Genomic DNA, 144,179 nt, shown 5'->3' on the forward strand with positions numbered 1-144,179 from the left:
CCAGGATCTGCCGGGTAGGGACCCATGACCTCTCCTCCAAACTGTATCTTTCCCAGTCGACCAAGTACTGGAATCCCCGACGCCTGAGCAGGCGACGCACAGTGTAGACAGGGTCCCCGTCCAGAAAGCGCGGAGCCGGGGGAGCAGGCGTTACGGGCGGCAACGGGCTCTGGCTGACGGGCTTGATCCGGGAAACATGGAACATGGGGTGCACCCTCATAGACCTTGGCAGGCGGAGATGGACCGCTGAGGGGTTGATAATCTTTTCGATGGGGAACAGGCCTAGAAATCGAGGAGCCGGTTTCCTTGACTCAACCCTCAGTGGCAGATCAGCAACTGAAAGCCAAACCCTATAGTCTTAGTCCGGAGCAGGATTCCTCCGTCGATTAGCCCCGACTGAATTAGACTTGCCTGCCCGGAGGAGTGCGGCCCAGGCACGAGCCCAGGTTCGTTGACAGCGGTGGGCGTTAGCAGTAGCGTAGGGGCAGGAGGCTTCCCCTTCCTGGCTAGGGAACATAGGAGGTTGGAAGCCATATACGCACTGGAAGGGGGGGCATTCCTGTGGAGGAGCTAACCAGGGAGTTGTGGGCATATTCCACCCATGCCAATTGCCGAGCCCAAGACAACGGTTCACGAGAGACCATACAGCGGAACGCTGTCTCCAGATCCTGGTTAACTCGCTCTGACTGGCCGTTGGACTGAGGGTGGAACCCTGATGAGAGGCTGACCGAGGCTCCCAGCAGACGGCAGAACTCCTTCCAAAAACCTGACGAGAACTGGGGACCCCGGCCTAAGACAATGTCCTGAGGGATGCCATGGAGGCGGAACACGTGTTGCTGAACTGCCAACGTGGTCTTTTGCGGAGGGGAGTTTGGGTAGTGCCACGAAATGGACCATCTTGCTGAACTGGTCCACAATGGTAAGTACGGTCGTCATCCCCTCAGATACTGGCAATCTTGTCACAAAGTCCATGGCGATATGGGACTACGGCCAGCGGGGAACCGGCAGAGGATGTAATAGACCGGCCGGGTGTTGGTGAGAGGCTTTGTTCTGGGCACATACTTGACAGGCTGAGACGTATCCTTGTACATCTTTGGCCATGGAAAGCCACCAGAAACGTCGGGCCAAGAAATAGTGGGTCCGAGCCAACTCCGCGTGGCAAGACAGGCAAGAATCGTGCCCCCATTGAAGGACCTCAGACCGTAAGGGTTCGGGGACGAATAGTCAGCCCTCGGGACAGGAGCTGGGACCGGCTTGATCTGGTAGTGCCTCTCTGACTCGGGCTTCAATATCCCAGGAAACAGCCGCTACCATGCGGGAACCCGGGAGAACCGTTGCAGGATCTGTGGTAGCTCGTCGGGCTTCTGGAATTGCCGGGAGAGGGTGTCGGGCTTCAGGTTGCGGGACCCGGTTCTGTAGGACAGGTTAATTTGAAATGGGTAAAGAACAGGGACCAACGTGACTGACGTGGGTTTAGTCGCTCAGCCGATCTAATGTATTCCAAATTTTTGTGATCTGTCCAAACTCAGAACGGCACGGTTACCCCCTCCAACCAATGCCGCCATTCCTCAAGCGCTAGCTTGACGGCCAACAACTCACAATCCCTCACGTCGTAGTTGTGTTCGGCCGGGAAAAGAAGGCGCACGGGTGCATCTTCTGATACTTGTCTGACCACTGGGACAGGACGGCACCAACTCCCACATCTGAGGCGTCCACCTCCTCTACGAGTTGGCGTGCGGGGTCAGGTACCTGGAGTATAGGAGCCGTAGAGAAATGGTTCTTTAGACAGTTTTAAGCCTCATTGGCTGCGGGGGACCACCGGAATGGCTCCTTAGGGCTGGTGAGGACCGTGAGGGGAGCTGCCACCGAGCTGTAGTTCCTGATGAACCTCCGGTAAAAGTTGGCGAATCCTAGGACTTGTTGAAGCTTCTTGCGTGACTCTGGGACAGGCCAAGAGGTAATGGCTGATACTTTGGCAGGGTCCATCTGAAGCCTCCCCTCCGACACAATGTAGCCCAGGAACGAAAAAGTCTCAGCATGGAACTCGCATTTCTCCGCCTTAAAAAAATAGAGAGTTCTCCAGGAGACGACAGAGAATGAGCTGGACAGGTTTTTGGTGCTTCTCGAGGGACTTCGAATAAATCAAAATATCATACAGGTACGCAAATACAAAGCGATTGAGCATATCTCGTAAAATGTCATTAATCAAGGTTTGGAAAACGGCGGGGGCGTTGGTTAACCCGAATGGCATTACCAGGTACTCGTAGTGGCTGGTGGGTGTGTTGAACGCCGTTTTCCACTCATCTCCCTCCTGGATTCGGACCAAATGGTAGGCATTTCGCAGGCCAAGCTTAGTGAAGATCGTGGCCCCCTGTAGAAGTTCAAAAGCAGAGGCAAGCAGTGGCAAAGGGTAACAATTCTTAACCGTGATGTCATTAAGCCCTCAATACTCTATACAGGGCCGGAGTGACCCGTCCTTCTTTCCGACAAAGTAGAACCCCGCCCCCGCTGGAGAAGAGGAGGGCCGAATAATACCAGCCGCCAAGGCATCAGAAATGTACACCTCCATTGCCTCTCTCTCGGGAACTGACAAGGAGTAAAGGCGGCCCCGAAGAGGAGCGGACCCTGGCAGAAAGTCAATCGCGCAGTCGTAAGGTCAATGAGGCGGTAGGTAAGAGGTCTTAGCTTTACTGAACACTTCCCGTAGGTGGTGGTAGCAAACTGGGACTTTGGACAAATCGGGTGGAGCCTTTGGGGAAGTGGAACGGTCAGGGTAAGGAGCAGACAGATTTGGTGACAGTCCATGCCCCATTCCAGAATCGGGCACCGGTGTTGTGGAATGCTCTTCCCCCTGAGATCCGATCTGCAACCTCAGTGGAAATGTTTAAATCTAAGCTTAAAACTCACTTTTACTCTATAGCATACGAATAACTTAAACTTCTTATATGTAATAACTTGTGAAGCCCTTTGAGACTATTTGTGATTAAGGGCTATACAAATAATAATGACTTGACTTGACTATCGACCCAGTACGCCAGTCAAAATGGGGGTTGTGTTGGACCAACCATGGATGGCCCAGAACGAGGGGTTGGCTCAGGGAGTGAAGTAAATGGAATCGGATATTCTCTCGGTGATTTCCAGACAACTTTAATGCTATGCGTCCCGTTATTTGAGATACGGTGCCCAACAGGTGACCATCTGAAGCTCGGGCTGATACCGGATTAGGAAGGGGTTTCACGGGTATCCCTAGTTTGTGTGCAAGGGACAGATCAAGGATATTACCTTCAGCGCCAGAGACGATCAGGGCAGGTAAAGTCTTAAGTGAACCGGGAAGAAGGAGATGGGCCTGGAGGACCGGTCTATCAGTCTTGGGGCAAGAAACTAAAGCCGAGCTCAATCGGACGTCCCCTATGTCCGACGAGCGTTGGCTTTTAACGGACAATTGACCACTCTATGACCTCCGCCGCCATAGTAAAAACATAGCTGTTCAGAACGCCTTCGCTGGCGTTCCTCGACTAAGAGGGATGTACGATCCACCTCCATCATCTCATAGGGGGTGGTGGATGCGGTTGTGGGGTTCGGTACATTACCCGCTTCTTGAGCTGGCCTGGTGACGAATCGGCTGGGACTTCCCCTTTCCCGGCGTCTCGCCTGAACCTTACGGTCGATCCGGGCGGTCAAGTCAATGGCTTCGTCAAGTGTTGCCGGAGGAGCGTGGGATACTAATTCATCCTTGAGGTAACCGGCCAAACTGTGGAGGTAGGCGTCGACCAGCGCCTCCTCATTCCAGTGACTATGGGCCGCTAGAGTACGGAAGTCGATTGCGTAGTCCGCAATGGAACGTCTCCCCTGGCGAATGTTCATGAGCGAACGGGCGGCGTTGGCCGACGAGGAACCACAGTCAGAAACCTTAGTCATTTCTTGGGCCAGGAGGCTAAATGAGGTGCATGCCATCGCCCCTCGTTCATATGCGGCCGTACCCCAGAGGCGGGCTTTTCCAGACAAATGATTTATTACAAAGGCCCCTTTCGCCGCTTCGGTCGTGAAGTTGCGGGGCTTGAGATCTAATATCAGCCGACAATTTACAAGGAAGGGGCGGATCTGCATCCCCACAGAACTTCTCCGGCGCACCCACTCGTGGTTCAGCGAAGCCGGCGCCGAGCTGATCGGGAAGGGGCGGAGTCGGATTTCGTGGCCGGGTATTCGGGGAAGTATTGCTATGCCCTGATGACGTTGTTCGCTGTGATAACATGTCGGGTAAACTTGCCCAGCGTTGCTGATATTGCTCAAACAAGTGCTGGTGTCGTTGTACTTGCTGAACCAGGGTGGATACATCATGGGCTATTTGCTGTACCGCACCTTCAGTGTGGAGTAGGCGCTGTAACGCGGATGGCTGATCGGCATTTCCACATTCTCCGGAGGGGAGAGAAATGTCCGCTGGATCCATGTTATGGTCCGAGTGTTCTGTCATGAACCACAACGGACTCTCGGATCCAATAGCGTTAGTTTCAAAAGGTTTTTATTTGAAAGAGTTGATGGAGCTGGCTTGGGACGTGGGCGCTTGTCGGTCGTCAGCCTCTTTGGGTGGAATGGCAGCTCCGTGACGGGTGGACAGAAGGTACAGTTTAGCGGGTAAGTCGATGGCCAAGGCGGGAGAGTAGGTCGCAAAACGTGGAACGGAAACAGGTCAAAAACGGAAGGCAGGCATGAATCAGGCAAGAGGAGTCGTTAAAATGCAAGCATTTTCACGGATTTAAAGCACCCTCAAGAACCTTGCTTAACACTCTCCCTGGATTATGTTCAAAACACATGAGGGGGCAGATAATGTTGGTCCTTGGGTGTCATAGTTTTGGCACACAGTTTTGGGGGTGTATCTGTGTAGTATACACTTAGAACCAAGTATTGCTAAATGCACTGTAACTAGTTCGGGGGGAGCCATTCTCAAGGGAGATGTGGCCCAAAGGCAGGGGCACCCCAAACGACTGTACCTGACTAAATGTCATTACTGCCTGCCTGGGGCTCAGGTATAGAAATGATGAGATGGTTTTCATGTGCCTGACTGGCTAATAGTGGGTGGTTAATTACCACATTTTTGGTCGAGTCTTCATTATCTGAGACTGCAATGCAGGCCTTAACTAATGTTCTGTTTTTGTTTTTTTACATGTGACAAGCAGATTTCTCTCAAATTTCAAGAGCCAGTGTCAGACAATATAATTTTGACAAATTTTTGTATGCCTACAGAAAACTTACTGCTGTAGCTATATGCACAGGGCCTAACAAAGAAAGATTTAACCCTCATATTTTAGTAAAAAATGTTTCTACCTATTACCATTGTTTAGTAAACAAAAGTTAGACAGTGTTAAGTTCCTAGAAAATACTTGCTTTTAAGAAGACTTCTGAGAAAAATGCTTTTCTTTTTGTGAAAGGATGCATTTCAAGCAGAACTTTCACTTTTTTATTTTTATTTATTGCATTTGTGATACCTTTAATATCCAAACAATTCTTTCCATAAACACAAGGTCACGACATTGTATTGCAAGAACGCTAAACTCAAGTATTAACGATGCATGAACTCTTGCAAGAATCTTTCAGTAGCCGATGTTTTCGGTAACATGATGATAGGATTTCTGTCACCATAGCAATCTCATTTCTGTAAACATGCATTAAGCATCATCCCTCTCTGCTCTAATGATTACAAAGGGACTTTGACACCTTTTTTGGAAAGAAAAAAATCTGTTTCTGTACTTATCCATGGATTTACTTCTCTCACACACTACTCACTACTACTTCTACTACTCCCTCGATGAATGAACAACATATATATATATATATATATATATATATATATATATATATATATATATATATACACACACACACCGGTATATACATATATATTACAAAAAAAATACAAGGTACGTTTGATGTATTTCTGAGCAATTTATTCTGAGCAAAGTGAGTACGAGTCACGTCAAAGACACAAAGACATTCAATTGAAGAAGTTAGTTAGTGCTAAGTAGCTAACATTATTGGTTTACCTGTCATGATTGCTGATTCGGGGCACCTGCGAATGCCCTATTGGCGCCAACAGCCCTGGTCACTGATTGGTTCCCTGACTCTTTTTAAAACCCCGGCTTCCAAGAGGAAGCTGTCAGACCGTCCTGCGAACCTACGCTTTTGCTAGGCAAGCTCTGTACCTTCCGACAATCTCCTGTTTTCTCCTGCCTGTTACATGTTGCCGACCTGTTTCTGGACTTGTTTCTGTCCTGCTCTTCCGTCCCGGCCATCGACCTGTTTTTCCCTGTTTCCTGCCTGAGACTTGTTGCCGACCTTTTTTCTGGACTCGTTACCGGCCTTGCTCCCCCGTCCCGGCTCCCGACCAGCTTTCCTGCCGGCCAAGACTATCCTCGCTCAAAGTGGCACTTCCGCGTTCCTGCCATCAGCTACACGTGTCCGACGATCATCGGATCGTGGAACCAAGCACTGCTCTCTTTCTCAATAAAACTGAGTAAAACGAACGCTATTGGGTCCTGTCTCTGTTTCTGGCTTGTGACATTACCATTTCCATTTCTTACTACGTAAATGAGCTGCTTTTATTGCAATTAAGCAGTGATTACAAACATTGAAATTATGAATATCACATGCATCAAAAACTGTTATCTGCTCTTCCATAAAGCGTATTACGCCAAAATGAACTGTCAAATTATCAATGTATGATATGGAAAACAAACATTTAGAAGATAAAGCATCATTTCACCAAAGTAAACATTTTCAACATGCTCAAAAGTGATTTATATACAAGGTGCAAATGCCTTGTGCTATGATGTTCTATTACATACCCCAAACGTTTAGATAAAAAGCAAGTTTTGGTGACATTTCACGCCGCAGGTGCATTAGTTGGCACAGTGAAGTAGTGGTAAGCATCCACTTTTATAAGCTTTTGGATCTGGAGCGGTGTAGGGAGATACCCCTTTTACGATATTAGTGGTACAAATTGTGTGGACAAGAGTAAGGCAGACTGCACGGTTTGTTCAAATGTGTGAATATGTCGGGAGGAAGACTGTAGGGGTCGGTAGTTAGCATTGCTAATGGTATCCTCATTTTCTCTAAATCTGGCATCTCAAGCTCAATTGAGTTGGGGGCCGCTGAAGATAGGCTGAGGTTGGGCCGAATAGGGTTTTCTACATACAGAGCGCTGATCAAAGCTTACTGGTGTTTTAAAAAGGGACAGTGTTTTATGATTGTCCTCTAAATGTCACTGTAATGTGTAGTACAACCAAAAATGATTCCGAAGAAGTCTACAAACTATCAAGATTGAAAGTGAGTAAAAAGCACCCTTTTTCTCTGAATTATTACCCAGACTTCCACAGACAAAAAGAAGGCATATATATACTGTATATATATATATATATATATATATATATATATATATATATATAGGGCAGCACGGCGGCGCAGTGGTTAGCACGTGTGCGGCACAGTTTTAAGGTCCTGTGTGGGTTCAAATCCAGCTACCGGACTTCCTGTGCGGAGTTTGTATGTTCTCCCAGTGCTTGCGTGGGATTCCTCTGGGCACTCCGGTTTCCTCCCACATTCCAAAGACATGCATTTCAGGTGGATTGGCCAGTCCAAATTGTCCCTAGGTGTGAATGAGAGCGAGTTGTCTGTCCCTGTGTGCCCTGCGAATGGCTGCAACCAGTTCAGGGTGTCCCCTGCCCACTGCCCGATGATTGCTGGGATAGGCTCCAGCACCCCCGCGACCCTACTGAGCATAAACGGTGCAGCTAATGATATGTATATATATATATATATGTATATATATATATATATATATATATATATATATATATATATGTATATATATATATATATATATATATATATATATATATATATATATATATATATATATATATATATATATATATATATATATATATATATATATATGTATATATATATATGTATATATTTTTTTTTCTAAACCAATAAAATATTAGGGAAGAACAAAAAGGTGGTAGTCAAATCTCAGAAACGGCTGGGATGATGATCAGCACCTCCAAGTCTGAGATCATGGTTCTCAGCAAAAAAGGGTGTCATGCTTCTTCCGGGTTGGGGATGAATTCTATGTAGTATCTTGGGGCCTTGTTCACGAGTGAGGGCAGGATGGAATGGAAGTCCGACAGATAGATCGGTGCATAGTCTGCTGTCATGCAGACCGTGTACCGTTCCGTCGCAGTGAAGAAGGAGCTGAACTGAAAGGCAAAGCTCTTAAATTACCGGGCGACAAAAAAAAAAACAAGATCCCGGATACAAGCGGCTGAAATGAGTTTCTTCCACGGGGCGGCTGGGCTCTTCCTTAGAGATATGGTGAGAATATCCGGAAGGGACTCAGTGTAGAGCCGTTGCACCGCATTGAGAGGAGCCAGTTTATGTAGCTCGGGCATCTGATAAGGATGCCTCGTAGATGCTTTCTTCCTGAGGTGTTCCAGGCATGTCCTACCAACAAGAGGCCCCAGAGACGACCCAGGCCACCTTGGAGAAACTACGTCTTTGGACCGGCCTAGGAACGCCCCAGGACCCACTGGATGAGCTGGATGAAGTGGCCAGGAAGAGGGAGGTCTGTTCTTCCCTGCTGAGAATGCTGCCCCTGCCAGCTACGGATAAGCAAAATAAAATTGATGGATGGATACAAAGGAAAGTAGGGCAAAAGAAAGCAAATAAGGAATATTGAGAAAAAAAAGAAAAAAAAAGGAACTTCCATATTAAGGCAGGGGCCTCAAACTATCATCTTGGGGGCCATAATTGCCCCCTGGGCTGCAAGTTTGAGACCCCTGCTCTATATAGAGCCCTTTGTGGTTTCCGACAAGGTGAGCCTCCTCATCTGACAGCTGCATAATATTTGTTTGATTAGTTGTTGCCAAATGTGTTGAATAGTATAACTGTTTTTGTTGTCTACCGTTTACTGGCCTCATCCACTGTTTACCGCAGTTTACTACTGTCATGGAGTCGTCACGTGGTTAGGTCACGTGGGTGTAAAGGGTTAATAGAGCACAAAAAGACAATATTATATAATACAAGACAAAAAAAAATCCAAGTGTTTGTTAGATAGCTTAAAAATAAACAAAAATACATTCAAATGTATGCTATACACCTGAAACTGTGTAAGATACTTTTTTTATAAAAATTGTCAAGGGGCGCCCTTTGCTGGACCTAAGTGGCACTTTAAGCAAGTCTCTTCACCGTCCCAACGAAATTCAATGACTCTTATTTGCACTGAATTAAAGTGCTGAGTGGCGTATAAATGGCTGGACATAACTGAACGATGGTAAAATCTGTTGCTAACGAGCTTAATAATTTGTAGTTACAGCCCTACACTATTATCATTATCATTGTCATTTGCATACATATTATTAACAGCATCAAGATTATGTTTATCATCGTCATCATCATTACTATTATTATCTGCACCATAATTCATAATCATTATTATCAATATTATTCACAATAATATAATTTGAATGTGTTTCAGTGATCTGGAAGATGTCTTCTCTTGCTCTTTATGGTTCATTTGTGATATTTTAGGGAGGACAGGGGATGGACCAATTTGTTTTCAAGTATTTCAAATCGGGAAAATGTGCTTGGTACACAAGCAGTTCCAGCTAGGAGCAGGATTCTGGAACAAATTATGCACGTGTAAAGAAGTACCACTTTATAGATGAGTTAAAAGCAGCCATTCAGTCAGGTTACTTTTAGAAAACATGCTTTAACTTGAACTGCTCCGACAAAGGCGGCAAATGTAATGTAAATGTTAATGTAAACCGGCTGTCATATTGTGAAATGGATTGAGAATATTCCATGCATTCATCTTCATAATTCATGCCAATCAACGCAGAAAGAAAAACAAGATACAACATGAATCTATTTTTGTGACTGAGCATCAACACTAAACACTGCAGTGACAAATTGTCGTAAGGAGGAATGAGAGGAATAATGATGGACAATAATGCCACATGTGTACTGTTGCCAGTGTGTGAGCATGTGTGCCGATGAATCTCTCATGGTGACAGCGAGGCCGGCAGCAGTGAATGTCCTTCTGGGTGGGACAAAGACACACAAACGCACCAGCACACAGATGGAAACGACCACACTAATGCATCACCCCTGTCTGCACACAATACGCCACAAATAATGATGAACCACCGCAGCATTAAACTATTTTACACAATGCTCAATTTATTACTTCTCTCTCCCTCTTACTCATTCCCTTTGTGTCAACGAGTGATCTAATAAAGGTACGATAGTTTGCCTTTATCGGCACATAGTTTTTATCCATTAGTAGCATATTAGGATGCAAAATGAGGAAAGGTGGGGGTGTGGAAAGAATGGGTGGAGGAGGAGGGAGCTTCAAATTGGTTTAAAAGCAACACAGGCCCTAGGCATGAAAAAACAATGAAGCGCCTTCTTTTTTGAGAACAGGAATGCCAAACTATGTTTCTTTAAGTAAGCTTTTAGTTTGAGGGTATAGACTACTACACAGCCCAACTGCAATACGTATAGGTATGTGTGTAAGGGAAAACAAAACATGAAAGATTGGTTTACCGATAAAACACAAACTCTTTTAAAGCCATACATTTCTCTCCAATGAAAAATCTAGATGCCAGCCATTTTGTTGTAATCTTGATTCATTTTTCATTGCCTAAAAAAAATTTAGTTCTCTAGCTATAAAGGCATAGAAAAATATCAAAAGAAAGCTTAAACCCAAATCTCTCATTCGAAAATACTTTTTGTATGTTTCTGGCTTCACCATTGTTTAGTAAACAACAGTTTACTATTACTAAGGTTTTTTCAAACATGCTTCCAAAGTTTTTTGGGGAAAGACGGCTTCTTGTGAAAGGATTCATTTCAATGAGAACTTGCCACTTCGGTACTTTTTTTGCATTTGTGATATCTCCAATGTCTAAACAGTGCTTCCCATAAACACAAGGGCACTTTGCTTGCAAAATAACGTTTTATTGCAAGAACACTGAATTTATGCACGTTGCATGAACTTTGCAAGAACTTTCCAACACCTAAGTTTTTGGTAACGTGATCGCTTGATTTTGGTCACTCAGGGGCCAAGACACTGTCAAACGCAGAATAGAGGAAGCAAACCAACACGAGGAAGTAAGGGCTCCTTAATGTTTGGACACAGATCTGATCAAGCCATTCCTTCTATTTAGTGGTGATTCATCAAACTGAAATTATGCTGTTCATAATGTATCAAGATACATACTGATCATTAGCGCCAAAGTCTTTAAAAAAAAACAACAACGTAGTTTTACGTTTTGGCACTCAAAGACAATGCTTCTGAAAACATATGCATTTGTTACTGCTCTGAATGTGTCAATTGTGAATTTTTAAGGTGCAATTATTTAACCCCACGTAGATGTTTGCTTATCAAGAGACAATTTTGAGGGATAAACCTACAGTTTTGTTCAAAGGAGCTGTATGGAATTTGGAACTTTCTAACTTGCTGTCACCATCTCCTGGCTTGTGTCATCATTTCAGCCTCAGTCAGCTTGTTCATAAGAATGTGCAAATGCGTGCATTACCTAGACGAATGCAAATAATTTATCCTTTTTTAAATTTTTGGGGGGTCTGGGTTGCAGCAGGCCTTTTTTTACTCACACCATTTTAATGCTACACTAAAAATTGAAACAATATCAAACCCACGATGGCCAAGCATTACGTCACTTTCCAGCGCTCTCATACCCCCATTCTTTCTACCTAAGGTGGTCTGTCCTAAACAACTTTGCTAAAAGTAAAAAAAGCAGACAGGCACAATGAAAAATATAAAGTAAGGGCTTATTAACTCAGTTGGAAATTAGAAACACATCAATAAAAAAATATGTAACTTTCAAAATGTTAAAGACACCTTAAAAGTCACACGCAACCTTAAATATGAAATCAAAACTCAGATTTAAAGTGATAGTGTGTAATATATAGCCTGTACCAGTGGTAAATAAAACTTAATTCATAAAAAAAAGAATAAATAAATAAAAACAATAATTTTAATGATAGGCAAAACACAAATTATCATATACACATCCATTTTTAAAATAGAGTGAACCCTTGCTGTATTGCGGTTTACTTTTGGCAGTTTTGATACTCCTAGACCATACAACCCATACCACACACAGTAAATGCGATCACAGGGGAAGGTAGCGGAGGGCTTTGTATGAGTCTGTGTCTGCATCTTGGGTGGACATGACTGTGTGTGTGCGGCCGTGATAGGTTGGTTTATGCTGTCAATTAAACAGTGAGTGGGCGCACAAGTCAATATATCCAAACATATATCCAAACATAACAAAACACACAAGCAAAACACAGCGACAGCTATTATTTTAGCTGTTATTTACATAAAAAAATCAAACTCTGGGGAAAGTCAGAAGACCATACCAAAATGGTGATCACCAACGGGTGCTCCGTGGATTCATATCAGGTCCAGACGGAGGTGGCGTAAGAAGAGAAAGCAATAGCTGGACCGCAGATCTGGCCCACGGGAGCTATGCTACACAACTCTCACAAACCACCCCTGCCAAGCCTGTATCTCACCAACGCCAGATCCATTATCTATGATATGGATGACCTGGAGCTACAATTAATGGGATTCCGCTACATTTGTAACTATTGTATTCAGACCTGGCTCATTCCATGACCCTAAATGCTAGTGTAAAGCTAACTGACCACTTTCTACATTGTTTTCTTACACTGAAGAGATAAGCAAGGGGCGCACATGAGGTAATCACAAGAAAATGGTTAAAATACACCAAAACAAAGCACAAACATATATTAACATATTAACTTTCTTCAAGAAAAGATATGCTGTAAAAAATATTATTCCTGGTTTTTGATATAATAGTGATACAATATCATCTCAGGGCCCGTAAAAAACCTTCTTGCAGGCCACATCTGGCTCATGGCCCTTGCTTTGACCTTTGTGTCTTATACATTTAAAAGGCTTTTGCAATCCCGGATAGACTTAATAAAAAAATATAACAATTGTGAAAAACAAAAAAATGTATTATCTTGCTTCGTTCAGTGTAGCATAGAAAAGTCATTATGAATTTCAATTAAGCCATCCTTGGGCAGCAAGGGATGCGTCAGAGGGAGGGGATTATTGTGCTGCAGACAGATGTTTAATAATAATGGTCGAAGTTACCCTGCCGAGTAACACACATTCTCTCTGCTGCATCCTGCTGAGGCACGTGCACACAAGCATAGGCAAACACCAGTTACTCATCACTCATAAGTTGGTTCACACAACAAAAACTCACGCACACACACAGTCAGGAGTGGACTGTGACAATCTTACTCACACATGAACTCATCCAGTGACACACACTGTTAGTTTATCAGGACAATGTGTGCGTTTGTCTTTATGACAGGTGACTAGTGCTGCTCACAGTGCATAGGCCCCTCATTTAGGAGCAATGGGTATGGAGAACAACTGGTTAGATAAGCTTTCTGACTGCAAAGAGGTGAGTGGAGGCGTGTTAAATGGCAGGCCCCGCATGGAAAGATGGGGCATTTGGCCAACAGAGCCAACTGGAGAGTGGATGGATGGGTAATATTGGCTAATGACTGCCTCAATTTGAAAGCAAAACATTGAAATAAAATGCCAGGTGCATAGCGGCATGAGAACGAAGGCATGTACAGCGGAACCACCAACATCTTAATCTTGCTGGTATAAATATACAAGGAGGAGCAAACCATTGTATAATGAAATTCAATTAAAGTTATTGTCACGGACCAGGAACGGAGACGGAACCCAGTAGCGTTCGTTTTACGCAGAACAGTGCTTGCATCCACGATCCGATGATCGTCGGTCACGGGTAGCGGATAGCAGGAACGCGAAAGTGGCACTTCCGTGTCGAGCGAGGGTGATCGTTGGCAGCGAGAAAAACAGGTCGATGGTCGGGGCGGAGGAGCAAAAACAGAAACAGGTCCAGAAATGAGGTCGGCAACAGATATCAGGCAGGAAACAGGGAAGGATAGTGTCGGAGAGTACAAAAGCTTGCCTAGCAAAAGCGTAAGTTCGCAGACGGTCTGACGGGTTCCTTTCGGAAGACGGGAGTTTAAAAAGAGTTCAACAGCCAATCAGGCTGTTGCCACCAACGGGGCAGCCGCAGGTGCTCTGAATCAGTAATCATGACAGTTATGCCATTTAGTAGGACTGCGCGATTAAATTCAATCTAATCAATATTGCAACGTGACGTAGTGCAAGTGTGTGATCTATGTTTTTTTATTTTTAGGGAGAGATGGAACGAAGAAGAAACCGAGCAACAGGGTTGGTGTGGCATGTCTTGGAGTAGGTAAAAAAAAAGTCTGAACGACCGGGGCAGAAGAGAAGGTGGAAGGGAATAACAGGTCCAAGTTTAGAGTCAGAAGCGCAGATAAACAGGTTCCGGGTGTAGGCTTTGCAGACAATCTGACAAAGGTAGACAGTAAGGCAGGGCTTTAAATTCATAGCTTGATTGGCAGGGAATCCAGAACATCTGGTGGTAAACGAGAACAGACAGGTGGAACAGATCAGGGTGCAGTGACAGAGCAGGGAGGGGATTAGTGCCCGTTACCGGTAGAGAGAGAGCTCACGTCAAACACGACCCGTGGCGCTTCATAGAACAATACAAAACAAGCTAAATCACTAGCTGTTAATCACAAGGGAAGAAATACAATGGCAAAGCGAAGCAACCAGAAACAACTGTTGGCATCATTTTTAAGCAGACTTGTCATGAAACATGGCAATAATGTCAAGCATGTGCAAGCACTTTACCAAAAATTGGAGCACTTTTCAAACCTTGAAAACACAACATTAACATTTAAGCATTTTCAAGGATTTCAAGCACCCGTTTGAAACCTGCTAAAAACAAAAACACCTTAAAGGGGAACATAGTCACTCCAACCAAATAAACCTAGCAGTCATGTATATAAAAAGAGCATCTTTCAATGAAGTGCTTTCATGCTATATTTTTCCGAGTCACCCTTTCACCCGGTGACACCTTATCAGCACACCAGCAGGACAAATGGGTTGCTGTCGTAATCACAGTCTTGTCAGAAAATGATACTTTGAATTCGGTGTCTGCGCAGTCTTGTCACAAACGAGTACCTTCAGTAATTTCCGGGGCGTCCGTCCTCCCACCATTCAACGATGGATAGCTTGAAGTGTAGCTAGTTCACCCCGGAGTCATAACTCTATGTGCGACATCTGCCTTCTGCTCTTCACAACTGCTGTGGCCCACAGAGAGTAAATTAGCCTGGGAGAAAAACATAGAGGAGAAAAAAACACTTCTTTTACTTTAAGCCAGTGTATCTTTGCACAACACATATGGAAGCAAACAATGTCATTGTTGATTCTTTATCTATAAATGATGGGGTTGCCTAAACATATTTTTAGACAAAATAGCCCGAGAGATAAATTGGTTCAAATTTGAACACTGTATTGGTCATATTTGACCTAATGTGATAGTGTGCAGCGCTTTGAACATCGTATCAATTTTATCGCCAATCTCGCACCCCAAAAAAATGTTTTTTTATTTTGTTAGTAAGGATGCTTATGTTTTATCTATTGTAATCTTGTAAAGCCCTTGTACTGCTCTTAAGTACCTTGAGGGTACAGATACCCTATTCCAATAAACGACTGTAATATACGGGTTTGCAAATGCACCATAATTTAGTTATTGAAAAAAAACTTTAGAAAAGTTAGGATTAATCTCTAATATGTAGCCTAGATGTATATCTGCTTGCACACACACACAAACATGTTGAAGGATCATTTCGACATGTGAATAAAGCTGAAGAGGTGGGGGGGAGTAACCAAGTGTGTGTGGGGGGGGGGGCGGGGGGGGGGGGGTGGCAAATAAACAGATAAGTGATGGTGAAGAAGGAAAGATGAAGATACTGACAGGAAAAGAGGAAAAATGGATGATAGGAGAGAATAGAGGGGTTATGGCATGGCAGATGAATCAATACATAGGATCTCCATCCTCTGAAGATTATGTTCACTTAAAAAAAGAGTTGTATAAATGGGTGACAGATGTTTGTTTATGTAGCTTGCCTGTTGACCAACTGGATCTGGTGATGAGGCTAACCAAAACATGACATTATAGTTTTGTTTTCAACTTTAGTGTTGATGAAAGGCTAAAACAATTCAAAATAATAACACAAATGTATGCAAAATAAAGGATGTGACAAATTTGAGGGACCCACTCACATTTCTGCAGGAATTTCAATGTAATGTTCAATGAAATATGACTGAAGAAATATCACTTTGACACAATAAAAATAAGTATGGCAACAAAGGCCATGGCTTACTGGAAAGATATCCTCTGGTCTGATGAGACATGGATTATTTTTTGGGCTCAGATGGTGTAAAGCATATGTGGCACCAACCAGGTGAGGAATACAAACATGTTTGTGGGGTGAATAAAGTCAAGCATCGTGTTGGGAATGTCATGGTTTGGGGCTACATGAGTGCAACTGGAATAGGGGTGTTGCATTCAATTAAGGGAAACACAAACTCAATAATGTACTGTGAAAAAATTATCCCCTTCCTCCAGAAAGTGGCCAGCTTACCAATTTATCTCATCTCATCTCATTAGCTACACCACTTATCCTCAGTAGGGTTGCGGGGGTGCTGGAGCCCATCCCAGCAATCATGCGTGGGCAGGGGACACGCCAAACTGGTTGCCACCCAATCGCAGGGCACACGGGGACAGACAACTCACTCGCTCAGTCACACCTAGGGACAATTTGGACCGGCCAATTCACCTGAAATGCATGTCTTTGGAATGTGGGAGGAAACTGGAGTGCCCGGAGGAAACCCACGCAAGCACGGGGAGAACATACAAACTCCGCACAGTAAGGGGAGCTGGATTTGAACCCACGCGAGAGGTTCCCATGACCTCAGAACTGTGCCGCACACGCGCTAACCACTGCGCCGCCGTGCTGCCCCTTACCAATTTATATTAAAAGAAAATAAGTCTGATGACATTATTTATACCAGTGTGCTAGGAAATACTAGTGGGCAGTGAGACGTTGTATCTGGTGTGCCAGAAAAAAAGCATGCCATCCTTTAGTTTCTTTGCTTTCTTCAAGTAATCAGCCGAGTAATTAAATATTCACCCATATCAGTAAGTGGCAGCAGAAGTACATTGTTTCATTCTGTATATTTGTATCTGATTAAGAGGTAGTACAGGGAGAATAATTTAATAACTTATTTGGTTCGAGAAAAATGTTAAAGGTTGCACTGCAAAAAAAAAAAAAATTGAAATAAAAGGCAGTAATAATCCTGCACGTAATTGTACCGATTTTAATTGTTTTTTATGTTTGATGTTTAAAGTTTTATGTCGGTCGAAATTCTTAACCACTGGGGTCGTAGGGGCATTTTCTGTGGACATTTTCTGTGGTTTTATTTTACATAGGAAATAATGAAAAACGATGAAACAAGGTAAAAAATCTATTCCACTGGCAGAAACGTTTTCATTATTTTAAGTATATCTGGGTAAAAAAAACATGATAAATAATATACTAAACCTTGAAAAACAGATTTAAAATAGTCACGAAAAATTCCAAATTAGAGCAAAATTATGTATTAAACTAAATAACCACAATTATCTCCTGGATAAGAAAAGCATAGTCAATTTTTGCTACATGATTATTTAATATTTCTTGAAATATATTCATAATATGAAACAGGTGGTGACGAGAATGTATTCTAAATACATTCGACCGACGTTGAACATCTGGATTTTTTGATGAAGATCGGCTTTTAAAAAAGTTAGATAGATTCTGCTTTTTTGCACGTGAGAATTGGTAAATTAAGTTTTAAAAGGGGTATGGGTTAAATAAATAGTCGAATTTAAACTTGACTTGTTTTATAACCCATCTTTTTAATTTATTTTATTTTCATTTATTCATGTGCTACGTCGCTTATTTTGGAGATCAAAAGCGAAATTTTTTGGGTTTGAACAATTTTATTGACACTATTAACAGAAAATAAACCATGTGAGGTTTGAACAATTTTTCTCGACAATTTTAACAGCAATTAAGCATATTCACAATTTCATTGTATCTGACAATATGACGTTTTAACATTTTTTCAGACATTTTTAAATGGGTCAATAAACTAATCACGGCAGATATTTATCATTAAAAAGGTCATGGGTGATGGAGTAAAAGAAACTATGTAAGGAAACGTTTTGGGTAGCCTAGTATTTAAGTGGGATGGCTGACGCTTGCCTCCGTTATCGTAATTTGCTTTAAAGCAATCAACACGCTCCCAACGTGTACTGAAAATGTTTTTCGTCATTGTATTCAAAAGCAAATTACTATAATTAGTATCGGTGGAGGATATATGGTCTCATATCGAAGGGTCAAAAAGCGAATAGTTAAGAGAAAAACGAGATTTTTTTTCTACCGGAAGTAATCCGTGTACTTTCTATGATTGTCAGATTCGTTTCCAAGGCAACCGAAAACGGACGCCGGAATAGACATGGCGGAGCTACAGCAGATTCAAACTGTGCTCGATGAGTTCCAAAAGTTACGCTTCTACAAAGCAAGGTACAGTTGCACCATAAACGCAGGTTGTAAGCTTGTGCTGAATCATTGGCAAAAAAAAAAAGGGAAAAAAAAAAGTTTTCCACGCGTAAGCCATTTTTCACACTACAGTATTTTACTTTTGAGGTTCCTCAGGCAGGAATGAAAACAAACTGTCGCTAAATGTATCAAAAACAAAGGTTATGTTTTTGGGGGAAATCCAAATAAAACATTGAAATACGAATAAAGCTCGGTAAACTTCAAATCGAAAAAGTTAAGAGTTTAATTCCCCCGAGTGATTATTAGCCCTGATAATAGCAGGGGACCGCGTATAAATAGCATACTATCATAATTAGCTAATAACATTGCAGCTATGTTTAGATAGAAATATTTGATGAGAAACCCCTTTGAATAATGTACAATTCATTAATTCTGCTTTTATAAGTTATTATACAGGACTGTCTCAGAAAATTAGAATATTGTGATAAAGTTCTTTATTTTCTGTAATGCAATTAAAAAAACAAAAATGTCATACATTCTGGATTCATTACACATCAACTGAACTATTTCAAGCCTTTTATTATTTTAATATTGCTGAATTTGGCTTACATCTTAAGAAAACTCAAAAATCCTATCTCAAAATATTAGAATATCATGAAAAAGTATACAAGTAGGCTATTCAACTAATCACCTGAATCATCTAATTAACTCGAAACACCTTGCGAGGGTTTCCTGAGCCTTAAAAACACTCACCTTGGTTCAGTAAACTAAATCACAAGTATGGGGAAGACTGCTGATCTGACTGCTGTCCAGAGGACCATCATTGATACCCTCCATCAGGAGGGTAAAACACAAAAAGAAATTTCTCAAAGAGCAGGCTGTTCACAGAGTGCAGTTTCAAAGCATATCCACAAAAAAGTCTGTTGGAAGGGAAAAATGTGGCCGGAAACGCTGCACAACCAAGAGAGATGACCGCAGCCTTAACAAAATTGTGAAGAAGAGCCGCTTCAAGAATTTGGGGGAGCTTCAAAGACAGTGGGCTGAAGCTGGAGTCCAGGTATCAAAAGCCACAGTTCACAGACGTGTCCGGGAAATGGGCTACAATAGCCGTATTCCCATGGTCAAGCCACTTCTGAACTCAAGACAACGGAAGAAGCGTCTGACTTGGGCTATGGAGAAGAAGCACTGGACAGTTGCAGAGTGGTCCAAAGTCCTCTTTTCAGACAAAAGCAAGTTTTGCATTTCATTTGGAAGTCAAGGCGCCAGAGTCTGGAGAAAGGCTGGAGAGGAGCAAAATCCAAGTTGCTTGAAATCCAGTGTGAAGTTCCCACAGTCAGCAATGGTTTGGGGAGCCATGTCAGCTGCTGGTGTTGGTCCACTGTGTTTCATCAAGTCCAGAGTAAATGCAACTGTGTACCAAGAGATTTTAGAGCACTACATGCTTCCATCTGCTGAAAAGCTCTATGGAGATGAGGATTTCATTTTCCAGCATGATCTGGCACCTGCCCACAGTACCAAAACCACCAGTAACTGGTGCACTGACCATGGCATCACTGTCCTTGATTGGCCTGCTAATTCCCCTGACCTGAACCCCATCGAGAATTTGTGGGGTATAGTTAAGAAGAAGATGAAAGACACCAGACCTACAAATGCAAATGAGCTGAAGGCCGCTATCGAAGCATCCTGGGCATCAATAACACCTCAGCAATGCAACAGGCTGATTGCCTCCATGCCACGCCGGATTGATGCAGTAATCCGTGCAAAAGGATTCCCAACCAAGTACTGAGTGCATCAATGGACATTTTCAAATGTTTGATTTAGTTTTGCTGTTATAAAATTATTTTTTTACTTGGTCTGAGGAAGTATTCTAATATTTTGAGATAGGATTTTTGAGTTTTTTTCAGCTGTAAGCCAAAATCAGCAATATTCAAATAATAAAAGGCTTGAAATAGTTCAGTTGATGTGTAATGAATCCAGAATGTATGACATTTTTTTTTTTAATTGCATTACAGAAAATAAAGAACTTTATCAAAATATTCTAATTTTCTGAGACAGTCCTGTATATAGATTTGGGTAAATACTGTACATATTAGAGTAATATAGAGTCGTTTATTCGAATTTAGATGAAAGCTCTTAGGATTTTTCATACACTGAATATAAAGGACATACTCTTTTTCTTTTATAAATTGTAATATTTTGACATCTGAAGGTATAGAAATAGATATATTATTAGTATACAAAGCAACTGAGCTCCAGCTACCAACAGATATTTAACAGTTGTTTCTCTCCAGAGAAGACACTCATTATGTCAGAGGAATTGATAACTTCAATGTCCACAACATTGAAAAGCCATTGTGCTATCCCAAAAGCTATTCAATTATCAAAAAAGTTAGATGATTATCCTAAAATTGCCCCATATTTGTCTTATAAAAAAACAACTTTACTTATTTTGGATATAGTAAAAATAATTACATTATGATTTATTTGTGCGTTACATGCGAAATATAGTAAAGATGATTACATTATGATTTATTTGTGCGTTACATGCTATACAGTGGGACCTCGCTACTTTGCGGTTCGACGTTCGCAGCTTCAGAGCTTCGCGGTCTGTAATGGTTAAAAATGTTTTTTTTTTTGAAGGGGCGTCGCTACTTCGCAGATTTTCACTTTTTGCGGGTTTTTTCGGCGGAACGTCAACGGACGCGGGATAAGGCGGCCGGCTGTCGGCGTGGGTCACTCTCGGGCTGCGTGACGGAGCGAGTTCGGCTGACGGGGCGTCACACGGCGCGACGCGAGAAAAGTAGGCGGGCGTGAGCGGGCTATCCCCGTGACTGGGGGTAGCCCGCTCGTCCGACGACCCCAGTAGCGCGGCGCAACGACAGGCAGCCGTCCGCGCGCGGCGGGCGAAAGGCGGCGGACTTGCGCGGGACCCCCGTAACTGGGGAATCCCCCTCGGCGCGCTGTTCTCGTTTCCCGGCGCGCGGTTTCGGTGCGGCTTCCGCTTCACCCCCCCCCCCAACCCCACAGGTCCCCCCAGCTACCGCTTTCCCCCGCGGCCGCCCGTCCGTCGGCCGGAGCCATCGAGGGCCGTGTAGCGCGCGCGTGGGCCTCCGCGCCAAAAGCGCCCGACCCGCTCGGCTTGTCGCGGTGTCGTGCGTATTGCGCCTGAAAGTACCCGCGCCGCGGGTTAGGGGCTTGCTCGCGGGAGCGACCGAACAGCACCCGCGGTGCGGCGCAAGTATAAACCCTGTCGTGAATTTGTCTCCGATCGTCCCGGGTGGACGTAAAATCGCCCAGCTGTGTACGACTCTTAGCGGTGGATCACTCGGCTCGTGCGTCGATGAAGAACGCAGATAGCTGCGAGAACTAATGTGATTTGCAGCTACGATTGGCTGGCAACCAGTTCAGGGTGTCCCCTGCCCACTGCCCGGAGATGGCTGGGATGGGCTCCAGCCCCTCTGCGACCCAAATAAGGATAAGCGGTGCAAATATGAGATTTTTTTTTTTTTTTTTTTTTGAAGGGGCATCGCTACTTTGCAGATTTTCACTTTTAGCGGGAGGTTTTGGTCCCCATTAAACCGGGTCTAAAAAATAATTTAAAAAAAATAAATAAATAAACTTTTTTTTTTTTTTTTTTTTTGAAGGTGCGCCGCTTCTTCGCGGATTTTCACTTATCGTGGGTGGTTTTGGTCCCATACACGACTTGACTATAGTTTAGCGTTTTTTTTTATTTTTTTGTTTTTTTTTTTGTTTTTTGTGTGCAAATATGTTGTTGTTGTTGTTCACTTTTTTTGATTAGGCGTTAATGCTGTTTTTTTAGTGATGTCCCTGAATAAACTTTCTGCATTAATCTAAACGCAAAAAAAAAAAAAAAAAAAAAGATATTGCCAGTTTCACCTTAATTTAAATCCATGTCTTTGCAATGTTGGCACTGTTACCACAATGAAAAGAAAAAAAAGGAAAATCAAGCTGTTATTTTATTGTTTTTCTCAGGTTAGTTGAATCAACTAGACAGCAGGAGTACAGGGCTGCTATCAGGATCCAGAGCTGGTTCCGGGGCTTGCGGGTCCGTTTTTACATCAGGTAATGCTTTATACCAAGTACCAAGACTTCATTTGTCATGTGACAGATTACAGCTTTTTATTTTATACAAGCCCAACCATTTTAGCGTCTCTATTTCCTCCAGGGCTTATAAAACATCGAGGCAGCCTCAGTTTTGTAAATGCAAAGGGGATACCCTGATCCTGGCTTCTTCCCATAATTGTAGGACTTCTTTGTAAATGGCCTTGAGGAATGAAGGCCGCTTGCTCCGTGATCTTTTATTCCACACGCGTACACTGCCTAGTTTGTACTGTGACCCAAGCACCATTTTGCAGGGTCAGCAGACACACCTCCAGACAGTAGGTTAATTTAGATTACTTCAGTTAATTGATCAATACATTAAATGGATAATTAGCAACAATTTTAGCTGCTTAAGTGCAACTCTGGGGTTGTGCTAGCCCACTATAAGCATTGATTTTCCAGGTGTATAAATGGCCTTTTGGAAATTGATGGCCTCATTGCAGGTGGGGATTTGCAATGGACTTGCATTTAGAGTATGTTTGAAGATGAATACATATTGTGAGCAGCTGCATAAAGGGGGAATAACCTCATCGGCCCTGATAGAAATGCCCGGAGGAGCAGCAATTTTCTGTGTGTCTGTGGGTATGTGTTACATTAACGTTTCCGTGACCTTTGAATTCAATTCCTTTACATCATAACACTTGTGAGCCGAAAGCAAAATCAACTGTTTTTCTTTCTTTTCAATAAAAGCGGTTCGAGTTAATAATTGATTTCCCCTTTTTTAGTCGACACTTAATTTAGAAGAATTTCATGCAGGATTGCCATTTTCCATTGCAGCTCTCGCTAGCAGTCTTGCATTTTAGGTTCCATTCGACACGCCAACAGAAAGACTCACAATTTACTTTAAGTTTTCCACAGCATGTCAGGCCTGCAAAATGCCCATCTAATCTTCTTCCTCATATGACTTCATGACAGACATCTGCATGAGAAGGCGGTCATTATACAGAAGATATGGCGAGGCTTCAGAGCAAGGGCATGTTGCAGACAAATGGTGATGGTAAGCGAGAACGAGGAAATGCTATAGATATATTGATTTAGTTATGATAGCATGCATTATATTTAAATTTCTATATGCCTAAGTCCCTGCGTGTGACCTTAAAAAATATAATTCACTCATTACAGATTGGGAAATTAGCACTTTGAAATATGATGTTTTATGCTATGGAATTTTATCTGCATTGCAATTCCTGGGTTGCATTTAGAGCGAATGTAAGGAGTATAGAGCAAGCTGTGTGTGTGCATATGTGTGCATTTGTGTGCTTTAGTAAAACAAGGCCGTCTTTTTGGCATATTGCCTCCAACTGCTTCTTAATCGAACAGATTGTTGATACCGGATCCAATACCCAGCGCTCTCACATATAATTTTCCCCTGGATTGAGTTTTGTAAACGTATCACAACAAGCTATTTATCATGCCGCTAAATTGACTGTTTGCTAAAGCATAACTGCCAGCCGCCATTTGGGAGTCGTTCAAAAAAATCCGGGGGAGATGGCGGCGAGGGGTGCCGAAATAAACGATGAAGGATGTGTCAGGACGCGCATATGGGCTGAAATGAGCGTTGTTTGGGAACAGACGAAGCCTCGTTTGAATTGCTCACGCTTTTCACATTTCTGAATTAGCCCACTGAGGATCTGTCCTGAGCTCTTCCATTAAAAGTTAAAGAAGTCCTGTCCAGAAAAATTTCTTCAAGCTAACATACCAAGCATTATAATGTACTGAATGCATTTTATGTACCTTTAAGTATTTTGACCTTTGAGTAATGACAAAAAATATTGAATCAATAAAATATGATTTAACTTGTTTTTTATTTTTCACGGCATGGTGGATGCAGTTGTTAGCGTGTATGTGTCAGGTTAGCATTGTCCCTGATTGGTTATGCCCAGGGATCAGAATTTTCCGCGGATCCGCGGATTTCCGCTGTTTTTGAACCCCAAAGGTCATTCCCGTAAATCGTCTAAATTCGATGAGAAAATATTTTGGGGGGGGGGGGGGGTATGATACGTGACTGTTTCATCACCCCAAGTTAGCATTTAGACCATTGGTCGATAGGTTCGCTGATAACCAATCAGCGGAGCTTTTGTTCAGAGCATAGGCTTTCTCAAACATGGCGCTCCTTCCGGTCTTTTCAAACGGTGAAATGAGTGTTTGAAAAAGTAAATATGAAAATACTAAGAAAAGAAGACGAGGCTTTTGTCTCCGAGATTGATAAAGGAATCAAGAATAAATTTTATTAGTCATGGCTGGAGAAGACTGTCACAGTAAACGTTAAAATCGGCGCAAAGATCGAGGAAGTTACAGAAACTTTGAGCCAGTTCATCGCAAAGGGAAAGCAAAGTGTCTATACTGTGTCGATCTGATCAATTATGGTACGCGAGGTTGTGTGGCACTGATCGATCATGCTAAAATGAACAAGCACAAAGCAAAAATAGCTTGCCGGCGATCAAATTATGCACTCGGATTCGCATTTAAAATCGGCAGTGAAACTAACAGTAACACCACCGGTTCAACATTATTGGCCGTTCCAAATCCTTCCACTTCAAATACTAGCAGCAGTCAACCACTGGTTCCCCTGTGTGACAGAAAATCCCAATCTGTGGTATTTATAAATCTATTTATTTATGAAATGATTTTATCTTTTGTGTTTATACAATATTTAGAACAGGATAAACAAAATTTAAAATTTGTTATAAACATGATTAAAATTAATTATTTTGTATCATCATGATCATGTTCAATATTACAAATGCTTTTAATGTCAATATATTATTATTTTTTTAATTTATATATATATATATATATATATATACTGGACTGTCTCAGAAAATTAGAATTTTGTGATAAAGTTCTTTATTTTCTGTAATGCAATTAAAAAAACAAAAATGTCATACATTCTGGATTCATTACACATCAACTGAACTATTTCAAGCCTTTGATTATTTTAATATTGCTGATTTTGGCTTACAGCTGAAAAAAACTCAAAAATCCTATCTCAAAATATTAGAATACTTCCTCAGACCAAGTAAAAAAATAATTTTATAACAGCAAAACTAAATCAAACATTTGAAAATGTCCATTGATGCACTCAGTACTTGGTTGGGAATCCTTTTGCACGGATTACTGCATCAATCCGGCGTGGCATGGAGGCAATCAGCCTGTGGCATTGCTGAGGTGTTATTGATGCCCAGGATGCTTCGATAGCGGCCTTCAGCTCATTTGCATTTGTAGGTCTGGTGTCTTTCATCTTCTTCTTAACTATACCCCACAAATTCTCGATGGGGTTCAGGTCAGGGGAATTAGCAGGCCAATCAAGGACAGTGATGCCATGGTCAGTGCACCAGTTACTGGTGGTTTTGGCACTGTGGGCAGGTGCCAGATCATGCTGGAAAATGAAATACTCATCTCCATAGAGCTTTTCAGCAGATGGAAGCATGTAGTGCTCTAAAATCTCTTGGTACACAGTTGCATTTACTCTGGACTTGATGAAACACAGTGGACCAACACCAGCAGCTGACATGGCTCCCCAAACCATTGCTGACTGTGGGAACTTCACACTGGATTTCAAGCAACTTGGATTTTGCTCCTCTCCAGCCTTTCTCCAGACTCTGGCGCCTTGACTCCCAAATGAAATTCAAAACTTGCTTTCGTCTGAAAAGAGGACTTTGGACCACTTTGCAACTGTCCAGTGCTTCTTCTCCATAGCCCAAGTCAGACGCTTCTTCCGTTGTCTTGAGTTCAGAAGTGGCTTGACCATGGGAATACGGCTATTGTAGCCCATTTCCCGGACACGTCTGTGAACTGTGGCTTTTGATACCTGGACTCCAGCTTCAGCCCACTGTCTTTGAAGCTCCCCCAAATTCTGGAAGCGGCTCTTCGTCACAATTTTGTTAAGGCTGCGGTCATCTCTCTTGGTTGTGCAGCGTTTCCGGCCACATTTTTCCCTTCCAACAGACTTTTTGTGGATATGCTTTGAAACTACACTCTGTGAACAGCCTGCTCTTTGAGAATTTTCCTTTTGTGTCTTACCCTCCTGATGGAGGGTATCAATGATGGTCCTCTGGACAGCAGTCTTCCCCATACTTGTGATTTAGTTTACTGACCCAAGCTGAGTGTTTTTAAGGCTCAGGAAACCCTCGCAAGGTGTTTCGAGTTAATTAGATGATTCAGGTGATTAGTTGAATAGCCTACTTGTATACTTTTTCATGATATTCTAATATTTTGAGATAGGATTTTTGAGTTTTCTTAAGCTGTAAGCCAAATTCAGCAATATTAAAATAATAAAAGGCTTGAAATAGTTCAGTTGATGTGTAATGAATCCAGAATGTATGACATTTTTGTTTTATTAATTGCATTACAGAAAATAAAGAACTTTATCACAATATTCTAATTTTCTGAGACAGTCCAGTATATATATATATATATATATATATATATATATATATTACATGGTTTCTGTTTTGTTGGATTTAATTCATTCTAGTGCAATTTTCACATAGCAAATAAGATAAATGCTGTTGACTTCAGGGGGGCTTCGCCCCCCTGAGCCCCCCACCGGGCTCCGCCCTGGACCTGGCCGGGGCCTGAGGCCCCTGGCTATTTCAGCTGAAAATGAAAATCTCCATTCTGATCCCTGTATGCCATGCCTTTCTTTATTGATCAAACCAACAGCAAACGGAAATGTACAGTATGTGTTGATCGTGAAAAAAAAAGAAAGAGAAGAGGACTGTTTTAAACGGGCATCCTTCATGAGGCTGACCTCTGGCTCAGAGACTGCTTCTTCCCTTGGGCTATTCACGAGCGCACAAAACTGAAAACATATCTTGTGACTTAAAAAAAAAATCTGTTTTTGCTGCTGCCAAATAAAACTGAAAATATGTACTATTGCACGAAACAGTGAAAGTATATACCTTTTGACTTATCTTTGACTTATCTTGTTTTTGTTGTTGCTGCTAAAAGTAATTGCACTTCTTGGCACTATTGTTACATTATATTCTTTCTCATTCACAAATATTGCACTATTACTAAATTTTATGTCAATCTTTAAGTGTCATGTTGTAAATATTTTTGTCTCCTTTTTATCTTTTAAATCTTTTTTATTTATATATATATATATATATATATATATATATATATATATATATATATATATATATATATATATATATATATATATATATATATATATATATATATATATATATATATATATATATATATATATATGTATAAAAACGTCGGGATAAAATCAGTTTTTGGGACATCTCTCCAGTTTGCTCCCGCAACTAGCCACACCAAGCATTTGCCGAAAGTGCACTGCATATTCTCTACTCTTTTGTGAGTCTCTCTTGGCAGCGCTTTCATTGATTATGAAATCTAGAGGAGAGAGTTTAGCCGTCATATATCTCCATTAGCTGGCTGCTTCAGCACCATAGATTTTTCTGGCCCTTGCGTGTGTTGTATTAAGAGAGCACCGTCCTCCCCTTGGTACAAAGTCCCACCTAATCGCTCTCTCTCTCTCGCTACGTCCATACCCGCCTTACACTTTCTTTTTTCCCTATTGTGCTCCGATCTATTCACGCTATGTGAAATATAGTATGAATAAAGAGTTCTTCATCTTTGATGCCTCCTGTGTACAGAACAGAGGGCCGCACAACAACAAGTAACGGCGTGTTTTACTTTTGTGTTCACAGGAAGCGTATTTTATCATGAAGATGAATTTCTACAACCAGATGGCAATCAGGGTAGATATTATTATTGTGTGTTTTGTGTGTGTTTGTGTGTTTTTTTAAGAAATGTTTTAACGTTCTTCCATTTCCAAAATGAACATTTAATAACACGGGATTTCAAATTCACTGTAACAAGAATATTTAGGCTTGGAAAAAAAAGTTTCACTGCTGGCATCTTAAAGGATGATGTATTTTGCAATGAGCCCTCTTAATTTTCAAAACCAGTTTTCTTACATGAACACTTTAGGGTTATTGCCTCCCCATTCAGATCTCTATTAACACGTTCTGCTCCAAGTCAACTCAAGGCACATTTACAGTATTTGTTTAGCCCTTAATCACAAAAAGTCTCAAACGAGCTGCAGAGACCACCATTAGCATTGGGGGTTGAGTTTTGATGTCCATTGCTGTCATTGGCCTTAAATGTGTCTGTTCATCTATAAAAAAAAGTAGCAAGTGTTTGACCCCAAATTTTTGTTCTTAACAATATTTTCATTGTAATCAGAATACTAAGGCCGGACCCTTTAAGTTAGGCGTTCACTGAACCACCTCTAAGTTGAAACCACTTAATTTTCGAAAAGGTTTCAGGAAAACAAAGGCCCTTATGTTGATCCAGGAATAATAATAGCCCTGGCCCAACCCTAAATGAAACATGAGCATATTCCGCTGTTCAAATGTTCCTATTTCAGAGGCGGAAAGCATTTGCTACTGTTTGACACAGCCAATATATCATCGCACCCCAGCTGTGACTGATGTTCTTGGCATTTTTACACAAAACATTTGCACGGAAACCTTATCGTTTTCACAATTCCATATGGCTTCTTCATTTGGCTTACAACTTCATTCTATGTCAACCCTTAAGAGCTTTTATAGGCCAACAAAAAGGAAGGAGGACCGCTTTTATTGAAGAGGTTGTGTTGCTGTCCAGCTGGACAAATGTTTGTTTGAAAGTCTTGGAAAAACTGAATGCTTTCAGTTTTATTGCAAAGTAAAACAAGCAGAACTGACCACCCAATTATTTCAATAAATGTCATATAAAGTAGGAAATATTTCCTGGATTGGATCCTGCCGGTGAAGGTCATTGAGATGATAGGTCAGGGGTTGCTGTCACCATGTGAAGTAGAGAACAAGCTACTTAAGGTGGAGAAAAAGCTCCTTTATAACCCTCATAAAATATTACAGCTTCCTTCTTTGGAGATCTGCAGTGATTTTAATGGGAAGGAAATAAATGTGAACGGAGAGGGGAATTGACTCCGTGGTTGGTGATGTAAGAAGGAGCTAAAGTTGAAACCTAAGGCGCCAAATAAGACTTTCCTTTGTAAAGTCAGTGTTTCACTTTTTGAGAATTTTGAGAATTGAGTTTGGATTTTGTCATACCGTCCCAACACTAAAGTCAAATTCAACATTATCAGAACAGTCCTGGCATCACTCTTGACCAAGGTACTGGCCCCTGGAGAGGAGTTACCAATAACCAATGCAAAGAAATGTGTCTCTAAAAATAGGATTATTAATGGTATGTATTAGTTAGGGATATTGAGTCTTGACACTGAATTTATGGATCACTATTTATGGCCTGCCATATATATATATATATATATATATATATATATATATATATATATATATATATATATATATATATATATATATATATATATATATATATATATATCCATCTATTCATTATCTGCACCCCTTATCACGGGGACAGACATTTCACTCGTACATTCACACCTAGAAACAATTTGGATCGGCCAATTCACCTGACATGTATGTTTTTGGAATGTGGGAGGAAACCGGAGTGCCCGGATGAAATCCACGCAAGCACGGGGAGAACATGCAAACGCCACACAGAAGGTTTTATCTCATGACCTCAGAACTGTGCCCCAAACAAATACGCAAGCGCGCACACGCTCACTAATATAGATTTATAAATAAAGTTTTGAGTTTGGATTAAGATACCTTAAGATAAGATAAAATGAAATTAGATTATGTTGCTGCTTAATGTTATTGCACTATATTTCTGACGCACTAACAATTTAGGCCAGTCTCCAAGCAATTCTTTGAATAATTTTCCCTGTTTATCCTGACATTATTTTTTATCTTATTTTTCTCCTTATATTGTGTTAATCCTGGAATACTATGTCTAATCTCGTATCTCGTAAGCAAAGCATTTTATGTTGTCACATATCAATAAAGACAATTCTAAATAAAATTGTTCAAACATTGACAATATATCATACAAACTTAGATGCAAAATTCTTTTTTCCAAATTTTGTGTTAAGACCCTTTTCAAATGTTACATCACAAATCTGTCCTCCAGGTATTTTCTTTTTTAATTGTCTGTTTGATTCTGAAAGAAGAAATTTAGTTTTAGTAACGTTCAAGTGTAGCAACAGGGCCATTGTCGACCGCCTGTATTTACGAAAATGTAATCGTTTGCTATTACAGAAATGCATACGTTGTTATTTAGCTGTTAATTGTATGTGAAAAGTAAATAATAAACAATTAATTGTCTTGGAGAATTATTTAAAGTTGCCCTTCCATCTTTTCTTTTTTCAGCTTTTGGCCCTCAAACAACATTTAGAAACCCCTTCTTTAATCATTGTGCTGCATTTTTGATTAGTTACATCTAAACTGTCAAACATATTTCAGTGACAAATGACATTGACTTGAGATTTTGACCACTTTTCCATTACCTACAAAATGTAGGTAATGTAATGTAATGTAATGTAGGTTCTATCATAACCGTCATTCAAAATTTAAAACAGGGGTATCCAACATGGTTCCCGCGGGCACCAGAATGCCCCTCTAAGGACAGCTGACGTGCCAGCAAACCTGTTTTGAAAATAGCTCACCAGTGTCGTGTCTTTGTTATTTGAGAAAAAAAATATATATTTTTTTTCAGTGGTTGACTAAGGCTATTTAACCACACTTCCAAAAAGGAATTTCATAATAACATAGTAATAACATGATAAATTATTTTAAAAATGTATATGGTTAGATTATTAAAATTTGTCACTAAATATGTAAATATATGTCACTATTGCATTTGCTTTCCAGCTATATTAGATTTAATTTTTAATTATCACATTATTTCTTTGACAATCACATTATTCATTTAGTTGTTATAAATGAACTATATGTTCATCCAAATATATGAAGGAAGTATTTACAAGTATTCATTTGGTCTTTCATTTAGGACTTTCCCAGCAATGTTTTAAGTGGCGTTCTGCCCTAATCTTATCATACAATCTTAAAAATCCAGTTGGGTCCAGTCTTAACAAAATGCCTCTTGTGAAAATGTGAGTTCCTTACTTTGCCATGTAAAGTTTAATGTTTCAGTTAATTTTCACTTTCGTCAATCCAGGCCCCTTTCCTATAAGACAATGGTGAGCTAGTTCCATGATGCTTGTTTTAGGGGTGACATTGTCCTGATCACAGGTCCAGAATATTCTGTTTGTTTATAAATGTTTTCCTTTTTAATAAAAATCCTCAACAGAACTGCTCTCTACAACTCTTGTTTTCTTCCTCCTAATACTCCAAAACTCCTGAGATTGAACGTGCGGCAGGACACAGATTGTTGATGCCAACAATATCAAACTGGGTGCCCTTTGTACTAAATAGTAACAATCTCATCTTTATAAAGGTTAGAGACTCCTGATCCAAAACAACAACAAAAATGTTTTGATTGGACAGAAAAGGAAGAATAATTCTTACACGAGATCAGGAATGGTTCAATTAAAAAAATATGTGAAAACGAGTGTGAGTCAATGTCCATAGTGTGAGTCAAGGTCCACTCACTTTCAAGGTTTAAAAACTGCAAAAACTTGGTATGTATGTGGCCTCACACTTGCATCCCCTGCAAGAGTGCTTACGAATGAGACTGAAATCCACCGCCAGTGACCCCTTCCAAGAACAAATCAGTGAAGGGTGACGGTTCTTGCCCAAACCTTTATTACCAAAGAAAAATTTGATAGAGTGTGAATGGAAGCGAAAACACGCAGAGGGAGAAACAATCATCCCCGAATCCCCTGTGTCACTTCCTTTGAATCATTTTTGCCATTGCTCTCCAGTTTATGCTGCTGTGCTAGCTAACAGAAGATAATGTATTAGAGCTGTAATAGAAAGCAATGTTTACATGCTGCACCTCGGATTTGTATCACATTCAACAGCATTGATTTCACTTGTCAACAGAGGTCAGAAATAACTCAAGAGGCGGCAATTACTTTATTTAAAATTATCTATTGACTCGTAGATCAATGCTAATTCTCATTTTGCTCTTTGTTGTTTTTCGCCCCGTCCACCAGCCGCCGTTTTTCCCATTGCACCTTCTGATAGTGTGATGGTTATTTTACTTGCTGTTGTTTTAATCTCCTAATTAGTCTGAAGGACGTCCGGCCTTCTTCCCAACAATGCTCCACTCTTACGCGTGAGGTACAGCTAATCTGCAGCCTCGAAGATTAATCCGCAGCAACGCAGTAAAACGTATGGTGCCGTGACAGCTGTCCATTCCACCTTGGCTTTGTCCCCTCCATCAAAATGCATAATGAGAAGATGCGTGATTTAAAGTATTGTTCAAGCCATTAATATTGTCATTAATTTACCTAATGTGTTTATCTTTCATCCCCTTCCTTTTTACAGATTCAGCGAAGGTGGCGGGGATTCTTTGTAAGAAAGTACATCCATAGCTTCTATTCTCGCAAAAACTATCTGGAAAAGCTATCCAGAACAAATGAATTTGTAAGGTAAGAACATTTCAACCGATTATCAATACTGGATCCCACTTTGTTCGGACAAATACGTGTTTGAGTGCTTAACTTTTGTTGTATTATGTATCTACCTTGGTCATATCTCTCAAGAGGGGTGACCGACAACAAGACAAACACATATAGTAACAAAGAAAATAAAAAAGGGAAAAAAATAGCAAAAAAAACACACAAACATTTTGGCGTACTAACCAGTCAATCATAGCTGTGCCACCTTTTTTCAAGAATTCAGCAGTACAACCATCCAACCCAGGTGTCTTCCCCCCTTTCATTTCTTTCACTGCATCTTGCACCTCCCATGTTTCCACAGGCTTCACATTTAAATCACCCAACACGGGCATTCTCTCCATACCATCGATCGCCTCGACTCTCACTTCTCTCCCATCCTCCACATTTAGCAACTCCTCTGCCCATCTTTTCCTGACTGCACCACCGTTAACCAGCAATCTACCATCCTTATCTTTCACTTTCTCTTCCTTTCCAGACTCGCTCTTTCTTACTCCTTTCACTTATTTCCAGAACACTTTTCTCCTTTCCTCAAAGTTCACTCCTATCTTTCGACACCATTTATCATTTGCTTTCCTTTTCGCTGCTTCCACTGCCGCTTTTACCAACCATTTCTTCACTTAAAACCTTTTATAAGCATCACCACTCTTAATTTGCATCCACTCCTCAAAGGCACGTCTCTTTTCTGTCTCAGCCGGTGATACCTCATCATTCTACCATTCACTTCCTTTCCTAATACCTCGACCAACTTTTCTTATTTCACACACTTATTTTGCACTCCTCAGCACTGCCTCTTTAAACCACTTCCATTCCATTCCCACACTCTCCACTTCTCTTCTACTAATCCATTCATACTCTTCCCCATCCTCTCTTTAAACTCTCGTTCCTTTTCTGCCTTATTCAACTGTGATATTTTCACCTCATCCCCAACACTCTTCGTATAACTAGCCCTTCATGATCCATCTATTCTCAGTTTTCCTTTCACATAAAAATGATCAGACATACCACTCGTTTAGCCTCCGTAAACATGCACATCCAACAACCTACTTAACATCCCTTTCCTAACTACTACATAATCCATCAGTGCTCTGTCAACCATCTCACCACCATCCACTCTGACAAAGATATACTTATTTTCATCCCACTTTTTAAACAATCTCTTTCCAATAGCCAACTCATTTTCCACACAACTCAATCAATTTCTTCCCTTTCTCATTTCTTCCTGGTACTCCATATCTACCAATCACATTTGCAACCGTTCCATCACCCACTCTAGCATTCAAGTATCCTAGTTTTACAATTTTCCACCCTTCTTTCGCACTTGCTACACATTTGGATAAATCCTTCCAGAACTCCTCTCTCTCCTCAGCACTTCTTTCTGAACCAGGTCCATATGCACTTATAAACATCCATACTTTAACCTCAATCACATCAATCTGGAAGATATCTCTTTCCACTTCACTATTTTTTTCCTTTGCTTTCTCACTCACAAGCACAGCCACTCCTTCTCTAGCATGTCCACCTGTAACTTTCTACCATACATTCCTCCAAGCTGTAATTCACCCTTTCCTTTCATCTTTGTTTCACTCAAGGCTAACACATCAACCTTCCTTTTAGTCATCATCCTTCCGATCTCTTTCTTCCACTCAGTCTCTTTACTTCCACATCCTCTCACATTTAGTGACCCTATAACGAGGGTTTGCGAGACCTTTCGGTCTCCCGCCACCCCTTTCTTTGCCTTGCTGTCTTTTTGGAGATCTGCAGTGATTTTAGAGGATAGAGAGGAGAGGATCCCCAACCCCCTCGCTCCCTCCGCTCGTTACAACACGCAGCGGACCACGGTGGGAGAATTCTCTTACCTCTCACGAGGAGAGGGCCCCTTGTATTATGTAGTGTGCCAAAATGGGCTCTGCAATGTAACTGTGATAATATATTATTACTCTGTAAAATCAACCACTCAAAAATATTTATTATATACATATTGACATATATTATATATATATATATATATATATATATATATATATATATATATATATATATATATATCATCTCATCTCATTAGCCGTACCGCTTATCCTCAGTAGGGTCGCGGGGGTGCTGGAGCCCAACCCAGCAATCATTGGGCAGTGGCTGGCAACCAGTTCAGGGTGTCCCCTGCCCACTGCCCGATGATTGCTGGGATGGGCTCCAGCCCCCCCGCAACCCTACTGAGGATAAGCGGTGCAGCTAATGAGATGAGATATATATATATATCCTACGGCTGGACGTCATAATTTTCAGTTTAACGCGTAAAAATATATTACAGTGACGATTAAATTTCCGCCCTGGGCACGCCCCCAGGTGCGCTGTTCTAACAAACGAAGAGTCACTTTCATTTCCTGAGGCTAAGGCGGCATAGCATGCTCGCAATGGAAAAGGGAAAAGAAACACGTTCAGGCGGACCGTTTTGCTTTAAAACATTGCCCAATGGGAATATTGACAAAGCAAAAGTGATATGTATGCTTTGCAGAGCTGAATTTAATTAACATCGGAACACTTTTTTCATGATGTATCTCGTGAAAGCTGTGCACCCCGGTGCGGTGGTAGTCAGACAGCGGACCTAGTCAAACAACAGGATGAGTTTGGTGCAAGAGACGGGTGTTCTAAAATGTTTACATAAGGAACTTGAATATTTTGTTTATGTCTTTGACATCACAAGCTTTATGCACTTTTCCTTTACTTGGTACGCATTTTTTTGTTGAAATGTTTACGACAGCTTTACAACAAATTTACAGTTCAAAGGTGTTGACATAAAGTACTACTTGAATATCTTTTTTTATTAAAGTTATCTTTGTCATTACGGTCTATATGCATGTTTACTGTATTTGGTATAGGCCTATAACATTGAACATAATGAATGTAATCTTATTTTTCTATGCATATTTTTACATATTACCTGCCATTTGTAAAATCTGGATTTAATGAATTAATCATTAATCATGAATAATTTATTTCAAGTCAAGTCAAGTCAAGTCATGTTTATTTGTAGAACCCCTAATCTCAAGGAGTCTCAAAGGGCTGCACAGACCACAGATTATTGCATAAATACATAAATACATCAATGTTATATTATATATATATATATATATATATATATATATATATATATATATATATATATATTACATCCAAACAATATTACATAAATTAGGTTGAGAAAAATAATGGAGTGTAATACCTGATAACGATAAAAGACAAAATAGCCAAGGCAACAAATTAAATACCTTAGCTAAACTGAAAGCTGAGTGAGTAACACATTGTTTGTTCAGGTCACTAGAAAAAGCCATTTGACATTTTATTTGCTTCACAGTATTAATACTTAAGTATGTATAATATCACATATTTAGATGACATCATCACATGATCTGCTCGTTACCTCGAACCGGTGTATAAACCAAGGCACTTGTGCTAAGAACTGTTCTTGCAGACGAGATATTACCTTAGAGGAAGTTGAAGGGAATGAAAGTTACAAAGAGAACACTTCAGAAGAGGGAAGGAGAAGTATCCTTTCAAGGCTCGAGGCTAAGCGAAAGGAGAAGTGAACGATGTGAAGAAATTAAAAATTAGCCTCTGATGTCAACCCCAGCTGCTGCATTAATAACACCCCTGTGCTTCAGGGCTCACTGCTAGTTACACCATCTTTTACTCTTGACGAAAAACACGCATATTTAATATATCATTTAACTTTGCTAAAACATTCTATCAGACAATATCTCGAGGCTTTTGCCAAAATTAAATGTAAATTTCTTGACGTATGTTTTGAATCACTGATCTTCTCTTTTCCCAAACTGCATTTGCACCTTATCATAAAGCAGCGGTGCTCAAATAGTGGGACAGGCCCCCTCGAAAGCCACATTTGACAATGGGAATTTTTTTTTACCGTCCTAATTAAATGCAATTGCACCTCCACTACATTAGGGGGCAGCTGTGCTCTCATTGGCAGAGTGTGTGCTTGGTGGTAAAGCATCTGCGCTTTACACATGCATAGGCGACAGAATGAGTATGAAATGTAGACACAAAGTGTTGTAAACCCTTCAAGTTATCCCATGGGAAAAATCGGGAATGAGAAGATAGGCAGAGAGAGACAGGGATAAAGCGGAAAATGAAAGTCTCATGATAGCTAAGACGCATATGTAGCATTCAGTTTCACTTCAACAATGTGTTAGACTGGGAAATACCGGTGCACTTAAATATGTTTAAAAATGTTGGAAGCGGACGGTATGGAGCCAAAAAAATCAATCAGTCAAAAATAAAATTACACAAAAATCACACTGATAAGACACTTGAGGGTTGTGTTTTGTTGGGGTTATGAGATGTTTTCTTTTTCTGAGGGGGGACGTGCTAGAAAATAATTTAGAAGCACTGTCATAAAGGGAGGAGCGTTTTGTCTGTCAAAGCACATTGGGAGACAAAAGCAAAAAAAACAGATGGATACACATCTAAAGACCATTTCTGATATGCGAGCACTCTACACTGCACCACAAATGCTTATTCGTTCACATAATTCTTGTTCACTTTATTATTTTCTAATATTTTTCTTACTGTTGCTTTTACTAAATGTAAAAGTTATTCTTGTAATAAAATATGAAAAATACAGTAATCCCTCGTTTAGCTCAGGAGAAAAAAACTGAAAAATACAAATTTACAAAAAGAATAATAATTCTTAAGAAAAGAAACATATCCCTCTTATTTCACGATACTCAAAACATTTTTTTTTAAGACAAAACCGGAACAAAATAACATTTAAAATAAGCAAAATGGTCTTATATGGCAGATATAATTTTGAATTAATTTTTCTCAAAGAATTCTTCATTATAGTATTTACCATAAATTCTGGACTAAAGAGCACTCCTAATTATAAGCCACACCCAGTACATTTTTAATTTAAAAACCATTGTGTACATCCATTAGCTGCACCTGACTATAAGCCGCATTTGCCCAATCAAGACGATAACAGGAAGAATTCTAATCATATACGGTACCTTTACCCCTTAACGTTCTGACCACCCGCTCTTACCTTAACTCCTCGGGCGCCCCTTAGAAAAAATGCATAAATTGACCGCATCATTGCACAAGCTGCAGGGTGGAGACCTTGGTAAAAAAGTCACGGCTTATAGTCCAAATTTTAGAGTAGTTCTATTTTTTCACATAGTTTTACCATCTGCCATAGCATATAATTTATTTTTTTTTTTTTGCAAAATACAAATTGTCTGATATGACAGACGTAAAATAATTTAGTAAATTTCATTGAGACACTTATATTAGACAACTAGATGTCGCTGTATTGTGTTGTGCAACCAAAACGAGTGCCACAAAGCACAGGGAGATGACAAACTATGGAGATTCAAAGTTTTATTTGTTTCTTAGGGGTACCAGTAGCAGCAAAATGGAGAAAAATCATGTCAGCTCCCGATAAGTGAGATTTGTGTGATGTAAAATAAATACTAATTTCTTGACCTACAAGTAAATAGACATTTATATGGTAGTTTGTGTATTTTTGCTCATCAATCAAATTATTATTATTTTATTTAATGGATTAATTTTTCTTACCCTCTGTGAGGCGCTGAATAATGCACAATGTCCCTTCAAGTCAACTCAAGTCAAGTCATTTTTATTTGTATAGTCTCAAAGGGCTTCACAAGTTATTACATATAAGAAGTTTAGGTTATTCATATGCTATAGAGTAGAAGTGAGTTTTAAGCTTAGACTTAAACAAGTCCACTGAGGCATCTGATCTCAGGGGGAAGAGCATTCCACAACACCGGTGCCCGGATGGAGATTTTTGTAAATGGTAAATGGTCTGCATTTATATAGCGCTTAAGTCAAGGAAGACCTCCCAAAGTGCTTTACAATGTGCTTCACACTTATAATATTTGTTATCAGGAATTTTAAATTAGAAAAAGTGATTTTGCTTTGACTATTTTTTTTAAAATGTTGTTTGGTTAAAAAAAAAGAAGAAAGAAAAATTACAAAAAAATTAAAGAAGTTTGTGTGAAGGCTTAATGCATTTTGATACCTTTTTCTGTTTTTACTATTCAACAAATGTAAATGAGATTTCATTGTATGCCAGTTCCTTATTTTGACTCACGGTTGTCAGTTGCGTTGACTATCATATTATTGTCGCCAATTATGTTGCTCTCCTTTGATTCCTATACCCTTGAGGTGTGATCTGTTTTCAGTAACCTTGGAGATTTATTAAAAAGAGGAGGTACAGAGTGGGGCTTTAGGAAGGGACGGAATTCTCTTATCTGAAAACCCTTTCCTGGTCTTCCTTGCCAGTTTAAAATCCATTTATGTCTTCTGACATTATATTAAATGTCTACTAAAGTTTAAACTTTACACATTTATTCCAGTAATTGCTGTTACCTATGTTTGAGTTATTTCTTAACCCCTCATGCTTTTAAAAAATAATACAGTGGGACCTCGCTACTTCGCGGTTCAACGTTCGCGGATTCAGAGCTTCACGGTCTGTAATGGTAAAAAAAAAACAATAAAGCGCGATCGTATACTACAAAATGCGTTTATTAACGCGGATGAAAAAGTCACCAACGTCACGTCTCCCGCTTGGGCCGCGATGGCTCTACATGGCGCTACACGGCCCTCGATGGCTCCGTCCGACGGACAGGGCCGTGGGGGAAAGGGGTAGGGGGGACCTGTGGGGTTAGGGGACGGTGAAGCGGAAGCCGCACCAAAACTACACCAAAACCGCGCGCTGGTGTTGTGCCCAAATCCGACTCCCGTACAAAATCCTCCCCCCCCCCCCCCGCGTGAGGACAGGCCGGCCTCCGCGCGGAGCGCCGGACCCACTCGGCTTGTTGCGGTGTCGTGCGTATCGCGCCCGAAAGTACCCGCGCCGCGGGTTAGGGGCTCGCTTGCGAATAATAAGGATAAGCGGTGCAGATAATGAGATGAGATGAGATTTTTGAAGGGGGCGTCGCTACTTCGCAGATTTTCACTTTTTGCGGGTCCTTTTGCTCCCCATTAAACGGGTCTAAAAATAATAATTTAATAATAATTAAAAAAAAAAAAAATATATATATATATATATATATATATATATATATATATATATATATATATATATATATATATATATATATAATTTATTTATTTATTTTCTTTTTGAAGTGGCGTCGCTACTTTGCAGATTTTCAGTTTTTGCGGGTGGTTTTGGTCCCCATTAACCGGGTCTAAAAAATAATAATTAAAAAAAAAAAAACTAAATAAATTTATATATATATATCTATATATATATCTATATATATATATATATATATATATATATATATATATATATATATATATATATATATACAATTTTTTTTTTTTTTTTTTTTTTTTTTTTGAAGGTGCGCCGCTCCTTCGCGGATTTTCACTTATAGCGGGTGGTTTTGGTCCCCATTAACCGCGATAACAGAGGTCTTACTGTAATGTTTTTTTTTTTTTTTTTACAGTTTTAAGTAACATGCAATTTTGTAAATCAAACAGAACTAAACACTAGGCTGCATCTGCAAAGCCACTCCCTCATCTGTTTTTTTCTCCAGTTAATCACATGTTTATTTTGCACCACCGAGGTCGCAATTAATGCAATCATTTGAAACATCCCGCTTGCGGTGGAGCCGTTAGCTACCTGATCAGTCATCCCGTTCTGGTCTTTAATCCACCAGCATGCTCCTTTCCTTTATGAGGCTGTACGTCCTTCAGATACTGTCAGTGAATTATTCAAAGTTGGACTAATTGTCTTATTCAAAGCCGGCCGGTCGGCTGTGTATTGTTTGGGATACTGATGTTCTCGCGCTGACTTAATTCATTTCAGACTTATATATATATATATATATATATATATATATATATATATATATATATATATATATATATGTATAAATGCCCTATATATTGTGATTGGTATTTTGAGGACATGTCAAAGCAACATGCGTCTCTACAACTATGACCCTAGTATTTTGGCAAAATGAATGCTGAGTGAATTGATTTACACAGAAGGTGCTGTAACAGAGAAAAAGAAAAAAGGAGTTATGTTGTTGACCAAATAATTTTAGGTCATTTTGTTTTTATGCAATATTATGAGGTTATTATTACATATATCCATCATATTAGTACTAGAAAATCTAAAATCAAGACAGTGAAACCTCTTGGGTCAGTCACATAGATTCGGGGATCTTGAATGAGTGCTAATTTTAAATAATTTCGAGCTGGTGTCCACAACATCAAAAAAAACCCTGGGACGAACATAAAATCACTCTTCACCTCCACCCCTATCCCCTTTCCTGTTTCCTAATGTATTGCGAGTCCTGGTACCAGCTCGGTAGCCTAGATGGTAGGGCGCCCGCTCCGGGACTGGGTGGTCGCCGGTTCAAGCCTCGGCCGAGTCCTACCTAAGACTTACAACATTGGTACTCATTGCCTCCCTGCTTGGCGCTCGGCATTAAGGGTTGAAATTGGGGGTTTGGTCACCTAATGACTAAAATGGCTGCGCCCTGTTTGGCTGCGGCTGCATTGCCTCGCTACAGTTTAACTGTACGGGTCAGGTGTATCGACATTTCATCCTGTGTGCATCGTTACAAAGAATGACAATAAATGTAAACTCCATTCTATTCTATTCTAAGTGCTTGTAAATGATTGAAACTGTTGCTATGTTTCTCAAAACATTTTCTTAAAAATGACACCTATACTACTTGCTGGTGGCTTTTCCGTTGCATTTCTTCTTCCCTTGTGATTAACTGTGCCTGGCATTATTTTGAATGGCTTTGTCGTATGGCTTTGTCCAATGACAGGCCATTTCCCCCTACGGGTCGCAAACAAGAGATCAGGCGCATCCTACACATAAACAGGTTAATATTAAATATGTATTCGTGCAAGGATTATGTATCAACTATGGACATTTATTATGGGCCATGTGAAAAAGGAAGCCTTTTTCAGTGGAAAATTGCACTGGAAAGTACTTCCTTCAACTAAAAAAGTAAGGTACCTATTTCATTTTTACCCAACACCTAAACTGAGAGAGAAAGGAGAAGTGAAATGTCTCAAAATAAATATAATTGTGATTTACTCAAGATCTAAAAAATACATTAATGCACATGCAAGATTGAACATTGGATATGTAAATCAAATATACAGTATATGTGTCGCCCTGCAAAATATATGATTCACACTGGATTTTTTTCTTTTGATGGTAATAGAGAAATTGGAAAAGTGCTTAAAAAGTGCTTGAATTTAACTATAATAAAGGTGTTTAAGGTGGACTAGGCAAGAAAATATTTATCTCAACTTTTCCTTGTCCGGTCTTTAAACACCACTTTTTAATCCCCCAGCCCGCATCTCTTTATTCTTCTTTTCCCAATTTTGCTTTGTCTGTATCGTCCCCTTACCTCCGGCGCCATCAGTTGAGCGCATCCCCATTCATCCTCCCTCTCTTTCTACATAGCCTAATGAAGTCAAGACCCCAGCGCAGTCCGCACTCTGCCTTAGTTTTCCTGCGCACCCCAACAATTTATCACTTTGTCAGCGAGACACTTAAAGTTCCCAGGCTTTAATAAGGGCACACGGTGGGACAATGGGGGCAATTAGGAAAGCAGAGCAAGGCTGTTTTGCATATTTACTAAATGTGCTGGAGTCATCGCCGCCGCCTCCAACACGGGCTGTTGGCTGAATGAATTATTCCTCTATCTGCTATAAACAGCTGGGTAATTATTACTGCTATCATCTGATAAATATTCTCCCTATGATCCCGCAACAACACAGGAACATTTGAAACTTATTTCAACTAGAAGAAATGTGCAGACAGTGTGGTCTGGGGTTATTTATTCTCCTCCTCTGTGGCGTCTCACATCCTGCAGCGACTTCTTCCGTCTCTCTTTTCTCCAGCCGTCTTGGTCGCTCCCTTTCCCGTGTCCCTCTCAAGGACATTGATGAAAGGCGAGCCGCTACGCCGGAGTGGGACCTACACTCCCAACAATCCCCGCGTCTATGCGTCACTCTTTCTTTTGCCACTTCGTTCTGATCCAGTTTGGGTGGGGACAAGTTCACTCCCTCAGTTTGATTGGATTTGTATATTGAGCCTGTGTGTGTGTGTGTGTGTGTGTGCGGTGTAGCATAATCTGGCTCCTGTGCTCTCCTTGACTCTTAAGAAAATTACTTTTGAGGGGAAAAAAACAATAGAGGGACATGAGGACGATGTGAGAATGATTTAACTTTTTAAAGGAAAAAAATGATGGATTGTACTATGATATTATTATTAAACTTTAAAGAAGGAAATGGCCCATTTTTGAGTATCTTAAACAGAAAGTGGGCGTTAAAAAGCTCAATATATTGAGCTTGTCGTTGTTTTCAATCGATTGTGTGATAGCTTTTCCTGTTCCTTGCCTTCTATTCAATCATTTAAATGTAACAATTAAAGCAGCCAATCAGGTCACATCCCCATTAAATATTTAAAACTCGGCCATTTAGTTGCACTGTTGCCGGCCTGGATGACCGCAAGTGTGGCCCGCCGTCCCGTAATTCCTCAATCTCTGATATCCCATCAGCCTCTTGACTCCCCTAAACTGAACCAAGAGGTAAATTATTAAGGTTGAGGTGGAAAATTTAGCTGTTCTATATTAGCCATTGAATAAGTGAACAGACCTGGGTCACATCAAGTCTAGTTTTTGATATTTGAAACCGCTTAAGTAAGCTCGTTTTGCTACTCCTTTCACGGTTTCAGTCCTGGGCTGTATTTTTTTTCCTGTTCTATGAATTATATCAGGAGTTATGATTTATGCAAACCTTCAAAGTCAAAAGTGTCTAAAATACAGGGCTCATAAAGGTGTTTGAAATCCTCAAAAATGCTTGAATTTCAATGTTGTCTTCGTAACGTTTGGAAAGTTCTTGAATTTTGGGTGAAGTACTTCTAAATGCTGGACATGTCTGCTTAAAAATGATGCAGACACTGCTCTTTTCCCCTCTTAAAAAAACTGCAGCTGGTATTAGTCTGTACTAGATTGTCCTATCGCGGCCAATACAGCAGGTGATTGCGACATCTAAACAGAGCACTATGAAAATTGTATTAGTGCAAAGATTAAGAATCAACTATAGACATTTATTATGGGCCATGTATTTTCCAGTAGTGAGCTGTAATGGGAATAACTTCCTGCAACTTAAAATATCTCAAAAACAAATATATTCGTGATTAACTCAGGGTCCTAATAAATGCATACATGAGATCAAAAATGGGAGATGTAAATCACAGACATATTTGTAGGTCTGCAGAAAACATGATTCACATTGGATTCTTTCTTGTAGAAGTACTAGAAAAAATAGAATCTTGGGTCTTAAAGTCTTTAAAAAGTGCTTATATTTGGTCATGAAAAAGGTTTACTCTGAAAATATGTCTCATGGAGCTATCTCATACCTTAAAATAAAACCAAACGAAGCCAAAAATGCTGCATTCAATATGTTAAACAAATGTGATGTCTAAAAATTGGAAATCAGGAAAATACTTATACTACTATACTTAATATTTGATTGCTAATGTTTTTAACGTTTTTTTGCAATAATATTATTACCCTCCTGGGCCAACAAAGCAATGTGATGTTCAGATTTAGTTGTAAAACTTTCTCTAAATTGAATTTAAGGTGCTTTTAGGATGGTAGCCATCTTGAAATTTTTTTGTGTTTGTCTTGCTGTCGGTCACTCTCTTGAGGGATATGACCAAGGTAGATGGATAGATAGATAGCATTTACCTGAAATTTAGACATTTTCAGTTGCGCTTCGTGTTGTTTAGAGGCTTTACGGTCGCGCCCCTCCTCCTCTGCTCCGTTCGTAAGCGTGCGCTGTGCGGCGCCGAGGAGAGGAGGAGATATCCGTGTTTTAACCCAGCCAACGTAACACAGGCGCGGGGTAAACGAATGAATCATGACGGCTCCTCCAGCGAAAAAATGTCGTTCTTTTTAGCCAGTGTGGGCAAATGACTGGGGCTTTGTGCAAAAAAATGACCGTGCTGTTAGTGCATTATGCCTCGAGAGCGTTGTACCTCCCACATCAAGGGTTAAACGTCAATACGTAACGAATCATGAACATAAATTCAAGGACGAGTCTGACAAGGCGGAGACATTAAAACGCACTGTGTCCAGGTACGGCGAACAAACACACCCTGAAAACCATTGTCACTGCTAAAAACGCCATTGCTCACTGCATAGCAAACCACGTAAAATCTTCTTCTTAATGCGAATATATTAAAGAAGCCTTCTTTTCGAGCTCTGAGGTTTTTTTTGGTGGCTTGCCTAACAAATAGACAATCAAAAACAAGAATAAAACACATCCCCATGTCAGCCAGAAGTGTTGAACGCCAAGAGGAGGGGTTGGCAGAAAGCGTGTGTGTGCGTGTGTGTTTCAATTTGATATTTTCTGCGTTAAGATTTCATTGGTGAATAGTATTGTAGCTGTCCATATCACCTGTTTTTTTTTTTTAATTATAGTTCATTGTTGATGAAGAATGATTGATTGTTGTGGTCAAAAGTTGAAGTTATGGATGTCTACAGGCTTTTCCATGCGTTGCTCACTTTTCATTTTTTAGTTTATTGATGAACAAGAATAGTGCTAGATAAATAGGTCAGTTATACGATTTCAATGTCTATCCATGTTGTATATTTGGACTAGTAAAAAATCACAGCTAAGTTGGATATGAAAAAATGTTGTGCGAGTCATTAATCTTGGTGTGGCACACTGATTTACAGGGAAATTTGAAAGTGGCACTCCTCACCAAAAAGGTTGCTGACCCCTGCTTTATTTTATGTATTTCATAATGCTTTGCAGTGCAATCATAAAGGTGGGGTTTGGAGTTTCTTAAACAACCCTAACCCTCCTGTCTCTCACCAGCAGTCACATAGTACTCAAATATGTGTTAAAAATGGTCACCTGAGTTCAAAGAGCCATATAATTTTTTTTTTCACTATGCCTATCCGCTATTATCTTTCTTTTACCAAAGGTGTTCCTGCTTTGGAACATATTAGGCTGGATTAAAAGGGGGAGGTTGGTTAGTCGAGAGTGATTTTATGCCTGTGCTTGTGGTTTTCTGTTAGTGTAGCATAAAAGTGGTGAAAGTAAGAAAAGGACTGTTTCAAGTACAGTCAAAACACAAACACAAACCCCGAAAAAGATTAAAATGAAAATTACATTTGACCGCGTCTAAGAAATGCACATTCTTGCACGCACCGCACGAACAGCATGACGGAGGCTAAAGGATGATTTATGCCAGAAGATGGTGTCAGCAAGTAGAACATTTTCAAATTCTGGACAGCACCTCCAAACAGCTTCATCAAGCAAAATAAGTATATACATCGCATTCTGTATCTTATTAGCCGATAATTCGTACATAAAAAGAAAAGAAGATAGTAATCTGCTGCCGCCTAATTACATGGATGAATGTAACAGTTACTTGTCTGATCAATGGATGAAGGCAAAGAAACTTCAATGGGAAATTTTTTATGCATGGATAAAATGTGTTGGCACGCAAGTTTAAAAACACAGAATTAAACAATGTGGGCTTTAAAACACTAAGAACAACCAAAAAAACTATACTTTGAAAATCTTCACCCCTCTTTCAACTGCTGGATGCAGGACTCAACACTAGGATTTGTTGGCTTCCTCGATGCGTGGACAAAGATCTGATCAAAGCTGAAGTTATTCCCAGAGCTTGATATTTTAACATTTTGGCACTCAAGGACAATACTTTTGAACATGTATTTATGGCAGGGGTCAGGAACTTTTATGACCCAAAAAGCCATAAAAGCTAAAATATTTTTATAGAGTGAGCCACACCATATATTTTGAGATCAAACTAACAAAATCACCAAACCCGCTCTCCAGACATAAGCTTATATTTCAGCACATTTTATTTTACTGTGTGACATTTAGTGATTCGATAAAATATATTAAATAATAATGCAGGAGCCTGTGTCCCATATAAATATTAATATACCACTTTAAATGTGTCTCCCTCCAACAGTAACTTAGTGTGTAACATTTTGTGCCTCCTTGTGTTACAAATAAACTTTCATTACGTTAAAAAAAAAAAAAAAATCACATTCATTTTAATACCAAGCAAAAATACAAAAACTATCATACCAGCGTTTATTTTTCAAAAAAGATCATAGGTGGAGAAATACTTTTACATAGTGGAATCCATACCCAATGTCACCGCCATGTTTTTCTTTCGTCATGCTGCCTGTTGTGGCTCTGGTTTTCGTTCGTATAAGACAACTATGCCATCTAGTGGGCAAATATTACACACTGGGGCTTTTTAGTGTTGAGACTCATTTTGACTGTGACATTTGTCCTAAATAAAGGTTTCAAAACAAGGTGCGATCAAAGTTTTTATTAAAAAAGCCACAAAATAATGCAAACGAGGACATAAACGTATTTACCTGACAACGGCACTGGGCAGGGGAAGAAGCAATCTGCGTATAGGTCCGCTCATTAACCCACATAAAATCGCTCTGGGTACATTGCCAGAGTTTTGGGTGTTTACAGTTCTATGAGGTTTTGTCATGAAGTGTTTAAACAATTAATGTAGATTGTTTATTGAGCTTCCATATGAAGGATCATTTAGTGATATACAACAAAAACGGGGTCTGTTGGTGTGGCGCCTTGACTGTAAACTGTCGTTGAGACTGTCCTGTACATTCAGCTTTTCACGTAACAATGAAGTATGTAATTGTGCATGTTCTATTTTGTCTCCAAGCCAGAAGTACTCAGGAAAAAAGCCGTTTATGTTTCGCGAGCCATAGGCTCCCGACCTACGCGTTATGGCATTTAATGAGTCAATAAGTAGCAGAGTAATGTTACATGTTGGAACAACAATTCAGTTAGAAATTTTCATGAGGATGCATCACAGATCAATACAGCGGAAGAATGATTTTGTTTCAGGAACTCCAATGAAAAATGTTTTCGTATTTGCCACTCATTCATTCACTCACATATTGAGAGATTCACACACACAGAGCGAGTGTATGTGCAGCGTGCCGAACAGGGCTAATGAGGGTTGTATGTTCTGTCGGCTGGTTGGGTCGACACAGATCGAGGTGCCTTCAGCCGTTACAAATCTGTTTGGCTTTTGTCCACTACACAGCAATTAATAACGTCGGGGCTGGGGGCAGGGAAACAAAGGTCAGCTGACACACACACACTTAAACACTCTAGCTCATTCCTGTACACAAATTGGAAAAAAAACTTTTGACCATTATGCAGGAATATCGACACTCGGGCAAAATATTCGACAGTATTTAATTTAAAGAAACAGTATACAGTGGTAACTCTTCTTAGAAACTTTTTTCATTCCATGATGGTGATTGTAGCTTGAATTGCTCGTGTAACAAGCAATGTTTTCCTCATATAAAACAATTTAAAACAAATGGTCCGCTCCCCGTCCCGTCCTCCAAATGCATACAAATGAACGCTAAATAGTTGGACAAGTTGCATTTTATCTCCTAGCTATATGCACTTATGAAAAGAGCCATATCTGTCTCGCTAGCCATAGGTTCCCGACCCCTGACTTAACTGGTAGAGCATATCTAATTAATTAAATAGACATTCAAGTGAACCCAATACACATCTTCTTGTTAACTAAAAAGACATTGAAATAGTACTTCAACATGAAAAGTACAGTAATAAAATAAAATGATACTAACAAAAAAATAAGTGAGTTTATTATGAACACTAAAACGAATATGTGTGCTTGCTGCGGAGGAGAGGGGGGGGGCTTTATTGCAAGGAGTAGTCAAGAAAATCACATACCTCTCAACTTTTCCGTTTTCTCATTATTTCAGTCACTTTTTTTATCATTTCACATTGCGTATGCTGTATACCAATTTTAATATGGCAAAAAATAATTTCAGGATGGTAGCCTTCATCCATCCATCCATCCATCCATCCATTATCTTCCGCTTATCCGAGGTCGGGTCGCGGGGGCAGCAGCCTGAAAAGGGAAGCCCAGACGTCCCTATCCCCAGCCACCTCCTCCAGCTCAACCGACGGGATCCAGAGGCGTTCCCAAGCCAGCCGAGAGACAGTCTCTCCAGCGTGTCCTGGGTCGCCCCCGGGGCCTCCTGCCGGTGGGACATGCACCTCGCGAGGAAGGCGTCCAGGAGGCATCCTTATCAGATGCCCGAGCCACCTCAACTGGCTCCTCTCAATGCGGAGGAGCAGTGGCTCCACACAGAGTCCCTCCCGGATGACTGAGCTTCTCACCTTATCTCTAAGGGAGAACCCAGACACCCTGCGGAGGAAACTCATTTCGGCCACTTGTATCCGGGATCGTGTTCTTTCGGTCATGATAGGTGAGGTAGGAACGTAGATCGACCGGTAGATCGAGAGCTTTGCCTTTCGGCTCAGCTCCCTCTACACTACGACGGACCGGTACAGGGTCCGAATGACGGCAGACGCTGCACCGACCCGTCTGTCGATCTCCCGTTCCATCCCACCCTCACTCGTGAACAAGACCCCAAGATACTTTAACTCTTCCACTTGGGGCAAGATCTCCTCCCCAACCCGGAGGGAGTATGCCACCTTTTTCCGACTGAGTACCATGGTCTCGGACTTCGAGGTGCTGATCCTCATCCCGGCCGCTTCACACTCGGCTGCAAATTGCTCCAGCGAGAGCTGAAGATCATGGCCTGAGGAAGCCAACAGCACCACGGCATCTGCAAAAAGCAGTGACGCAATGGTGAGGCCCCCAAACCGGATTCCATCCCCACCAAGGCTGCGCCTAGAAATTCTGTACATAAAAGTTATGAACAGAATCGGTGACAAAGGGCAGCCCTGGCGGAGTCCAACCCTCACCGGGAACGAATCCGACTTACCATTACTTCATATATGACATTGGCCAAATGTGTCCCCTGTTACAGTGTATAGCACAGTGTATAATGCATATTCTAGTTATGGGGTCACTAAATGTGAGAGGATGTGGAAGTAAAGCGACTGAGTGGAAGAAAGAGGAGTTCGGAAGGTTGATGACTAACTAAAAGGAAGGTTGATGAGTTAGCCTTGAGTGGAACAAAGATGAAACTAAAGGGTGAATTACAGTTTGGAGGTATGCATGGTAAAAAGTCTAGAGTTACGGGTGGACATGCTGGAGAAGGAGTTGCTGTGCTTATGAGTGAAAAAGCAAAGGAAAAACTGGTGGAGAGGAAAGAGATATCTTTGATATTGATGTGGGTGTGATTCAAGTGGGGTGGAGAAGTATGGATGTTTATGAGTGCATATGGACCTGGTTCATAAAGAAGTGCTGAGGAGAGAGAGGAGTTCAAGGAAGGATGTGTCTGATTGTGTGGCAAGTGCGAAATAGGGGTGGAAGGAAAACTGAGAATCAATGGATCATTGAGGGCTAGTTATAGGAAGAGTGTGAGGGAAGAGGTGAAAATGTCAGAGTTGAATAAGGCAGAAAAGTAGAGAGAGTTTAAGAGTGGATAGGAGAAGAGTATGAACAGATTCGTAGAAGAGAAGTTGAAAGTGTGAAAATGGAATGGAGGTGGTTTAAAGAGGCAGTGTTGAAGATCCGAAAGTGGAAAGAAGCGTGTGGAATGAAAAAAGTTGGTCGAGGTATTAGGAAAGGAAGTGAATGGTGGAAAGATGAGGTCTCAGCGGCTGTGACAGAAAAGAGATGTGCATTTGAGGAGTGGCTGCAAGATAAGAGTGGTGATGCGTATAAAAGGTATAAAGTGAAGAAAAGGTTGGTAAAAGCTGTTGTGGAACCAGCAAATAGGAAAGCAAATGATGAATGGTGTCAAAATATAGGAGTGAACTGTGAGGAAAAGGAGAAAAGTGATCTAAAAAGAAGTTAGGAGTAGAAGAGAGCGAGTCTCAAAGGAAGACAAAGTGAAAGATAGGGATGGTAGATTGCTGGTTAGTGGTAGTGCAGTCAGGACGAGATGGGCACAGTATTTTGAGGGTTTGGTAAATATGGAGGATGTGAGAGAAGTGAGAGTCGAGATGGTCGGTGGTATGGGGAGAATGCCTGTGTTGGGTGATTTAAATGTTAAGCCTGTGGAAACATGGGAAGTGCACGAGGCAGTGAAAGAAATGAAAGTGGGGAAGGCGCCTGGGTTGGATGGTTAACTGCTGAATGCTTGAAGAAAGGTGGCATGGCTATAATTGACCGGTTAGTACGCTTGTTGAATGTATGCTTTTTAAGTGGTGTGGTTTCTGTTGATTGGTGTAGTGCATGTGTAGTGTCATGGTAAAAGGGTAAAGGTGATGCGTATGAAAGTAGCAATTTGAGAGGTAACAGTTGTCTGTGCCGGGTAAGCTGTATGGAAGAGTATTGATTAAGAGAGTGAGAGGAAGAATAGATGAGGTGGTGATGGAGGAGCAGAGTGGCTTCAGAAAAGGAAGGGGATGTGTGGATCAGGTGTTTGCAGTAAGACAGGTGTGTGAGAAATATTTTGCAAAAGGTAAGGATGTTTCTTTGGCTTTCATGGACTTGGAAAAGGCGTATGACAGTTGATAGAGAGGCATTTTGGCAGGTGATGGTAATGTATGGAGTGGGTGGAAAGTTGTTGGAAGCATTGAAGAGTTTTTAATGTGAACAGCAGTGCATGTGAAAGGATGGAAGGTGCTGGAAGAAGTTTAAAGCTTTAGGAACCTGGGTTGTGATGTGGCTGCAGTTGGTGGAATGGAGTGTGAGCCACAGAGTGAATCAAGGAAGGAAGATTGTGCCGACTGTGTTGTATGTTCCAGAGACCTGGAGCCTGAATGCAGATTTGAGAAGGAAATTAAATATTTTTGAGAATAAGTGTTTGAGGAGTATGTTAGGAGTGACAGGATTGGATAGATTGAGAAATAAAATTGTGAGAAACAGAACTGGAGTAGTAGTGGGATTGAGCAAGCGTGTGGCTGAGAGCCTGAGAGAGTACTCGGTTGGTTTGGACACGTGGAGAGGATGGATGAGGAGCGAATGTTGAAGAGGATCTACAGAGCAGAAGTAAATGGAAGGAGACTAAGAGAAAGTCCGCGATTGACGTGGATGGATAGTGTTATGAGTGCACTTGAGGAAAGATGTTTAAATGTAGTGGAAGCTAGAGCTCTTGTTGGTGATAGGAAGAAGTGGAAAGGTGTTGTGAAAGGATAGTGGGATGTTTGGACATGTTCTAAGGGATGGGCAGGGCACCTGTATGATGCGGCATGGGTAAACCAGTGAAAGCTGTCGGGCCCTGCTGTTGAACAGAAGAGTGTGTTGTGTCACCCTGACCCAAGTGACATGGCCGCTTACTTGTGTCCCGTTTCATCTGGAGGGACGAAAACCATGACCAACTTGGATGCCGAGGTGCTTAACTTGTTTGAGTGCTTGGGCATTTGGGTTGCCCATAGTCAAATTGTTTTGTATTTTTTGCTTCTTTTTTCTTTTCTTTGTTTTTGTGATAGGTAGGTAGGTCGGTCGGTCGGTAGCATGCTGGCAGTAAGCATTTACGAGCAGTAACTAGGCTTGAGCGGTCTCTCGTGGTGGCCTTTAGGACTGCTCTTGAACTGGATTTTTCTGTGTATAATAATAATAATAATAATAATTTCCTTTGTATTGTCATTCTTTGTAACAATGTACACAGAACGAAATAGCTAGGTAGATAAGAAAAAGACGAAAAAAAAAACATAGAAATCTTTGTGTTTAGAGGTGCTCATAAGAGGTACCACTGTATTTCATTTACAGAAACAGTGTAGTGCATAAATGCTTTCAGTATCTAGTTATGTATGCGCATCAAATTATTTTGCCAACTATGCTATCGTCGGAGTAAATAAAAACTTTATACCTCACATTAATAAATGATATTCCCGTTAGCCTTGGCAACAAATGGAGGCCAAGCAACCTCTATATGTATGCATATAACACACAGTCATATATAAACATTCGCAAAGTCTTAAACTACTTAGTTTAGCACCTCAACACACACACTCTCACACACCTATGCACAATCCTGTGGGCGGGTAATTTTCTGCATTTTCATTTATTCCGTAATTTAATCAGATGCTGAGAAAGAAATGTAAAAGCAAACGGTGGCGGGAAACCATGTTGTGATTTCTTTTGAAATGCCACGAAGAATGTATTAACCTGCCATTACAGACCCAATAAGAATATTCCGATTGGTCTGTTGAGGTCTGTAATTGAAAATATAAGTTGGCCAGAACAGTGGAGTGGAAGCAGTTAAAACCGACAGATTGTTGATGAGCAGACGTCGACACCTACCGCGATTGATTTTGAGGAAATAGATTGGCTCTATGTGCGTGCGGCCCTTTTCACATTACTGTGATATGAGTGTTTTAGTAATTGTTTCCAATTCCCTCTTTGAAGTTATTACCCCCTTGTAAAAAGAGGGTTTTGTGATTGCCGGATTAAATTGCTGTGCATGGGCTTTTATGCATCCCATTTAAGCAGCTTTGTTTAACAGATGTCACCAACAGACCTGTCCTGGCTGTTGTGATGAAATATATTCATCATACTCCCACTTATACCCCCCTCACTAATACCCCCCCCAAACCAGTCCTCTTGTTTTTTCTCCCACGGTGCCGCCGCTGTCCTAGCCTCTTATTATCGTCCACTTTTTCATTTATCTGAAGGACACTTCAGGGAATTACCACCCGAGGCTGCATGAACCGCTCCACGTCTAATTGTCCTCTAGGTGCTCAGTTTTTCACATTGATTTGTGGAAATTTGAATTTTCTGGATCATTTAACGAAATAAAAAAATATCGACAATATTTTCCTTAAAGAGTTATAAGTGACTAAATCCCCAAGAAATTGAAAAAGGAAACAATTAGTATGATTTCAACCCGTTTTTTTGTTTTTTTTACTTATCTAATTCTGAATTAAGATATGTTGCATCAAAAAGAAATTCCCAATAAGTGTTTTCTAGTAAATTACTTTTTGGGAAAAATATAGTTAATATGTTAACATTGCAATGTAAAATGTTCTGAAAGTAACGCACTAATACAAAATAACTAAACTTCAACTGTATGGTCAAGTATGCTTTATGCACAACATACAGCACAGATGAAATGACTTCTTCTTTCCCACATGTAAACATGCAATAAATACATTACAAATAACAAATAGTGAGATGAAAAATATATGTATATCAAAGAATAAAAATGTAATTAAAGATGTGCAAAGTATAGCCAGAATCTAAATAGAGCAGTTTTGCAATGATTTGGAAGAAGGCAGAAGGGTTGGAGGTCGTGAGGGAGTGTTTAGAGTCCTGACATACTGTCCTTGAGCCTGCTGGTTCTGGCTGTCTATTTCCTGATCTAACAGCATGAGTGGAAGAAGCTTAGTGATGCATATTATGACAAATACTACATTATTATTATTATTATTATTATTATTATTATTTCACAAAAAAACAAAATTAGAATGACAAAATGTAATTAGGTCATTTTTCTGATTTTTTTTTAATAATAATAAATTATCAAAAAGATACAATATAAGATGCAAGATTGTTTTAATATTTGTATTTGGTTTTTTTGCTAAAAAGTAATACACAATAGTAGCAAAATTTTCTGCCAAATATTGTCCCAAATATGATGTTTTACTTAATTTTAGGGACTCAATATTCATAATCGTGAAATAAAATCTAAAAACAAATTGATCAAAAAACAATAAAAAAAGAATCTGCCTTGAAATTACAATTAATGCTTAATCCTCGGTGTTTGTTCTTTTTTTTTCTTTTTCAGGAAAGAGATGGACGAGCTTGAAGAGCTCCAGAAGCGAGAGCGTATCTGTATGAAAAAAGTGAAGGACCAAAGAGCCAAACTCTACCAAGCTTACAGATGGCACCACCTACTTAGCACAAAACAGGTATGTCTCTGACCCGCACGTGCACCCACACTAAAATGTCAATCATTACGTTCGGGTTCACTCTCTCTCTCTCTCTCTCTCTCTCTCTCTCTCTCTCTCTCTCTCTCTCTCTCTCTCTCTCTCTCTCTCTCTCTCTCTCTCTCTCTCTCTCTCTCTCTCTCTCTCTCTCTCTCTCTCTCTCTCTCTCTCTCCTAATAATCCACCCACTTATTCTTTGATTTTTTTTTCTTTGCGTCATGTGGTGCAGAACCCACGTGATGGATTTAGTCCCCATCTCACGTTGAGCTGAGCTAAGCATGCTTGGCAAGGTACTTGGTGGTGCGATCGGCGGTGAGAGAGGAACCCAGCCCGGGCCTCAAAAACAAAAAAACTGAATTTTGCGTTTTATTTTCCCTAAAACAAGTCGATTGGTTGGGCTTAGGCTGGGTCAGGTTTAATAACTGCGAGACCAGATCTGTTTAGGCTGGATTTTTTTAGGCCAGATCTGGCCTATAATGCACACCCTTAATAGATTAAGCAGACTAAAAACAGATAGACCAAACAGAGGTTCCATTGTCTTTTTTGTACACTCATCTATTCTACTCTTTTAGTACTTTTTTCACTTAAACGGTATTCAACAAAAGAATTAAAATTTTTGAAAAGTACAAAAATGAAAATTAAAAATACATCCCACAAACCTTACATCACCCAAAACAAGCTTACTTTATTTTCATCTAGTTGTGTTATTGTCAATTAATATGGATTCACTCTTTTTTCGGCACTTACATTACCATTGCCATCGCTTTTTCTAACACTGAAAGGAGAACCCCTTGAATCTTGTAATCATTTTTATAATAACAATAAAGACCATTTCACTTATGGTCAGTTGATAGTTGATATTTTGTTACAGATTTATAGATTATAGATTACTTATATTTAATCAAGAAATAAATGTTTCTACTTTGCGGGTTTTGACTATTGCGGAACGTTTTGTAACGCAACACCTGTGAAAAAAAGGATTACTGTATTTCAAATGTGACACTATTGAGCTCCTGTTAGGGCCCGGTCACACAGCCGTTTGCGTCTGTATCGCGGCTGAATCATGACCAGAAATTTCTGCCCGTGAAGCAGACGCTGTTGGATGATGAGATACAGCCGTGCTTTACACGCGGCAAGAAATTCACACGCGGTTGGCCGCGCGAAAAAGTTTTGCGCTGCTCAAAACTTTAGACCACGGGTAACCGCGGGCGGCACACGTGGTACACACGAGGTAAAGACGCGGTACAGACGCGGAACGACGTGCTACGGCCGCGGCCAGGGCGTGGTTACACGCGGGTAGGACGCAAAATTTTAGCGGGTAATCGCAGGTGGAGCACGGTCATAGCAGGTTTGTTCTGCGCCTGTATTGCGGTGTTATCACGTGAATTAGCGTGTGTAACGCGTGTGATGGTTAAACGCCTTTCTCCGCGTATATACAGCGCGATTTGCCGAGCACACGTCAGTTATGCTCGAGACGTCAAGGGGTGAACATGGATCCCCGTCACCGTAGTGACCTCGTCTTAATCCATTTTTATTTCTTGACATTTCTTTTCATTTCATAACAAGATAATAAAATAAAAATGAAAAACTATTACAATAATAACATATTGGCTTCTTCTTCGGTGCCATCGCTTGAAATCTTGATCTTCACGGGACTGTGTCTTGAGCTGTTATGATTTCTACAGCCCGGCTCGGCAGCTTTTATACCCGTGGTCCACACGCGAAAAGGACGTGGAACTGACGCGATGAGGAAGCGGAACAGCCGCCGGCGTCTGTTTCGCGGGCATACCACGGATGAACAGCGGGTTGGCCAATTTTGCGCATTTTCCATCGCCGGCAACCACGGGCAACAAAAAAAAAATCGCTAAATTTTACCCGCGATACAGACGCAAACGGCTGTGTGACCGGGCCCTTACATCTAACATTTGGGTTTTTAGTTCATAATGAAAAGTTTTACTGCTCCCACAATCCCACATTGGCCTCTCCTCTCCATAGACCCCATATATACAGTATATATATATATATATATATATATATATATATATATGTATATATATATATGGTACGCTGTCTTTTTCTGCATATGGTGGGGGCTTTTTTTTCCCTCCATACTTATGACCTTGTCAGCATTAAATAGATGGCTCTCCCACACAGTTCATCCTTCCGCACTCCCCGGACCGCAGACCTCACACTCACAAAATACACGCCGGTGTACCCACAGCTTACCGAAAGGTTCCAAGTCCCTCTGACAGAGACAGAGATGTTGTGGTCCCAGGGTCAACATCATTGCTCTTCCTATAGCTATTTCATCGCTACTGTGGGATTTAAGTTGTGTTTTTTAGTTTGTATTTGTTGAATGTGACATGGTTGTAGGAGGTTGGGTGTTTTTGTTTTTGTGTTTAAAATATAGTAATCCCTCTGTTATTGTGGTTAATGGGGACCAGAACCTCTCACAAAGAATGAAAATCCCCTAAGTAGCGTCACACCTTCATAAAAGCTCCCAATGGTCAAACTTACTTCGAGATGGCGTGTTACAAAATGAGAGTATATGACTGTAACACAATAGCAAATAACACATAACACAGAATTGCCTTTGAATCTATGGTCTTTATTGTCATTACACAAAAGCAAAATAGAATTGGAGGGCTTCTGATTTCGGTGCAAGAAAGCGATTTAAAGAATGGCTAGCTAGCTGCACGCTAGAATCGGGTGACCTTGGGTTGAGTCAGGTCTCATGGCGATTAAAATATAAGTCACTAATGTAGTGTTTTCTCACAAGGTATACCTCCAAGTCATCCGTTTCATGTGTAATGGATCTTCTGTTGGTGATATACAGGCTTGGCAGGGGTTGATTAAAAGAGTTGTTAGCCTAGCTGTAGCAGTCGGCCAGACTTGCAGCCTTGTGATCACCGTTTCTTTGCGTTCTTCTGACTTTCCTCAGAGTCTGATTTAATTAATGAATTAGTTTTCATTGGAACGAGCCTCTAAAAGCTAGGGTTCGCCATGCTTCCTAGATAGATAGATAGATAGATAGATACTTTATTCATCCCCTAAGGGAAATTCACATTTCCAGCAGCATCCCTGAGCTGAGAACAGTACAATAATAAAGCCAAAAGAATACAATATACAAATACCCAGTGTGACGTGCAAATGCCCACTGTAGCGTGTTATATAGAGTAACTAAATAGTGCTACACAGAATACATATTGCAGTAAGATTCGGTAATATCCAATGTAGGTGGTGTGGTTTAATGTGGGCCTTTACTCTGCCGGGTGGAGTTAAAGAGCCTCATGGCATGAGGAAGAAAAGATCTCTTCAGTCTGTCCGTAGTACAAGACAGTGACAGCAGTCTGTCGCTGAAACTGCTCTTCTGTCTGGAGATAATGCTGTGTAGTGGATGCGATGGATTGTCCATGATTGACCTCAGCTTTTTCAGTGCTCGTCTCTCAGCTACTGTTGTTAGGCTGTCCAGCTCTTTGCCCACAACAGAGCTCGCTTTCCTAGCCAGTTTATTGAGACGAGAGGCATCCTTCTTCTTGACGCTGCCTCCCCAACACGCTGCCGCATAGAAGAGGGCGCTTGCCACTACTGTCTCATAGAATATTTTCAGGAGCTTTTTGCAGATGTTGAAGGAGGCCAGCCTTCTGAGGAAGTAAAGTCGGCTTTGCCCTTTCCTACATAGAGCTTCTGTGTTGGCAGTCCAGTCCAGTTTGTTGTCCAGCTGCACACCCAGGTATTTGTAGGTCTGGACAAATTCTACACATTCTCCCTTGATGGTTACAGGAACCGGGTGAGTTCTGGTTCTCCTGAAGTCCACCACCATCTCTCTGGTCTTGGTGGTGTTTAGGTGCAGGTGGTTTGCGTCGCTCCATCGGACAAAGTCCTGAATCAATTTCCTGTACTCCTCCTCCTGCCCGTTTCTGATACATCCCACGATCGCAGTGTCGTCGGCAAACTTTTGCACATGGCAGGACTCAGAGTTGTACTTAAAGTCCGATGTATATAGAGTGAATAGGAACGGAGAGAGAACGGTCCCCTGCGGAGATCCTGTGCTGCTAACCACAGTGTCCGATGTACAGCCCCCCTGTTTCCTAGTTGGTTTTGGGTGAACACGTTGACTTGTGTGCCCACCCACTGTTTGACTGACAGCATACACCAGCCAATCACAGTTACGCACACAGTCATGCCTATTCACAAGCCCTTCCTAACCTGCCCCCATCATGGCATTTGCTCTGTGCCGTCTGCTCAGAACACATTGCACAATACATTGATATCAGTGCGGTAAAGACAATTCAATTAAAAATCAGTGAATCAGTGAACCAACGATAACCGAAGTGCAAAGTAGCGAGGGGTCTCTCTTTCGCCGTCCTGTCCTTATTGTTAACATTTATAGATTTTCCATTGTCCGGCTTTTGTTAATGGAGATTGTTTTTGAAAAACAAACTAAATCCCTGTCAATATGAAACAAAGCTTCTCTAATCAACTAGTCCCTAAATGTTGATTTGTAAATAGCCGAGACGCAATCATCCTGTTTTTCCTCACTTAAGCCTTTTTCTCATTTTGAGTGTCCTAAATAGCAAGCGGCGTTATTAGCATATAAAGTAAAGTCCTACAAGTCTAAGCTTTGGTCTGTTAATTAACATGCGTGCAAGTGGATCACTGTGATGCGAATAATTTTTGCTGAGGTCTTCTGTTACAAATTCACTTTCAATATTGTGTCTAAAAGTGTGTAGTTCTGCTCATTTATAATGCTGATTTGTTGCAATGTGAAGTTTGGAACATCTTTACTTATACAAAGGAATGCAAAACTTTTTGACTTGAATAGACTTTCCCATTTTTTCTTTAGCGGCCAGGGGTCTTCAACTCTCCATTCCGGTTGGTCCCCCATGAGATGGAGTTACTACTGAGGCAGGTCAAGTACCAGGCCAACCCCAAGGTAGTCCCGAGGGATTGCGGTCCTCTCACACCTGCAACGCCAACAGCCCCCAGTTTCCATTGGACTGTCGATTCCCCGAGAAGCAAAACCAGAAGGCTTTGCTGTTCCCCCATGTCTGTCATGCCTGATATCGCCAATGCAAAACAGAAGGTAAAGTGGCATTCACAACTGTCCTCTACCAAATGTCCATTGTTGTTGACTGGGGGAGTGTTGGGGCCGGGCGGGTGTCAGTTTTGATTGGGGCAGTGCCCAACCACGGACACACTCTGCCCACCCAAAGACAAGTGGATGTAGTTCTGAGTGTGTATGTCAGCGGACTGAAGCACAGACTCTCTTGCCATATACAGCCCAGAGATTGAGCAGCCCCTCCATGCATATCCCTTTGTTGTACTGATGGGAATTCCGTTTCTCATTAGAGAGGTAGCACTTTCGGCTCAGCTGACTAAAACAATTGGCTCTTTCGTCTCCGAAGCGGCTCTTCAGTTTGTCTTTGTTTCTTTAATCCATATATTACTAGTTATTATGTACCGTATTTTCCGCACTATAAGGCGCACCTAAAAGCCTTTATTTTTTTTTCAAAAGCTGACCATGCGCCTTATTATACAGTGCGCCTTATTTATGGATCAACATTAAGTTTTCCAACTAACTTGCAGCCGCCGACTAGATTTTCACCCGAAGCCAAGTAGTACGCGGTGTATGCTGGGATTTATTTACCGGCGTTTCATTGGCTAACCAATGTGTCAATGTGACATTGGCTGCACATTATTATGAACACAACGACTTCGGTGAGCTACTCCGCGTTTTATATTGTCCCTGTATCTTGTTTCAGACTGAACTCGATGTTTCTGTGATAAGCGGTGCAGATAATGGATGGAATGGAGTGTCTATTTTTAAATTCAACTCAATTCCAAGTGTTTATTGTCATATGCACAGTAAAGTTGCGAGCGAAAAAGAAAATAGAAACTAAGGAATGTGTGGCATTTCTTGAATCCCAAAACTTTAACCTTCCGAATGATGGAACGATGCATTTGAGTGACATCGTACGGACACCGCATCCTCACGTGTTCTCGACTCGTATTTGCGTCTTTGCAAGCTTTGGGAATGTTAAGGGGGTAATAAGTTGGACTGAACTAACTGACTGTTTTGTCGACGTTTCCATTGTAGCGCCTTATAATCCGGTGCGTCTTATGTATGTCAAAAATAGGACCAAAAACGATTTTTTCGGGGTGCGCCCTGTAACCCGGTGCGCCTTATAGTGCGGAAAATAAGGTAATAGTGTGCACAAAATGACTTAAAAAGGGACGAAAATACAGCAAAAAAAGAAAACAGAGAAAATCATAAAATTAAAACGGTAAAGGAGAGAAACATAGAAATAAAACTTATTAAAGCAATAGAGAAAAATAGTAAAACACTAATTCGAGCTGGGTTTGGGCTTAAAATATCAATCAAGCCGGGCTTCTTTCTCGCAGTTATTTTTTTCCCTGCATGGAGAATGTGCACAGCATTCACTTACTTTTACTCAAGTAAATATTTAGATGACCGCTTTTTACTTCTTCTTGAGTAGCATTTTTCTGAAGTATCAGTACTTTTCCTTGAGTAACAGTGCTGCTGTTCGACGTGAGAATATGCAAATTTTAATTATTCAGATAACTGTATCATAAAGGACATCATCAGTTTTATTCCAAATCATTACATCCAAAGAAATTTTCATCCTTAGTGTCACAGTCCAAGATACACGGCTTGCTCTTTCCACCTCTTTGTCCCTCACGTCAGACGTCATTTCCGCTACTCGACAATGGCTTACAAGCTTTACAAACTTTATTTCTGCTTTTCGGCTGTATATATTTTACTATTTGCAAGATGTAATATGTGGAATATGATTTTCTTTTCCGTGCAATTTCTTTAAGTTTTATTTCGCTGCACTTCACGGAAATGGGCACTTCACAGCAAAGTGTTCATTTCGGTGCTGCACTTAGGAGTGCACACTTGTTTTGAGGGACTTGGCCCTTAATAGAGACACACACTTTGGCGCCAAATCATGCATGTGGCCTAACTAAAGCTGTGGGATTACTTCGACCGCGAAGTAAATATTTGGGTTTACTCTGGGCCGAGTCCCTCAAATCAAGTGAATCGGCCGGTTTTGGCAGGTTCAGACTTTTATACTCGCAGGATGGGTAGGATTTTTTAGGCCCGATCTTACCTCTAGTTATTTTTAACGTGCATCAATGCTGTGCAAATACTTTTGGGCGTAATAATAGTTGTGCAGGCATTTGATTTTACCCTCCTAAAACTCTAGGTGATGTGACTGCTTCATCTGTATGGAGCTTAAAGACAGCTTGCTGGGGCAAAAAAATGGAATTATTTCAAAATAAATCAGCCCTTATATTCCAGGGAAGTCCTGAAGGAAGCTGACCGGACACAAAATAATTTTATTACTTAGTTCTTTTTTCACAAAACTTTGTGGAATTCCATTTAGAATTTTTACAATAAACCAGAAACGTTAGTAAAACATTTTGTTATGTATTTGCCTTTCAAAGCGTTAATAATATATGCAACAGGAATTATTAAATTCATAATAATATGAGCCATAACATTTAAACCAAATATATTAATTGATAATAATAACATATGGGCACTTTCATATGAGGAATTCAAACTCAATTTCTCTCTAAAATTAGGTATGTTTGTATTGCATAGAATATACAATAACTTTATGTTATGTTATATAATGTAAATTAGGGTTTAGTCTACACTGCTGTACAGAAACGAGAGGAATATTTAATTTTGAAGTGCCTCTTGTTCGCGGCGCATTGGTCAAGTGTCATAAAAAAGCAGGCAATGTATTGTTTTTTATGTTTTTGTGTTGTAATAACTCATATGACATACGTTTTTACTGTTTTTGCTTGCTTTATTTTGAGTTAAATTAAGCCAAGTCAAGTCATGTTCATTTCTATAGCCCTTAATCACAAAAGGTATCAAGGGGCTGTAAAGAAAATACACAGACATTATCAACATAAAATATTGGTAATAGAGTTTTTAAAAATGGAGCTGTTAGAACATGTTTAGCAATCATGACTGCTGAGAATCGCATCAGGGAAAGTGCATTTCTTGACAATTATGCTTCCATTGTTTCTATTTTTTGAACTAAGCATTTTTTAGTCATATATCTATAAAAATGACAATTAGTATTCCCGGGGCTGTAAGGAATTTCAAACGTGCACCTTCTATCTTTATCCGCGTTATGGACCAGAAATACTGTAAATAAAATCAAAATGCATAATTAAAATGAAATGCTTTTACATATCAATAAATCCAGTTAATTCTGTTGTGAAAAGAGATTTGCTATTAAGTATGTTCTATTAAATGTTTTATTTTAATGCAGCCCTAGCGCTTGCTTTAGTTGTAATTTCATGCACCTAAAAGTCGGTTTTGGCTTACATATCAAAAACACATCTTAAAGAAATATGTTGAGGGTGTGTTCCAATCAGGGTTGCCTTATTGTCAGGAATATATGGTAGTTTGATTCAAATATTAACAAAAGACTCAATGTAAAAGTCAGTTTGACCTTTATCACCTCAGATATTGAGATTTTTTTCATTAAATTAATTGCGAAAAAGGCACATATATACTGTTAGAAATTATGTTTTCAATCTAATTAGTGCAGACATATGATTGTTTCATTCCTTCCTTCCTTCCTTCCTTCCTTCCTTCCAACAACCCTTCACCCCTAACTAGCACGATAACTATCTGTTGGTGATGGATAAGGTTGAGATGCGCGCTGTGGAAGTAGTCAGGCCATGCCACTGATCCCATGGCGATAGGGGCAAGGACAAGTTGCCCCGAGCCTACAAGCCCCCTTCTCTTTCTCCATCAACGTGTCTTTTTAAAAGCATACAAGGTCACCTCCGCAAATAATTTCGACAATTCGACTTACGAAAAACGGTAGATACAGAATTTTTTTTCCGGGATGTCACAAATTTCCGGACATTGCTGTTAGTTAGATTTTGTATTGTGTGCACCTTTTTCCAAGTACATGACACTACTGTAGTGCTTCTTTCTGCCGCTACCAGAGTGTGGCGCTGTGGGAGTTTACCCAGCATCCAGCCCTGTAGTCCGTGTCTAAACATTCTATATTGTATCTCCAGCGCTCTAAGAACTTTGACATTTTTATTGTTTAATATCTCCTGCATCCATTCAATATGGTTGGATCGCTTTTTTTGGGCCACTTTTGAAGCCCATCTTCCAAAGGGAAGTTAAACTTCTTTATTTATCTTTATAGAGCATGTTATTTTATCTATCTATCTATCTATCTACCTTGGTCAAATCCCTAAAGAGGGGTGACCGACACCAAGACAAACACATACAATAACAAAGAAAATAAAAGGGAAAAAAATAGCAAAAAAACACACACAAACTTTTTGGGACCATGGCCAACCCAATTGCCTAAACACCTAAACAAGTTAGGCACCTAAGTTGGTCATGCTTTCGTCCCTCCAGATGAAATGGGACACCAGAAATGGCCATGTCACTCTGGTCAGGGTGACACAACACACTCTTTTGTTCAACAGCAGGGCCGGACAGCTTTCACTGGTTTACCCCTGCCGCATCATACGGGTGCCCAGCCCATCCTTAAGAACGCGTCCACAATCCCACTATCCTTTCACAACACCTCTCCACTCCTTTCTATCACCAACAAGATCTCTAGCTTCCATTATATTTAGACCTCTTTCCTGCAGTGCACTCATAACACCATCCATCCACGTCAATCACTGCCTTCCTCTTGGTCTCCTTCCATTGACTTCTGCTCTGTAGATCCTCTTCAACATTCGCTCCTCATTCATCCTCTCCATGTGTCCAAACCAACCGAGTACTCTCTTACCAACACGCTTGCTCAGTTCCACGACTACTCCAGTTCTGTCTCTCACAATTTCATTTCTCAATCTATCCAATCTTGTCACTCCCAACATAGTCCTCAAACACGTCATCTCAAAAACATTCAATTCCCTTCTTAAATCTGCGTTCAGGCTCCAAGTCTCTGCACCATACAACACAATCGGCACAATCACACTCTCATACAGTCCCCTCTTAACATCCATACTTATACTCTTGTTGTTCATCACTCTCCTCAGAGCACCCAAAACCTTGCTTCCTTGATTCACTCTGTGCAATACCTCGCACTCCATTCCACCAACTGCAGCCATATCACAACCCAAGTACCTAAAGCTTTCAACTTCTTCCAGCACCTGTCCATGCAACCTGATTTCTAACGTCATGCGCCCTCCATCACGTGAACACTTCATCACCTTACTCTTTCCAACATTGACACATAAATTACGCCTATCACATACTCTTCCAAACTCCGTTACCAACCTTCTCAATATTTCCTCAGAATCAGCCACAAGCGCTGTGTCATCTGCAAACAACAACTGACTTACCTGCCACACTGTTCCACGGTTATCCATCATCTCTACACCTCTGCCAAATACTCTTGCATTCACCTCTCTCACCACACCATCCATGTACACATTAAACAGCCATGGTGACATCACACACCCTTGTCTCACACCAGTCAACACAGGGAACCACTCACTTGTCTCGCTCCCTACTCTTACACATGCTTTGCTGTTCATATCTTCATCTTCAATGCTTCCAACAACTTTCCACCCACTCCATACATCACCATCACTTGCCACAACGCCTCTCTATCAACTCTGTCATACGCCTTTTCCAAGTCCATGAAAGCCAAATAAACATCCTTACCTTTTGCAAAATATTTCTCACACACCTGTCGTACTGCAAACATCTGATCCACACATCCTCTTCCTTTCCTGAAACCACTCTGCTCCTCCATCACCACCTCATTCGTTCTTTCTCTCACTCTCTTAATCAAGACTCTTCCATACAGCTTACCCGGCCTAGACAACAAACTGATACCTCTCGAATTGCTACATTCATACTTATCACCTTTACCCTTATACAATGGCACCACACATGCACTACACCAATCAACAGGAACCACACCACTTAAAAAGCATACATTCAACAAGCGTACTAACCAGTCAATCATAGCTGTGCCACCTTTTTTCAGGCATTCAGCAGTACAACCATCCAACCCAGGTGCCTTCCCCTCTTTCATTTCTTTCACTGACTCTTGCACCTCCCATGTTTCCACAAGCTTCACATTTAAATCACCCAACAATGCAGGTTACTAATACAAGCCCTAAACATTGTTATGTAAACCTTAAACATACATTCCGTACAAAATATAGCACTGACACAACTTACGAACAAATTCAACTTACGAACGATCGTCTATAACCCATTTTGTTCATAAGTAGGGCAGCATCTATACTGCCGTTACCGCCCCCATAGCCAATTATAGTTTGTGAAACCGCTGACGATTCCGAATGCCCGCTAGCAGGGCCTGGCCTGACAACTCAGAATCTGATTGGTTAAACCAACAGCTTTATCGTCACTCATTTTTTTGCCTCAGGGCCTGCATTACTGATTTTGAAGGCAACAATTAAGGCTGAAATGTGCTTAAATGCTTAAATATGAAAGTGCAGTCTGAAGAAAGCACAACCAGGGGAAAATAAAAGGATGCTGTTAGACAATTTGAAATTATTGAGTAAGTACTCATGGACAAAACATAATTAACATTACTAGATTAAGATATTTTCCTGGCCAGCATAGAAGGCCGTCCATGCCCTGACGGCCCACCCCGGGGAAACAGAGAAGCTGAATTACAGTGGCTTGCAAAACTATTTGGCCCCCTTGAACTTTGTGACCTTTTGCCACATTTCAGACTTCAAACATAAAGATATAAAACTGTAATTTCTTGTGAAGAATAAACAAAAAGTGGAAGACAATCATGAAATGGAACACACTTTGTTGGATATTTTAAACTTTTTTAACAAATAAAAAAAGGAAAAGTGTGTGTGCAAAATTATTTAGCCCCATTGAGTTAATACTTTGTAGCGCCACCTTTTGCTGCGATTACAGCTGCAAGTCGCTTGGAGTATATCTCAATCAGTTTTGCACATCGAGAAACTGATATTTGTGCCCATTCCTCCGTGCAAAACAGCTCGAGCTTAGTGAGGTTGGATGGAATACATCAGTTTTCAGTTCTTTCCACAGATTCTCAATTGGTTTGAGGTCTGGACTTTGACTTGGCCATTCTAACACCTTGATATGTTTTTTTGTGAACAATTCCATTGTAGCTTTTGCTTTATGTTTTGGATCATTGTCTTTTTGGAAGACAAATCTCCGTCCCAGTCTCGGGTCTTTTGCGGACTCCATCAGGTTTTCTTCCAGAATGGTCCTGTATTTGGCTCCATCCATCTTCCCATAAATTTTAACCATCTTGCCTGTCCCTGCTAAAGAAAAACAAGCCCAAACCTTGATGCTGCCACCACCATGCTTGACTGTGGGGATGGCGTGTTGACGGTGATGAGCTCTGCTACTTTTACGTCAAACATAATGCCTATTTTGGTCTCATCTGGCCAGAGCACCTTCTTCCACATGTTTGGTGTGTCTCCCAGGTGGCTTGAGGCAAACTTTAAACTGCACTTTTTATGGACATCTTTCAGAAATGGCTTCCTTCTTTCCCCTCTTCCATAAAGGCTAGATTTGTGCAATATACGACTGATTGTTGTCCTATGGACAAATTCTCCCAGATTCTCAGCTGTAGACCTCTGCAATTCATCCAGATTGATCATGGGCCTCTTGGCTGCATCTCTGATCAGTTTTCCCCTTGTATGAGCTGAAAGTTTAGGGGGACAGCCCGGACTTGGTAGATTTGCAATGGTCTGATACTCCTTCCATTTCAATATTATTGCTTGCACAGTGCTCCTTGGGATGTTTAAAGCTTGGGAAATCTTTTTGTATCCAAATCCAGCTTTAAACTTCTCCACAACAGTATCTCTGACCTGCCTGGTGTGTTGCTTGTTCTTCATGATGCTTTCTGCGCTTTAAACAGACCTCTGAGACTATCACAGTGCAGGTGCATTTATACACTTGATTACACACAGGTGGATTCCATTTATAATCTTTAGTCATTTAGATCAACATTGAATCATTCAGAGATCCTCACTGAAATTCTGGACAGAGTTAGCTGCGCTAAAATTAAAGGGACTGAATATTTTTTAGCACCCACTTTTTCATTTTTTATTTGTTAAAAAAAGTTTAGAATATCCAATCAAGCGTGTTCAACTTCATGATCGTTTCCCACTTATTGCTGATGCTTCACAAGAAATTTGTTTCATATCTTGATGTTTGAAGTCTGAAATGTGGAAAAGGGTCACAAAGTTCAAGAGGGGCAATTAGTTTTAACAAACCACTGTATATAAGAATAAAACATGTCTTCTCTTTGGTTATTTCAGGTTCGCGTCAGAGACCTTGGCCAGCTATATGAGCAAAGTATACGTTTTCCAGAGCTCCCTGCAAGTAAGCGGACGTCGAGCGCCTACTTGGAGGAGGCGCAGAATAAGTTGCGACTCTTCAGTAGTACACCGTGAGTTAAACTGCTATGCTTCTTTCTATTAGAATTTAAAAGAATCAGCACCAATGTTTAATATCTTGATGAATATCTGAATGGGCTTTGTCTGTCTATCTGATGGCTAGTCTGTCTGATGGCCAGTGCATCATTTTACCGCCAGTGTAGTCAGTTATTTTGTCTCACTCGAGCAATTGCCCAACCCAAAACAGTATTGGTTTGCTGTACAGGAGTCAGACCCATTGTGTAGTTTTTGGACATTTTGATTTATCTTTGTAATAATGTTTTTCATTTAAAACTAAAGGATGTTTTGTATATTTTAAACCCTGATGTTCTGAGTTTATTTGTTTAAGCGGAATTAAGTGTTTCACCGGAAAAAAAAATCCCTATTTTGAGGACTGTAATCCCTCGCTGTATTGCGGTTTAAATTCCGCAGTTTTGATAATATGCAGATTTTCATCTGGATTGTGTTCTGTAGTAGACGACACCCAGCAAATGCTATCACAAGGGCAGTTCACCGAAGGCTTTGTGTCTGTGTGTTGGGTGGGGGTGACTGTATGTGTGCGTGAAAAAAAATCTTAAAACGAGGAAAATCATCTACGACTATTTTTGCCTTTTTACCTTTTTTTCACATTAAAAAACAAATCAAAATATCTAAAAAACAAGGTGTTTTTTGGAAATTGAATGCAAGCCTATTTACTGCAACACAATATCCGCTTTACATTTTGGTTCTCAGCCTCACTAGTTGCTACTAATCGATATCCTATGAGCCTTTTATTTTATTTTTTTTGGTGGGGGGGTCTAAGAATACATGCATAAGCGGCCTTTAGCTCAAAATATTTTATGCTTTCAGAACTAAGGACAAGTTTGAGTCCGTGCAATCGTAAAGCATAAAAAGAGTTTGGAACAAAACATTGCAGTATGTATAATCATTGTCATGATTGCTAAACATATTCTAACAGCTCCATAACAGTATGTATATTCAACATTCAGATGATTGCACGTTTCAAACACCATCGTTTATTTTGAAAATTGCATGATGTTATCATTATTTTTTTCTTTCTTTTTTTTTTTTTTTAAATTCAAAATGCCTATGATTTATGTACCAGAAGAATCCATGCCCATAAGACATACTGAGCATACTCTTCGAATTATCTCAAGACAGCTTCCAAGTCAAGTCAAGTCATCTTTATTTGTATAGCCAAGCATATAGCTTACTAACAGTGGCGCAGGCGTTCTGTGCAATTAAGACCATTGTGTGTGCATGTAACTAGTGTACAGTGGGACCTTGGTTATCGCGTTTAATGGGGACCAAAACCACCCGCGATAAGTGAAAATCCGCGAAGTAGCGGCGCACCTTCAAAAAAAAAAAAAAAAAAAAAAAATATATATATATATATATATATATATATATATATATATAATATTTATTTATTTATTTTTGAATTATTCTTTTTTAGACCCGGTTAATGGGGACCAAAACCACCCACTAAAAGTGAAAATCTACGAAGCCCCTTCAAAAAAATAAATAAATAAATAAATCTCATCTCATTATCTGCACCGCTTATCCTGATTCGGTTCGCAGGGGGGCTGGAGCCCATCCCAGCCATCTCCGGGCAGTGGGCAGGGGACACCCTGAACTGGTTGCCAGCCAATCGCAGCTGCAAATCACATTAGTTCTTGCAGCTAGCCGCGTTCTTCACCGACGCACGAGCCGAGTGATCCACCGCTAAGAGTCGTACAGCTGGGCGATTTTACGTCCGCCCGGGACGATCGGAGACAAATTCACGACAGGGTTTTTACTTGCGCCGCAACATGGGTGCCGTTCAGTCGCTGCCACGAGCGAGCCCCTAACCCGCGGCGCGGGTACTTTCGGGCGCGATACGCACGACACCGACACAGTTGCGCGGACGGCCGCCTGTCGTCGCGCCACGCTACTGGGGTCGTCGGACGAGCGGGCTCCTCCCAGTTACGGGGGTAGCCCGATCACGCCCGCCGCCTTTTCTCGCGTCGCGCCGTGTGACGCCGCGTCAGCCGAACTCGCTCCGTTGCGCGGAGACCTTGGCAAGTGAAAGATTTTTTTTTTTTTTTTTAAACCCTTACAGACCGCGAAGCTCTGAAGCCACGAACGTCGAACCGCGAAGTAGCGAGGTCCCACTGTATTTGCAGGGTTGGGTAGGGTTACTTTAACTTGATTACTTTCAATTACTTTTGGATTACTCCAATACCAAATATGCTAATTAAAGACAAAAGAAACTGAATATGAATGAAATTATGACTCACAACACGTGGTAAGCTTTCTCTCCTGTCTTTGATCTCCGGCAAAACTAACGTAAAATGCGACAGTAACAAAATAAAAATAAATCCATACAGCTTGCCAACATAATTTTTGCCGTTCCATGTATTCCGTTACTCCCCAAGCCTGCACAAAATTTAGTAATTGTATTCATCTTTAGTTTCTTTTGTCTTTTATCAGCACATTTGGTATTGGAGTAATCCAAAAGTAATTGAAAGCAACCAAGTTAAAGTAACCCTACCCAACCCTGTGTATTTGTAGTGTATTTGTGACTTAGTTATTCACTTGATTATAACATCATTACTTCTCACGGACTAATAGACTCAGCTGTGTGTGAAGTGCTCGTATTAACCCTCCACTTGATCTTTTGAGCGCTATAGTTTCCCTGGCAACAGAACAAAAGACTATGTTTTCCAGCCACTGTACTCGTATTTGGTATTTAGCACCGTTTTAATCAAACAACGGAATATGCTAAGAAGAGGATGAAATGGTCTGACATGGAGATTTGGTTACTTGTAGCAATGCCAGGTGAAAAAAAGCTTGCGGTTCATATCAGATCTCAAGTATTTTGCGGGGAAGCAAGTGTGTACATGTAAAGTTCTCTGGTATTCGAACAAGGAGGTCAATTATTTTATTTTGTTTTTATGACCTTTGTAATTCAGTTCAATACATGAGGAAGGCCAAAATTGTCCTTTAAAGTGATGGAAAGTCCACACGAAGGCACAAAATCTGCTTGTAATACAGAACACAATATTTCATGTAGCATTGACCCATATAGTGTGCAAAGTGATTTATATCATGTCTTGTGTTTGTTTTCTGTGTCTGACTGTTGGTCAACCCGAAGACCAGGAAGTGTGAGCCACCATTTGGACCGCAGCAGCACTGCCATTCCTCATCCAGACAATGCTAAGACCTCCGCATAGTGTTCAATATTTCATACACCAATACCGACAGAAGGTAGGGTTAGCAATTATAAATACAAATTTATTCAGAGAACTTCAGAAGTCATTTTTGAAGCAGGGTTACCTACTATTACTGAGTTTGATTTTAAACCAAGGGGTCAATCTTTTTGAGTCAAGGGCCACAATAGGTTTAGAATTCAGCCTGGGGGCTGGGCCTACATAAAAAAAAATTGATTCTTTTGGATCTTCCGGTACAGAGTCTTACATTTGAAACCACGGCAAAACATGGTGATGCATTGATAATGTACTATCCAATTTTTCTCATTTGCTGGCATTTCAAGAAGATGAAACCTTTAATTATTTATTTATTTTTCTTTTTGCATTTTCTCTTTCTATAACTTTTTTTATAGATTCCACTCTTGTAAAAATGAATAACAGAATGGCAGCGATGATGTGTTTTTTTGAACAAATAAGCATGCACACATTTATATTTTATATTTCTTTTCTTATCCGTCTACAAAAGACAATTTGAGCTAATCATGTCTTGAAACACTCTTAAATATAGCAAATATTTATATGTCCTAATTTCTAAGCACTACCTCTCGTTAGGTAACAGGATTCTCCATGTTGGAATTGATGTGTTTTTTCAATAACGTCACAGCCCTAAACAAAATAAGCCAAATCAGTTAACTTTGAGACAAATTTTTCAAGTCCCCCGGTGTGTGGAATCATTTTAACATGTCTGCATAATTGTGGGGAGGAAGACTACACGTTGTGTGCCTTATTGAAAAAAAAAGAGTCTTTGTTAATACCTTTGACAATTTAATTGGCGCTGGATAGAAAACATTAACAGGCCATATGTGGTCCACGGGCTGTAGTTTGCCCACCACTGTCGTAAACTTTATCAAATGATACAAGTCTAGCTTATGGTTTAACAAATGGTAGAAATACTCACTGATCATAAAGTTATAGACAAAAGATTGGGATTGATTCAGGGGTTGACAGGGTGCCTGCCTCAAGTGCAACACTATGTTTTTCCTTGGACTAAAATGAAGGAAAACAGACACTTGGTTCAGTCAAGCCCTTTCAATTTGAGTTGGACAAATTTGTCAAAAGTGACAGCAATTTAATAAATCGCCGCTCTCTTTCACATGCATATGTACACCCAACCGCCTACGCCGACACAATTCCCAGTTATGCCCTCTATTGCCCCTTCTCAATGTATACGTAAATGAGCTGCGTTTGTGTGTTCGTGTTAGCGAGTTGGAGAGCGAGCTCGCGCACGCGTGGGCCCTGCGGTGTGGTCCAGGCATTGGGTAATTGACTGTGTCTTTGCTCAAGGCCTTTTATGGATCACCGTCCTTTATTAGCTCACTTCCCAGCATGCGCACATGCATTCATACATGTCCATTCGCGCACACAAATTTCTCAGCAGTTCTACCCCAACCCCATTACCCCTTCTACACACTGCCAGCACCACCCAGACTCAATTGCCCGGAAACAAGGCGTAAAATAATCGAGAAGAAAAGGGAGAAAGAAGAGCAACAGAAGGGGGCTCAACGTGTCTGTTCTGATAATATGGATTTAATAAGTTTACACGCTAAAAATAAGCAAGCTACAAGTGATGCAATGCATATTGTACAATGTGTTCCGTATCATTTTGGAACAAATAGTTTTGCCCCCAATGACCATCCATAGAATCCAAACTTGTAAAATATAGACTCCAAAACACAAGATAATACCGACACAAATAGAAATCCACCTTTAACATTTCTGCCTCATTGGACGTTGCACTTTGTAATCCGTTCTTTGCAAATAAACAGACTGGTAAAATGATTCCCAATATGGTAGTTTGCACTCTCATTTCGATTGACACCTTTTCCGCGATTAGAGTCTGTTCATGCATGTTTTATTCATTAACAAAGCGCAAAGTTACATTAAACTTGCATCTTCCTCATAAATATATTCCAAGTGTCTCAATCTTACCTTTATTGCTCGGGCACCCAAAAAGATTTCTAAATAGGCCGCATAAGGCGCCCGCTTTGAGACTGGGAGGTTCGGGTTCGCGCCCCGGCCGAGTCATTCCTAAGACTTAAAAAGTGGTCGGCGGCGCCCTCTGTTGGCTGCGGCTGCATCGGCTCGCTACAACGGGTCAGGTGCAATCGACATTTCGTTCTGTGTACATTGTTACACAGAATGACAATACAAGGAAATTATTATTATTATTATTATTATCTTTGCATAAGCCACAGGGTTGAAAGTTTGGGGGAAAAGTTGCGGCTTATAGTATGAATTTTACGGTACCAATAAGTAAAATTACAAACGTTCAAAGTAAATTTGTGAAGTTGGCCAGTAATTCTGCTTATTTTATTTACCATATTATTGAATTAAAAATATATATATATTATCTGTATTGTATTACATAGATTTTATGTCAGTAATTGGTGTTCAGAAAATGCAATTTTAGATTATTTTGGTAGTTCTATTCTTCAGCAAAAACATGTTGTTTATAGTTCTGCCCGCGTCAGAAAAACAAAAACTGCTAAATATTTTCTAATGTAAAAAGATAAATCTCTAGCTATTTACCTAAAAAATAATGTATTCATACGTGATCTGACATTTTTTTGGGAACTGATACATTTCAAAGGCTAATGTCAAATCATATACATATATACAGTGCATCCGGAAAGTATTCACAGCGCTTCACTTTTTCCACATTTTGTTATGTTACAGCCTCATTCCAAATTGTATTAATTTAATCTCTTATCTCAAAATTCTACACAAAATACTCCATTATGAAAATGTGAAAAAGGTTTTTTTTTTACTTTTTTTGAATTTATTTAAAATAGAAAACTAAGAAATCACATTTACATAAGTATTCACAGCCTTTGCTTAATACTTTGTTGATCCACCTTTGGCAGCAAATACAGCCTCAAGTCTTTTTTAATATGATGCCACAAGTTTAGCACACCTATCTTTGGGCAGTTTTGCCCATTCTTCTTTGCAATAAGTCTCAAGCTCAATCAGGTTGGATGGGAGACGTTTGTGCACAGCCATTTTCAGATCTCTCCAGAGATGTTCGATCGGATTCAAGTCTGGACTCTGGCTGGGCCACTCCAGGACATTCACGGAGTGTTTCTGAAGCCAATCTTTTGAGATCTTGGCTGTGTGCTTTGGGTCGTTGTCCTGCTGAAAAATGAACCTTCGCCCCAGCCTGGGGTCAATAGCGCTCTGGAGCAGGTTTTCATCCAGGATATCTCTATATATTGCTGCATTCATTTTTCCTTCTATCCTGACTAGTCTGCCAGTTCCTGCTGCTGAAAAACATCCCCACAGCATGATGCTGCCACCACCATGCTTCACTGTAGGGATGGTATTGGCCTGGTGATGAGCGGTGCCTGGTTTCCTCCAAACGTTGCGCCTGGCATTCACACCAAAGAGTTCAATCTTTGTCTCATCAGACCAGAGAATCTTGTTTCTCATGGTCTGAGAGTCATTCAGGTGCTTTTTGTCAAATTCCAGACGGGCTTCCATGTTCCTTTTACTAAGGAGTGGCTTTCGTCTGGCCACTTTACCGTACAGGCCTGATTGGTGGATTGCTGCAGGGATGGTTGTCCTTCTGGAAGGCTCTCCTCTCTCCACAGAGGAACGCTGGAGCTCTGACAGAGTGACCATGGGGTCACCTCCCTGACTAAGGCCCTTCTTCCCCGATCGCTCAGTTTAGAAAGCCGGCCAGCTCTAGGAAGAGTCCTGGTGGTTCCAAATGTCTTCCATTTACGAATAATGGAGGACACTGTGGTAATTTGGACCTTCAAAGCAGCAGAAATTTTTCTGTATCCTTCCCCAGATTTGTGCCTCAAGACAATCCTGTCTCGCAGGTCTACAGACAGTTATTTTGACTTCATGCTTGGTGTTTGTGCTCTGACATGCACACTCAACTGTGGGACCTTATATAGACAGGTATGTGCCTTTCCAAATCATGTCCAATCAACTGAATTTACTGCAGGTGGACTCCAATTAAGCTGTAGAAAGATCTCAAGGATGATCAGTGGAAAAAAGATGCACCTGAGCTCAATTTTGAGCTTCATGGCAAAGGCTGTGAATACTTATGTAAATGTGATTTCTTAGTTTTCTATTTTTAATAAATTCAAAAAAAGTATATAAAAAAAACGTTTTCAGATTGTCATAATGAAGTATTTTGTGTAGAATTTTTAGACAAGAGATTAAATTAATACAATTTAGAATGAGGCTGTAACATAACAAAATGTGGAAAAAGTGAAGCGCTGTGAATACTTTCCGGATGCACTGTATATATATATATATATATATATATATATATATATATATATATATATATATATATATATTAAAATATATTCGTTCATTCATTCATCATCTGCACCGCGGGTTGTATGTATTTTTATATATATATATATATATATATATATATATATATATACAGAGAGAGAGAGAGAGAAATATGCCGTTTTAGATTTTGCTTAATTTTACTAAGAAAAGGTTTTTATTTATAGTTCTGCATGTGTCAGAAAATAGAAAGCAAATATTGATAATTATGATGATAATTATGTTTTAGGCTACCAACTCGGTAGCCTAGATGGTAGGGTGCCCGCTCCGAGACTGGGAGGTCGCTGGTTCAAGCCTCGGCCGAGTCATACCTAAGGGGCCGGTCACACAGACATTTGCGGCTGAATCACGGCCAGAAATTTCTGCCTTTGAGGCGGACGCTATTGGACGCATTGAGTTCGCCATTCAGACGAGATACAGCGGTGCTTGACACGAGTTCGGAAATTCGCGCGCGGGTGGCAGCGCAAAACTATTTTGCCCTGCTCAATACTTCAGAGCGCGGGTACGCTGCCTTTCCCGAGCGTATTGAGGCAGATACCGTTGGGCGCTGTTGGACGTTTAGAGACCGCCATATAGACGAGATAGAGCTGTGCTTTCCTTGCGGTCGCAAATTTTCACGTGGTTGGCCGCGTTCAAAACTTTTGAGCAGCTCAAAAGTTTGAGCACGTGTTTAAACCGCGTGCCGCACACGTGGTCAACACGAGGAAATGACGCGGAAATGACGCGGAACGACGTGCTCTGGCCGCGGCCAGGGCGTGGTTACACATGGGTAGGACGGGAAATTTCAGCGGGTAATCGTGGGTGGAGCATGGTAATAGCATGTTCTGCGCCTGTATCGCGGTGTTATTATGTGAAATTAGCGTGTTAAGCGTGTGACACTCAAACGCCTTTCTCCGCGTATAAACAGCGCGAATGCCAAACACACGTCAGTTGTGCTCGTGACGTCAAAGGGGTGAACATGGATCCCCGTCAGCATAGTTTCTCTTCATTTCGAATAAATCTTTCGGTGCATTCGCAATGATCTCAGCAACGCTTTAATGCTAGGACCTTAATTTGGCCTTTTGGCTGAGAGTAAGAATTTCGGCTCCTAAGCTTTGTAGCGTATTATGATCTGATCGATAATGAATAATGAATAAAGAAGATAGACCAACAACCCTTAAACCTCACCCCCGCCCCCCAGTCAGCGTAGTGACCTCGTCTCAATCCATTTTTATTTATTGACAGTCCTTATGAAGATAATAAAATAAAACTGATGCCATAGCTTGAAATCTTGATCTTCACGGGACTGTGTTTCTACAGTCCGTTTCCGAGATTAGCTTCCCCTCGCTATTACAACCACATTTACCTCGTTTAATCTCACTTTTAGGGAATGTGATGGCGAATATATAGTGTCAATAAATTTGTTCAAACCAAAAAAAAAAAAACTTTGTCTTGCATTTGTTGGAAATGTAATACAACTTAAACCATTCCGTCTTTGTTTTTGTTGTGAACGTAATCGAACGGTAATGCACACCGTATATAAAATCCTCCCCCCCTCGCGTTAACGCGCATTCTGCTGCGCTTCCAACGAAAGCGATCGTATTCTATATAAAACGCTTATTAAAACTATAAATCGAGCTAATTATAACAATTGGGAGATCCTAGTCTAAATAACGCGTTTATTTAAACAATAAAGTGCGATCGTATTCTACAAAATGCGTTTGTTAAAACGTGGATGAAAAAGTCACGCGGGGGGGTGGGGCGGTTATGGGTGTTGCGTAGGACTCGGATTTGGGCACAACACCGGCTCGGCAGTTTTTATACACGTGGTCTAAACACGGAAATGATGCGCAAATGATGCGATGAGAGGAAGCGGAACAGTTGCCGGCGTCTTTTTTCCGGCCATACCACAGATCAACAGCGGGTTGGCCAATTTTGCGCATTTTCCATCCCGGGCAACCACGGGCAAAAAAAAAAAACGCAAAATTTTAGCCGTGATTCAGCCGCAAATGTCTGTGTGACCGGCCCCTAAGACTTACAACATTGGTACTCATTGCCTCCCTGCTTGGCGTTCAGCATTAGGTGTTGGAATTGGGGGGTTTGGTCACCTAATGACTACCAACACCTCAGTTGGGTTGAGCGAGGGGGCTGGGAATCCCCTCCTTTGAATCAATCTCCCAAAAAGAGTCAGAAATGACTCTAGCCAACTCCCACTAGGGGGATATGGTTGTGGTATAATATATATATATATATATATATATATATATATATATGTTTTCAAAATGAAAATCCCTGACATCAGCTTAAAACCATGTCCCTCTAAAATAATGTATTATACAACCCCACAAAATGGAAATCTGAAATTAACAGTTAATGTTGTTAATAAATTATTTAAATCATTGTCTCAAGTATTCAACAATGTGGCAACATGATTAAAAATAGTGCAATAATGAAGTAAAAATGAAAACCTTCTCACCTATAACTATGGCTGCACAATTTTGAAAAATTACTCATTGCAATTTTACAGACCCGTACTGCAATCTCGATTTCGGGTTTTTTAAAGAAGTGTATTTTGCGTCCTAGTTTCTTTTTTTGTAAGAACTGTATATAGTGAGAAGCACACATACCTCGAGATGACGTTCTTACTGACTTAGAGTATACTACTGTAAAAAAGTAACAACTATAGATCTAAAAATAAAAACAGAATATCAGTTGAATAAATGGTCTTTATTGTCATTATACAAAGGTAAAACAAAATTGGAGGGCTTCTCCTTTCAGAGTAAGAAAGTGATTTAGAGAGCGGCTGGCTTGCTGCATGCTAGCATCGGATAATAAGAGTAATTAATAAAGAAGTTTCCCACGAGTTGTAGCTCCAGGTCGTCCGTTTCATGGGTAATGGATCTGGCGTGATAAACAGCCTCCGCAGGGGTAAGTTGAGAGAGTTGTTTGTTCGAGTTTAAGGCTCGATACAGCTGCGTAAACCACCTGACTTTTGTTAGTTTTTTTAATGGGAAAAGATAGGAGATGAACATAAGGTGCTCCAATGGAGGAAGAAGAAAACTAAAATATACAAACAATAATAGTGGTTTAGGTAAAGGCAAAATGTAGGGCTGTTTGCTTCCTCTGACACGGCAGGGAACGAACAGACACTGGATGGTCGGTGGTCACTGCTTTAAAGTGCTCATAGTAATTACCAGCAGGTGTGATAAATCAGCCCTCCAGCTGGACCATCACAGTTGTTAACCCAGCCATCGCAGTAAGCGCTACCTGCAGCCCTGAAGTGATAGCAATCCACGGAGTACCCGCCGTTGATCAGCATTTTTTTCCGCACTTTTGACTTTCCTCAAAAAAACGATTTAATTTTATTTGCCCACACCAGCTATTTGACTGACAGCATATCACAGTCAGGAACACTGCTTGCAAACTTTTCCTCGCCTTTATTAGCTAGTTTGATTAAAACTGCCTCTGATTGCCCGGCACACTTAAAACGTGAACTGTGACAATTTTGACAATGTACTACCATACATACTTATGTTTAATGTGAACCCAAACTTTGAGTTATTCTTTTGGGTGAAAAACGCATTGTACAAAAATAACTAATGTACAGTGCATCCGGAAAGTATTCACAGCGCTTCACTTTTTCCACATGTTGTTATGTTAAAGCCTCATTCCAAATTGTATTGTAGAAAATGCAATTTTAGATTATTTTGGTAGTTCTATTCTTCAGCAAAAACATGTTGTTTATAGTTCTGCCCGCGTCAGAAAAACAAAAACTGCTAAATATTTTCTAAAGTAAAAAGATAAATCTCTAGCTATTTACCTAAAAAATAATGTATTCATACGTGATCTGACATTTTTTTGGGAACTGATACATTTCAAAGGCTAATGTCAAATCATATACATATATACAGTGCATCCGGAAAGTATTCACAGCGCTTCACTTTTTCCACATTTTGTTATGTTACAGCCTCATTCCAAATTGTATTAATTTAATCTCTTATCTCAAAATTCTACACAAAATATCCCATTATGACAATGTGAAAACGTTTTTTTTTTTTTACTTTTTTTGAATTTATTAAAAATAGATTCAAAAAAAAAAAAGGAAAAAAAAAAAAAGATAAACGATATGAGAGAAACCCTTTAATCATATACAGTGCACCCGGAAAGTATTCACAGCGCTTTACTTTTTCCACATTTTGTTATGTTACAGCCTCATTCCAAATTGTATTAATTTAATCTCTTATCTCAAAATTCTACACAAAATACTCCATTATGACAATGTGAAAACGTTTTTTTTTATACTTTTTTTGAATTTATTAAAAATAGAAAACTAAGAAATCACATTTACATAAGTATTCACAGCCTTTGCCATGAAGCTCAAAATTGAGCTCAGTTGCATCTTTTTTCCACTGATCATCCTTGAGATCTTTCTACAGCTTAATTGGAATCCACCTGCAGTAAATTCAGTTGATTGGACATGATTTGGAAAGGCACACACCTGTCTATATAAGGTCCCACAGTTGAGTGTGCATGTCAGAGCAGAAACACCAAGCATGAAGTCAAAAGAACTGTCTGTAGACCTGCGAGACAGGATTGTCTTGAGGCACAAATCTGGGGAAGGATACAGAAAAATTTTGGCTGCTTTGAAGGTCCCAATGAGCACAGTGGCCTCCATTATTCGTAAATGGAAGACATTTGGAACCACCAGGACTCTTCCTAGAGCTGGCCGGCCTTCTAAACTGAGCGATCGGGGAAGAAGGGCCTTAGTCAGGGAGGTGACCAAGAACCTGATGGTCACTCTGTCAGAGCTCCAGCGTTCCTCTGTGGAGAGATGAGAGCCTTTCAGAAGGACAACCATCTCTGCAGCAATCCACCAATCAGGCCTGTATGGTAGAGTGGCCAGACAAAAGCCACTCCTTAGTAAAAGGAACATGGAAGCCCGTCTGGAATTTGACAAAAAGCACCTGAATGACTCTCAGACCATGAGAAACAAAATTCTCTGGTCTGATGAGACAAAGACTCTTTGGTGTGAATGCCAGGCGCCATGTTTGGAGGAAACCAGGCACCGCTCATCACCAGGCCAATACCATTCCTACAGTGAAGCATGGTGGTGGCAGCATCATGCTGTGGGGATGTTTTTCAGCAGTAGGAACTGGCAGACTTGTCAGGATAGAAGGAAAAATGAATGCAGCAATATATAGAGATATCCTGGATGAAAACCTGCTCCAGAGCGCTCTTGACCTCAGGCTGGGGCGAAGGTTCATTTTTCAGCAGGACAACGACCCAAAGCACACAGCCAATATCTCAAAAGATTGGCTTCAGAAACACTCCGTAAATGTCCTGGAGTGGCCCAGCCAGAGTCCAGACTTGAATCCGATCGAACATCTCTGGAGAGATCTGAAAATGGCTGTGCACAAACGTCTCCCATCCAATCCAATTGAGCTTGAGACATATTGCAAAGAAGATTGGGCAAAACTGCCTAAAGATAGGTGTGCTAAACTTGTGGGATCATATTAAAAAAGACTTGAGGCTGTATTTGCTGCCAAAGGTGGATCAAAAAAGTATTAAGCAAAGGCTGTGAATACTTATGTAAATGTGATTTCTTAGTTTTCTATTTCATCTCATCTCATTAGCCGTACCGCTTATCCTCAGTAGGGTCGCGGGGGGCTGGAGCCCATCCCAGCAATCATCGGGCAGTGGGCAGGGGACACCCTGAACTGGTTGCCAGCCAATCGCAGGGCACACAGGGACAGACAACTCATTCGCTCATTCACACCTAGGGACAATTTGGACCGGCCAATTCACCTGAAATGCATGTCTTTGGAATGTGGGAGGAAACCGGAGTGCCCGGAGGAAACCCACGCAAGCACGGGGAGAACATACAAACTCCGCACAGAAAGTCTGGAGCTGGATTTGAACCCACGACAGGTTCCCATGACATGAACTGTGCCGCACAAGCGCTAACCACTGCCCCGCCGTGCTGCCCTTTTCTATTTTTAATAAATTCAAAAAAAGTATAAAAAAAAACGTTTTCACATTGTCATAATGGAGTATTTTGTGTAGAATTTTGAGATAAGAGATTAAATTAATACAATTTGGAATGAGGCTGTAACATAACAAAATGTGGAAAAAGTAAAGCGCTGTGAATACTTTCCGGGTGCACTGTATATGATTAAAGGGTTTCTCTCATATCGTTTATCTTTTTAAGCAGATAAAACTTGTTCTTTTGCAGGGAGGTGTTGTCCCACTTGTATTCCTATTGCTGCCAGACAGTTGCTCCATCCTATGTCTGTTTGCGCTCTCCACTCGGCCTGCATGGTAATTAGCGCGAGCGCCCGACTGTCGGATGCACCCCTAGCTCCGGCAGCAGCCAGCAGAGCTTTTTGTCACAGCTCAGAGGGCCGATGGAGTGGACAGCTCATCCTTGATACTCATCATCTTCATACTGCGCCAGGGCCATGCCTCCCCCGCAGCCACATTATCTGGCCGTGCTATCCAGCCAGGCTCCTAATTATTTTCAAATCCCAGCGGAAGCCCTATCACGCACGCTGCCACGTTACCCTACACTGCTTGTAATCATCGCCTTAAGCCTTGCTTTGTAGCCCCAAGTTACTTCATTAGCATAGTCCTTTCTTTTTCCTTTTTTTTTTGATACTAGTCGCATACTCTGCCTCCCTGGTTTGACCATCACAGCTCTGGAAATAGCTCGTGACTTCTGGACCTTTGTTTACTATCCCCATCTGTGTCACAGCAAGATAGGCTGTCCGTGTTAATGTGCTGTGCCCTGTCACGACTTAACAGCCATCCACACGTAATCACGCTGATGACAGCTGATGAATTTAATGCACCCCCCCACCCCCCAATCTTAGACCAAAGGGCATTCACCCTTGCTCCGTGGTCCATGTGACCTTGCCCTCGATAAAGAGGTCTCTCTGACCATCAGCTTCTTTGAAGTAAAACATTTTATAAACTATGACTTCAGGTGCATGTTCAAGAAGCTGGCTAAAATTTTTCCCCTCTGTAATGTCATATTTAAGCTCGGTTTGCTTTTATTTGTGTGTTTGTGAGTGTGTGTGCGTGTGCTTGTGCGTGTGCGTGTGCGTGTGCGTGTGCGTGTGCGTGTGCGTGTGCGTGTGCGTGTGTGTGTGTGTGTGTGTGTGTGTGTGTGTGTGTGTGTGTGTGTGTGTGTGTGTGTGTGTGTGTGTGTGTGTGAGAATAAGTTTATTTTGTTTTTAATATTAGACTCCTGCGAGTCAGATTGCTAAAGATTTCATTTTGTTATTATTGCACAATGTTGTTTGTTATTTTGACCAATTATGTACTGTCATTATTGTCATGTGACAATATGTGACACACTGATACTGGGGAAAAATTAAATTGTTCTGAAAATCTGAAGAATTGTGCCTTTCATATTTTCTTTTTGAAAAACAAACCTTGTGGCGATGACAGTACGTTCTTTGCTTTTGTGACATATTTCAAGGCTGAAAGGCTCTTTGTACCATAAAGGACTTTGTATATTTTCGTATTGACAGTGGCTTGCAAAACTATTTGGGCCCCTTGAACTTTGTGACCTTTTGCCACATTTCATCAAGATATAAAACTGAAATTTCTTGTGAAAAATCAATAAGTAGGACACAATCATGAAGTGGAGCAAACTTTATTGGATATTTTTTTTAACAAATAAAAAACGAAAAAGTAGGTGTGCAAAATTATTCAGCCCCATTGAGTTAATACTTTGTAGCGCCACCTTTTGCTGCGATTACAGCTGCAAGTCGCTCGGGGTAAAGTTTTGCACATTGAGAAACTGATATTTTGACCATTACTCCTTGCAAAACAGCTCGAGCACAGTGAGGTTGGATAGAAAGCGTTTGTGAACAGCAGTTTTTAGTTCTTTCCACAGATTCTCAATTGGATTGAGGTCTGGACTTTGACTTGGCCGTTCTAACACCTTAATATGTTTTTTGGTGAACCATTCCATTGTAGCTTTTGCTTTATGTTTTGGATCATTGTCTTGATGGAAGACAAGTCTCCGTCCCAGTCTCAGGTCTTTTGCGGACTCCATCAGGTTTTCTTCCAGAATGGTCCTTTATTTGGCTCCATCCATCTTCCCATAAATTTTAACCATCTTCCCTGCCCCTGCTGAAGAAAAGCAGGCCCAAACCATGATGCTGCCACCACCGTGTTTGACAGTGGGGATGGTGTGTTGAGGGTGATGAGCTGTGCTGCTTTTACGCCAAACATAACGTCTTGCATTGTTGCCAAAACGTTCTATTTTGGTCTCATCTGACCAGAGCACCTTCTTCCACATGTTTGGTGTGTTTCCCAGGTGACTTGTGGCAAACTTTAAACAACATTTTTATGGATATCTTTAAGAAATGGCTTCTTTCTTTCCACTCTTCCATAAAGGCTAGATTTGTGCAGTAAACGACTGATTGTTGTCATATGGACAGATTTTCCCAGATTTTCAGCTGTAGACCTCTGCAGTTCATCCAGATGGATCATCCAAATCCAGCTTTAAACTTCACAACAGTATCTTGGACCTGCCTGGTGTGTTCCTTGTTCTTAATGATGCTCTCTGCTCTTAAAACAGACCTCTGAGACTATCACAGTGCAGGTGCATTCATACAGAGACTTGATTACTCACAGGTTTATTCCACTTATCATCGTTAGTCATTTAGATCAACATTGAATCATTCAGAGATCCTCACTGAACTTCTGGACAGAGTTTGCTGCACTGAAAGTAAAGGGGCTGAATAATTTTCCACACCCATTTTGTGTTTTTTTTTTTTTTTGTTAAAAAAGTTTGAAATATCCAATAAAGTGTGTTCCACTTCATGATTGTGTCCCACTTATTGTTGATTCTTAACAAGAACCTACAGATTTATATCTTGATGCATGAAGTCCGAAGTTCAAGGGGACCTAATAGTTTCGCAAGCCACTGTATATTAAAAGTTTATATGTATTTAAACAAATACATAACTCGGTGGATAAAAAAAAGAATGGTATCTTTATAAATGAATAAATTATTTAAAATATCTTACCTCAATACATAAATAAATAAATAAATTAAATTGTTCCATTAAAAATGCATTCATAAATAATTCAATCCAATTGTTTCATTAAATATCTAACTCATTAGATTTACACTCAAATTTCCTTAATTTATGGATATTTGTTAATGTCAGTTGAAACAGTTACAATGTGGGATTATGTGTTCAATCAAAAATATTAATATTCTTGTTTGTTTAGTGCAACTAACCTTTGTCACTTTCTCATTTATGAAAGAAGTAGTTTTTCTCGTGTCTACTAAATTTTAAACTTATCAGTTCAATAGACGACTAAGGATGCGATATGCACAAACAGAATCTGGCAAGGATATAATTTTGCTGATTTATGTATCTATGGGATTGTAAAACTTTCCATTTTCAAGTCAAGGCTCTGTTTATTTTTTTAATGAAGGTGCACTCCAACCCGGAGCAATAGTTTCTCTTCGTACTTTTTCCTATGGAAAATCACGTGACTGAGGCGGCCTTATCATTGCCGCACTGCTTTTTTTACAGAGTGAGTGCAGTGTGAAAAGGGCTTGATACTCCCAATTACCTGGACTTAGCTTCAACGTTGCAAAACGCAGGCTAATCATTTGTCGTATAAACCTTATATCAAGTATAATTATTCTTTTATTTCATGTATTACTTACTGTGTGTATCATTTTTATTGTAGTTTAACATTTTGAAAGTAAAATTAGAAAAACATTCTTAAAGGGAAACAATGTAATGTTTGACCACTAGATGTCGCTCTGTAGCATGGTGTGCAACAGAAAACGAGTGGTACAAAGTACAAGGAAGAATACAAGTGACCAAATCACACAATTTTTCTTCTCTTTATTTTTCCCAGCCTGCCACAAGATTTTTGTTTCTTGGGGGTACCCTTAGCAGCAACATGGAAGAAAATTGTGACAGCTCCCTCTGGTTTATGTAAAATAACTACATATTTATTGACCTATTAGTATTTCAAAAAATGCACGTTTATATGATAGTACATGTATTATTGCGTATTGTTCAAAACACATTAATTACTTTTTGACACTACAAGGCACTTTATAATTCAAAATATACCTTTAAGTAGCAGTATGTTATTCATTTTGTTTTTTATTTTATTATTTCCTTTTTTTTAATTTAGTCTATTTTAACTTTTTTCAAGTAAAATGAGAAAAATACTATGACACAATCGACATAATTGTTTAACGTGGCATATACTTGTTGCTCCTTCCAAAAATGTTTTTTCTCAATCAATGATATGTTTAAGACTTATTTTAATGAGTTTAAGAAATTTTTCTTTTTGTTTGAATAATTTTACAATCACAGTTTTTAGCTTTAAAAGTATTTTTTTAGTAAAACAACACAAATTTAACCTTAAAGACAATCTGCCATATCAAAAAATGTTAAACATTTAAATAACGTATTTTTCCGCAGCAAATTATATGGCGCTTGTACAAAAATGTTCATATGTGAAATATGTTTTTATATGCAAGGCACAGCGAACTATAATGTATATGAAAATCAAAATTACTGTAAGAAAGACGGTTGCATTTAAAAAAAAATCAAGTTTATAAATATTGGGAAAACTATCCATCCATCCATCCATGAATGAATGAATCAATCAATCAATGAAAACTTTATTCAAACATCAAAATAAAAACAGAACAAAAACAATAACTCAACAACAAAATGATCTGCATGGCTTATCCTCAGTAGGGTCCCGGGGGTCCTGGACCCCATCCCAGCTATCTTCGGGCAGTGGGCAGGGGACACCCTGAACTGGTTGCCAGCCAGTCGCAGGGCACACAGAGACAGACTTCTCACTCGCCCATTCACACCTCGGGACAAGTTGGACCGGCCAATTAACCTGACATGCATGTATTTGGAATGTGGGAGGAAACCGGAGCGCCCGGATAAAACCCACACGAGCACGGGGGAGAACATGCAAACTCCACACCCGGGGTTCGATCTTATGACCTCAGAATTGTGCCACACACGCGCTAACCACTGCCCGCCGTGCTTCCCGGTTTCATAACTAAAATCATTTAATCAATTCATAAGTGATTACTTTATGTAGAAGTATTTAATGTAATTATCGCTATGCATTCTGGTCTATAAGGTGCAATGGATTATAAGGCTCACTTTTAAATAGCTGGAAATGTTGGGGGTTTATGTTCACTTAATGAGTCTTTTTTTTCCTACAAATTTCAGTTTGTAAATATTGTAGATCAAGACAAATAAAGCTTTCATTTAGCACTTATTACAAAATTTTATAACGTTGAAAAAGTTAGGGAAATAGGTAAAATTAAATTGTATTAATTATTAATTAATTAAAAGTCAGAACAAAAAAAGTCAAACACAATACGTTCTGTTTTCTGACTGTCTTTGTTGTGTATTTGACTTTTTTATTCTTAAAGAAGAAATTTAACGTGAATCAAATGTTTGCGGGCAGTCTCTAAATAGCCCTCCTCTGACAACAACAGTAAATGATCCTTAGTCTGTTTATATTTCAAAGTGGGTGCATGAGTGATGAGTAATTTCAAATGCAGTTGTGGGAAAGCTTGCTCTTTCCAGGCTAATTTTGTAGCTGCATTATTAGCCATGTAACCAGCGGTACTGCCTGTAACCATAAAAGATAGCTAATTAGGAGGCCACGTGCAAATCAAATATACTAGACTGAGTGGTCACGTCTGTGTTTGCTTGCGCTCGCAGCATATCTTTCCTCTCGTATTAAGCCGGCACCCATCACAACATGTCCGACCAGAATTATGGCAACGATGCATACTATTGGCAACTGCAAAGCCATGAGATGTGTTATTCCACTTGAGCGTGTACGAGGAAATCTTTACCAGGCCAATTGTCAACAGTTGAGTACCTGCACTTATTTTTGCATTTCTTCTATTTTGTCAAAGGAAATAAAAATACTCTATTTCATTAATGTTGGAATGAAGTTAACTTGAGGCAGTATCTTACAACAGAGTAATTGCTAGTGGATCATTGTCCATAGGACATACTGGATGTATTTGATAGTAGGCTAATATTGCTAATTTACCATACAGAATGTGTTACAATCATTATAAGGCTTGTATAAAACCTTTCCATTTTTCGACCTAAGACAAATTTGTTTTCTGTTTTTTTGGTTTCATATGGCTATTTCAACTTTTTGAGTTAACCCAATGTTAGTAATGTGTAGACTGAACTACTAATTGGCCAAACGTGTTCAGTTATTTTGAACGAACAATCACAAAAGTCGGGTCATTTTTTTAAAAATTCAAACATGGAAATGTTGTCCAAAACAAAACAATAAAATTTGGTCCATTTTTACAAAAGTAGAATAAACATTAAATTATAAGAAGATAATTTTCTGTAAAATATTGTTGGAACAGAGTTGCAATAGTTTAACAGAAATGTAGATTAAACCCAGGATACGAGCTTTATCTGTTCTGAGGTGGGGATCACAAGGTGAAATTGTTTCATGGCGGGGAATAGAAACCTATGGTAATTAGATAATGCATTCCAAACCCCAGGTTACCCTTGTAAAAACATTGACATTTATATTCAAATCGAACATAAGTAACAAAATGGTGAAGAGAGAATACTTATATTCAATATCCATTTTTATGATAAATTACATTCTAAACTAATGTTTTAAAAGGAAAGTATTTTTATTTACTTTTAGTGTGACTTTAGTTTAATTGGTACAGTGGAGATAATATTTGGATACAAAGGGGGATAGGGTGGATTCAAACTAAAACTGGTTTTAATACTCCCACTTGCTATGATGGTTATGCCCATAGAAAACTTGGTGGTTTTAATCGACTTCTTATTCTTAATCATTTTCTCGATTGACCGGAAAGATTCCTTAACAAGAGTAACGTATGATGTGCCTTCTTCGTAATTCTTTATTATCGAATTGTTAATTTCTATTGTTATCATGTCCTTGCTTCTCCTTTTATAACCACCTCAGGTCTTGGGACCAACAGCTAAACAAATTAAAGTTTTACATCGTTAGTTTTTTCAAACTGAACAGAGTGAGAGAAAAGTATAATTGTGAGGGGGAGTTATACCAAATGGGCATCTTCATAAAACCATGACGCAAACCAATTTCAGATCAGCATCTTATATGACAGACAGGTATCTCAGATATGTAAGAAGCACGCAAATCGCAAGGTCACACTCCCAGACACTGCAAAGTTAATATTTTTCATGTTGTGGGGCATGCAAAATAATCTGTTTTTCATGTTGAATGGTAGAAAAACGCCATACTAATAGGCCAAAGAAACAAGTGTAATCCACATCATAATGTCAAAATACCGGAAGCTCGGATGCTGTAATTTGCGATGGGAATTCTTACTCTTTTCAAGATCCGAATGTTTCGGCTCAGCTTACTACTAAGAGTAGTCTCTTTCGGCTATTTTTTTGTCGTTGATTTAATCAATATACGACCCATTATTATGTAACATTTTGCACAAAATGACTTAATAATTAATTTCTGAAAATGTGTTATGATAATCCCTTGCTTATTCATCATGGTTTCGCTACTTCACCGATTTTAACCGCCCATTGCGATTAGCTAGATGAACAGGGGAAGATGCTTGCTATCACCAACAAACTTGGATTTTTCGACCCACTAATCTTGCTTTGGAGTCACCTGCCGGGTCTTTGGCACTCCTTAGTGGCTCCTTGCTGCTTTTTCAAAATTGTTTGAATCTAAAAAATATATAGTTTCTGTAGGACAGAACCGGAAGGTAAATGCAGTTTTCAATTTCTCAAACAAATACTAAGTTTCTTTAAATTGGGTTGGTTCTTGAGATGTACCAATAATTCCGGACTATAAGCCGCTACTTTTTCCCCAAACTTTCAACCCTGCTGCTTATTCAGTGATGCGGCCAATAATTTTTCTAACGGCCGCCAGCGGCGCTCGGGTACAAAAAGTAAGATTTAGACCGGTGGAATTTATGCGCCGAGGAAGACTGCAACTTCTTAGCTTGTGCACAAATTAAATTAGTGTAGACATACCCTCATCATGCAAATTGCAAAAAGAAAGGCACATGACACGGCTTTCAAGCTAAATGCAATCGAGCAGTCCGATAAAGAAGGAAACAGAGCTACTGCACGTAAACTTTACTATGCGAGCGTGTTGCTAGCGTGTTTTTAATAAGGGAGCGTGGAGCGACGTCTATCTGACAAAGCCTCTTTCCCATACTGAAGGAAGACGACTTTGATGACGTCAGTTATAAGGAGGAAGATGAGAAGGGTTTACCGTAGTTTTTGTATGTAAGGTATGTTTTTTTTAACGATCCTGTTTACTGTGTAGCGAGCATGTTACTAGTAGCGTTTTGCTACCCTTCACAGGCACGGTTTGGGATGAAAGTTATAAATACTCTCGGTGTACCGTCTTTCTTTGTAAATATGTGTAACCATGTATAATATGTATTTGCAACTGTATATTTTTGTAATGTATTTATTTTAGAAACTTATTCTGATATGTTTTGCACAAGCAAATGAGAAAGAAGGGGCGGGGCAAACGCGGGCTGAGGGGACGTGGAATAAAGGTGAGACGTGTTTGTGGACGCGGCCGACAATAGTGGATATATATTTTTCCCACCCTTACCTTTGGAAATATACACTTTTTTCCTTGGATTACTTTCAACGGGCACCCGGACTCTGCAGGTCTGCATCAAACGTTAAGTACCGGTATCATTTTTCACTGCATCACTGGTTAAGAGGGCACAGCAGCGCCTGTACTTCCTGCGGAGGATGAGGAGAGCCCACCTGCCCCCACCCTCCCTCATCACATTCTACAGGGGCACCATAGAGAGTATCCTGACCAGCTGTATCTCTGTGTGGTGTGGAGGCTGCAGCGCTACCGACTGGGGTAGTGTGAGGAGGGTAACGAGGACAGCAGAGAAAATAATCGGGACTACACTTCCCTCCATTCAGGACATTGGCCAGAAGCGCTGCCTATCCCATGCTAAGAACATTACCGGGGACCCCTCTCACCCCCATCATGGACTGTTCACTCTGCTAGCCTCTGGGAAGAGGTACTGCAGTGTGCGGTGCAGGACCACCAGGCTCCGCAATAGTCTAGTCCCCCTGGCCATTAGACTGTTAAATGGTCAATCTAACATATAGTTAACTTAAATCTAAACGGCTGCTAATTTGACTTTTTGCACTACTGGCAGTTTTTTTTTATAGCTTGCCACTCCTTGCACATTGCTCTCTGCACTATTGTAATTACAGCGTTATTGTTACAGTGTTAATGTTACTGTGTACCTGACTTGTTAACCTGACTGCCCATTTTGCACATCTGGTTAGCTACTCTTCTTGCACTATCGGCACTATGGTAAAATACTATACGTAGCCAAAATACAATACAACTTTATTTATATCTGTACATTCAAGGAAACTGTGGGGGTCAGATGCATCGACATTTCGTTCTGTATACCCGTGTACTAGAATGACAATAAAGTAGATCTGAATCTGAATCTGAATTTTCCGTTTTGCCGGCTATGATTTTTAAACTTTGACGGGTATGGGTTAATTTTGTGTTTGTGTTGCATTTTTTTCAATGTGTGCGCTTGCGGCTTATATACAGGTGCGGCGTGTGTGTGTACAAAGTCGATTTTCCTCCCGAAATGTGTGTGCGGCTTATAATCAGCTGCACTCTATAGTCCGGAATTTCCGGTACATAAAGAGATGGGTGGTAGAGGCACCATTACCTTTGGTGTGTCTTGAGCAAGTACAGCCTTGTGCTGCCCATCCTTCACGTGTTATGTAAACGTGCTCACCATTGCACTACAAAAACATTAAATAAATAAAAAATAAAGGGTTTTTACTTTGCGGATTTTTGACAAAATGATTGACTGAATTATTATATATAAAAGTAATTATGTTTAAAAAAAATCACTTTACATTAAACTTATAACTAATCTATAAACTTTTAACTCTTTTTCAAACAATACGGAATCCCTGACCAACACAAAGTACAACTTTTCTGTAATACAAAAAACAAACCTAGTAAACATCTTTGAATGTGTTACGTTAAAAAAGGCTAATAGTGATACACATTATCTCTGAAAAACACAGCGAATTTAAATTGAATATGTGCGGATCCATAAAAAACAATGAGAATGAACCAATTTTATATTTATTTTAAAAAGTCAAGTCAACAACACAGAATCCATGAAAAAAAAGCTTCTCGAATGGAGCCAGCTTTTATTGTAAGAACACATAATGCGCAGTGTTGTAAAACAAAGTATTTGCCCCCCTTCTTATTTCTATGTTGTTTGCACATTCATCACTCTCAAATTTTGCTGATCATTAAACATATTTCAATATCACAAAGACACAAGCAAAGGAAATATAAAATGCAGTTTTGAAATGAGTCCATTTATTACATGAAAAACTATCTGGCCCTATGTGAAAAATGTATTGCCCCCTAAAATGATTCCTTTAAACTGCGCGCGTGAGCAATTGCACACTGACCAGACCATCTCCTTGCACAAGAAAATCTATCCAGTGGTAAAATCATTGCTTGGAATTGCAAATTCAGTAGCCAATTCGGCTGAATTTAAAGTGCAGGCAGGTACAAACAACACTGGTTCCCTTGGCGGTGTGTTTTAAATGCGGTATTTTGAACCTAAGGTCAAAGTTTCACAAAGTTGAGTTAAGTCGTAAGTTTGGAAAGGTGGCTTTGTTCAGCGAAGCATAAAAGTCGTTAAGTTTAAGAGTGTTGAACTTTTACTTTAAGATGGCGTCAGACTGAAGATCGATCAGTTCCAATTGCACCTCATGTGGTACTGTTTCCGGGTCTTGTGAGAAGGGACAAGACACGAGCTGAAGTGACTCATCAATGTTTTCAAAATCAGAGAACCGGCGACTGAATTCTCTGTGCAGGTCATCCAGTGATTTGCTGTATTTCTTTGCATATCGCGTCGCTTCTTTCTGAGTGTCAAGTGTGGCGAAATGAGTGAAAGATGTGTTCGCAACTTGTCTGGAGAATAAAATGAGCTTGGATTTGAACGCTGTAACATGTTTGTAAGTGTTGTGCACAAACTTTCCCCTGCAGTTTCACATACAGCTCATTCAAGTGTGAAAATATGTCCTCAGCAAACGCGAAATCACAAAGCCAGTTCTGGTCTCGTAGCTCAGGAAATTCGTCAGAGTTCTCATTGAACTCTAAAAATCCACCGATCTCCTCTTTCAGGTCCCAAATGCGTTGAAACACTTGGCCCAAACTTAACCACCGGACATGAGAGTGGTAAAGTAAGTCCTGATGATCTGCATCAATTTTTTCCAGGAACGTGATGAACTGAAGATGCTGGAGTCCCCTTGCGCGTATAAAGTTCACAAGTTTTACAACTGGATTTGCAACATGACTAAGCTGTAATACAGACTTGCAAAGTGATTCCTGATGGATGATACAGTGAAGGAAAATAACATCCTGTTCAGGGTTTTCCTCTTTTACTTTATCCTGGATTCGTTTCAGCAGCCCAACGTTTTTTCCTGTTAAATTTGGTGATCTATCCGTCGGGACATTGGCAAGTTAACTCATAGGTTATAGTTTATGTTTCTCGATTGCAGCAGACACCTTGTCATATAAGTCCTTTTCCCCGCGTTGTTCCCTTCAGGGAGTCCATGGTCAAAAACTCTTCCGTTATCGCAAAGCTGTCATTTATTCCTCGGATAAAAATTAGGAGCTGAGCTGTGTCTTTCATGTCATTAATTTCATCCAGTGCAAGTGAATATAGCTGAAAGAACTCTGCCTTTTTGTTTAGCTGGCTAGCTATATGTTCATCAATTAGTTCCACACGGCGAATCACAGTCCGACGTGGCAAACCGATTTTTTCGAAAATTACCTCGACTTTCCGGACACAGAATACCTGCAGTCTCCACCATGCAGTCTTTCAAAAACTCACCTTCGGAGAAAGGCTTGCTAGCTGCTGCTATTTTGAATGCCAGCAAAAAGCTTGCCTTGGTAGTTGATTCCTGAAGCGCAGTTTGTCGGTGAAATTTGCGCCGACACCTTGCTGGTATAATTGGATTGCTTCATAGCAAAGTGACGGCTAATATTGTACTCCTTAAGAATAGCGACACTTTCTTGTCATATCAAGCATACAGCCTTTGATCGGACTTCTTTAAAAAAAAAAATGTGTTGTCCATTCTGTTTTAAACACTCAGCACTCACTGTCGACTTTTCTTTTCTTTGAAAAACTGATGTTAGTTTTTAGAAGGGAGAAAGTTTTACCGCGGAAACCGAGAAGGAGAGTGCTTCTTCTGGGAAAAGCTTAAGCGTGGAGAAAAGGGGGCAAACACTCAAGTGCGCCATCTATTGGGGAAATGTGGGAATTACAGGGTAAAGTAAATGTACAAGGTTTGCCAGTATATTTTTTGATATAACTGGGAGATGTTTGCCGGATTAAAAAGACCAACGTGCCGTATATGGCCTGCGGGCCGTAGTTTGCCCATGTCTGTTATAGACCATTATGCACAAAACGACTTTAAAAAAAGTGGAAGGGGAACAAAGCAAAATAGAAAGCCAGTTAGAGAGCGGCTGACACTCTGTGCGCCTTTATCGTGTGTCCTCGAATGAAGACAAATCTCCACGATGATTAAAATGAAACCGTCCCGAATATCGCTCTGGCTCCAAAGTCATCAATTTCATGGCAAATGGACCTGGCGTTGGCAAGATACAAGGTCTGTAGCAGTGCCTTTGAAGAGTTGTTAGCTTAGCCAATAGCCGTAGGCCAGACCTGCAGCACTGCTCTTGCCTTCTCCTAGACGTTGCCGGAGTTGCTTGTTGTACCCGATAATAACCCCATGATGGCGCGCTGTTGATCAGCATTTATTTGCGTTCTCTGACTTTCCTTAGAGTCTGATATAATTCATGAATTTCTTTTTAATGTAACAAGCCGCTAAACGCTATCTCCCGATCCTTCCCGGCTTGTTTTGATTCGGAGACATAGACTGCACATGCCCACCTGGCTGTTTGACTGCCAGCATACACGAGGCTATCACAGTCGCGTACGCAAACACTTACGCACACCCAATACACTGACACGCTATCTGCCCCATGCAGGAACTTGCTTTGTGCTCTCTCTTACCAGACCACTCACCGCTCTCTCTGTTGTTGCATGTGTCCACCTATCACTATCATGCTGTTGAAGTGTACATGTTACAGTGGTGGCAAATAATCTTAATTCTCCATAACGATTTTACAACGTGCATAAAACTACAGCCGCTTCATTTGCGCCGTCATAAAACATTCCCCCTACCAGTCTCCTTCCTACTGAGGAGTGTGTGTTTTTCAATTAGCCCGAACACCGTCGCCGTTTGAATCTGAAAGGCCTTCAACACGCGATCAGAGCCAAATCTGCACGTGCCTGTTTGAAGTGTGCAATCTTAATATTGTGGTGCTTCCTTGTCAAAATTAGTGAAAGGATGGCATAGGTTAGATACAGGAAGATTGTTTTCGAGCATAGAAGATGTAAAAGAAGATGATTCTACTTTTCAATGTTATTTAAAATTTTGGAAAAAACACTTTGTTGTAAAGGAAATATCTTTAAATAATATTTATTTGGTTCTGAATGCAATTCTCTGGTTAACAATTTAGCCTGCAAATAGTGCTCACAAATACCCACCAAATTAGTTTCCCAAATGGCCTATTTTGTCCCTGCAATATCACGAAGATAGCAATTCTGACATTATGGCTGCATGGCCGCTATTGGTGTGTGAGTGTATGTGTGAATGGGTAAGTGTGAAGCACATTGTAAAGCACTTTGGGAGGTCTTCATGGACTCTAATTCACCCTGGTCATCCTGAAAGGGGGATTACCACTTGTGAGGTCCCTTCTCAAGGTTTCTCTTGTTCCTCACGCTGAAGTTTTGAGTTGTTTCTTGCCCGCATGTTGGTTTAAGATCAGGTAATTGTGTCATTGTAATCCTGTGCAGTCCTTTGAGACTTTTTGTGATTAAGGGCTATATAAATAAATGTGACTTGACTTGACTTAAAAACCGTTATATAAATGCAGACCATTTACCATTTTTGCTTTAAATTATCAATGTTTCAGTTCTTTGATATTGGAAAAAAATTGATCTGTACTAAAGAAAATCATACACACAAATAAATAATGATACATTGTTTAATTCTAACACACTACGATTTCTTTGCATGGCAGGGAAAATCAGATCAAAAAGGACGATAAAGGGCATTGTTGACACAATAACTCGCATTGTAAACAAAGGGGAGAGGGAAAAAATTATGTGGCAAGAATGAAGGTACTGATCAATCCGGTTTTTAGGTCATCTACTCATGTAAATGATCAGGAATTATTTCCTAGCGCATTAACTTTCTGTGAATGAATACAATGTCCATCCGTGAGCCCTGGTGTGCGTGCTCTTGCGTGCCCTTTAGGAAAAAGGAAGGGTCTTGTGAGCGCATTTTGGGTCTTTCTAGGTGTTGGCAGAGACGGCAGTTGGAAAAGGTTAGGGCAAATGCACCTGTGGAAGTTCAGTCCTCTACATCAGTGGTTCTCAAATGGGGGTACCCGTACCCCTGGGGGTTCGTGGAGGTACTGCAGATAGCTTTTTTAAAATCTATATCGAATTCAGTAGGCTCTCCCCTATGATAAATCTCGGAAAAAAATATTTTGTAAAAAGTTCGATAAAATATAAATATGTGTCTGAGCACTGAATTTTATATTCAGTATTCAGTTTTAATATCCTTTGAAATAAAACTATCTCCCCACACCAAGTAAGTTTGACTGATGCACTCATCAACGACATTTTGTTGCCATAACACTGTAACTATGGAGACGTGGCTAAAGCTCAGCAGCCATAATGCTGAAAGTACGGATGGACAAGTGAAGAAGACAAAACCAGAGGCGACGAAGTCCAGTAAGTACATGGAAGAATATGTTTTAATGGGATTGACGTCCATGAGATCTGACCCACCCCAGGCACTGTTTTTTTGTGGGAAGAAGTTAGCCAACGGTAGCAGAGTGCCAGTACACCTCCAGTGGCATCTCACCACAAAACTTGGATGTAATGTCGGTAAGGCCCCGGAGTTCTTCAGGAGCAAACTTTCTTACTTCAAGTCATCCCAAGCCACAATGCGAAAAGCCTCCACTACATAAGGCTAAAGCCCAAAAAACGTTCACCCGGTCACACAGCCGTTTGCGTCTGTATCGAGGCTGAATCACGGCCAGAAATTTCTGCTTGTGAAGCGGACGCTGTTGGACGCTTTGAGATCGCCATACAGACGAGATACAGCAGTGCTTTACACGCGGTCGGAAATTCACACGCGGTTGGCAGCGCGAAAAAGTTTTGCGCTGCTCAAAACTTTAGGGCCAGGTCACCCAGCCTTTCACGTGCGTATCGAGGCTGAATCACGGCCACTAACTTCTGCCCGTGAAGCAGACGCTGATGGACGCTTTGAGATCGCCATATAGACGAGATACAGCAGTGCTTTACACGCGGTTGGAAATTCACACGCGGTTGGCCGCGCGAAAAAGTTTTGCACTGCTCAAAACTTTAGACCACGTGTTACCGCGGGCGGCACACGAGGTAATGACGCCAAACGACGTGCTATGACCGCGGCCGGGGCGTGGTTACACGTGGGTAGGACGCGAAATTTCAGCGGGTAATCGTGGGTGGAGCACGGTCATAGCATGTTCTGCGCCTGTATCGCGGTGTTATTACGTAAAATTAGCGTGTTACGCGTGTGACGGTCAAACGCCTTTCTCCGCGTATATACAACGCGATTTGCCGAGCACACGTCAGTTGTGCTCGAGACGTCAAGGGGTGAACATGGATCCCCGTCACCGTAGTGACCTAGTGACCTCGTCTTAATCCATTTTTATTTCCCGACGGATCACCACCTTATCGTGGTGGGGCACTTTGTGTGTCTCCATGACCCCTAGAGCTATGTCGGCGGGAGTCTCGTACTCCTGGCAGTGTTACCCAAGCCGAACAGGTCGAATGGTAGAGTCCAGACTAAGAGTGATCCCAAAAGCTGGTGGCGGCACGCTTTGAGGCGGTTTCCCACAGACCGGGATCCCGGCAGCCACCTGCAGTTGTAGGAAGATGCCGGTCGTATAGGGTCTCCCTTGCCACTGGAACCATCTTCTTTACAATCAAGATAGTGGCGTTGGGGAAAGCGCACCCCTTACGCCACTTTAAAAAGCATCATTGCGCAGGTATCCTCTTTTACCTGAGTCTCTGACCACAAAAGTCTGGCGGCGATGGAGTATCCAGTGACGGGAGCAGGTTTGAATGAGCTGGAAGCTCTTAGCTGGACCTCTGCACGTCAGCGGCACAGGGCAAGGGTCGTTAGCAGCTGGGATTGAGTGGCAGCTGTTTCCGGCAGACCCCAGTGCGTCTGAGCAGCACTATTTAGTGGCCGCACTGCTCACCCCAATTGGGGAAAGGCCTAGAAAAGGTGGCCTAAAGATTGCCCACTCAGCACAGTACCCGGACAGGAAACCGCGCCTGTCGGGACATTCCACTATGCAGTCGAAAAACAATAGCATTTAGAATTGCAGCGTGGAACATAAGGACACCAGTCTGGACAGACCACAGCGCAGAACAGCACTCATTGCCAACGAGCTGAAGCGATATAATGTGGATGTGGCAGCGCTCAGCGAGACCAGACTCCTTGAGGAAGGCTCACTCAATGAAGAGGGGGAGGGTTATACATTCTTTTGGAAGGGATACCTCATGGGCGGACATCATCTTCACGGAGTTGGTTTTGCAATTAAGAACACCCTACTGCTGAAGCTCACAGAGTCATCAGTGGGTGTCAGTGAAAGACTAATGACTCTTCGCATCCCACTTGCAATATGCAGACATGTCACATTAGTTAGTGCCTATGCACCAACACTGCCATCGAATGATGAAGAGAAGGATCGCTTCTACCAGGCACTCGATGACATCCTCAGTCACATCCCGAGGAATGACAAAATCATGCTGCTTGGTGATTTCAATGCAAGAGTCGGAAAGAACTTGCAAAACTGGAATGGTGTGATTGGTGCCCATGGCATTGGAAAAGTTAATTCCAATGGCATGAGACTTCTTAGTCTGTGCGCAGAACATAACCTTACCATCACAAACACCATCTTCCAACAAAATAATAAATATAAGGCATCCTGGATGCATCCCAGGTCCAAACACTGGCACCTGATCCACTACGCGATCGTGAGGAGGGCTGACCTGAAGGACGTGCTCATTACAAGAGCTATGCGTGGGGCAGACTGTTGGACCGACCACCGCATGATTCTGACAAAGGTCAGAATGCATGTCCGGCCCCTAGCACGTCAGGGTGGTTCAAAGAGGAAGACACTCAACTGTGCCAAACTCTCCAGTAGGGACACCCTTGACAACTTCCGTTGCTCTCTAGCTGAGAGGCTGGCAAACATTGAGCAGCTGGTCATGTCAGAGGCTGGGATGGATGAGAAGTGGACCTATATATCTACCACCCTCTTTGACACTGCAGCCCAAACCGTTGGTTTTAAAACTAAAAACACCAGGACTGGTTTGACCAGAATGCCGGAGAGATCTCAACCCTCCTTGACAGAATGCACAAGGCGCACAGAGCCACCCTGAACAACCCACAATCTCAATTCCATAAAAAGCTATGGCAAGCCCTTCGTTCCGAGGCCCAGATAACGCTCAGAAAACTGCAAGATGAGTGGTGGATCTCAAAAGCCAATGAAATCCTGTCTCACGCTGATAGAAGTGATATGCACAGTTTCTATGATGCAGTAAAAACCATCTATAGCCCCAGAAACTGCTCCCTGGCACCTGTTAGATCTGCTGATGGAACATCTCTAATCAAGGATCAAGCTATGATAGTGGAGCGGTGGGCTGAGCATTTCAACACCCTGCTCAACCAGCCCACCCCAGTGGACCCAACTGTCCTTTCAGAGCTCACTGAACATCCTACATTGCCAGACCTCGACCTCCCGCCAACTTTCAATGAAATCCTGCATGCAGTCAAAACCCTGAAAAACAATAAATCCCCTGGACCTGACAACATCCCAGCTGAACTTCTCAAGGTAGGAGGCTACCTCTGTACACGGACACTGTTTCAATACATTTCAGAGGTGTGGAGACGAGAGTGTGTCCCGCAACTGTGGAAAGACGCTAACATTGTGACCATCTTCAATCTGGATGTGAGGCATGGACTATCTACAGCCGCCATCTGAAAAGCCTCGAGACCTTCCATGTAAGATGTCTTCAGAAGATCCTTGGCATCACATGGAGGGACAGAGTGCCGCACACAGAGGTGTTGGAGAGGGCAGGCAGCTGCAGCATGGAATCCATTATGGCCCAACGCCAACTCAGGTGGCTGGGGCATGTTGTTCGGATGCCCAGCCACAGACTAGCACGCCGTATCCTCTATGGTCAGTTACATCTAGGCCAACGCAGTGCTGGTGGGCAGAAGAAGCGGTTCAAAGACCAAATGAAGAACATCCTGAAGAGATGTCGGATAAACCCCTCCTCACTGGAGGAACTTGCTTCCTGCCGAGACCTCTGGCGCTCCCACTGCTCACAGGGAGTGGATTACATGGAGGAACAGCGCATGCAACACCGTGTAGCAAAGCGTGCAAAGAGACATGCTCGCCAGGCCACCCCTGCTCCCCCCAGCACCTCCTTCACATGCTCTGTCTGTAACCGCATCTGTGGCTCCAGGATCGGACTGTTCAAACATCAGCAGACTTACAATTAAAAGAAGATGGTCATCATCGAATCGATGGACAACCCCAAGGACAGCGCGATTTGCCGAGCACACGTCAGTTGTGCTCGAGACGTCAAGGGGTGAACATGGATCCCCGTCACCGTAGTGACCTCGTCTTAATCCATTTTTATTTCTTGACATTTCTTTTCATTTCATAACAAGATAATAAAATAAAAATGAAAAACTATTACAATAATAACATATTGGCTTCTTCGGTGCCAAAGCTTGAAATCTTGATCCTCACGGGACTGTGTCTTGAGCGGTTATGATTTCTACAGCCCGGTGTTATGCCGAGAAATGCATCCCTGTCGAGATTTGCATCCCCTCGCTACTGTTGTGGAAAATAGACTTGCATTTGTAGAATAGAGTTGCATACATTTAGAAATGTAGAAAGACTTGCTTACATTGCTTACAGTAGTGAGGGAATGATCGAGAAGATCCTTGGCAAGACAGTTGAGTTTCCCTAAAAGGGCATGGGACCTGCAAGGTCCCGCTGTGCAAGGTCCCTCTGAGCAAACTGAGGCGAACAACATGTCCTAATAAGGGTACGACAGCATCTTCCTGTTTTTACTGAGGACTAGGGCCGCCTTTTGGGTTGTACTCAAACTGAAGCTATAAAAGAGTTGTTATGTCTGGAGTTCTCTGAGTTCTTTTGGGATGACGAAATAAAAGGCTCCCCCTCATGGCAGGCTTCCGGTGTACTTAATTAAATCACGAAAGAAGACTTAAAAGATTATCGAACCTACATTTTCTCCTACACTACTACAACCACTTTTACCTTGTTTTATCTCACTTTTATATCACTTTTAGGGAATGTAATGGCGAACATATAACCAAATCCACTTCGTCTTGCATTTGTTGGGAATGTAATACAACTTAAACCATTCCGTCTTTGTTTTTGTTGTGAACGTAATCGAACGGTAATGCACACCGTATATAAATCACTTTTGAGAACTGTTATGCACTCTACCGTAAAGCTTATTATGCAGAAATAAGCTTTATGGTAGAGTGCATAACAGTTTCAATACGAGCGATTTGAATAGAAAAAGGCAAAATAAACATGTTACCTGCTCAAAAGTGATTTGTATACGGCGTGCATTACCGTTCGATTACATTCACAACAAATACAAAGACGGAATGGTTTAAGTTGTATTAATCTCGGCAAGGATGCATTTCTCGGCATAACGCCGGCTTGGCAGCTTTTATACCCGTGGTCCACACGAGAAAATGACGCGGAAATGACGCGATGAGGAAGCGGAACAGTCGCCGGCGTCTGTTTTGCGGGCATACCACCGATGAACAGCGGGTTGGCCAATTTTGCGCATTTTCCATCGCGGGCAACCACGGGCAAAAAAAACCCGCGATACAGACGCAAACGGCTGTGTGACCGGGCCCTTAACGGAAGACCTACTGCCCCCTGCCGCTGTGGTATTGGCCCAAACTATGCTAGACGAAAAAAATAGCGGATACATTAAAAACTGTGCCTCTGTCTAATGACACCGTTTGCCACAGAATATCTTACTGCAGCTGGAAGAATCCACCGATGTGAGTGGCCATGTGCAACTTGTAAGATACATTGACATGGACTACATCTGTGAACATAATTTATTTAGCAAAGGATTTGAGGGGCAAACAACCGGGTTTAGACATTTTTTTATATGGTTAACATGTTTTTTCCCAGAAACGCTATCAGCTGGAAATCCTGCAGCAGTGTCTGCACAGATGCGGCTGCATCAATGACAGGCAACGCGAAAGGGCTCATAGCTTGGATAAAAAAAGAAAATCCTGACATCATGTGGACGCACTGTGATACACAGGGAAGCGCTAGCATCAAAGAACATGAGCCCTGTGTTGCACGATGTTTTGAACGACAGCATTAAATTAATACATTTTATCAAGTCAAGGCCTCTTAACGCATGTTTGTTCCACAGCGTCTGTGAAAATACAGGAGCTGAACACACAGAACTTCTCCTGCATACTGAAGTGCGCTGACCGTCCCGGGGAAGAGTACTGAGCTGGCTGTTTGAGTTGCAAGTTGAAGTGCACACCTTCCTGACAGAGCACAGATCTCCCCATGCCACGATAAACCTTTGCTATCTGGCAGATATATTCAGGAAAATGAATGAACTGAAGATGTCCCTGCAGGGCAAGGACACCAGCACCCAAACCTGTATGACATGGTGAGTGGTTTCCTGAAAAAAGCAGAGATGTGATCAGGAGAATTTCACCTGCTTTCCTCAATTGGATGTGTTTCTCTCCAAAGAGGATGTTGTGACAGATATGGCCCAGTTAGTCATAGTGGTACATTTGGCTAACTTGATCAGTGGTTTTTACTCCTACTATACTGACATAGATGAGAGATCTGTGCTGCTGGATTGGGTGAGAAACCAATTCCTCTTGCCTGAAGCAAACAGAAGCAAGCTTACTGTTACTCATCAGAAAAACTGATGGAAGTAGCATCTTACCGTGGCCTGCAGATGAGAATCTCATTTGTTGTTGACCGGGACACACAAAAAAGGCATCCCAGGGACATACGAGGTAAATAACTTGGTCTGTCATGCAAGAACACCGCTAATTTTAAATTGTGTACGTTTTTGCACACACAAAATAACTTGCTGTTGATGTCGTAAGGTTGGCAAACATATCCAACGGGGTCTTGTGTAGTGTTTCTTCAATCATTTGCAGATAAATGCATGATCTATCTGTGCATCCTCCAGCAAGTTATGGCCAGCCAGCACTGAGTTTATGTGTGAGGGACATCAGCAGGATCCAAAAGTGAAGCAATCACAAACACTTAAATGTGCAAATGGCATTGGTTTCTCGTGTTAAGCAGCCGGTGTTGACTGATGAGCCTGTTAAGCTCGCCTGAAACAACCACAGTCATTCACCAGCTCCTCTCCAGTTTTGCATTGGGATTGTTCATATTTAATCTAAGGTGTGCGCCAAGAAGGGAAGACAACCGCCCCACCCCCAACTTATTCTTTCTCAATTTCTCATTGTTGATTTGCAATGGCTCCACAAGGCTACGGGTCTTAATTTGCCAGCCCCAATCTTAATCCAAACCTCAGACCCTGCCGGTCTTTCCCTTTGGCGTGTGGCCTTGACTGAAGTGTAATCCTTGATGTAAGCATCATTCCTCTCAAGTTTGTTTTTGTTTTATTTATTTTTTCTTCATTTTTCAGCTCCTTGCTAAAAGTTGACTTTTGTGTGTTTGGTTGTGTGTTTAAAAAAAATATGTACCGTATTTTTTAGAGTAGAAGTTTTTTCATAGTTTGCCCAAGGGTGTAATTTATACTCCAGTGAGATTTATCTGTGAAATTATTAAAACATTATTGTATCATTGAGTTTTAAATATGTTTTACCTGTACTGTATATCACTTTACATGTTATTTTACACTAAACTCAGTCCAGGCCGGTGTTGATAATTATACCTTGCCCTGTTGCGGAAGGGACATTTTTTGAACTGGAGGGAGGAAGCATCTTATCGTCCCGAGTTGGTGGAATGGTTTACAGGTAAATGTGACACTGAGGATGAAGATTACATTGGATGTAGTGATTAGAGGTGACGATGATAGTTTGGTGAGCATTTTCTTTACGCTAGAGTTATCTAAATGACGTTTAATACGTTACGTCGTGACTGATGAGCGAGTCTAAGATATGCACTTACGTGAAAGGTTTGTATACTGTGTTGTCAAGTCAAGTCAAGTCATTTTTATTTGTATAGCCCTTAATCACAATAAGTCTCTAAGGGCTTCACAGATTTATTTTTGGGTGTTGGATTTTATGAAATAAATGTCCCCCAAAAATTTGGCTCATACTCAGAGTCCGAGAAATACATATCTTTCGTTCTTAATTAAGCATTATTGGCTGGTGCGATTTACACGAGGGAGACTTAGTAGTCCGGAAAATACAGTATGTATATTGGGCACTCATATATTTGTCATCCCATCATGTTAATTAATCAGGGCCAATTTTCAGAGTTTATAGAGAGATATGTCAATAGCCATACTTTTATTATTGTCTCAGATCTATTCCAGATTATTTTCACTGTTTGTGTTGAAGTAGCTTTTGCCTTTTTGTTTTATTGCATTGAAACCTATTGTACGCTACATCTTTGTCTGCTCCCTTTTTGATACAATGAGGTGTCAATGACAAAAGCTCTTTCTGAATCTCATTTCATAGGCAGTCAGCATGTCGTCTTATTTTTTAATTTATCTTTCCTTTTTTAGATTTCCTACGTCCCCCTTTTTTCTTTCATCCATCCACATTTTCGGGGTGGTGTCTATGCATGTTTGTGCTTGTGAACATAGCTTCAAGAGGGACCCCGTACTGTGGTGGTAATTTCTTGTTTCTACATGTCTGTAGGCCTGGACAGGAGGAGCAGATATGTAGAGAGGTTGAAGAAGACAAGAGAGATTGGTCGAAATGGAAAGATACGGGTAGGGGGGAATGGTATTGAGGGTGAGGGGGGGTTGGGGGTATGAGAAAAAACGGGATGATAACAAAAGCAGCTCAGATTTCACAGACGCATATTTCATCAATCACGCGAATAAGTCGTGGTGATTATGTACGGTGGTGGCAGGCCAGGAGGGGTGGTGATTACCATACACCATAAAGGCTGCTTTTTTATCTCACACTCGCTGATTAGTTTCTGTCTGCAGATAGCCTCTCGCTCTCTCTTCGTTCCGTCCCATGCATACACACCGCAGATATCCCTGGATGGATGGGAACAATCACACACTAGCCAATGTATTCCCTTATTCAGGTTTTTTCTTTCGTAATTGAACGCACAGGCCTCATGAGCAGAATGATGCTAGCTCACCCAGGATCAGCGACATGAGATTTAAACTTTATGTCCACTGAGGGTGGACAGATCGATCCAAATAGCAATACTATTGATACTAAGCAAGTACGTGGAAAGGACGTATACTATTGTCCTTGGATCGGTACTTCATCCCGCCACCATTTTCCGCAAAGTGCTGCTTTTCTATATAGATAGAGCTGCACTCCTCTTTCTCTCAGCCAGCACCCACTTAGTGAGTGACTGACAGGCACACTTCTAGTATTTTATTTTTTACACTGTATTTTAAACTGTTAGCACTTCCTGACTTTATTTTCAAAATATTTTGCAATGAAAGGCATAGTTTTCATGTTGGCATGATTATAGTTTTTGTTTTTTGTTATTGTTTTGTTTTTGACTCTTGGCCTTTGTTCTGTAGTAATATAAATATTTTCTTTTCTATACTGATAAAGTTTGAACAATAGTTATTTAATTCATAAAAACTAAACATTTTTAGTGCCTAAAATTTCCATGCAACTACAACTTTACAACTTTCTGACTTTCGGGTTGTCCTAAACAATTAAACATGTTTTTGAGTTTGTTTTGATCAACTAGATCCAATAATTTTGAAATGTTTGGATCTAACTTCCTGGATTGTAAGAAATATAAACACGTAATTTGGTGTATTTTTAGAAAAAAAAAAGTTTTTTTGTTTGTTTGTTTGTTTTTTTTTTTGCTGTTTTTTTGTTGGGTTTTTGTCTTGTAAAAACAAGATTTTGTTACTGTAGTATATGACCCAAGATTATTCATGTGTTTAAGTTTAATTATTTATTTCCTTATATGAGTATTTGAATTCTTGATGTATCCATTCATTCAGTTGTTATCCAATCTCTAAATTGTTTCAAGTGGTGATAAGCAAAGCTAAAGCCACAATCACTCCAAGCAACAAGCGGTATGCAAGCGTCTGTTTCGGAGTGCTCATATGTTGTGTGTTGATGTTGATGTTGTGTTCCTTCAATGACGTCAAGTCTACAGCAAACAAGTCAGATGAATTAACTTTTTATTTCTAGAGTCTCCCGAACCATGGCATATTTTGCTACATATTTGCATAATTGTGGGGAGAAAGACTCCACATTTGGTGACAAATTAAAAAAAAAAATCTGTTGAACAATGAATTATCGAGTCGAAACTAAAACAAATGTGTCATTGTTTTACTATAGTACGTCAGTTTCCACAGACACAAGCAGATATCATTATGAGGAGGTGAAAAATTAGCTCAATGCGAAAGACCTCGTTTTGTGTCTTAAGCAGGCAATTAGAAATTACTCTTTTCTTTTCCACATGAACTCCGTCTTGCTCCAATATTTGACATGGTCTCGTTTGGTAAACGGGCAGAACTGTGGTGTGGTGAGCACCCGAGCGGTGGCTGTATGAGCGAGCATGGGACGCATTAAGGCCTCCTGACAGCAGCCCGGCAGAAATAAGTGAAATTAATGGAGCTCTTCTCATGTCGGACAAGGCCGCGGCACCCCTTTCACGCCGCGTACAGTCGGCGAAAAGTCAATATTTTTTTATTACTCATCGCTTGCCCTACATTCTCTGCTACAAGTGCCCCACTCGCTAATTGGTTTTGGTTTGCAGGGATGGAGGGAGCAAAAAAAAAGTGGACAGATGATAGAAAGAGAAGTCCGTCCTGGAAAACGACAAAACAAATAGAGTGAAGAAAATAAGTATTTTAACACCCAGCAATTTTGCTATTTCTTTTTAGTTCATCTCTCTCACAGTGCACATGCACTTGCGATGAAAATGTCAAACCCCTCCATTATTTCCAAGTGGGAGAAATAGCAAAATAGCGGGGTGTTAAAATACTTATTTTCTTCACTGTATATCAATTTTATATTAATTTTACCACGCTTTATAATTATTTCGTTGAGAGATACAAAAAGAGATGTGAGGGTAAACGGTTGGTTGGCTCCCCCAGACAGCATCATTATATCCAAGATTCTGGTAATGGGGACCAGTTGTTTCAGTGGGCTAGGTGCCTAAGTCCTGCTTGTTGTTTAGCACCAACAGCTATACAGTGCTGTGAAAAAGTCTTTGCACCCTTCCTGGTTCCTGTCCTTTTTCCATAGTTATCACTTACATAGTTTTTAGATGATCAAACCAATTTTGATATCACATAAAGAGTGTCAAGACCAGAACAGAAGGAGGACCCAGATGCGTAACGTTACTCACAAGTGTATTGAGATATAGAGGAAAATCAGCACCAGCAATCCGGTGCTCACTGAACGAGGGAAGCAATCCGCTCACGGGATCGGAGCGTATTCTGAATGCGGAAGTGGATCTTGCGGAGCGGGAGATCGTGGCGTGGTTGAACGGGAAAAACGGGTGGTTAGCCGGGACGGGAGAACAGAACGTGGTCGGGGTGAAAAAAATAGGGCGTTAGCCCGTACGGGAGATCAGAACGTAGTCTGGATCAAAAAAATGGGTCGTAGCCGGAAACAAACGGGGAAATCAGGAACGGACGAGTGTAAAACGGGTGACAAAACTGGACCGACAGAAGTCAAGAGTCAAAAATTCTTGCCATGTGTAAACAGAGGTTTGCTGACGGACTGACAACGGGCGAGTGAAAGCACTGAGCTTAAATAGGAGGGGGAACCATTTAGGTAACCAGCAGCAGCTGGCATCAAACGAGCAGTAATAGGTAAGTGTAACGAGTAATTATGACAAAGACAACCCAAGGTAATACCATTTTTAGTTTTAAAATGTTGATATTATTTATTAGGGAACAAAAAAATCACTCATGTCTGTGTGTACTGTATGTGTGCTGTCTGGCATTATGTTGTGTATCGGGTTATCGTAAACTTAAGTGGCAGGGGGGTTAGCCTCTTTCAGAAGCAGCACAGCCACAAATTGATGTGACACTTTGAACCCCCGCCCTCTTTTCCCGCAAGCCCACCGCATCCCCTCACTCGCACACACACAACAGGCAAATGAGCCTCCAGATAAAAAAATCCAGTAGTCGTGTTCTCGTGCTGCATTCCAGCTTTCACAGCTACTGCATTCATGAGAGGGTATGTTTGAGGGTGGGGTTCAAGCGTCTTTTGTGGTCATCTTATTATGTGTGTGTGAAAGAGCTGTCATACAGGGCTGGCATCACCGTCCACTTCGCCATCTCTTCTGCAGCTTGACAAGTCCCTGCTCTCTGCCCTTCAGCACTTTCGACCAGTGTTGGCCGCGTTACTGAAAAAAAAGGAAGTATGTTACCAACAAGATTGCTGACACTCAAAAGTAGCATAATTATTAGTAGTTATTAGTATAATAGTTGCAAATTACTGTTTATACCCACATTGAAGCCACGCCCTAAATCTGCTTAATTCATTCAGTGCCATAACGTACAAACATGGTTGGGTATGTTACTTTTAAAAGTAGGTAGTCATAGTAACTCGCTACTTTTTCCAAAAAGTAACGAAGTTATAACTAAATTATTCTATAGTAAAAGTAAGTAGTGACCAGAGAAAGTAACTATTTCAGTTACTTTAAAGATCAGGTGCGGCATTTTTAAACTTAAGATTGTAAAGTATGACTTTGAGCCAGGAGATAGCAGCAGAGTAACAAATAATGTGTGTACACGCTCAAATAAACTTATTTTTTATCATTTTGGAGGTTTATTCTGCCCCGAACAGGCCTGATAAAATAAGATAAAAGCAGATAGGCACAAAGGAAAATAAAGTATAAGGGCTCTTTGAACTCAGTTTGATATTGTTAACACATACTTAATAGAGAAAATATTTAAATTTCAACTTTTAGCGGACTCCTCAAACTACGCACTCCAGCTTTAAGTGGACACATGCATCCCCTCTGAAACAGATCAGATGGATTCAATAAATAGCGCAAAACTGTTTGAGAAGACCTCTGTTGTTTGCTATAATCTGTGGTCTGTGCAGCCCTTTGATACTTCCTGTGATTAAGGGCTATACAAATAAACATGACTTGACTAGACTTGACCTCAAAATATGCCCCCTACCGTTAAAGTGAACTTGTAAAATGAAATGATCTGCATTTATATAGCGCTTTTCAAGTCAATGACTCCCCAAAGCGCTTTACAATATGCTCCACATTTCCCAATAGCGGCCTTGCAGCCATCTAAGGCGCTAACCTGCTTATTGGGGGTATTAGGGGTTCAGTGTCTTACCCAAGGACACTTCGACATGTAACATGGGCGAGCCGGGATTCGAACTGGGATCCCTTGATCCCAAGACGAGCGCTCTACCTCCTGCGCTACTGCTGCCCCTGACTTGTACGTCAAATAATTTGAAACATTCTGAAATATAAATATAAAGCAAATATGAAAAACCGCGGTGACGTCTTTGACTGGTGTTTACTTCAAGTGATGGGAATTCCGACTATTTTCAGAAAACTTTTTTTTCCGGCTTGGCTCATTTAAAAATGGTCTTTCGGGTCCCAAACGGCTCTTAAGTTTGATTTTATTGCTTAAATCCCTACATTACCATGCAGTTTATAACATTATTCACAGAATTTCTTGAAAAGTGGGAAAAATAAAGATGAAAGAGGGGCAGGAAAAAAACAAAACAAAAATACAATAACGAAAGGAAAAGGGGAAATAAGACGACAAAAGAATAAACTCCACATTTTCATAATGACACATTAACAATGAAAAACACAGGAAATAAAAAATAAATATTTATAAATCTACAAAAGAAGATAGAATAAAAAATCTACCTTTTCATGGGGGAACCAGCTGTTGATTGGTGGTGAGCCAGCTCCCTTCGTTCACTCCCAAAGAGCTTGGCTCATAGTGCTGCTTCGTTAACGAGCGAGACGACTCAGTGCGCTCAAATTTTATGCAACTCACCCCTTATTCACCTTTTCTCTTGGCGTGTTAGTAAATACCATATTCGTAACGGCCATCTGACTATATGGTAGTCGCTATTTTGAATGGGGACAAGATCCGAAAAATCAACTTGAAGGAGAGCTGAAAACCATGCCGCTGAAAACAGCAACCAGAATAACGCACCGCTTTTGACAGTCAGTGACAGTAAGAGCAGAAAAAGTAATGAGTTAGATAACCCCGTTACTGAAAAAATAATGCCCTTACTAAGGGCATTATAATCAACGCCGTTATTCCCTTCTCTGCGTATAAATATGTTTTTATAAGCATTGTCCCTGAATGCCAAAATGTAAAAATATGTTACTTATTAATGTATTCATTTTTCAAACTATTTTATAGGCTTTGGTGTTGCTGGTCATAATTTGAGTATGATAAAGCACCACTATATGTTCGGAATGGCTTTGATGAGATATGTATCCACCCATCGAAGAGCCTTCCCTTCCATGTGTTGCTTTGCTTCTCCTATCCAGCGATTGAGAGTGTCTGGGCGGCCCCCAAAAGACTGAAATTATGTGATCACGTCATCGGAAACTTTAGCGCCAGAAAGTCTTGCAAAGTTTATGCATCAGTTCAGTGTTCTTGCAATAAAACATCATTTTTTTTGTGTTTATGGTAAGCATTTTTTTAAATATCAGGTATCACAATATACATAAAAAGCACCAATGTGAAAGATCTGCCGAAATACATCTTTTTACAAAAAGCCGATTTTCTCATATGTTTTCCTGAAAACAAGTATATTCAAGAAACTTACCAATGTTTAACTCTTTTTTACTAAACAAATTTTCTCCCAATGAAAGATGAGGGTTGAGGCTTTAGTTTGATGATTTCTGTGCCTATATACTAGAGAACCAAATTTTCTGTAGGCCTTCAAAGATGAGTCAAAATGGCAAAAATTGGCTGGCACCCCACTTAACATTTGACTGAAACGTCTGGCATCAAATTAGTTAGAAATAGCCACATAATAAGATAGAAGGGAACATGTACATAAAACACCTTCATGTTTGTTGGCTAGTGCAATCTCGAGAGATTGCAAATTAACTCTATGCTGAGACACTCCATATCTATTTTGTCTTCCATATCAGTTTATTTTTTTCTCTCGGTATGGTGTGTCGCAAAAAATATTAGACAAATAAAAAGACCACAATTCAGCGCTATTTTACCAAATATTCTGTGCTAATGTTTGCCCCATGTATATATTATATATATTGTTCCTGTATAAGCCACATCCCCTCCCCACTTGCTGCGCATCATTCGCTTCTGGTGAAACAGAAATATTCCCAAACAAATTGTCCCGCTGATTCCATTGTTTTATTATATAGTAGTAAATATGGCTTAGTTGCGAGTACCGTATGGAGAGTATAAGAATACCACACTTACTGTAAACTTAAAACTAAAGTTACTGTGAGCTATTTTCAGAACAGGTCTGCGGGCACCTCAGATATCCTTAGGGGATACCCTTGCTTTAATTGAACAAAAACAGAAAAAAAATTACTGCCCTTTTCCTCTTTTTTTTTGGAAGCAAACTGGAACCCGCTGATACTGGCGCTAACCAGTCAAGGGCTGCTAGCGGTCTCTAGTGGTAGCCTTTGGGACTGCTCGTGGCCTGAATTATCCTTTCTATAGAGAGAAAGATTTTTGTTGCAAATGTAACTCGTACAACGAAATTCTCGTGTTCAGGGGTTTTCGTATAAAAAGGTACCACTGCATTCAATAAAATAATTCACACAACTGTCAGTATTTTGCTACTGTTGCGTTTTTTTTTGTGGCGGTTCCCTGCACGGCAGTTGTGGACATCAGATCACGGTGCTGTTTGTTACAAGGACAGGCTTGTTCCCGCCTCCCGGCGCCGGCACTACGATGATTGTCATGGCGATGGAGTGTGAGTGACAGGCGGGATGGCATGCGCTAGCCGCGGAGCAACAAATTCTAACAGCCCTCAACCCTTGACATTAGTTTGTCCTTCATCAAAACTTTGCTCTCGTTTACAACTTGCGCTTGCCTGCCGTGTTTTAAAATGTATTTTCTTTTTTTCTACCATCGCGACTCCCCATATTTTTTGTGCTTCAACATCCAGTGCGGTGAAAAGGTATATGCACCCTTTATGGTTTGGGTCCTGTTTACGTATTTATCACTCAGAGAGGTTTCAGATCATCAAACCAATTTTAATATAAAAAAGATACAATACAAAATGCATTTTTGAAAAGTTGACTCCATTTATTAAGGCACACAAAATCTGTAGCAAACCTTCCCAGGAGTGTTCCACCAAAAAAGATTACTCAACGTGACACAGCTTTTCTAGGAAGTTGCGAATGCAACCAGAAAAACATCCAGGGAACTGCTGGCTTCCCTGGCCTCAGTTATAGTCTTTAAGAAAGACACTGGCCAAAAATTACATCCTTGAGAGGGTTCCCTGGCGAAAACACTTTTTTTTTTACAAAATAACATAAATAGCCCTCTCAAATTTGCCAATAAGCCTATTGGTTATCCTCAAGGCTTTTGGGAAAATTCTATGGACTGATAAATCAATAATTGATTTTTTAGGAAGGTGTGCAGCCCGTTACATCTAGCGTAAAAATGGCACAGCATTTGACAAAACAGTAAAGCATGGTGGTGGCAGTGTGATGGTCTGGGGCTGCTTTGCTGCCTCAGGACCAGAACAACTTGCTTTGATTTACAAAATAATGAATTCCAGTGTTTCCCAGAGGTTCTTAAAGGAAAATGTACAGCCATCAGTTTGTGCCCTCAAACTTAAGCGCTTTTAGACCATGTCAAGTCAAGTCAAGTCATGCAGGAGGACAACAATCCAAAACACACTAGCAAGTCCACCTCTGAATGACTTAAAAACAACTAAATGTACCGTATTTTCCGCACTATAAGGCGCACCTAAAAGTCCTAATTCTTTTCAAAAGCTGACCATGCGCCTTATAATACAGTACGCCTTATATATGGCTCAATATTAAATCGCAAGGTCTCGCAACTTATGCAACAGCCGCCGACTCGATTTTTCCCCGAACGTGGATTAGTCCGCGGTGTATGCTATTGGCTAAAGTTATTCGGAGCCTTGGATAGGCTAGAGGGCCGAAACAAACCCTGCAATTGGCCGAAAAAGATGTGTCAATCATCAGTCAAATCGATCGCTATTGGCTGAAGATATTCGGAGCCTCGGATAGGCTAGAGGGCCAAAACAAACCCTGCAATTCCGAAAAAGATGTGTCAATCATCAGTTAAATCGATCGCTATAGGCTGAAAATATTCGGAGCCTCGGATAGGCCAGAGGGCCAAAACAAACCCTGCAATTGGCCGAAAAAGATGTGTCAATCATCAGTTAAATTGATCGCTATTGGCTGAAGTTATTCGGAGCTTCGGATAGGCTAGAGGGCCAAAACAAACCCTGCAATTGGCCGAAAAAGATGACTGAATAGCAAGCTTGCTAAACTACGCCATAAAGAAACATGTTTCATTAGTCTGTATTTGTAAATATTTTACTCTCCTGGATTTACTACACTCACGGTTGTAAGAAGACCATGGTTGCGTATCATTTTTGAACGTGAGAACTTAGGTGAGCTATGCGACTTTATATTTTCCCGGTATCTTATTTTAGAACGATCTTGATGTTGCTGTGATGAGTTGAGTGAATTACACTCAATTCCAAGTGTTTATTGTCATATGCACAGTAAAGTTGCGAGCGAAAAAGAAAATAGAAACTAAGGAATGGTTGGCATTTCTTAAATCCCAAGACTTTAACCTTCCGAATGATATTTGAAATGACGCATTTGAGTGACATCGTACGGACACCGCATCCGCACGTGTCTACGACACGTATTTCTTCTTTGCAAGCTTTGGGAATGTTAAGGGGGTAATCAGTTTGACTGAATCATCTGACTGTTTTGTCGACGTTCCCATTGTAGTGCTTTATAATCCGGTGCGCCTTATCTATGGAAGATATAGAACCAAAAAACTATTTTTTGGGGGTGCGCCCTATAACCCGGTGCGCCCTATGACCCGGTGCGCCCTATAGTGCGGAAAATACGGTAGGTTCTGGAGTTGCCAATCCAAAATCTGGGTTTAAATCCAATTAAAATGATGTGCTGTGACCTTAAACAAACTAGAAAAACCCTCCCATATGGCAAATTTGAAGTAATTTTGCAAAGAAGAGTGTTGTGAAAGACTAATTAACCATTTATCATTAACGTTTTTGGGCCTTAATACAATCAACATTTCAATACTGCATTTTGTATTTTCTTGGGTTGTCTGTGTGATATTGATTGGTTTGATAATCTAAAACCTTTGTGAGGGATAGATATATTTAAAAAATACAGAAATCAGAAAGGGGTAAATACTTTTTCACAGCGCTGTATGCTGAACAAGATGTTTGATGTATTTCCCAACATTAAACGTATAACACCAACAAATTGTAATCCAAACATGCACAGTTTAGAGCAGGGGTCTCAAACTTGTGGGCAAGGGGCCATTTGCAGACCTCCGTTTGATAGTTTGAGGTCTCCACCCTTGTAAGAAAATTAGGGGCACAGTATATATTATTTGAAGTTAGAGTAAGTCTTTGTGTGAGTTAACTGCTCCAATGATTTAGATTTCCGTTTTGGTAAAATGTTGCCAATGTTTTAAACAAGCACGTGAAGGTTTTTTTGTAATATTCAGGAAACGCATTGTGTTTTGCCGGTAAAAACAGAGTGCACACTAACATGCACCACTTTTTAATGTCAAAAAGTTGGCATGTCATGCAAAATAAACATAATTAACGTGAAAGTGATATTCAGAAGAATATACTACCCCCAGTGTTCATTTTACCTCTGAAAAGTGATGGGTCCCGGGGACTCGCATGCTAAAAAAATCCATGGGTCCCAACAGAGATCTATGGGTCCCCAAAATGTAGTGTTATCGGGGTTGAAATTGTAAATCGGCGACAAATATATAAATAAATATATCAATCTATATATGCATTCAGTTTTAATCATCACAGTTAATTGGTAATACAAAGCAGTTATCACTTCAGATTTTTCAGTTCACAAAAATATTGTACATTATACAAAATAATATTGCTGAGATATTAGTCTATATATTCATGCAGTTTTAATCACTTCAGATTTTTCAGTTCATATATTCTTTTTGGGTTTGCTGTCCCGCCACAGTTGTAATGCCTTCTCAATGTACAATTGCAGCAACGGAATTTCCATAGCTAATTTGTGGTTTCCATGTCGTTCTGCCAATCTAATGTGCTTTTCTGAAAGTTCGTATTGCGAAATGATTTATGCAATCCAGTTTTTTTTGTCACGCTGGGTGCACGCATCACAGAACATGTAGCCTCCATTATCATTCTCCTCATAGTGTAACCAGGAATGCAATAGAGTCCATTTTGGCAGAAAAGTCCTTTTCTTGTTAGGAGTATTCTTTTGTTTATTATCTTTCGTCGAATCGTTCGCTTCAAAACACGTGTTTTCTTTGCCTTCGCGGTCTTCTGAAGAATGTCTCTGCTGTTTTTTCGTGCCGGAATTGTTGCCGTTGTTACCACTTTCTGTATTATGTTTCGACTTATTATCGACACTGAAGAAATTACCCATTTTTTGTTGATTTGCACCTAATACCAACTGTTTTTTCGAAGGCATACTTCTCTTTCACTCGACAAGCACCAAAACCATGATGTCATCTCAAAGCAACGAGATCTCGTTTGCCGAGATCGGCGCGAGACCAAAAAAACAATGGCGGATCTGCCTGACGAAACGTTTGGAGTGCAGTAAATATTTTTTTAAAAAAAAGTAATCGGGTAATAATGACAATTTGGTGTCAAAAAACTTGCGTCCCGGGGACCACGTTGATTTGACACAATGCGTCCCCAGCAAAAATGATGCATCAAGGACGCAGGGACGCGGGCAAACGAAAACACTGTACCCCTAGCAAAAAGTATGGAATCAAGAGTCTTGGACAAGTACTCTGACATTTTATTCTGCAGAACAAATTTCGATAAAAAGCATGGAAAAAGAACGTTTTTTCAAAGTGCAACCCCTTGACATTCAGAAACACTAAAATAAGTGAATAAAAAAACTTTTGTGGTCGGTAAATGCTACCCATACAGACGAAGCACAGAGAAAAAAAGGGAATCATGAAAAACAAACAAAGAAAAAACAATCGACACATATCACTTGTATTTAGTTGCACCACCTGTGGCTTTTATGAATGCTTGATGTCTCTGAGGCATGGACTTGATGTGTGACAAACCGTATTCTTCATCAATCTGGTGCCAACTCTCTTTGATTGCAGTTGCCAGATCGTCTTTGCAGGTCAGAGCCTTGCTGTGGACATTTTTTTTTTTCAATTTCCACCACGGGTTATCAATTGGTTTGAGATCTGGGCTATTAGCGGGCCATGACATTGACTGGATGTGTCTTTCTCCAAGGAATGTTTTCAGTTTTTGCACTGGCATGATGCACTGTCATCTTGGAAAGTGGGTTCAGCGTTCTCAAACATTTTTTTCAATTGAAGGAATAAGAAAGCTGTTCAAAATGTCAATGTAAATTTTTGCTCTTATTGCAGATTTGACCACAGCCATCTCCCCAGTGCCTTTGCCTGACACACAGCCTCATATCATTAGGGACTGTGGGAATTTTGTTGTCTTCTTTAGGCAGTCCCTTTTGTAAATTTCACTGGAACCGCACTAAACAATAGTTCCACTATCATCACCTTGTCCATTGCAGATTCGGGACTATCACCTGGGATAACCTTCATGCAGTCATCCGCAGTCTATGATTGCCTCTCCTTAGCCTAAACAGTCTTGTTCTTTTGTGGTTGAGTGTCAATAATGGTTTCCTTTACCTTTCCTTTATGAAAATCCCATTTGCTTTTGGCGATTTTACACAGTACTGTCACATACATTGATTCCAACTTCCTCCCATTTCCTCTTCTATTATCTTCTTTTGCATTTTCTGTTTTCAAGACTTTTGGCCTTTAGTTGTTTGTCTTGACGCTTACATGTCTTTCTTGGCCTACCAGTACCCTTGACTGTAACAACCTTCCCATGCTGTATGTACTTGGTCCAAACATTCGATACAGCTGACTGTGAACAGCCCAGATCTCTGGCAACCATATAAGTAAAGTTACCTTCTTCAAGAAGTTTGATGACACTGTCTTTCGTCTCAAGAGGCATGTCTCTTATTGGAGCCATGATTCTTGTCAATCCACTTAGTTCAGGAGCCCTCCAAGGTGTGAAAACTGAACTGTTTTTACCTACTGATTAACAAGCAGACTTAATCTAAGCCAGGTGCAAAATTAAGGAAAAAAAAATGACTGGGCATTTCCCTATTTTCTACTCAAAATGCAGTGATTCCATATTTGTCTCTGTTTGATCTATAAAAGTAACATTTACTGACCACCACAGAGTTTTGTATTCCTTTCTTTTCGTTTTTCTGAATACCAAGGAGGTGCAATTTGGAAAAACGTTATTATTTATCCATGATTTTAATCTGAGTTTGCTCTGTAGAATAAAATGTTGCAATAAGTACTTGGACAAGACTAATGATTCCATAGTTTTTTTGCCAGGGGTTTTAGTTACTGTGATGAGTTTTATATTCATTATTACTTATCTTATTGTGTCAAGTAGTTCGATGTGCATCATTCCAAAATAAATACTTTTATTACTGAAAAGAATGAATGTTATGACAGACTGGACCATTTTTAAGGGGCGCTATGTAGTCCGGAAAATTCTGTAGTTAAAATGCAATTATTTTGATCCTCATATGTATTAAAAGAGCACTGGGTAATATTTAACTACGAGATGTTGCTGTAGGGTGTTGTGCAAAAGATAATGCGAGGTATCAGTAAGACATAAGAATGAAATGAAAAATGTCCATAAAGCCCAGTTATATATTTTGGGGTGCCACTTATCAACAGGTTTATGTTTTTTGAGGTACCCATAGCAGCAAGATGGCGGACAATTTTGTTATCTCTCTTTACGTGAGGCTGATGTTATGTAAAATACCGTATTTTACGGAATATAAGTTGCACCCAAATTAGCCATGAATTTGAATGTGTGCAAAATCGTATTTTATGCAACAGGAATCCATCACTTATTCACTAGACCACCTGTGGTACATCCTCTTCCCACACTATTTTTGACTCACTGAGCGAGAAACAAATATAAGAAAATGGACAAAAAAAACATTTCGCCCTGAAAATCATAAAGAAACACTAAGTCCAATTCCTCATCAAATACACCGTGCTTTTTATTTTTTTTTAACACCTTTATGACGACTTTCTGTTTTTTTCCCATTCACTAACATTCATCTCTGGTACCGTGACTAAAAATAGTGTGATAATGACATAAAATCGAAAGCTTTCGGCGTGTTGTCCATATCACCAAGTGATTACCGTATTTTCCGCACTATAAGGCGCACCTAAAAGTCTTGTTTTTTTTCAAAAGCTGACCATGCGCCTTATAACACAGTGCGCCTTATATATGGCTCAATATTAAATTCGCAAGGTCTCGCAACTACGAGAAACAGCCGCCGACTCCATTTTTCGCGCTGTGCATACTGGGAAATATTAAACGATTGGTAGTTGCCGGGGCTCGTGTTGTATTTGTTTACTAAGTGGCAAAATGGCTACCCCATTAAACTGCTTAATTCATATTCAACAAATACAGTATTTGTCTGAATCCAGGGTTATGACTGGTGAAGATGTAAAGCACAATTTACCTTAAACAAACGCAGAATTATTCAGAATGTCACGTTTGAGAGAGAGAGAGAGCGAGAGAGAGAGAGAGAGAGAGCGAGATTCTCTTTCATACGTGCATTTGTATAAGAAAATGGCTCCTGTTAAGAGACACGCGTACAACGCCGAGTTTAAACTCAAAGCGATCAGTCACGCAGCACAACACGGCAATAGAGCGGCAGCGAGAGAGTTAAACTTAAATGAATCGATGGTACGGAAGTGGAGAAAGGATGAAGATAAGCTCCGCCAAGTAAGGAAAACTCAACAAAGTTTCCGTGGCAATAAAGCAAGATGGCCAGAGTTAGAGGAGACACTTGAACAGTGGGTTGTTCAACAAAGAGCGGCAAGCAGAAGTGTCAGTACGATAACTATACGTATGAAGGCAACAGCGCTGGCACAAAAACACCGGACGTGTTGGATGGCCCATTCACTGAGATATGGTCAATTCGAACACAGCAGAAGAAGAATTCGAGGGATTCGTCGATGAGGAGCTTATAGAGTGATCTTTGTTTTTCTTTTGTGTGTTTACGTTTTACATTTTACAGTTATTATGTTATTGCTTTGCACTCGTTGTTTTTGCACATTACGAGTGTCACTTTATTGCGATTGCACTAACGTTTCATTTAAAATAACAGTATCAGACGTTTTTTTCTTTGCGTGTTGACTAAATGGACAAAAAATAAAATGATATGTCGATGTTGTTCAAAGATGTCAAAGATGTGTCACGAAAATGCTTTACCTCAGAGAAAACAATAAAACGGCTGTTTATTTATTTTGGGAGTGAATGGAGTTGTGGAAAGCTTGTTTGTTAATAAAGTTTGACCTTTTTGAATATTTTGTTGACATTCCCTTGAGCGTGGCAACATCTAGAGGTTGCATAAAGTAACTACATTCTCTACTGTAGTCAAGTCGTCACATTTATTTACCGTAAATAGCCCTTAATCCCAAAAATGTCTCGAAGGACTGCACAGGATTACAATTACAAAATTGCACAATTACCTGATCTTAAACCAGCATGCACTTATAGCGCCTTATAATGGGGTGCGTCTTATGTATGGCATAAGTTTTAAAATATATCATTCATTGAAGGTGCGCCTTATAACATGGTGCGCCATATAGTGCGGAAAATACGGTAGGTTTCTTTGATTTCACTGTCGTGACTTTGGTTCATTTTCTGTTGTGTTCAATGTTTTGCGATTTTTGTCAGCGCCAATGTTTGACTCATCAATCGTCATACTAGCATACACCATAAATGTATATACACAAATTAATAAAGTAGTTCTTACTGCAGTCTTTATTTATACCAGCTCGGTAGCCTAGATGGTAGGGCGCCCGCTCTGAGACTGGGAGGTCGCTGGTTCAAGCCTCGGCTCGACTTACAACATTGGTACTCATTGCCTCCCTGCTTGGCGCTCAGCATTAAGGGTTGGAATTGGGGGGTTTGGTCACCTAATGACTAAAATGGCTACGCCCTGTTTGGGTGCGGCTGCATCGACTCGCTACAGTTTACCGGTCCGGGTCAGGTGTATCGACATTTCGTTCTGTGTGCATTGTTACAAAGAATGACAATAAAAGTGAATTCTATTCTATTCTTATATTCCAGTGTGCCTTATTTATCAAAAATAATTGACAGATTTTGGGGTGCACCATATTATCCGGAAAATATGATACATGTAAATAAAGCATAAGGGCTCTTTGAACTCAATTTGGTATTGCTAACACATACTTAATAGAAAAAATATTTAACTTTCAACTTTTAGTGGACTCCTCAAAGTATGCACCCCACCTTTAAGTGGACACATGCATCTCCTCTGAAACACATCAGATGGATTCAGAAAATAGCGCAAAACTTCTTGAGAAGACCAAGTGGTTTGCCATAATCTGTGCTCCGTGGAGCCCTTTGAGTCTTCTTGTGATTAAGGGCTATATTCTTTTTTTAAAGAATAGCTTTTTTCCCACTTGGAGGCATTGAATAAATAGTCTTTCCTCATTTTGAGTGTCTACTAAAGTTTAAACTTAACACTTGCCTAAGGGGGCTGACATCATTACTTGCCATCTTCCAGCTACACGTAGCCCCCAAAACACAAAAACCTTGTGGAAGGCCGGGAAACAAAGTGAAAAGAAAAATGTTTAGGCTCTTTTGATGCTTTTTCACTTCATGGTTTCAGCTCGCCTTAAGTTCGAAATACTTTTCCAAGTCTTCTTTTCCATTACAAGATTGTACCCATGGAACTGTGGCTTGACGTCATTACCATGCACAGGCAAAATGTACTACCCTGTGGTCAAATCCCGACCTACACTACATCAAATTGGCTTACTGTATTTTGCATACAAAAAACAATATATCCACAGCTTGTGAAACTTGTGAACTGAAGTATATTTTTAGGTGTCACATATCCGTACATGTGCCACCTAAAAAATATGTATGGTCTCTATTGAAATGATCAAAACATGCATGAAATAATAGGAAAAAAAATGTTTGTATAGATTGTTACTCCAAAACACCACAAGACATTAACTCAAAAATTTACCCAAGTATTGGTTTTATCTGGCAAACATTCAAAGACAGAGAGATACCTATTTGTCTTTTTTGTTTGTTGAAAACACATGCAAATGTTAGCTACCAGGTTAGCTCTTGTGTCGCCGAGCTACTTAAGCTGTCGTCTGGGCTGATTTAGAATTTTTTTTGCCTTGCTCCTCAAAGCTTTTTGTTGTGTGTTGCTCAGGGTGAGCTGCTATTCATGGATTGCACCTCGCCAACTGACCACGGGGCAGAATTAAGGGTAACCATAACTCAAAAATAGTGTTGTTGATTTTTTTTGTTCAGGCAATACGACAAATAGTGATCAGCAGTGACTGTCATCGCTGACCAATCAATGGTCGGCAGTGACTGTTCTAGTCCCAGGACCGTGTTTTAGTGGTACGAAAAACTAGGGTTCCAGGTTACAGGAACCAGGTACTTTTTTATCATGGAAAACCAAAAAAAGGTGAGGCAAGGCATGCACTGCAGTGGAGTCCACATTTTTGAGAAGAGTGGGCCAGATTTGGTAAGCTGAAAATGTGTGAGGGCCAACTATTCAGCCTGGGATTCTTTCAACAGTCTTTAATAAATTCACCCTCCGTCAGAGGTTTGCAGTGCTTTGCGATCAGCGCTGGAACGTCAAGGCTCGCCTTAGTAGCATTTTTTAATTTGGCTCGCAGGGTCTTGTGAAAAAGCACTGCTGTGTTGTTAAAAAAGCTTCCAGTAGCTTCACCTCTTCACAATGTTTCCAGTTAGCTTGTTGTAGTAAGCATGTTTGGTATGGCAGTGCCTTTTGATATTGTATTATTTGAAAACAGCCACAGTTTCTATGCAGATTCAGATTCAGATTCAGATTCAGATCTACTTTATTGTCATTCTAGTACAAGTGTATACAGAACGAAATGTCGATACATCTGACCCGCACAGTTTCCTCGAATGTACAGATATAAGTAAAAGTTGTATTGTATTATGGCCACGTATAGTATTTTACCATACCATAGTGCCGATAGTGCAAGAGGAGTAGCTAACCAGATGTGCAAAATGGGCATTCAGGTTAACAAGTCAGGTAAACAGTAACATTAACACTGTAACAGTAACGCTGTAAGTACAATAGTGCAGAGAGCAAATGTGCAAGGAGTGGCAAGCTATAAAGAAGGCAAATACTGATGAAAAAGAGGACACGAAAACTGGTACAGTATTACAAGGAACAAACTGAAGTGCATGTCAGTTCTAAAACTCTCCCAAAAAGGAGTGTGAAAAGAAAGGAGGCGATCAAACTCCTAACTAAGCACAGACTCAAAGATGCCTGTTACATCTCTGAAATATCAAACATTGTTCCTGTAGTTGTAAGTGCTCACATAGGCACAATTCTTGTTTCTTACTCAAGCTTTGTTACTCAAACTGAAAGTGCATCTCTACTGAACTTAAACTAGGAACTTGCAGATATTGCGGACAGAGGATTGTCACCTACCACATGGTCATTCATCTGACAAATAAGACGACTAGGAGGCCTGATGGACTGGCGGACCCTAAGACCATAACGGTTAGGTTGAGCACAAATAACCTGAGCTTGAAGGTCTGAGGCAGTCAAGTCTAAACAGTCAGTATCAGGGGAGTCTGCGTCCAGATGGTCAGTGTTCAATGGGGTCTCGTCTGGGAGACCCATACCCAAAGGGATCATGTTTTCAGAGCACTGTGATGGGCTTTCCGTATTGTCACTTGAAGTATGGTCAACATCTTGTTCGGGGATGTGCTGACTTCCTCGACTGGATGTATCAACACTGCGAGAGTCGGACTGGGCATCAGATCTGCTGTCTAGTGAGTTATCCTCTACCTCTGGATGAACTTGCTCTTCACCTGCCTGTATCACCCAGTTTACTGTACGGACATCACTGTCTTCAACCGCGTCAGGTAAATCAGGGCATACATCACTTCCATGCATAGCAGCGTCAGACTCTGAGTGTTCAGATTCGCTGGCCAGATCATCCTCACAGGGCAAGAAGCTAACAGAGAGCAGCAAATTCCTGTGAACTACCTTCTCTTTGCCCGTCAGACAATCCTTGACTCTGTAGACATTGAGATCAGGCTTGACTGATATGACTTCATACGGGGTTGACTCCCACTTATCTGCAACTTTGCGTTTCCCCGGGACACCTCTGTTGGCGATCAACACCCGGTCTCCCACGACGAGAGGTGATCCTTTGGCCCTACGGTTGTACAGCTTGGCATGACGAGTCTGTTCTCTGAGAGTATTCCTCTGTACAATTTGAGCAGCTTCATGTAGATCTTTCTTCAGATGGTGTACAAAGTCAGAGTAGCTGACAACAGCATCATTGGTATTAGCATGTTGAAACATGACATCGACAGGGAGACGAGGGATCCTACCAAACACTAGGTAAAACGGTGCAAACCCTGTTGTCTCATGCTCTGTGCAGTTATAGCAGAATGTGAGCTGCTGCAGCATTTGTGGCCACTTTGCTTTGGGCTGAGGGGGAAGGGTTCTGATCATATCTCCCAATGTTCGGTTGAATCGTTCTGCGATACCATTTCCCATGGGGTGGTACGGAGTGGTATGGGATTTCTGCACCCCTGCCATCTCTAGAAGCTCTTTGATCAGTTTGCTCTCAAAATTAGCTCCCTGATCAGAGTGGATACGCCGTGGGAAACCATAGACAAGGAAGAAATCCTGCCACAGACGGCGAGCAACTTGTTTGGCGGTTTGATTTCTGCAAGGGAAGGCGTGCGCCATCTTGGAGAAATGATCAGTTACGACCAGGACATCTACAGACTTGTTCTCTTGCTCAGCAGTCCAAAAGTCTATACAGACCAACTCCATAGGCTCAGAGGTGACTATGTTCTTGAATGGTGCACGGTTGTGTGGTTCCGGTGTTTTCCCTACTACACAGCGCTGACAGGATTTGACATAATTCACAACATCACGTTCCATGCCATTCCAGAAGAATCGTTGCCTCACCAGAGACAAAGTACGGTTCTGGCCTTGGTGACCTGCTGAGTCATGTAAACCTTGAAGGACTTTCTGTTTCAATGAATCAGGCACCACAAACTGGAAGATTTTCTTGGCCATGTGAGGATCTTTCCTTATTTTGTAGAGCATGCCATTCTGTATGGTGAGTCTGCTCCAATGCTTCAGTAGTTTCCTCACACTAGGCGACTTGACAGCTCTCTCACGCCTGGTAGGTCTCTTGTGTCTATGCAGACACAGTTGTTTCAGATATCAGTGAAAAAATACTGTAGTCCATTATCCATTTGTCCTGGAAGTCACAGCCCTCACAGTCAAATTTCATTTTTTTATTTACAGTTGCCATATCAAAAGTCAGTTGGGCTAAAATTCTCACAGAAAGCCAAGGGCAAGTTGATCAAAAGGCTAAGCCATAATCAGGTGGAATGCAGATTTATTATTTTTTTGTGTGTGTGTTTGTGTGTGTACAAATGTATTTTATACTGCGGTTGACATTACTGGTGGGCCACATATTAGTAATTTTATGACAGAGGCTGCTCATCGGCTGTAACTTGCCCCTGGGCCGGACTTTGGACAGCCTGATGTAGTGAAAAAGCTCCAGTTAGGTCTCTGTAGTTTGTATACTACCCTGTGCTTTGTAGCACTCATTTTCAGTTGCACCTCAAAGTCCAGCGAAATCTAGTGGTCATATATTACACAGTGTCAGTTTAATAATTTATGTAGTGTGTTTTCATTTATGGGACTTTGGTAAGCAAGCTCCAGTTTTTTTGTACAACACAGCATAAAAAGAGGTCAGTTTTTTCAGTCCAGGACATTCATCATTAGTCTCCTGCCGGTAATGTTGCCAGTTACAGCCGTGATTAAGAGCCTCGCTTAGTTCCAGAAGCCGCTGTGGTCTCTCTCAGGCACTCTCACATGCACACGAGCTCATACCAGTCATTGGGCATCCTAAAAGCAGCACTTAAAATAAAACGTCACTCAGTTAATACTTTTTAGAATGTGGGGAACTCAGTCATTGTCACTGCTGTATACACGCCACCGGATGCTAGTGGTAAGCTCGCAATGGAAGCACTACCCCAAGGCTACTTTTATTGTTGTGGGTAATTTAAATCACTCCAACCTAAAGATGGTTATCTCTAGGTTTCATCAACATGTTTCCTGTCACACTAGGGAAAACAAAATACTGGACCATTTATAATCAAACAACAATTATTTTATTTTATCATTATTATTATTATTATTATTATTTTTTTTTTTTTTTTTTTTTTTTTTTTTTTAGGGCAGCACGGCGGCGCAGTGGTTAGCGCGTGTGCGGCACAGTTCTAAGGTCTTGGGAACCTCCTTTGTGGGTTCAAATCCAGCTACCGGACTTACTGTGCGGAGTTTGTATGTTCTCCCCGTGCTTGCGTGGGTTTCCTCCGGGCACTCCGGTTTCCTCCCACATTCCAAAAACATGCATTTCAGGTGAATTGGCCGGTCCAAATTGTCCCTAGGTGTGAATGAGCGAATGAGTTGTCTGTCCCTGTGTGCCCTGCGATTGGCTGGCAACCAGTTCAGGGTGTCCCCTGCCCACTGCCCGATGATTGCTGGGATGGGCTCCAGCACCCCCGCGACCCTACTGAGGATAAGCGGTGCAGCTAATGAGATGAGATGAGATGAGATTATTTTTTAGACCCGCGAACGTGGAACCGCAAAGTAGCGAGGTCCCACTGTATACATAGTTTGTAGCATATATTGTAGCAGCTAGGATATTGGATATGCTTCACTTACATGATTACCTTTTATCGTGGTATTTAATATTCCCCAAAGACCTTTAATATTGTCTTTATTCTTACGCAATAAATTGGTACAATATGATTTCTTATACTCATAATCAGGTTAACATCTACAAAAAGCTCCTGAAAATATTCTATGAGGCAAGCGCCCTCTTCTATGCGGCAGCGTGTTGGGGAGGCAGCGTCATGAAGAAGGATGCTTCTCAACTCAATAAACTGGCGAGGAAAGCGAGCTCTGTTGTGAGCACAGAGCTGGACAGCCTGACAACAGTAGCTGAGAGACGGGCACTGAAAAAGCTGCGGTCAATCATGGACAATTCATCACATCCACTACACAGCATTATATCCAGACAGAAGAGCAGCTTCAGCGACAGACTGCTGTCACTGTCTTGTACCACGGACAGACTGAAGAGATCTTTTCTTCCTCATGCCGTGAGGCTCTTTAACTCCACCCGGCAGAGTAAAGGCCCACAATAAACCAAACCCCTACATTGCATATTACCGAATTTTATTGCAATGTGTATACTGTGTAGAACTATCTAAATACTCTATATGACACGCTACAGTGGGTATTAGCACATCACATTGGGTATTTGTATATTGTATTCTTTTTGCTTTATTATTGTATTGTTCTCAGCGCAGGGATGCTGCTGGAAATGAGAATTTCCCTGCGGGGATGAATAAAGTATCTATCTATCTATCTATCTATCTATCTATCTACTGTTTTGTGTCATTAGTAGAGGGTGGCAAGCTTCGATTTTGTCCATGTTCAGTTGTATGTTTTTCGATGCAAGGAATGCCACCACCTGTTCTTCTGCACCTGCAGCAGTCTCCTTGCTGGGCTCAACCCTGTTCTCGGTGCCGGTTGAGGCTGCCCTTGCATACGAGTTAGGTTTGATCCTCAGCCCGGTCACAATGACATCATTTATCCTTGGATATTGCTCAAAATTAACAACTTTCCTTTCCAGTATAGAAATGTTCTTGTCTTTCTCCACAACTTGCATTCTTAGTTCTTTCACCTCCGCCAACAGTTTAAGTAGCATATCTTGTTTGTTTGTAATATGTTCCACCTTGTTTGCAAGAAAGTCTAATGTTTTTTTCATACCGTCTGTCTCGTCTGAGGCATGATTTCATTACCTCCAATCAAGACCCTCTCAAGTCGCTCTGCTCGTGTCAACTCGCCCTTCAAGCCTAGCCTCCCTCCACGCTTCGGCTTGAAACCTGGCAGTGTTAACCACCTTGCATGCGGAAAAGGTCACAAAGTAGCCAAGAACAACAACAAAAAAACAACAAAAAGAAAGGAAAAAAACAAATTCATAAAAGGAGTCTTCGGTTGCATGAACGAACTTTTTTGACGAATGCTGACCACCAAACCGAAATGGCTTAACCTTGATCTGGAAAAATTCAACTGTTCAGTTCTTAAGAAAAAGTTATAAAAACATACTTAAATAAAAGTAAAAGTACTGAAGTTTCTTCATTAATTTTAGCAAACTCACGTGAGAAAAAAAATAGGTAGAAGAGTATAATGCTAAATTTCCCCTCTCAAGCTTTAAAAAAATGTTGATTTAATATCTTTTTATACGACCCAACACTAAAAATACAAAATTTTGATTGTCTTTTACCAAATGACTCATTTTTCACAGAATAGGAAGAATGTATTCCTATGTGTTACCTGACTGGTATTTTTTTTTGGCGATATATAACGTTTATAGGGTCAATGGCCGGTAGGGAAATATCAATAATGAATGTCTACGCACCAATTGAGGAAAAGGGGACATTTTTTCAAGTATTATGAAATGAAATGAAATGAAAGCCAAAGTAATAACCAACTGTGCAAAGGGAATGTTACTTATAGGAGGTGACTTTAACACTGTACAAAATGGCAAAGTGGACAAGTATCCATCAGTACACTGAACAAATACAAAGAGGTCTAGGATGTTGAATAACATAACTAAAGAATCGGGATTGATAGATCCATGGAGAGAGAAGAATCCCCAAACTAAAGACTATACTTTCTATTCAAACCCTCATGGCAGCTATTCAAGAATTTATTTATTTTACATTTCAAGACAACGTATGCATACAGTAGTGGAGTGTGGTATAGAGAATATTACTATAAGTGACCATGCTCCAATTACTTTGAAATTAAGTTTAGACAATGAACCACATTTTAGGTATTGAAGGATGAATGTATCTCTCCTCTCAGATAAAAACATAGTATAGGAAATCAAACAGTGTATAAAGGAATATTTTCAAATCAATGACAACGGTGAGGTTTCTCCATCAATATTTTGGGAGGGAGGGAAAGCTGTAATAAGGGGGAAAATAATTGAAATATCTTCCCGAAATGAACTCGATTAAAGAACCAGAAGGAATTGGAGGATAAGATTAAAGAATTAGAAGAAGAACATTAAAAAACACCAAATGAATCCAGATTACTGGTATTAAAAACAAACAGAAGCAAATTAGAACTTTTGACAAATAAGGCAGAAGGGGTATTGTGTTTTGTGAGCCAGAGATATTATGAAATGGGCAATAGAGCCAGTCGATTGCTAGCCAACTTAAAAAGGCCCAAACAGATAGAATTATATCACAAATAAAACATCCTATTTCTAAACAATGTTTAGTAAAGCCCAAAGGTATTGCAGAAGCATTTGCAGATTATTATAAACATTTATACAATGACTCAGAAAATGACTTTGATAACTACACGGCACAAAACCTTTTGGGAAAACTACATTTACCAACACTAACAGGGGGGATACATTAGAAATTATTCGCACCATTACAAAACAGGAAATACAAGATACAATAAATAACTTAAAAATAAATAAATCACCAAGAACGGATGGATTCCCGGGGGTGTTCTACAAAAGCTTTAAGGAAGAATTAACACCAGTACTGCATAAAGTATTTATGCGCTAACAAAAGGTGATCTCCCCAAATCATGGTCAGAAGCCATCATAACAGTCTTGCACAAAGAAGGAAAAGACCCAATATTGTGTGAAAGCTATAGACAGTTAGTTTACTGTGTAACGATCTAAAATTTCTTACAAGCATACTGGCAAAAAGAATGCAGAAATTCATAGCGGAAATGATTAGAAATGATCAAACAGGGTTTATTCCGGGAAGGCAGGGTGCAAACAATATTAGGACCCGGTCACACAGCCGTTTGCGTCTGTATCGCGGGTAAAATTTTGCGATTTTTTTTTTTGCCCGTGGTTGCCCGCGATGGAAAATGCGCAAAATTGGCTAACCCGCTGTTTATCCGTGGTATGCCCGCAAAACAGACGCCGGCGACTGTTCCGCTTCCTCATCGCGTCAGTTCCACGTCCTTTCCACGTGTGGACCACGGGTATAAAAGCTGCCGAGCCGGGCTGTAGAAATCATAACCGCTCAAGACACAGTCCCGTGAAGATCAAGGTTTCAAGCTATGGCACCGAAGAAGAAGCCAATATGTTATTATTGTAATAGTTTTTCATTTTTATTTTATTATCTTGTTATGAAATGAAAAGAAATGTCAAGAAATAAAAATGGATTAAGATGAGGTAACTACGGTGACGGGTATCCATGTTCACCCCTTGACGTCTCGAGCACAACTGACGTGTGCTCGGCAAATCACGCTGTATATACGCGGAGAAAGGCGTTTGACCGTCACACACGTTACACACGGTAATTCACGTGATAACACCGCGATACAGGCACAGAACAAACGTGCTATGACCGTGCTCCACCCGCGATTACCCGCTAAAATTTCGCGTCCTACCCGCATGTAACCACGCCCTGGCCGCGGCCGTAGCACGTCGTTCCTCGTCTGTACCGCGTCATTACCTCGTGTGAACGACGTGTGCTGCCCGCGGTTACCCGTGATCTAAAGTTTTGAGCAGCGCAAAACTTTTTCGCGCGGCCAACCGCGTGTGAATTTCTTGCCGCGTGTAAAGCACGGCTGTATCTCGTCTGTATCGCGATCTCAAAGCGTCCAACAGCGTCTGCTTCACAGGCAGAAATTTCTGACCGTGATTCAGCCTCGATACGCCCGTGAAAGGCTGTGTGACCGGGCCCTCAGGATACTAAACATAATTACGAGCACAAAATCTAAGACCCAACCCTCGATGTTACTAAGCTTGGATGCACAAAAAGCTTTCGATAGGGTGAAATGAAGCTTGTTACATCAAACACTTTTGGCTTCCCTCAAAAATTTGTAGAACGGGTGAAAATAATCTTTAAAAATCATAAATCTCGTTTTAGAGTAAATGGTCACGGCTCAGATTTCTTGGATATCAAAAGAGGAGTCCGGCAAGGGGACTGTTTAAGTCCACTCTTGTTTGCAATAAACATAGAACCACTCGCGGAATCAATAAGACAAATGAGCAAATAAGGGGGATCTTAGATGAAGGAGGAACAGAACAGAAAATATCATTGTTTGCGGATGACCTGTTGGTAATGCTAAAGGAACCTTCGTTATCAATACCACCACTGTTGGAGAACCTTGAAATATATGGAGAAGTAGCTGGGTATTTAAATAATGAGAGCAAATATGTAAGGAGCCAACTAAAGTTGAGGAATTATTAATATCATATTCAAAAGGACAATCAATAAAGGGGGTTAATAAAGGCAATGATGATATCAGGAAAATGTCCATCAGATGTGATTGAAAGATTTGATTTCAAATGGACAAATATTGGGTTTAAATATTTGGGGGTGACTATTACACCACATTCCACACAGCTGTTTGATGCAAATTATGGAATATTGATAAAATAAATAAGGGAAGATTTGGAAAGATTGGAAATTTTGCCCTTAAGCCTTATCGGAAGGATAGAAACAATTAAAATGAACATATTACGAAGACTATTATTTCTGTTTCAATCTCTTCCTATTCTGATCTATAAGTGACATTTAAAATGTTAAATAAATTGATAACAAAATTCCTGTGGCAAAACAAGAAACCTAGAATAAAATACAAAACCCTGTTAGCTTCTAAAGAAAAAGGGGGCCTAGACCTACCCAATATTAAATATTACTATTGAGCAGCTCAAATTAAAGCACTTATTTTGTGGATTACTACAGAGAAAGATACGATATGGGTGGACATGGAGAAGCGATCTTGTCCAAATATGCCTGAGGAATCATTACCGTACATATCAGTCACGAGGTGGAAGAAATTAAAAATCCACAATGAATGGATTAAGGGAACTATTAAAATTTGGTCAACAATACAAAAAAAATTTGAAAATATCAAGATCTGTGAATAGGGCTACAAAAATAGCGAAAAACCCAGACTTTAAACCTGGGGTTATGGAGGTAGGATTTGAAAAATGGCCCCAAAAAGGATTGATGTTGATTACCCAAGTATTCGAAGGACAGGCAATGAAATCATTCAAACAACTCCAACAAGAATTTGACCTACATATAAATGATTTTTACAAATATTTGCAACTAAGGCATTACCTCCAGAAACATGATGAATGGGGGAAAATATGTAAGGAGCCAACTAAAGTTGAGGAATTATTAATATCATATTCAAAAGGGCAATCAATAAAGGGCTTATATCAAAACTATATAAAGCTCTGAGAATGGATCTCAGTAATGATGACATGGTGGTTAATGAAAAAAGGGAACAAGAAACTAATGTAGTGATAAAAGACAACAAATGGGAAAAAACATTGAAAGAGGGACACAAAATAACCAACATCCCGACATGGGGGGAGTTTGAATGGAAAGTAAAAATGTGATTCTTCTATATACCCTCTATCACTTCAAAATATAAAAATACCTCAAATCTATGTTGGCGTAACTGTGGGGGCGTCGGAGACTTTACGCATATTTTCTGGAATTGCCCTGTAATACTAAATTTTTGGAGAAGCATCCAGACAGAAATACATTTAATTATTGGCTGGGAGTTGCGGTTGGACCCAATGGCCTACGTAGTAGGAATTTTGCCAGAAGAATTACTGTCTTGTCAACAGAAATATATACTAAAGGTTATGCTTCTGGTAGCAAATAAAATGATCACAGTGTCCTGGCTGAAATCACAACCCCCTGACATAAAACAATGGAGAGACAAATTAAAGCAAATGTACATTATGGAAAAAAATCACTGCGACTTCAACTGAAACTCGATCAATTCGAGAAAAGATGGAAGCCTATCACACAAATTTTACTTGATGTCTAAACACCTCCCCCCCATTTTTATTTTATTGATTGTATTGTATTAACATTTGTTTTTTCTGTTGTTCCTTCTGTTATTTATGGCTGTGTCAAGTGTATATATTTTGTGTTTGTATTGATGTATGATGGTGGAATCAAACCTCTGTCAAAATTAGTGTGAGAAATAAAAAGTTATAAAAAAAAAGAATAGTGGTTGAATTTTGTCTTGTGATTTTAAAATATTTCATTAAATAGCATCACCATGTCTTGATAGTGCAAATAGAAACTACTGCAATCCAAGTTATAGGCAGCAAACAATGAGAGAAAAAAACACACCACACATCAAAAACTAAAATCTTTCCTCATTGGCGAAATATATTTAGCTCATTTTTCCCCTCGTGCGTTTTCCTTTGTGACAAAATGCATTTCATTGTAGATTTTTTGGAGGGGAACTGAGCCATTTCAGAATTATTTTTCGCGCTGCAACTAACGATTATTTTAATAATCAATGAATCGGTCGATTATTCTTTCGATGAATCGATGAATCTGATTTTTTAAAACACAATTTTAATTTATTCCTGTATTTAAATATTGACATTTTGGACAAATATAGAAATCCAAGTATTTGTCAAATAACAACAATAAACGAAAAACCTGCAAAGGTGTAAAACACTCTTTTCCTACCACTTACATCATAAGATCTTATAACATTTAGTTTCATCATTTATCTATCTACCCTGGTCATATCCCTCGAGATGGGTGACCAACAGCAGGACAAACACATAAACAGTTTTATCATACAGAACAAAAATGAAAAAAGAGTAATAAATTAAATGTTATGTGTAGCAACATTGTATGTGCCAAAAATTATCAAAAAGGTAGACCCACTTTTCAAACTATCAACCAATTTGTTTTTAGGTAAAATTTTTGGAATGATAAAAATTCCCCATGTGCAAATGATATTCAAAATGCTTAAGAATAGGCCCCCTTGTGTTGAGATAAACATGTAATCATTGTTAGTTTTCTTCTAGTTTAAATAGTTCATCAATTTATTTTCATATATTTTGCTCCTTTATTTCTGCATTTTCTGTTCCCTTGAAAATTGTTATCTTGTAGGCTTTGACTGTCTTAGCCCAATTTTGTTTGAAATTCTGCAATGTTCAATAAAAAAGACTTTAAAAAATATATTATTTCTATGTTACAAATGTCTTCTTCTTAATTATGCATTTTAGGCCTGGTAAGATTTATAATTCTGAGCAAATTATAGTCTTGAAAATACTGTATTAATGTAAAAGGTCTGCATTTATAAAACGCTTTTAAAGTTTACTTAAAACTAGCTGAACAGTACCAACATATTCATAACATTTCTACGTATATATTTCATATAGTTTATACCCTAATTATAGCTTTGAATTAGACAAAAAGTGTTGACACAATTGTTTTCAATACATTAATTTTTTGGGGACAATAGCGATTTCCCCAAAAATCTTGCACAAATCGTGTACATTATGTGGGTGTGAACCTGAAGTCTGATCATTCTTTCAGTTATACATATTTTTTTACTTCCGACCAATCAAAATGCTCTTGTATTGTCCTAAAAGTGATGTATTTTTTCCCAATAAACTACACTATGTGGTTATAATTTGCATTTTTGTAGGTCTACAAGCAACTGCTTTACCTTGGTTTCCTACGATTCTCTTTTAAGGTTGTTCATTTATGTTTTACAAAATGTTGTAATTTTATTTATACTGTTTATTTAGTCTTTTTTTTTTTGTATTGGAGTAATCCAGTTACTTTACATGTTATGTGTAATGCCAGGCCCTGCTATCATCAGAGTCTCAAAATATTGCTCTTTCTGCTTTCCGACAAGTTGACCCAACCTATCCGACACCTGCACAATATTAGAATTATGGCTAATGGCAGGGGTGTACAAACGTTTCAGAAAGCGGGCCAGATTTGTTAAACTGAAAATGTATGAGGGCGGACTATTCAGCCTGGCATTCTCCGAACAATATTTGATCATTTCACCCTCCGTGAACCATTTGCACTGCTTCGTCACCAGCGTCACAACCTTGTAGCATTGTCATTTGACTCGGAGGGTCTTGTAAAAAAAGCGCTGCTGTGCCGTTAAAACAGTTTCCGGTTGATTTACCTTTTCACAGCATTCGTTTCCAGTTAGCTTTTTGTAGTCAGCATGTTTTGTCTGGAAGTGCTTCTTGACATCACATTCTTTGGAAACAGCCGCAGTCTCTTGGAAAATTAGGCAGACACAGTTGTTTGGAATTTCGGTGAAAAAATAGTCAAATGTCTACTTGTCCTGGAACTGGCGGCCCTCACAGTTAACTTTCCTTTTTTTATTCACAGTTTCCATGTCAGAAAGGAGGTGGGCTTAAATTCTCACAAAAAGCCAAGGCCATGGAGGCTAAAGGGCTACTGCCATTATCTGGTGAAATTGGGTTTTTTTTTTTGTTTTTTTTTTACAAATGTATTTTATACTGCGGTCAGCATTACTGGCAGACTACATGTTCTTAATTTTATACAAGTAAAAATGTGTTCACGGGCCTTAAATGGCCCCTGGGCTGGACTTCGGAGATGCCTGGCCAGTGGTTTCGAATAGTATAGCCTTTTTATTGTTGTTGCTTAATTTTCTCCGGCTTTTTTATGAGGAGTACTGTTTACTATGGTTCACTTCCGTCTGTCGCGTGGTTATCATTACATGTGTGCAAAGGGTCAATAGGAACATCGGTATACATATGTTATTTCTCAAATTAATATACAGGACTGTCTCAGAAAATTAGAATATTGTGATAAAGTTCTTTATTTTCTGTAATGCAATTAAAAAAACAACAATGTCATACATTCTGGATTCATTACACATCGACTGAACTATTTCAAGCCTTTTATTATTTGAATATTGCTGATTTTGGCTTACAGCTGAAAAAAACTCAAAAATCTCAAAATATTAGAATACTTCCTCAGACCAAGTAAAAAAATAATTTTATAACAGCAAAACTAAATCAAACATTTGAAAATGTCCATTGATGCACTCAGTACTTGGTTGGGAATCCTTTTGCACGGATTACTGCATCAATCCGGCGTGGCATGGAGGCAATCAGCCTGTGGCATTGCTGAGGTGTTATTGATGCCCAGGATGCTTCGATAGCGGCCTTTAGCTCATTTGCATTTGTAGGTCTGGTGTATTTCATCTTCTTCTTAACTATACCCCACAAATTCTCGATGGGGTTCAGGTCAGGGGAATTAGCAGGCCAATCAAGGACAGTGATGCCATGGTCAGTGCACCAGTTACTGGTGGTTTTGGCACTGTGGGCAGGTGCCAGATCATGCTGGAAAATGAAATCCTCATCTCCATAGAGCTTTTCAGCAGATGGAAGCATGTAGTGCTCTAAAATCTCTTGGTACACAGTTGCATTTACTCTGGACTTGATGAAACACAGTGGACCAACACCAGCAGCTGACCTGGCTCCCCAAACCATTGCTGACTGTGGGAACTTCACACTGGATTTCAAGCAACTTGGATTCTGCTCCTCTCCAGCCTTTCTCCAGACTCTGGCGCCTTGACTTCCAAATGAAATGCAAAACATGTTTTCGTCTGAAAAGAGGACTTTGGACCACTCTGCAACTGTCCAGTGCTTCTTCTCCATAGCCCAAGTCAGACGCTTCTTCCGTTGTCTTGAGTTCAGAAGTGGCTTGACCATGGGAATACGGCTATTGTAGCCCATTTCCCGGACACGTCTGTGAACTGTGGCTTTTGATACCTGGACTCCAGCTTCAGCCCACTGTCTTTGAGACTCCCCCAAATTCTGGAAGCGGCTCTTCTTCACAATTTTGTTAAGGCTGCGGTCATCTCTCTTGGTTGTGCAGCATTTCCGGCCACATTTTTCCCTTCCAACAGACTTTTTGTGGATATGCTTTGAAACTGCACTCTGTGAACAGCCTGCTCTTTGAGAAATTTATTTTTGTGTCTTACCCTCCTGATGGAGGGTATCAATGATGGTCTTCTGGACAGCAGTCAGATCAGCAGTCTTCCCCATACTTGTTATTTAGTTTACTGAACCAAGCTGAGTGTTTTTAAGGCTCAGGAAACCCTCGCAAGGTGTTTCGAGTTAATTAGATGATTCAGGTGATTAGTTGAATAGCCTACTTGTATACTTTTTAATGATATTCTAATATTTTGAGATAGGATTTTTGAGTTTTCTTAAGCTGTAAGCCAAATTCAGCAATATTAAAATAATAAAAGGCTTGAAATAGTTCAGTTGATGTGTAATGAATCCAGAATGTATGACATTTTTGTTTTTTTAATTGCATTACAGAAAATAAAGAACTTTATCACAATATTCTAATTTTCTGAGACAGTCCTGTATTATTTCTGAAAAACACGAGTGCGCGTTTCCTTCCTCTCGATTCCTCCAACTCTCTCAATGCCACAGGCACTCCCGCAGGCCTACGCTACAAGGCCTGGAAGGCTTAGCAGAGCCCAAGCATTTAGTAATGGATTCTTAATGGGTTTGTCGACAGTCACATTAGAGCGCGGCGCGTGTGGCGGGCGAGGCAGTACAGCGATATGCCACGCCAGATGCCACGCCAGCTGTGGTACTCGACATACCGCTCACGCTCTCATTTGTAATCACATTTCTCAGATGGATGGATGCCATGCTCGCAAGAACGCGCAAGCCGATACGCATTTTTTGCCTTTTTCCGGCGCCTGCCAGGAAATATTTTTTTAATCTACCACTCCACATTTTCCCTGTCGCGTCTGTCACCATCATCAAGTACTGCGTGAAAGCATTTTGCAGTGCAAATGATCATATTCTTTTTTTAATTATTGGCTGCCGCCAGATGCGTCTTTATCTTGTCCTGTTCTCTAGAATAAGGGATTCTTTCTAGAGATTTGAAGCAGTTTGTTCTCTTTTTTTCTATTTGGGGTTGGTTTAACACTAGAAGTACCACAGCCAAGCCGTTTGGGTTTCCTATTTAGAATGCCCAAAAAGAACAAACTGACTGGATCGGTTTCAACATTGATCTGCAAATGAGGCAAGTTCTCGTGTGAACAACACAACTCAGTAATGATCCCTGCATGCTAATTTAAAGACGGTGGGGGCATAACCAACCCTTATTTTTGGAGTATTACTCTAGTTGTATTTTTGTAGTATTTTATAGTATTACTGTACTTTCATTTTTTTTTGTATTTCTTTATTTTTTTTACTATTACTGTAGGTTTTTTCGTCGTATTTCTATAGTATTTTTCTTTATCAGCACAAGCTTTGTATGCATATATCAACAATACATCGGCCACATTCCATTTGATCAACCCCACCTCACCGCATTTACAGAACAATGTTGACAGAAAGGGCCAAAGAAGTTGTAGTTATAAATAACACAGCCTTTGGGCTGTTCGTTGGTCGTTCTAGAGGGGTAAGAATATTTCTGGTAATTCTAGTGTTAAAAGACATTTTCAGGAAACTAGGGGTGGGCGATTCTGTGAATTTAGGTGCCGATAACCACACTTTTAGTTTGGAATCTCATGATCATTGAATAATTGAACCTCCTCCTTGAATTATAAAGTATAATCATGATAACAACAACAAAGTGTTGATTTTTAATTAAATCACTGAAATGCAAATCTTGACAGGATAAAATGTGTTTCTATGACAAAAGTCAAGCGCGTCAAACCAAAAACAGTAATGTAAAGAAAATACAGGTTTAACAAAGTCAAAATGACGAATATTACACAATTTTGAAAATGAATTTAAAGTGCAAACGGTACAATGTAGAAATCATTATTAGTAGAAAATTTAAAATCCAGCAATGACAACTGTTTTACAAAGAAAATCGAGAGTGTCAAACCCATAGAAATGCAAATACTGGGATACAAGGTCAACAAGACAACTAAAATACAGTATTTCTTAAGGCCACCCAAGAACCCCAATTTTCCAGAGATTTGAAAGTACGGACGCTGGCCCGACTTACGAACAAATTCAATCTTGTTCGTAAGTTGCTTCAGTACAATATTTTGTATGTTTATGGTTTATATAAGTATGTTTAAGGCTTGTATAAATAACCTGTATTGTTTTGTACAAAAAATAACCATTTCATAAAATGTGTAACTTACTTTTGCTTTCCGACCATTTTCTCAACCGCATCAAGCTTTCATGTTCCACTTTCATTTCGAAAGAAACGGCTCGCCTCTTCTTAACACTTTACAACAACCAAATTGAATGAATGCACAAGATCTTAAACAATAAAAAGGTCCAAGTTCTTTGCGTGCTAGAGATACAGTGTAGTGTGTTCACACACAAACTAGGAAGTAGAAGTCGGATTTTGTCTGGGGTGGATGCTGGGTGACCTCTCACAGCGCCACGCGGCAGAAAAAAAGCACTACAGCACTGTCCTCTACTCGGAAAAAGGTGCACACAATACAAAATCTAACTTAAAGCAATGACCGGATATTTTTCGACATCCCAAAAAAGATGTTCGTATCGACCGTTTTGCGTAAGTCAAATGGTCGTAAGTATGGGAGTGTCTGTATGCCTTATGGGGCCGGTCACACAGCAGTTTGCGGCTGAATCACGGCTAAAATTTTGCGGGGTTTTTTTTGCGCAAAATTGGCCAACCCGCTGTTCATCGGTGGTATGCCCGCAAAACAAACGCCGGCGACTGTTCCGCTTCCTCATCGCGTCATTTTCTCGTGTGGACCACGGGTATAAAAGCTCCCGAGCCGGTGTTGTGCCCAAATCCGACTCCTACGCAACCCCCCCACCACCACCCCCCTCGCGTGAACGCGCATTCTGCTGCGATCGCTTTTGTTGGAAGCGTGCATTGACGTTGGTGACTTTTTCATCCGCGTTAACAAACGCATTTTGTAGAATACGATCGCACTTTATTGTTTAAATAAACGCGTTATATAGACTAGGATCTCCCAATTGTTATAATTAGCTCGCTTTATTGTTTTAATAAGCATTTTATATAGAATACGATCGCTTTTGTTGGAAGCGCAGCAGAATGCGCGTTCACGCGAGGGGGGAGGATTTTATATACGGTGTGCATTACCGTTCGATTACGTTCACAACAAAAACAAAGACGGAATGGTTTAAGTTGTATTACATTCCCAACAAATGCAAGACGAAGTGGTTTTGGTTATATGTTCGCCATTACATTCCCTAAAAGTGAGATAAAACGAGGTAAAAGTGGTAGTAGTAGCGAGGGGATGAAAATCTCGGCAGGGATGTATTTCTCGGCATAACACCGGGCTGTAGAAATCATAACCGCTCAAGACACAGTCCCGTGAAGATCAAGGTTTCAAGCTATGGCACCGAAGAAGCCAATATGTTATTATTGTAATAGTTTTTCATTTTGATTATTATTATTTTCATTTTGATTTTATTATCTTGTTATGAAATGAAAAGAAATGTCAAGAAATAAAAATGGATTAAGACGAGGTCACTACGGTGACGGGGATCCATGTCCACTCCTTAGCACAACTGACGTGTGCTCGGCAAATCGCGCTGTATATACGCGGAGAAAGGCGTTTGACCGTCACACGCGTAACACGCTAATTTCACGTAATAACACCGCGATACAGGCGCAGAACATGCTATTACCATGCTCCACCAACGATTACCCGCTGAAATTTCCCGTCCTACCCATGTGTAACCACGCCCTGGCCGCGGCCAGAGCACGTCGTTCCGCGTCATTTCCGCGTCATTACCTCGTGTGCCGCCCGCGGTTAACACGTGCGAAAAAGTTTTGAGCAGCTCAAAGCTTTTTCGCGCGGCCAACCGCGTGTGAATTTCCGACCGCGAGTAAAGCACTGCTGTATCTCGTCTATATGGCGGTCTCAAAGCGTCCAACAGCGCCCAACAGCGCCTGATTCACGGCCCAAAAATTCTGGCCGTGGTTCAGCCTCGATACGCCCGTGAAAGGCTGTGTACCCACACTCTAACGAATTGAGCAGCGCAAAACTTTTTTGCGCTGCCACCCGCGCGCCAATTTCTGACTGCGTGTTAAGCATTGCTGTATCTCGTCTGTATGGCGATCTCAACGAGTCCAATAGCGTCCACCTCACAGGCAGAAATTTCTGTCCGCAATTGGCTGTGTGACCGGCCCCTATGATTCAGTGCGCCTTTATAAAGCTGAAAATACAGGAAATAAATTTGACAATGCACAAGGTTTATGTGTTAGCCTTCAGTGAAACAATGATAAAAGGAAAGGGTGAATTACAGTTTGGAGGTTTGTATGGTAGAAAGTCTGGAGTTACAGATGGACATGCTAGAGAAGGAGTGGCTGTGCTAGTGAGTGAGAAAGCAAAGGAAAAACTGGTGGAGTGGAAAGAAATATCTTCGAGATTGATGTGGGTGTGATCGAAGTTGGGTGCAGAAGTATGGATGTTTATAAGTGCATATAGACCTGGTCTAGAAAGAAGTGCTGAGGAGAGAGAGGAGTTCTGGAAGTATTCGTCCTAATGTGTGGCAAGTGCGAAAGAAGGGTGGAAAATGGTAATACTAGGTGACCTGAATGCTAGATTGGGTGATGGAATGAGATGTTAAGTAGATTGTTGGATGTGCAGGTTTACAGAGATGAAATGAGTGGTATGTCTTTTATCATCTTTATGTTGAAGGAAAACTGAGAATAGATAGATTGTGGAGGGCTATTTATGGGAATAGTGGAAGGGAAGAGGTGAAAATTTTAGAGTTAAATGAGGCTGAAAAGGAGAGAGAGTTTAAAGAGACATAACATATTAGTGAAAGAGAAGTGGTGGGTGTGGAAATTGGTGGTTGGTGGTATGTGGAGAATGCACATGTTGGGATATTTAAATGTGACGCCTGTGGAAACATGGGAGGTGCAAAAGGCAGTAAAAGAAATGAAAGTGGGGAAGGCGCCTGGGTTGGATGGTTGTACCGCTGAATGCTTGAAGAAAGGTGGCCCGGCTATGATTGACTGTTTAGTGCGCTTGTTGAATGAATGCTTTTTAAGTGGTGTCGTTCCTGTTGATTGATGTAGTGCATGTGTGGTGCCATGGTATAAGGGTAAAGGTGATAAGTATGAATGTAGCAATTTGAGAGGTATCAGTTTGTCGTCTGTTTATTAAGAGAGTGAGGGGAAGAATAGACAAGGTGGTGATGGAGGGAGCAGAGTGGCTTCAGAAAAGGAGTGGTTCCCTGTGAAAACTGGTCTGACACAGGGGTGTGTGATGTCGCCATGGCTGTTTAATGTGTACACGGATGATGCGGTTAGAGAGGTGAACGCAAGAGTATTTGGCAGAGGTGTAGAGATGATGGATAACAGTGGATCGTGTGGCAGGTAAGTCAGTTGTTGTTTGCAGATGACACAGCACTTGTGGCTGATTCTTAAGAAACATTGAGAAAGTTGGTAATGGAGTTTGGAAGAGTGTGTGATAGGCGTAAGATATGTGTGAATGTTGGGAAGAGTAAGGTGATGAAGTGTTCACGTAATGGAGTGGGCATGGCGTTAGAAATAAGGTTGCATGGACAGTTACTGGAAGAAGTTGAAAGCTTTAGGAACTTGTGTTGTGATGTGGCTGCAGTTGGTGGAATAGTGCAAGGTATTGCACAGAGTGAATCAAGGAGGCAAGCTTTTGGGTGCTCTGAGAAGAGTGATGAGTAACAGGAGTATGAGTATGGATGTTAAGAGAGGACTATATGAGAGTGTGATTGTGCTGACTGTGTTGTATGGTGCAGAGACTTGAAGCCTGAACGCAGATTTGAGAAGGAAATTTTTGAGATGAACTGTTTGAGGAGTAGGTTTGGAGAGACAAGATTGGATGGATTGAGAAATTAAATTGTGAGGGACAGAAATGAAGTAGTAGTGGAACTGAGCAAGCGTTAGATAAGAGAGTACTCAGTTGGTTTGACACATGGAGAGGATGGATGAGGACCGAATGTTGAAGAGGATCTACAGAGCAGAAGTAAATAGAAAGAGACCAAGAAGAAGACCGTGATTGGCGTGGACCGATTCAAGTCAAGTCAACTCACATTTATTTGTGAACCCCTAATCACAAATATGTTTGAAAGGACTGCAAAGGATACAATTACACCATTGCCTTATCTTAAACCAACATGCAGGCAGGGAAAAACTCAAAACCTCAGTGTGAGTTTTAAAAAGAAACCTTGAGAAGGGGCCTCACAAATGGTATTCCCCCTTCCAGGATGACCAGGGTGGAACAGATTTTGCATTGGGTAGCAATACACAAACATAGTAAACATCAATAAAAGCAAAGAACAGGTAACATGTTGAAATTTTTCCGGAAAGTGCATGACAGCAAAAACCCCTTAAGCCTGTAACATAGTCCAAAAAGTCCATAACAGCAACGACACAGCTTCCCATCTCTGCCGGCTGGTCGATGCAGGCGTTGACATGCTTCAGGTCAGACGCTGGTCCGTTGGCTCATTTCAAATCGTCCTTCACCCTCATATCACCACCAGCCAGGCAGTCGGAAAAAGACAGGACAATGCAAAATATGAGGTGGGCAACAATCATAAGCTATTGAATAGAAGAGCTTATCTCCGGAGGCAGAGCATTCCACAGCACCAGGGCCTGGGTGAGGAACGCTCTTAAGCCTGCAGGCTTCTTCTTGGCTCTCGGAGTCACAAGTAGACCGGCATTTTCAGAGCGAAGGCTCCGTGCAGGAACATAGGCTGAAACCAAATCTGAGAGATTGAAGGGCACAAGTCCATGCAAACATTTGTATGTTCGTAAAAGAAGCGTAAAGTCACATCTTAAGTGGACTGGGTGACAGTGCAAGTTGGCCAATACAGAAATAATATGCTCAAACTTTTTTGTCTTAGTCAAGCGTCTCGCTGCCGCATTCTGAACTATCTGCAAACTTTTGATGTTAGACTTCGATGACAAGAAAGCAATACATTACAGTAATCAAGCCGAGAAGTAACAAACGCATGGATTGGAACCTTTGCATCTCATTGGGACAGCATCAGACGAATCTTTGCAATATTACGGAGGTGGAAGAAGGCTATTCTAATTATTATTTTTCACGTGTAACAGAAACGACAAATTAGGATCGAATATAACATCTAGATTTTTGACTGAGTCACTATGGGTGATGTTACATTTGTCTATTTCAGGGCAGTGTTTGAAAACAACTCACAACAATGAGCTGGACCAACAGTCCACATTTCAGTTTTTTGTGGGTTAAAGCGCAAAAAATTAAGTGACATCCATCTTTGAATCTCAGCAAGGCAAGCCTCCAGATTTCTACAACTTAACTGTCCAGTTGTCTCTAGTGGAAGATACAGTTGAGTGTCATCTGCATAGCAACAGAAACTAAAATTATACTTGCAGATAATATCACCATTTCGAAGCATATAAATATTATAGAGTAGGGGGGCCAAGTACAGAGCCCTGTGGAATGCCACAGAGGAGATCAGAGTGTTTAGTGGTCAGATTGCCATTGCGTCCTGTCTGACAGGTAGAACCTAAACCACGAGAGTATAGTTCCTGAGATACCGATGC

At 40.6% G+C, this 144,179-nt stretch overlaps 1 protein-coding gene and 1 pseudogene across 2 annotated transcripts; both read left to right on the forward strand.

Annotated features, from left to right (window-relative positions):
* The first annotated feature begins 18,394 nt into the window (after positions 1-18,394).
* spata17 (spermatogenesis associated 17) lies at positions 18,395-82,920 on the forward strand. Its single transcript, XM_088333299.1, has 10 exons — positions 18,395-18,603; positions 22,573-22,662; positions 23,617-23,698; positions 28,389-28,439; positions 33,066-33,169; positions 54,946-55,069; positions 59,934-60,173; positions 68,405-68,535; positions 71,658-71,770; positions 82,292-82,920. The coding sequence occupies exons 1-9, from the start codon at positions 18,536-18,538 to the stop codon at positions 71,734-71,736; spliced, it is 969 nt and encodes a 322-aa protein (XP_088189425.1). The 5' UTR covers positions 18,395-18,535; the 3' UTR covers positions 71,737-71,770; positions 82,292-82,920.
* Positions 82,921-96,465: 13,545 nt separating this feature from the next.
* Positions 96,466-104,821, forward strand: LOC148368068 (zinc finger BED domain-containing protein 5-like; annotated as a pseudogene). Its single transcript, XR_015850375.1, has 6 exons — positions 96,466-96,485; positions 96,555-96,669; positions 102,348-102,401; positions 102,517-102,578; positions 102,653-103,373; positions 103,467-104,821. The product of XR_015850375.1 is annotated as a zinc finger BED domain-containing protein 5-like (transcript).
* The last annotated feature ends 39,358 nt before the right edge of the window (positions 104,822-144,179 follow it).

This window comes from Urocampus carinirostris, chromosome 4, assembly GCF_059441175.1.
Source record: "Urocampus carinirostris isolate Australia breed hairy pipefish chromosome 4, RoL_Ucar_1.0, whole genome shotgun sequence".
Classification (NCBI taxonomy): Eukaryota; Metazoa; Chordata; class Actinopteri; order Syngnathiformes; family Syngnathidae; genus Urocampus; species Urocampus carinirostris.

What these genes read in the sequence shown, in the direction of transcription:
- spata17 (XM_088333299.1), top strand. Translation starts at nt 18,536, where the DNA reads ATGGCGGAGCTACAGCAGATTCAAACTGTGCTCGATGAGTTCCAAAAG. An exon ending in ACCTACTTAGCACAAAACAG is followed by an intron (nt 55,070 to 59,933) that starts GTATGTCTCTGA and finishes TTTTTTCTTTAG; the next exon opens with CGGCCAGGGGTCTTCAACTC. An exon ending in TCGCCAATGCAAAACAGAAG is followed by an intron (nt 60,174 to 68,404) that starts GTAAAGTGGCAT and finishes TGGTTATTTCAG; the next exon opens with GTTCGCGTCAGAGACCTTGG.